Source organism: Mastigoproctus giganteus, chromosome 14, assembly GCF_048544385.1.
Source record: "Mastigoproctus giganteus isolate SK-2022 chromosome 14, ASM4854438v1, whole genome shotgun sequence".
NCBI lineage: Eukaryota > Metazoa > Arthropoda > Arachnida > Uropygi > Thelyphonidae > Mastigoproctus > Mastigoproctus giganteus.
In genome coordinates, this window is record NC_143588.1 from 82,597,286 (window position 1) to 82,712,358 (window position 115,073).

Below are 115,073 nucleotides of genomic sequence, written 5' to 3' on the forward strand. Positions count from 1 at the left end.
ATTCTATAATTCCTGGTGTTGATTACCTGGTCTTGGATGGCCAGCATGAATTCTTGAGTCTCATAGAAGAGCGTCCCGCTCGTGAGCCATGCATTGGAAACAATTTTTTCTATGTGATCTTGATGGAGATCATTGTAGTGTCTGCCATGGAGTGTGTTCTCTGCCCATCTTTCTAGTTTCGTTTGTGCCTCCTGGTTGGAAGGGGACTCCTCACTTAGGTTGAGTGGGGTATACCGCTTGTTTATCTTCCTTATGGCCTGCTGGTGTGAATTGTTATTATTATTAACAATATTGTGCAAGGAAGCCGTGGCTTTTGCTACCCCAGCCACAAAACAATTGAGTTATCCCCTGAGAGAAAAAAACAGAAGTAGATGGGAATCACCAAGAAAGAGAAGAATGATGATATTCAGCTCAGGACCCTGGGTATTCCAAGCCCCCATAGTCACCAGATATGAGCCCCCTGGGGTTATTATTGAAGAAACCTTCAATTTCATGAAATGAATAGTATACTTTAGATGGTGGCCGGTCAGTGTACTTAATTATTAAAAATAAGACATTTTATTATGCGTGTCCTGTTTCTTCAAGTTTTGAAGAAACTTGAAGAAACAGGACACGCATACTTTTCCATTTTGACTCCTTCTTCTGGTCGAGGAGTTGGGTTATCAGTGCCGGATTTTGGCACAAGCAAAATGAGCCCAGACTACCTGCCTTTCCCCGAGCTGGGCTCGTTTTGTAAGGATAAAAATTCATTTTTAAGAAGAAAAATTTCGTTTGTTAAAAACGAAATAAATAAACAAACATGTTTTACTACATATTTTGGGTTTCTTCTCATGCTTTGCCTTACGGTTGATTTGGGTTTTATTGTCACATTAGCAGTTAAGACTGCATTACGGCCTGATCATGCCTAAATCCTGCCGTGCTAATTGAGTTGGATTTTTTTCTTTATTAAAATTAGATTACTATTAAAAATCTAAAGATTTGAATTTATTAAAGGGTTTATCACAAATGAAATAAAAAGAAGAAAAACTAAGTTTATGAAACTTGGTTTTTCTTCATTATTTTTTTTATGAAAATTAGTGAAAGTTTCATGAAAGCTTACGGTACAGATAGATAAAAATGTATATCTCTAGTATTTTATTTCAATGAAGATACAAATACACATTTATTTTTATGATTATTATAATTTCTTAATCGATTACAATCATCAGGGTTTAACTGAATTGAATTATTCCCAATTTTAGATAAACCTGCCATATAATGATTTATGGAACAGTTACTCCAGGCGAATACTACCAATGAATGGCAAATTAAGAAAGAACGAGAAAGATAAAGGAAAAGAAAAAATCGAAATGCCTGAGGCTCGAAACTACCCTTGGCGGAAGTTTATTCAAGCTATTACATTTGTTGTCCTGAATTTCGATAACCCAACTTTCTGGCTTTTCCATTTACTACCTGCGCCCTTACATAATACAAAGGCTGTTTTCTCTATGTATGTATGTTTCTGCTGAGCTACGTGGTTACTCAGTGGTTGTTAAATTGAAAAGCTCGTATACTAAATTATGTAATTACACACTAATATTAGATACTGTTACATTTGAACAATAATTGTATAACTTTTCGTAAGAAAACAGTAATCCACGAAAGGGTAGAAACAGCACCAATAAAGGTGAAGCTCCTTGTTTTTATGACCGGTGATTCGTTGTCCATTGGTGCAGGATTTCCATAGCCAATCAAGAAGGGACCACTACGCTCCTACCAATGTAAGTTCACAAATTATCTTTGATTTTGGATACCGCATGCTTTCAGACCATGTGCCGCATTATTCGAGTTGAACAGTAGTCATATTTAGGTGTTGGATTGTTGCCGAATGCAGTTTTCATTATGTGATACAGAAGGGTAAAATGGCGATGTCTGTTCCTGTCTGTAGTGCTATTACCATCGCGTTAGAGACAAAGGAGGACAGTTCGTTGTCGATAAGCGTAAAGATAGTGTACTCGAAGAGACTCCTTTTAAATTATTTTCATATTGGAATTATATAACTAGTACCAGTTTTTCTGTTAATTAATAAAGGTTGTATAATGTGTTAGAAACCAAAAAAAAAAAAAAAAACTTGTTTGTTTCACTTCGTGTTATTTTGTTTCATAATGTCATCCATTTTTATTTTGCATCTGAAGTATTTCGGTTACTTCAATGATAGGTGAATGACGTATTTTTATCGCCAGAATAAAAGATTAAAGACAGAATAATGGGTATTTGTCAAATTTTCCATTGCTATAAGCATTCTCGCATACTTTAAAATGCTGGTGATCTGTGAAACGTGGCAAGCGTATTGATCAATTTCGTACAAAATGGTCTGCCTACATTCCATACATGAAGCATAGAGTAGCATTACGAAAGTGTGTGTAAATGTAATTCATATAATTTCTGTACATGTCAAATAAGTACATATTAACTGCAGTTTTGGCGTGAATAGAGTTGTGATATACAGTACTTTGCCAAAGTTATTTTCTTAGGTTTCGTTTGTTTGCCTTTCATCTAGAAGAATTGTCAAGTAATAGGCATTATTACTTGGAGGAAAGCATTTTTGGTTTGCTGAGAAATAATTAAATTTAAAGGTAGTTTTTTATCTCGGTTGTGAAAACAATTTACGTTGCATTTAATGGAGGAATTGTTTTAGCATTACAATAAACATTTTATCTTAATTTATTATATAAATTAAATTCATCTCCTAATCAAGTTACACGTACTATATTTGTCGCTGTTTAATGTGTGGAAAATCCCCCTAGGTCGTTAAACTTCAAAAATATTTGGCTGATACAGTGACTTATTGTAGGACAGCTTTCAGAAAATGCCTTCACCAAAACGCTTCTGACTTGCAAACGAACCTCAAATGCTGTATACATATAACAAATGAGAAAGGATTAGATTCCACACAACCACCCTTTGGTTTAGTTTTGATTAAATAAATAAATAAAATTACAACTTTTTTTTAATTATTTTATTTTGTTTGCATTTCAAAAATGTGTGAAGCAATGTTTAATTTTTTCTTATTTACTTTTCTAATTAATGGCTTGTTCATGATTTAACTCATTAAACATTGTCCTGTTCCATCTTTAACTCAAAATAAACATTGCTTGTTCTGAATACTGAAAGTGTACCTTGTTTTTGTATTGCTGCACATAGTCTAAACTTTGCATTTAACCAAAAATTCCTTCTTGGAATTTGGAATTCATCGATATGGAATATTATTTGGACTTGCAGGTCCTTGAGTCCTTTCAGGCATTGTGAAAATCAAGTTCAGAAGTATTTGAAAGAAACTTCAGTGTTCAAGGCTGAATGTAAGATTAAATTTAATTTTGAATTTACAATTTGATGTAAAAGCCACACATTTTGTACTCTTCAAGTTCTTCTGTGGCAACAAAATACAGACAGCATAGAAGTGTTGAATTGACATTTTCATGATATCTTACAAAAATTGCATTAAAACCAAATTTGATTTTTTTTCATTTTACTGGTGAAAAAGGCAATTGCTACGTATCTGTGAGCTGTTGCATCTCTTAGGGAAGATAAAAGGATGAAGAGTTTGCCATGCCCTTCAAGTATGGGAGGAATGCTTAAGGACAAATATTTTTAGTGTACCTTTCATGTCGAGAAATTTTTGGATGAGCTAGATTGAATCACCCAGCCTTTCACAAAACTTCTCGTACCATTGGGAAGTATGCTGGTTTTATGCAGCAGAACTTGGAGTTTCTCTCCGATTCTTTGAAAAGCAATATCACTCCTATCCAAAATTATATCTCCAGAATGTTTTGGTAGCTTGAATTGCAGTCTGGAATCTTGTATACAGATCATCTGTGGTTAGTATCTGCCACCACTAATCACTTTTTTTTTTTTTTTTTTTGTTATAGAATCCTGGATTTTCTACCATCATGTTCAGATCTAGTATTCTTGAGGAATTTCATTTTCTCCTCTCTTGCCCCTCATTTTGCAGTAACTGAGATTAACTTTATAATGAACCAATTTACAGGAGAATTTGACCACATTAACACATAGGTTTTTGTTCGTGTTAGAGCTGAACCAGCTGACTTCAGAATTTGCTGAAGTTAACTTCAGGCCAGGATGACTGCCCAGATTTGATCATTTGCCAAACTAAGGATAATAACAAATCGTTGTCTGGATGACCAGTGGTGAAAAGTTAAGAATAGAGACATTAAGATTTTATATGTAAAACTGTGAATTGTTTCCTATAAATTGTTATTTATCACAGAAATGTAATTTCAACCTTTTCTTACCTTTATTCATTTATAAAGGATCTGCTGTCCTCAGTTCTGGAATTTCTGAGTTGATCCAGTTAATTCAAGTGGAGTTATTAATGATTATTACTATTGTACAGCATAGCTAACTTATGCAGTGTTTAGCACAATGCAGTTTACTTTGTAAACTGTAACTTGGGAGGGGAGATTTGAACTAAAGTTTTTTTTTAGCTTCCAAGTTCTCTGTATAAAACACCTCGATATAGTTTTCTGCCAGTCCTCGATCTCCTTGCCTGAGTTGGTGGACAAAAGGAGATACATCATTAGTACCATCATTCTGTGTTGGGGCCTTGCTCTTGAATCTGTCAGTAGTTTAGGAAATTAACCATTCTTTGTTGGAGCCTATCTTGTATTTTATTTATTCTTTTTTTTTTGAAAACCCTAAACATGAGAGGTATTGGAGCCTATGGTACTTAGGACCATCTATGAGTTGAAGGTTGAGAAGATGAAATAAGATATTTGTTGATATTAAACTTGAACTTCTGTACATTGTAATTTTCAGGAAATGTATATGAAGAAAGGTTGGTCCAGAGAATAGAAGTTGAATAAATAAATGAAGAAGAAAAGTTGGTTCTGTGAGTTGGATAGTAAAAGGATGTTGACTGGCTGCAGCACATGTCTCTATTGCTTTGGAAGACAGAGCAGGAACTATAGAAGCCGATTCAGAACAACAGTGCCCATCGAAGTATCTATAGAAAACAGAACATCTATGAGGCAGATAGTGGAGAGGCTGTTAGAGAAGGCATTAATTAATCTAACTGCCCTCTTTTGAATGGAATCTAGAAGCCTCCAAGAGGTTTTGGGGATACCACCCCAGATGTGGTAACAATATTCTATTGTAGTGCAGATTTGCGATTTGTACAGAGAACAGTTTTTTAGAAGAAAAGTAATGCTGAGAGTGAAAGAGAAAACCAAGTTTGTTAGATGCAGAGTAAGCAATATTTGTAATGCATTTATGCCGAGAGAGAGAGAGATTAGAAGTCAAGGTAATCCCAATAGAGATATATAATCTTGCCTAGAAATCAGAATGCCCTACTGGATAATTACCTGGAAATCAGCATTTAAGGAATTGGTAGTAGATATTCAAGAAGTTGAAGCTATTTGTACAGGGCAAGGTTTCTCAAACTTGAAAGGTGGAAAGCAATGTGCTCTCATCAGCAAAACTATGGATAGGATTTTCAGTCAATGGAAGAAGGTCATTAATATACAAGAGGAAAAGAGTGGGAGAAAACTGAACCTTGGGGACATCAGCATTAGTGGAGAAGTTAGAAGACAGAGGGCTATCACTTGCAGTGAGCAGTCAGAGAGAAAACTGGATATCCAATTACCATAAGATGGAAGCTTATTTAGAAGACCTTTAGGCCAGACACGATCAAAAGCCTTTGGAAATGTCAAGAGCAACTGCTTCAGTTGCTCTTGACAAAATTGGCGGTGAATGGATTTCTCCATTACTTTAGCAAGAGAATTAAGCACAATGGAACAATTGTATGGGAAGGATTTGTCTAAGTTTTTAGGAATTTGCAGGAAATGAGCAAATTTCCAAGCAGAACAAAAAATGCCAGTGGAATAAGAAAGTGTAAAAAGGCGACACAGGACAGGGGTAAGCTCAGGAGCACAGGTTTTGAGAACAAATGGAGAAATACCATCAGGACCTGGAGCTCAGAAAGAAAGCATCAAGATTTGTCAAAATCGTCCTGACATTCTTTTGACGGAAGACCACACTGAACTTTCAAGCACATGTGGCTTATCTTCGAACTATCTGCTTGAAGAAATTGAATATCCTTTGGTGTGTCATCTATGTCATGGAGTGCTGATCGACATACCCTTACCATCTTTATAGAGCTCTCATCAGATCTCATTTGGACTACCGTTCTCCAGTGTGTAACTCTGCGAGGAAGAGTACTTTAGGGCGATTAAATACTATCCAGCACAGTGCTCAGAGCTTCTCTTGGGGCTTTCAGAACCTCCTCAGTTCAGAGTCTTTACATTGAAGCCACAAACCTCCCATCTTCGGAGGAAAACGTTGCTTTTGATGTATGCCGCAAAAATCTGCAGTCTTCCCTCTCACCCTAGTTGATGTCTGTAAAATACCAAATAGGAGTCATTTTACAAAAGTAAACCAAATGAAAATAGACCTGCTGCACTTAGATTAAAGAACTGACTCAAATGTGGAACATAGAAATTGGCAATACATATCAGGACACGAAACCGCCTGATCCACCGTGGATAAATATCCCTGCAGTTTACGATGACTTTCCAAGTGGGGAAAAAACACCTTGTCTCCCTTCAATATTGCAGAGTTAAATGAAACTCACTCTGCTGCTAATTCACAGACCTGTAAGATCTATATACAGATGGCTCAAGAACTGAGACCCAAGTAGGTGCTGCTGCGATCTTGTCATTCACAACTTCTGTCTCATTTCTTGTAGAATGTAGTATCTTCACTGCTGAGCTTTATGCTATAAACTTGGCTCTAGATCACATTACTGAACTTCTAATTACACTTGCTTTAATATAATAATAAAATTCTTTATTCATAGAAATGCAGGACATGATTCCTGCTACAGGCAACTAGAGGATATACACTGACTCTCTGTGCTGTCTCTACCATAAATAGTAATACCAACTCCTCTCACCCTATAATAAACAAATCCATTCAAAATTACTTGCTTGTAATGAGTCAAACCAAACTGTTACATTCTGCTGGATTCCAGCACATTGGGGAATAACAGAAAATGAAAGAGCAGATCTTTTAGCAAAACAATCAGATACTACTTTTTTTCCATACTTTTCAAACTCCATATGCCAATTATAAACATTATCTGTAAAGCATGTTACAATAGCTGGTCACTAATCTGGAGAGGTTATCCAGGAAACAAACCATACCAAATAAAACCAGAACCAAAGCTGTGGCTCTCCAGCTTCTGGGAAAGCAGATGAGAAGAAATAATTTTAGGAAGGCTAAGGATTGGGCATACTCACCTGTATCTATTAACTAATGACAGTGCTCCCCAGTGTACATCATGTCAAGTACAACTGACCATTTGTTAGTGGGCTGTCCCCACTTTCAAAACATCTGCTTTTAAACACCTTTAAATAAATTATTAATACACAGTCATCAATAAATTTATTGCAAATTCTGGGAGATGATCCTAATAAAAAAGAACTATTTACTTTCCTGAATTGGATAGGAATATATAAAATATAGTTATTTTTTTTAATATTCACCATTAGAAAGACACAATACGGCCCTAGCAGCCTATGTGTCGTTAAACCCAATAACAATGGAAGACCACAGGAGACATTGAATGGAGTGAATTGGGAATGATGGGAGATGTTTTACCAAAATCATCAATACACGAGTTGGAAGAGAAATAGGATGCTAGCAGGTCAGTTTTATCTTTGTCTGAAGTGGCAATAGAACCTTGAGTCTTTGAAATGTATAGGAGGTTAGCCTGTGCGGACATTGCTCCTTAAAGCTCTTCAAACAGAGAAGTTTTTCCTGATTTATTTTCTGCTTTATTAGTTTAAATTGTCATATTAACTTATTTTCTAGAGTAGCTTTATATTCCTAGTTACGATACTTAGTTTAAAGTTTAACTTAGACAGAGATTTCGTAGATATTACTTAGTATCGGTAACGGTATCAAATCCACGTGTCACAAACCAAATTTTTTTTTTTTTTTTTTTTTAACCAAATTTAGTCGATTTATTAACCAACTGTTATATCAAATTATCATCTATAAGTAGATTATAGACCTAGTCAGGATCCTTAGTTTATTCTAAATTGAGATAGCGAGATTTGGTAGCTAATCAATACTTACGAGTCCGTAGAAATACCGTTCGTGATTCCCGCCATTTTTACACGATAGCATAAGCTTAGTGTCGTATAGTGCATAATATAATATTGTCAATTAATCAGTAAATCTATTAATCTTGATAAACTTTATTGTCAATTAAATTGTACTTTTAACTCTATATATATATATATATATATATAACGACTTAATCGTAACAAATAATTAATACATAACTATAGTGGTACACGTGATACGGAAGTTGTATAAAGGGAACTCGTAGAAAACACTAGATACCGAAAAAAATATATATATAACATAACTGTTTTGGGATATAACTTAAGGATTTAATTTTTGTTTTGAATTTTATTGAATTAAATCGGAATCATGACTCTGACCAGAGCAGCAAAGCAAAAGGCTCAAGCTAATGGGAGTGCTGTGGTTCAGGGGAGAACTGAGGGGGGCAGTTGCCCTCTGAATCACAGTCTATTAAAATGCACTGTTTGCTTGATGTTTGCGGAGCAGTCGGGTACGGGACATGATACTGCCAAGGGGGATGTCTTTGTGTGTGCACGATGTAAGGAGTGCAAGGAAATCAGGCGACAACTCAGCGTTGTTATGGGCCTTTATGAGAGCTTGAAGGACAGGGTGGATGCCCTCGAAGGAAATAAATTGAGGGGCCCATCAAGCTCTCAGCTGCCCACATCAACGCCAGAGCTTGCACTTGGTCATCAGGCAACACAGAAGCAGCCCCCTAGGCAGAATGCGCTGGTCCCACAGGAACTAGTATTTGTTGGTGACTCTATTGTCAGGGAAACGGGGAACATACTTTGTAAAAAGGATAGGTGGAATAGGACCAGGGTATGTCTGCCAGGGGCAAAGGTTGATGACGTTGTAGAGCGGATATCATCTTTTAAGGGCACAAAAGGTGATATAGTTGTACACGTTGGCACTAATGATATTAAGAGTAGGAGACCGGCGGAATTACTTAGCAAGTACAGGTCACTGTTGAAAAAAAGCCGTGAATTAGGGTTGAACTTGAAAGTGTCTGCAATTCTGCCCAGACACGATAGGAGGGAGTATATGATGAGAGCCTTGTCGATCAATTCGGCCCTGGAGGGATTGTGCAAGGCTCAAGGGGTAGAATTTTTTTCAGCCTGGACTGTACTTGTTAACAGGAGAGATTGCTTCTACAGGAATGGGATACACTTAAATAGAAAGGGTGCAAGAATTTTTGCTGATGCTGTCGAGGCAGTGTTAGGTGGGTCGGGAAACTGCTAGTTGGGGGGGATACAAGGACTAATAGATTAACAGTAGCCACTGGCAGAGGTGGAAGTGATTCTTGCACTGCTTCTATTGAAATGAGCAGAAGTCTGAAAAACAAGATGCAGGATATTTCAGAGACTGCTGGTAGTCATTGCGGTACAAGTAAACACATGGGTTGTGTTAGGGTAGCTAAGAATAGAAACAGGTGCATGTATACCTGCGTGTACACCAATGCTAGGAGTTTGGTAAATAAATTTGATGAATTTGAGGTATTGCTCAAAACATCAAAGGCAGATATTGTTGGGATATCAGAGACGTGGTGTCACACAGATATAAGTAATGCGGAACTGGAATTTGGGGAATACAATGTGTATAGAAAGGATAGACAGGACAGGAGGGGAGGAGGGGTTATGCTATTAATTAAGAAACACATAAAGTCCAAGGAAGTGAAGCCAGTCGACATCGATGGACAGGGCAGTGTCGAGTCAGTTTGGTGCGACATAAGCATAGGGAAATCAAAATTGAGAGTAGGAGTGTGCTATAGGCCTAATGACTCTGATGAGTATAATAAGATATTGTACAGGGAAATAGAGTGGGCCAGTAAATCTGAGAGTCTTATAATGGGGGACTTTAATTTCCCAGATATTGACTGGAATTTGTGGGTTGGTCACTCGCACACTAGCAAGGCTTTTGTGGATTTATTGGATGATTGTTTTCTACATCAGCATGTTCGTGAGGCAACAAGAGGGAGCAATACTCTTGATCTGATTATCAGTAGTGATTCTTCATGCATTAAGAACCTGCAGATAAATGAACCACTAGGTGGCAGTGATCACAGTGTGTTGAAGTGGGATTTACTCAAGGAGGTAACTACCATCAGAGGTAAAGGGAAGGGTTTTTGTTTTCGTAAAGGCGACTATGATGGTCTGAGACAGTATTTAAATTCTATACAGTGGGACCAACTGATGATGTTACCAACAGCAAACTCAAAATGGGAAGCATTCAAGGAACTAATCTTGGAGGCTACCAGGCTTTACATACCAACTAAGAAATATTGTTCAAGGTTTAGGCCTAAATGGTTGTCAGATGAGCTAATGAGACATGTGGCAGAGAAGAAAAATGCATGGGATACATACAAATTAATGGGTGACATGGAAGCCTATGATAGATATAAGTTGGTCTGTAACCAAGTCACAAAGGAGATTAGGCAGGCAAAGGCAGACTATGAAAAATCCTTGGCAAAGGATGCAAAGAAAAACAGAAAAGAGTTTTTTACATACTTGAACTCGAAAAGGAAAGGGATGAATCAGATTGGTCCACTGGATATTGATGGTTCAACAGTTGAGGATCCTGCTCAGGTGGCTAACAATCTAAACGAGTATTTTGCATCTACATTCACACATGAGGAGTTATTCAGGAAGGAGAATGATGTAGGTAAAGTAAACATTGGCAGTGAGCTGGATGATTTTGTAATAACTGAGAGGAAAGTGGAGGAGAGATTGTTGAGGATAAACATAAAAAAGGCACCTGGGGTGGATGGGATCTATCCAGTTATATTAAAGGAGGCAGCAAAGGAAGTATGCAAACCCCTAGCCATAATTATGAGAGCTTCTTTGGACTCAGGGGAGGTGCCCATAGACTGGAGATGTGCAAATGTAACCCCAATTCACAAAGGAGGATCAAAGGCTGACACAAGTAATTATAGACCTGTTAGTTTAACTTCTGTTCCAGGTAAATTAATGGAGGCACTGGTTAAAGAAGCACTGCAGGATCATCTAGACAAGAATTCAGTTATAGCTCAGACGCAGCATGGTTTTGTTAAGGGCAGGTCTTGCCTGACCAATTTGATTGGATACTATGATGTAGTCACAAAAGAACTGGATGCAGGGAATAACTTTGATATTATATATTTGGATCTTAGAAAGGCTTTTGATACTGTTGCACATGGAAGACTGCTGCACAAATTGGAGCAGTGTGGCATTGGAGGCAAATTGCTGCTATGGATAAGGGGATGGTTGAGTGGCAGAAGACAGAGAGTGGTAATCAATGGACACTGCTCAACGTGGACTAATGTTATTAGTGGAGTTCCTCAAGGTTCAGTGTTGGGTCCGTTGTTGTTTTCGGTGTTTATGAATGATATTGATGATGGGATATCAAGTTTAATGTCCAAGTTTGCAGATGATACAAAGGTTGGCAGGGTCGTTAAGGACAATACTGACGCTATGCTGCTGCAACAGGATCTGGAAAGGTTGAACAGATGGGCTGAGAGGTGGCAAATGAGGTTTAACATCGACAAATGTAAAGTGCTGCATATGGGAAACAGTAACCCCAGAGCAACGTATCAACTCTGCGGTACTACACTGACAGTGGTGGAGAATGAAAAGGACCTGGGGGTAATTGTGCAGGCAGATATGAAGTTCTCTGAGCAGTGCAGACGAGCTGCAAGAGTAGCGCATGGTGTCTTGTCAATGATATACAGGAATTTTTCTAGCAGGGATAAGGAGGTGATTATTCCCTTGTATAAGGCAATGGTAAGGTCACATCTTGAGTACTGTATACAGGTCTGGAGGCCTCATTTCAAGAAGGATGTAGAGCTGCTGGAACGGGTACAGAGAAGGGCAACAAGATTAGTAAATGGAACAAAGGGTTGCTCTTACGAAGAAAGGCTTAAGTTTTGCAAATTACAGAGTCTGGAGACTAGGCACCGGCGAGGTGATCTGATAGAGGTGTATAAGGCTTTGAATGGTTTGAGCATGCTCAATGCCAATGGGATTCTTCATCTTTCTCAGAATAATCACCTCAGAGGGCATAAATTCAAATTGAGGAAGGACGGATGATGATCGATGTGCGGAAATTTGCCTTTGGCCAGCGGGTGGTTGGTTGGTGGAACCGACTTCCATCACTTGTTGTTGAAGTTGATAGCCTAAACAAATTTAAAGCTCAACTGGACAGGTATTTCGAACGAACGGAGGGGTGAAATGGGAATGGGTGTTTTTTTTTTTTTTTTTTTTTTTTTTGGCTGATGCTGAATAAGCTTGCTTTCTTGCATCATATGCCTCTGCTAATGCTAATGCTAATGCTAATTTTTAACCAACTATACACCAATACTTAGAAATGAAGAAACCTCAGACTCTATGAATTTAAAGAATAAATCCAATAATAAACAAAACTGTAATAAGTGAAATATAACCTGGAATCCCTTAGTAGCCAGCTAAAATGCTTAGAATAGAGAATCTCAGATTGTGGTGGGGAAAAGAACAATGCCAATGGAAGACTGAACTGGATGTAAAAAGCTAATGGCTCAAAAGTATGGGCTGAATAAATATCTGCTAAGCATTTTCTCCAATGTAAAAATGATTATAATTGTAGTTTTCATTAATAGGGTGCTATCTGGAAGCATTTAGTGGCTTGGTTTGAGACCTAATCCTTAAGTTTTTTTCAGTTCTTGATTTAGTAAGTACTTCACAATCAAAGGTTTTGCATCACAGGACCACAGCTGTTCAAGCCCAAACCTATGGCAGGGTTTAGAGATAAATGTAACACTGCACTTGGAGTACTGTGTCCAATTATGGAGACTGCATCTAAAAAAGACATCAGATTTCTTGAAAGGAACCAAAGATAGGGAAATGTCTCGTGAGATTAGCAAAAGAGCACTCGTATAAGAAAAGACTGAATTTATGGGATACAGAACTTAACTGGATACCTTAGAGGGGAACTTAAGTGAGGTCTATAAGGCTCTGAGAGCATGAAAATAAATAGAAAATAAGTAGAATGAAAGAGGGTAAATTTTTCACTGTTATAATTCCAGAAGTAGGAACCATAAATTCAGATTATTGGGGAAGGTATTTTCTTTTAATCAATGAGTTGTTAATTACTGGAATAAGTTGTCTCCATAGGTGGTTGAGGCTAACAGCTTGGGGAAATTCAAAGGTCAGCTAGATAGATACATAGGTGAGGAGGGAATCACATAGGTGGTTTATTTATTTATGTATATATATTTAATCCCAGGGGCTCATATCTGGTAAGTATGGGCATGGCACACCCAGGGTCCTGAGCTGGATATCATCATTCTTCTCTTTCTTGGTGATTCCCTTCTACTTCTGACTCTTGTTCTCCCCCTCCCCCCCCTCTCTCTCTCTCTGTCAAGGTAACTCAGAATTTTTTTGGCTGGTGCATCAAAAGCCTCAAGGCTTCCTTCCACCATATGGCTAATAATAATAATAATAATAACTGCAGACCTGTTTAGTTTGAAGGACCATACCTTTAACTGTTCTATCTTTTATACTTTTTATATTGTGTGGCTAAAACTGTAGGGGAGAACTGTACAGATGGTATCTTGGGGGTTTAAACTATACTGCAATATTAGTAAATGAGTGTTCCCAATCTTTTAACAAGCTAGTCTAGGAAGGGTTTGCTGTAATTTTGTTCAGTGGGAACAAAATTCTCCACTACAGCAGTTCTTGACCTGTATTAAAAATATGCTGTCTAATTGATCATATCAGAGTTGAGAAACTGCATGTTGGTATTTGAATATATATAGCATCTACCAAAAGTTAAGAGTAACTTTTTATTTTACTTCCCTGGAAAAGCAAAGAACCATTAGAAACTAAACTTTTAACATAAACCCAAAAAATTTTATGCTGTAACATAGTACAGAATTAGTTTTTGGCGATTTTTTTAACTTATTACTATTTATAGATCAACTCTGAGACCACCCACCATCTTATAAGAAGCCAGCAAACTTCAAAACAGCCGTCCTGGTTGTGTCTCAGATTTTTAAATGTGTAGCAGAGTTGCCTATTTAGGTGATTCTATACAATTTAAGAAGATATTATCAACTTAGAACTGTAGATAACAGTATTTATCTCCAAGTTGAACATAAGCCCGAGTCTTTGCACTGAGGAATTGAGGCCAGTCTTTATTATGAGCAGATAGTAGCTCAGGGATTTGAAATTGATTGCATAAATTTTGATTTTAGATTACTTTTTCCATATAAGAAAGAAATTATCCTGACAATATAATTCAGTTTAGCAAGATAATATTTAAAGAGTTAGCAATTTTTAAAGAGTTTTGTATAAATTTTATTATTGATATTCTGATAATATTCATAATATAATTATTACCATAAAAGCCAGTTTCTTTCTATCATACTTGACACTTTGCCAGCTGTTTGCAATAGGAAGGCTAGTATTTTTGATTTAGCTTGTCACAGTGAACACAAGGCCATGCTGTGATGTTATATGCAATATTAGAAGATGGTGTCTTGTATTATGTGAAGCATTTGCTTATGGCATGCAGCTTTAGTTGAAACAGTGGTTCTAACAGGGGCTGACATCTGGAGACTATGGGCTTGGCACACCCAAGGTTCTGAGCTGGATATCATCATTCTCTTTCTTAGTGATTTCCTTCAACTTTTGACTCTGTCTCTCTCAGGGTAACTCAAATTTTTTTTTTTTGGTTGGTGTAGTATAAGCCCCAGGCTTACTTGTATCATCAGCCATTTCAAATCCACTGCAGGATGACGGCCTGTACAGCAACTTTCCAGTTCCTTCTGTTTTGAGCACTGGCCATCCATTTACTACCCACAAACTCGTGAATTTCATCTATCCATCTTTGCCTTTGTCTTCCAGGTTTTCTTCTAGCTCCTCTTGGATACCATTCTGTTATTTTCTTAGTCCATCTGTCATCATGTCTTCGAGCATTGTGTCCTGCCCAAGACCATTTTAGTTCTTTAGTTTTGATAAGAATGTCCTTTACTTGAGTTTGCTGCCTAATCCATGTGTTTCTCTTCTTATCTAACAGTCTGATTCCCAATATGATTCGTTCCATTCTTCGCTGTGTAGTTCTCAGCTTCTCTTCCATTCTTTTGGTGAGTGCCCAAGTTTCACTTTCATAAGTCATGGTGGGGAGTATACATTGGTTCATTTACGTTTCAGACAAACTGGTATATTGCTCTTCAGTATGTGACTATTTCCTGAATGCTATCCATCCAATATTTATTCTTCTCTTGACTTCCAGCCATTTATCATTATTACAGCTAATAACTTGTCCCAGATAAATATACGACTCCACCTTTTCAATTACTGCTCCTTCAATCATTATTTCCCTTTCTGTGCCATACTTGTTCATCATTACTTTTGTTTTAGCCATATTCATCTTTAGTCCAAAATCCTTACTAGCTGTGCATAACTGATTAAGATTTTCCTCTAATTCTTTGGGATCGTGGCTTATGACCACAATGTCATCTGCAAATCGTAAATGGTTTAGGTACACTCTGTTCACATTGACTGCTTTCTGCGACCAGTCTAATCTTCTGAAAGTTTCTTCAAGGACAACAGTAAACAGCTTCGGAGATATTGTCTCCTTGTCAAACTCCTTTCTCAATTTTAATTTTCCTACTGTCTTTGTCTAGTCTAATTAAGGAGGTAGCACACTCATATATTTTCTTCAAAATCATAATATGGGGTATCAATGCCTTGTCTTTCCAGTGCTCGAAACATTGCCTTATGCTGTATGGAGTCAAATGCCTTTTCATAATCCACAAATGCCAGGCATAATGGTGTTTTATATTCATTTGCTTTCTCCATTAGCTGTGATATTATGTGAAGGTGATCCATAGTTGAGAATCCTGTCCTAAAGCCAGCTTGCTCTTTCGGTTGATTCTCATCAAGTATTCTTTCTAATCTGTTAGTAATGACCCTTGTGAACAACTTGTAGATGTGGGATAACAAGTTAATTGGTCTATAATTTCCAATTTCTGATTTATCTCCTTTCTTATCCAGCAAAACTATGATTGCATTATTCCACTGCTTAGGCGTCACACCTTTTCTAATGCACTTTGTGAAGAGCCTTGCCAGTTTTTGTGTTATGTCTCTTCTCCCAATTTTAACAACTCTACAGTAACTTCATCTTCCCCCGGGGCTTTCCGATTCTTCATTTCCTTCAATGCATGTTCTACCTCATCAGGAAGAATATTGGGTATGTCGTATGTGTTGCTACTTTGCAATCCATCTTCCCCACTGCTGGCATCATTCCCCTGCTCCTTGTATAATTCTCTATAGTAGTCTTCTGCTATTTGAATTATGCCTTCTCTGCTGTTTATAAGTACACCATCACTATTCTTCAGTTTCAGTATCATTTGTCTTTCTGTATTACTGCTCATGGCTGCTGATTTAAATCCTTTGTTTTCCCTTAATGCTTGTTCTACTTTTCTTGTGTTAAATCTTCTTATGTCCTCTCTGAGTCTCTAATGGCTTTGCATAACTCAGTATACTCAATTTTCTCCCTGTCAGTGTTTTTCTTTCTTTTCATTTGTCGTCTTTGGTTCATCATGACAAGTGTTTCTTGACAAGTGTTTCATTTTTTCTTCTTTGGATTTCTTTTTCCCTGTAGGTTTCTTGGGCTTTATCACTTTCAAAAAGTTGTAATATTCCTTGTCGATATCTCAGTCCTGAGCAGTCTGCAGAAGCTCAAACTTGTTCTTAAGTTCCAGTACATACTGCTTTTTCTCCTCTTCTGTTATCTCAAAGACCTTTGTATTATTTACTCGAGTCAGTTTTTTCCTTTCCTACATCTATATCAAGTGTACATCTTACCATTCTGTGATCACTTCCAACATTTACCTTATTCAGGATGGTAACATCATTCACAATATATCTTCTGTTAGTGAGGATGAAGTCAATTTCATTAGTAGTTAATCCATTCGGACTTTTCCATGTCCACTTTCTGTTCACCCTTTTCTTGAAAAAAGTGTTCATTACTGACAGTCCTTGAGATTCTGCAAATTCCACAAGTCTTTCAACTCTTTTTCATTTCTTTCACCAATTCCCAAATTTCCTATAGTTCCCCTTTCTGCGCTGTTTTGTCTTTTTCCAACCTTAGCATTGAAGTCTCCCATAATAATAGTGTAGTGGGTTTTCTGCTCATCTAGAAGACTCAATTTCAGTGTTCATTTCTTCAACCTCTTCATCATCATGCTCGATGTTGGTGCATAAATCATTATAATATTTAGTTTGTACCCCTTAGAAATCTTGAGTATTAGTCTTGACATCCTTGGTGATGTACTTTTGAATTCCAAAATGCAATTACTTGCATCATGTGGGTAATAATAAGTAGGGGGCTTCACCCTCTGCTCGCTGCACTCCCTTCTTTTGATAAAATAAAATACATAAGCTTTCAATATTGTGTGTGTGTCTTCCTCAGCTATGAATATATAAATACTTACTATTACCTAAATAATATCAGTTGTTTATGGTGTAGATACAGAGTTAGAACGGCATCATTCATCTGTATCTCATATTGTGCCCATCCTTCACAACGAGTTACCAAGTATTGCACTACCTCGAATAAGTAATGCTTCACTAATAGAGAAGACTATTGTTACTTATTCTCGGTGGGTGCCACCACCCAGACGGCACCGTTTCAAAGCTAGATGACTTTTCATCGGTGCCTTTCACACTACGATCGTAGTTTTTCTTTAAGAGTTGTCTATGCTGTATCTACACTGATATTATATAGATATAGAATCTTAAAACCCTTAAGTTAAGATATTATGCTTTGTTGCATTTAGTTTATTTAAATAAATATGTTACATATGGAAATCAAGAATGGTACCACATGGTCATGTTAGATAAACATAGTGCATAACCACGCTTAAACAGAAGCTTGTTTTTTACCACAGTAAAACAAGCTTCTGTTACGTATTTTAGTATTTGTTACGTATTATCATGTAACCCGCATCACTCTTCTCCCATTGTCCGAATAAATATCACTAGAAGGAAAATTATTTTAATGTTTAGAAAGATAATAATAAAAAATAATATTTTGTGAATAATTCAAATGGCACTTTTTTATATAATTATATCAAAGGATTAGTGACTATGTATGAATATATTGGCATTTCACTAATCACATTCAGATATTCTTCAGCATTTCTATGGTTTATTTATGCTCCCCTTAATACAGTATATTTATCAGTGATATTGATGAAGGTATATCAGGCTTAGTGCCGAAGTTTGCAGATGATACAAAAGTTGGCAGGGTTGTTAATGACAGTAATGGCAGTGTGCTACTGCAACAGGATCTAGATAATTTGGGAAGATGGGCTAAGAAGTGGCAACTGAAGTTTAACCTTGACAAATGCAAAGTACTGCGTATGGGTAGAAGTAACCCAGAGAAACGTACCAATTGGGTGGTACTACACTTAAGGTGGTAGAAAATGAAAAAGACCTGGGAGTAATTGTGCAGTCAGATATGAAGTTTTCTGAGCAATGCAGACAGGCTGCCAGGGCAGGTCATGGGATTTTGTTAATGATATATAGGAATTTTGCTAGCAGGGAAAAGGAGGTGATTGTCCCTCTGTATAAGGCAATGGTCAGACCACGCCTTGAGTATTGCATACAGGTCTGGAGGCCTCATTTTTGGAAGGATGTAGATTTGTTTGAGCGTGTACAGAGAAGGGCAACAAGATTGGTGAGGGGAATGAAGGGATCCTCTTACCAAGAGAGGGGCTTAAGTTCTGCAAATTGCAGTGGCTGGAGACTAGGCATCTGCGCAGTGATCTGATTGAGGTGTATAAGGCGTTGAATGGGTTGAGCACGCTGAATTCTGATGGAATTCTTCCACTTGTTCAGATTACGAACCTAAGGGGGCATAAATTCAAATTAAGAAAAGACAGATGTAGAATAGATGTGTGGAAATTTGCCTTTAGCCAGTGGGTGGTTAATTGCTGGAACAAACTTCCATCTGTCGTGGAAGTTGATAGGTTAAATAAATTTAAAGAGGAACTGGACAGGCATTTGGAGGGAATGGTGTGATTTTTTTTTTTTTTTTTTTTGGCTGATGCTGCATAAGTTCATACACTTGCTTTCTTGCATCACATGCCACTACTACAGTTTATTTAAAACTATAAGGTTTATTGAAGCAGTGGATATTTTAGAATAATTAAGATGGAAGAGAGCTACAAATATCCTGAGGAAAGAAAAAAAAAACTAGCCAAATAACAAAGACAGCATTGTTTGCAGGTTCAAGTCTTTAAATTCAGAAATAGATAACTTCAAATGTGCAACAAATGGCTGTTTCAAGAGAAAATTAAACCCATGGAGTAGCTGACAGTAAAAGTAAAGTGCAGCCATTATCAACCCACTGCAGGGTGGAAGCCTCCTCAACAATTCATGCTGAGGGAAATGGACCATTATCTGCCACGCTGGTCCAGTGTGGGTTGGCAGATCGACCGTATTCAGCAGTCAGGGGCTTGAACCCCGGTCTACTCAAAGAGCGTGTGCTACTGCACTCCCGCTCCTGCCCACTCGGCTACGGAGGCCGTTCTGACAGTACTAGATGTAGAAGTGCAGCTAGGAGTTTTAATCGAATAGAATTAAGTAAACAGAAATTGACACAAGCCCAAAATTCTGAAAAACCGAATATAGAACAATATTATTACTGTCTTTTTGAATTTTCTAAGGAGGCAAAAAATTCAACAAAAAGACAAAACTGGAATTCTACTAAGCATTTCCACACTTTTTTTGTGAACTAATGTTGAATCCAAACCCTTCACATTATAAAAATTTTAGAGAAAACAATTAGAACTTAAATTAGGAGCATAGAAAAAGTATAATAAAAAACACCTATCATAGGGTGGATTTACACATTAAATTTCCTATCATCATTATATGACTGGTGATATCCATTAGCATAATTCATTTTTAATATTTTGAATAATGATAAATAATAGTGTAGCTCTAGATTTATCATATTGTACAGGACTGTGACTATTTTTTTTTTTTTTTATACCGACACCACTGCTGAAAATGAAAAAATGCAAACAGCCAGAAAGATTTGGCAATAAAATTAATATATTTTTTGTCAGAGTTTATTCGACTACATGCAAATATTATACACCAGTTTTCATTGGTTGTTTTGGCATTCAGATGCAACAGTTAATCATAACTAACTTACTGGAATGAGAATGTCAAATTTAGGTGATTTTAGAGCCCATGAGGTCATAGTGCTGCCTGGACCAAAAGTAGTCTTGGTATGCCCTTCCTTTCCCTCTGATGACCTTGGGCCTTGGAGCAACTGTGCCCCAGTAAATCTGTCCTTGTGGAATGATATCCCAGTGTGTTGAGGCCAATTTCTGGCACTAGCCCTTGCCAATTAAAAATTCAATAGAGCTGCTATTGTTTTCATTGCCGGCAGCATCCATGTTTTATGACAAGGGAAAAAACTTAGATGAGAGTGAATAAAATGTAGTTTTCATAACATGTAATTATCTTCCTTGGAAGCTTTCAATATCTCTTGTAAAAAATAAAAATTGCCACTCCCTGCTTTGAAACTTCTCTATGCTACTCACCCTTGTACTTAGTACAGTTGGTAGAATCGCCACCCTCCTCACATCAGGTGGAAAAGACCTGGGCTCGAGTCCTGTTGATGACGAGAGGATTTTTTATGGGCCTTTTTCATAATGTGGCTGAGTTAGTCGGTCTCAGACAAGGATAGCATGGTTTTTCTCCCCCGGAAACTCAGGTTTTTTGTCCAGCAAACAGAAAATTTACCTCGGAACACACAATTTGCAAAGAGTATATATGGAGCAATATGGCTTTAGTCGTTAATGCTCCTAAAACCCAATAACAGCAACAACTATGCTGCTCTTTAAAGATTAAAATTTCATCAGAAATGATACTGCCCTCAAGGGCTGTAAGTAGATATTTTTGTGCTCAAGGCAAAATAAAAATTTTGTGACCCCCCCCCCCCCAGCCATTTGAAAAAAGAAAGGCACCTGGAATGGAAATAAACATTTGACACTATATCCACATGAATTCATGGACAGACATTTCTCATATAAACAACCAAATAGTGCATGAACAAATTAGCACATTGGTCTCATTTTAAGAGTGCAGGTACAGTAATTGAGATCTCTCATAAAGTATATAATTAAAGTATAATTTTGAAAAATACCTATAATAGCAAGTACTGGTGCTGTATGTTTTGCAATTCAGTAATGCAATGAACAGTCTATTCATGCTATTGAAGCATTACTGCAATGCTATAGATTAGTTGTACAAAATGGAAACAATGCTGTTACTACATCAATGGGTGCCAAGAAATTTACTTTGCATGCAAATTAATGCTCTGTCTTGACTTAAAAATCATTTTCTTTTGTTTCAAATTATACTAGTATACAAATATCTTCAGTTAAAAATCACTTTACTAGGTTAGAGAAAAAATAAACTTCTTTTTTTTTTTTCTCTCTCTCTTTTTCCTGTACAGTCAGTTCTGCTATAATGCGCATTTTTGCAATGCAAATTTGCTCCAACACAATTGATATATTAGGGAACAATGCAACTATAATGCGATTTTCGCATTGGCTGATGCGTGATTTTGTCTGCGAGTAACACCAGGTGAACGTAAAACCGAGCACCAAGCTGAATGTAGCGACCTATGCAGCAATATATACAAGTTTATGAAGCTTAAAAAATGTCAAACGTCAAATGTGTGAGAGCTCTATTTCCCAAGTACTGTAATTGTATTGGTCAGAAACAATGTTATCAAACTTATCACTCACTGTATTCACAAGATTTTCTGTTTGAATAGATATTTTGTGAAACGGGATAGCACGAGCAGAGGAGCACGTTTCTGGAGTCACTATTATAAAACAATTTGCAGTTCCCGATATATTGAACTTTTCTATTAGTGCAGTCTAATTATAAATGGGTAGCGAACTTGATCTTATTGCATTTGCAATAATACTGATAGCTGGAGCCAACCGGGCTAGCCGGGTTGGGTAAATGCCTGCCTGGCAACCCATAGGTTGCGGGTTCAAATCCCGCCTCGGGCTTGGATCAAAGTACTGCAAAAAACCTTGGGAGGTGCATTATGGCCACAGAAGCCGATGCGCCAACAACTACCCAAAAAAAAAAAAAAAAATAGCTGGAATTGTGTTAGTTTTTATATAATGGTGAGATGTGTTCCCCATCCTCTTCAATCATAAAAACAAAAATTTTCAGTATCTTCTCTTTTGTGCGTGCCATGTTCGTTATTATTGATTGCTCATCGTTTTTTACTGTTTTAAATTTTACAATCCAAAAAAAAGAAAATGTCAGTGAACATTTTTCTTTTTAACATATTAAACAAAATATGTTTGTTTAACATATTAAACGAACTTCTTATCTTGTCAAGATGAAGTGCTATATTTACTGTAATATTTATTTATTTATTAGAAATTTAAGATGTTTAAACCTCTGTTAGCAATATTATTGGGTTTCTTGCTTTTTTTTTTTTTTTTTTTTTTAACTGTTTTATTCACCAGATTGAATTTTTTTTTTTTTTTGAGTGCTCTGTCCTTATCCCTATTTTTTCCCCAAGTCCTGTTGTTTTTAATGTGTGAAATACCATAACGTGGAGATTTTTAGTATCACATGTACTGCATTATAGCAGAACTGACTGTATATATTTACTACTAACCTTCCTACTGCTTATTCACATGCTGGTACTTTCCTGCCGCTGTAACTTGGGTTGGGATAAGTTCTGTCCAGGACAAAAAGAAACTCGAAAACTCAGAAAGCCACTGGGTTCACACACCAAAATGCAACAAGCACTAGGTATGAAGAACTTAGTTACCTCACAGCTAAGCATCAAAAGACTGATACACAGCCTTTTTTTTCCATCACTGACTTATCTACTTAAATTCTTATCACCATTCACTCAAACAGTGACATTCCAGTAAGCAAGATGTCAAATATGGGCTGGATGATATACTGGTAACATTCAGAATCGCTCTGAACACCTGTTCAGAGGACTACCATTAGCAGTACATCTCTCCACACACACCATTGAACTTGTCCAGAGGAGTAATTTCAAGTTGGAACTTCTTGAAGTGTCGGAGAATAAATTTCATGAAGAACAAGACTAGGGAGTTATTGAGGTGAGAAGGATCTCTGTCAGAATGGTAATATCACTTCCACATGCAAGTTAATAACATCCAGTACATTGCAAAGACCAATGACTATGAAAGCTGGATATGTGGTTTACAGAGTGTACCTTTACATCCCGCCCACTGTGGTGTTTATGGTACCAAAACCATGGGCACTCACAGATCAGGAAGTCTCGCTTTAGGAAGTAAGTAGATCTGCTGGAATGGGTGCAGGAAGGGCAACCAGATTGTAAAGGGAACAAAAAGGTGCTGTTACCTAGAAAGGCTTCGGGTCTGCAAATTGCAGCATCTAGAGACTAATCACTTGTGGAGTGATCTGATTGAGGTGTTTAAGGCCTTGAATGGTGTGCATAAGTTGAATGTGAATGCACTCTTCCTCTTGCTGTGACTACACACATGAGAGCATAAATTTAAGTCGAGGAAGGATTGCAGGATAGATGTGTGGAAGTTTTTCCTTCAGCCAGCAAGTGATTGATTTTTGGAATAGACTTCCATCTGTTGTGGTGGAAGTGGATGGTCTGAATAAATTCAGGGAAGAATTAGACAAATTCTTGGAGGGTAAGGATGGGTGAAGTGTGTGTGTGTTTTTTTTTTTTTTGGCTGATGCTATATAAGCTTGCTTTATTGTATGATTTGCTGTTACTACTACTGTGATTTATTATAGCGGTTATATATATGTATGCAAACTGTAGACTATTGAAACTACAATTATCAATGCACCCATACTGTAAGAAACACCAATTAGCCTATTCTCATGCCTGTGACCAATGGAAATATAAAAAGGCAATCCAGAAATATAAGATAGCATTTAGCATTAGCATTAGTAGAGGCATTTGATGCAAGAAAGCAAGCTTATGCAGCATCAGCCTAAAAAAAAACCCACTTCCACTTCACCCCTCTGTTCGTTCAAAATACCTGTCCAGCTGAGCCTTAAACTTATTTAGGCTATCAACCTCCACCACAAGGGATGGAAGTCTGTTCCACCAACCAACCACCCGCTGGCTAAAGGCAAATTTCCTCACGTCTATCCTACATCTGTCTTTCCTCAATCTGAATTTATGCCCTCTCAGGTGATTTTTCTGAGCTAGAGGAAGAATCCCATCAGCATTGAGCATGCTTAAACCATTCAAGGCTTTATACACCTCTATCAGATCACCTCGCTGGTGCCTAGTCTCCAGACACTGTAATTTGCAAAACTTAAGCCTTTCTTCGTAAGAGCACCCCTTTGTTCCATTCACTAATCTTGTTGCCCTTCTCTGTACTCGTTCCAGCAGCTCTACATCCTTCTTGAAATGAGGCCTCCAGACCTGTATACAGTACTCTAGGTGTGGCCTGACCATAGCCTTATACAATGGAATAATCACCTCCTTATCCCTGCTGGAAAAATTCCTATATATCATTGACAATACTCCATGAGCTACTCTTGCAGCCCGTCTGCACTGCTCAGAGAACTTCATATCTGCCTGCACAACCACCCCCAAGTCCCTTTCATTCTCTACCACTGTCAGTGTAGTACCACAGAGTTGATACGTTGCTCTGGGGTTGCTGTTTCCCATGTGTAGTACTTTACATTTATCAATGTTAAACTTCATTTGCCACCTCTCAGCCCATCTGCTTAACCTTTCCAGATCCTGTTGCAGCAGCATAGTGTCAGTAGTGTCCTTGACAACCCTGCCAACCTTTGTATCGTCTGCAAACTTGGACATTAAGCCCGATATACCATCATCAATATCATTTATAAATACAGAAAACAATAATGGACCCAACACTGAGCCCTGAGGGACTCCACTAATAACATCAGTCCATGATGAGCAGTGTCCATTGATTACCACTCTCTGTCTTCTCCCCCTCAACCACCCCTTTATCCATAGCAGCAATTTGCCTCCAATGTCACACTGCTCCAATTTGTGTAGCAGTCTTCCATGTGCAACAGTATCAAAAGCCTTTCTAAGATCCAAGTATATAATATCAAAGTTATTCCCTGCATCCAGTTCTTTTGTGACTGCATCATAGTATCCAATCAAGTTGGTCAGGCAAGACTTCCCCTTAACAAAACCATGCTGTGTCTGAGCTATAACTGAAGTCTTGTCTAAATGATCCTGCAGTGCTTCTTTAACCAGTGCCTCCATTAATTTTCCTGGAACAGAAGTTAAGCTCACAGGTCTATAATTACTTGTGTCAGCCTTTGATCCTCCTTTGTGAATTGGGGTCACATTTGCACATTTCCAGGCTATGGGTACCTCCCCTGAGTCCAAGGAAGCTCTCATAATTATGGCTAAGGGTTTGCTTACTTCCTTTGCTGCCTCCTTTAATATAACTGGATAGATCCCATCCACCCCGGGTGCCTTTCTTGTGTTTATCTTCAACAGTAACTCCTCCACTTTACTCCCAGTTATTTCAAGATTCTGTAGCTTACTGCTAGAGTTGAATACACTTCTGGCATTCCCCTCGCTGAATAACTCCTCATGTGTGAATGTCGATGCAAAATATTCATTTAGTTTGTTAGCTACCTGAGCAGGATCATCAACACTTGACCCATCAATATCAAGTGGACCAATCTGATTCATCCCCTTCCTTCTAGAGTTTACATAAGTAAAGAACTCTTTGCTGTTTTTCTTTGCATCCCTTGCCAAGGATTTCTCGTAATCTGCCTTCGCCTGCCTAACCTCCTTTGTAACTTGGTTGCATATCAACTTGTATCTATCATAGGCTTCTGTGTCATGTGTTAATTTGTATGTATCCCATGCATTTTTCTTCTCTGCCATATGCCTCATTAGTTCATCTGACATCCATTTTGGCCTAAACCTTGAACAATATTTCTTAGTTGGTATGTAAAGCCTAGTAGCTTCCAAGATAAGTTCTTTGAATGCTTCCCATTTTGAATTTGCTGTTGGTAACATCATCAGTTGGTCCCACTGTATAGAATTTAAATACTGTCTCAGTCCATCGTAGTCGCCTTTACGGAAGCAATAACCCTTCCCTTTACCCCTAATGGTAGTTACCTCTTTGAGTAAATCCCACTTCAGCACACTGTGATCACTGCCACCTAGTGGTTCATTTATCTGCAGATTCTTAATGCATGAAGAATCACTGCTGATAATCAAATCAAGAGTATTACTCCCTCTAGTTGCCTCCCGAACATGCTGATGTAGAAAACAATCGTCCAATAAATCCACAAAAGTCCTGCTAGTGTGTGAGTAACCAGCCCCCAAATTCCAGTCAATATCTGGGAAATTAAAATCTCCCATTATAAGACACTCTGATTTACTGGCCCACTCTATTTCCCTGTACAGTTCCTTATTATACTCATCAGAGTCATTAGGCCTATAGCACACTCCTACTCTCAATTTTGATCTCCCAATGTTTATGTCACACCAAACTGACTCCACACTGCACTGTCCAGCGATGTCGACTGGCTTCACTTCCTTGGTTTTTATGTGTTTCTTAACTAATAACATAACCCCTCCTCCCTTCCTATCCTGTCTATCCTTTCTGTAGACGTTGTACTCCCCAAATTGCAGTTCTGCATCCCTTATATCTGTGTGACACCACGTCTCTGATATCCCAACAATATCTGCCTTCGATGTTTTGAGCAATACCTCAAATTCATCAAATTTATTTACTAAACTCCTAGCATTGGTGTACACGCAATTATACCTGCACCTGTTTCTATTCTTAGCTACCCTAACACAACCCATGTGTTTACTTGTACCGCAATGGCTCCCAGCAGTCTTTGAAATACCATGCATCTTGTTTTTCAGGCTTCTGCTCATTCTAATAGAAGCAGTGCAAGAATCTCTTTCACCTCTGCCAGTGGCTACTGTCAATCTATTGGTCTTTGTCTCCCCCCAAGCTAGCAGTTTTCCGACCCACCTAACACTGCCTCGATAGCATCAGCAAATATTCTTGCACCCTTTCTATTTAAGTGTATCCCATCCCTGTAGAAGCAATCTCTCCTGTTAACAAGTACAGTCCAGGCTGAAAAAAATTCTACCCCTTGAGCCTTGCACAATCTTTCCAGGGCCGAATTGATCGACAAGGCTCTCATCATATACTCCCTCCTATCGTGTCTGGGCAGAATTGCACACACTTTCAAATTCAACCCTAATTCTCGGCTTTTGTTCAACAGTGACCTGTACTTGTTAAGTAATTCTGCTGGTCTCCTACTCTTAATATTATTAGTGCCAACGTGTACAACTTGTAAGATCTGAAAATCTTACAAAAATAAAATATTTTTTTTGACTTCTGAAGTTAGTTTTCCTTTTTGGATTCTTGCCGTTGGGAGAAATGTTAATAGCGTCAGTTTCAATAAACAAGAATTATCCAGTAAGGATTGTAAAACTTAAAAGGTAGGAAGAACGAAAAACAGGAAAATTAGCTTTGCATCCGTCAAAACAGAAAACTGACGGAGAATACTATGACAAACCCAGCAGGGGGTCCGGCGCTGCAAAAACAACTTAAGTTTTATGAGGGGTCACGCACCGGAAACGCATACGGCAAAACGCACACTAGTTTCTAAAAATAGATGCTATAGTAGCTAGTGTCACAATTTGTGGTTTTTCTGAAGTGCTATAGAGACAAGCTGTGATGACACAGGAGGAGGTGTTTTGATGCATTCGGCCTACATGAAAGAGCTCAACGGATGTTAACAGGTAGGAAATAAAAAAGGAGAGGGGTATTGTGAATCACGTGCCACTAGGCTGGCTGACCCGCCAACAAATGAAAGGATAAAAATGAATATAGGAAAGAGGTGATTGGAAGAAACCCACTGTGGGGAGGCGTGGAAAATTCAGGAGTAAGAGATTGTTTTTGGTCGGGTGAGTGGGAGAAGAAGTGCTGAGGGCAGGAAGAAGAGAGTGGGTCAGTGTCAGTGAGTTGGGCAGCAAGATGAGAGTGGGTGAGTGTCAGTGAGTTGGGCAGTAAGAGGAGAGTGGGTCAGTGTCAGTGAGTTGGGCAGTAAGATGAGAGGGGTTCAGTGTCAGTGAGTGGGGCAGTAAGATGAGAGTTGGAGAAGAAAAGAAAGGAATGAGTTTTTTTTAGATAGAGTAGCCGGTGGAGAAAAGTGGCTAAGTTTAATGTGTAGTCAGTATGAGGGGTAGATAAGCTTTAAGTGAACAGTTAAGTCAGTGATCTAATAAGTAGTGAGAGAAGCAGTCGAGTAAGTGGAAGATGAAGTTGAGGTGCAGAAGTCGGTCAGACAGTCAGTCAAAAGTAGACTGAGTTTTGAAGTGAGAGATGAACACGTGCCATAGAAAAGAGGGAAAAATTTTCAAGATCCTTAAAGTAGATGAGAAGGAGTCAACTCCATTATGAAGGAACGAGATTGCTTGATATTCTGAGAGCAAGTACGCTGGAGCTGATGAAATCCGAAGCCGGACAAAAAGAGTACAGCCATTCTGATCAGATGAAATTAATGCGTCCATAAAGAAATAAAAAGGTACCCAGGAAGGAATCCAGTATCTTATGTCGAACGCCCCCAGTGATTGTGAGATGCGACCCAGATAGAAAGGATCCCCTACTCGCTTAGAGAAGGATGTACCGTGAAGTCTGCCAAGTTATGTCAGTAAGTGATTAGTTTGTTTAAGTACTCTCACCATCACATCGATTATAGACACTTGATAACCAATTTATCAGAACTTTTGATTGAACACATATGTATAAGTAGTACTATATTATAATGAATAAGTTAGTGAATGTTATGAACTGAAGGACATTACCCAGGGCAAGTCAATATATATAGATAAATTTTGGAAGGGAATAGATATAAAATTTTTGAAGTGATTGATACTTGTTAATATTTGGTTAAATAAGTGAATGACTAAGTATGAATTTTGAAAGGGGATAGACGGATGTCAGTAACCCCCGAATGTGCAAGTAGTTAATTGTAGAAATTTGATAGTATTGATTACCTAGATTAGAGAAGGTTGTAGGCTATAATCTGTTAGAAACCAGAGTAATGATTTATACTGAAATTAAGAGTATCGGAGCTTTATCAATTTGGAGTAGGAATTGTTTTGTAATGAAAGGAGAATGTTAATAGATTCTTTTGAAAGTTAATTGAACTCAGGAGTAAGGAAGTAGAAACATTTTGTTAGTTTAAAAGAGGAGATAGTTGTTTATGATTTATGTAAAGGAAATAGCCCTCCTTGAGTTTGCTCAATAGGCAAATTACTTTGCTCATTTACATTCTGTTATAAGAAGATGAAATTAAATCTATTTGGTCATGAGTTTAATAAATTTCTTTTGTTTGATGTATCTATGTAAAAGTGTCCAATAAACTGTATTTTTATTATACAACATTTGTGTGTCTCTTTGTTATTCTGAGAAAAAGCCTATCCAAAGGGAATTAAACTCATCAAGGAGATTTTCCCCTAGAACTTGGAAATTTTCTGTGAAGTAAAATAGTCAGATTGCGCAAGTGGGGAGTTATTATAAAGGGGAGTTGTTAATAGGGGAAATAAGAATAATATATAAAATAACATTTTCATAAATCCCCCCCCCCCACAATTGGCGAAAGCAAGCCAGGATATAATTCCCAAACGGAAGGCAGTGTACCAGAATAGCAAGGAAATAAGTTAAGCCCAGTTGCTGAAACTGAGAAAAAAAATTCAGCTGGCGAGCCAGAATACATATCATATCGATTTAGAATTATTGTTTAATATAAAATTGATTATTGGTTGAAAAATATTAAGGTAAATAATGGTGGAGATAAAAAGTTAAGTATTGAGTTTGATTATTTATGTATTATTGGATTGATCATCAGATAAATTTGCTAAGATAAGAAATTTATAGATTTAAAGTGTTAAACTTTGAAACACGTTTAATTATGTATTAGTGAATTGATCACAGATTGAACTTGGATTGAGTAGATAAAGGTGAATATAAAGAAAGGAATATTGAAGCATTAGGAGTAATTAAGTGTATAGGAATTCATTATTAGGCTAAGAGATAAGCATTTAGGACAGATTAAACTTAAAAAGGGCAATTATATTACTGTTAATTAATTTGTCAATTAAATTAAAGATGGCTACAAGAAGGGCACATAGCAGTAGGGACAGGGAAAGAACAGAAAATAATGGAAGGGAAGAATCAGTGGAAACAAGTTCTAGCATAGTGAGTAACAATAATGGATCCCTTAGATTAAGTAAGTTCTTAAAAGTTTTTAGGGGCGAACCATCGGAAAGTGTAGACTATTTCCTGCGTAAACTGATAATGATAAAAGAAAAGGAAGGGCTAACAGAATTAGAGGTAGTCACTATGGCCGAGTTTAAATTAGAAGGCGCAGCACAGAGAAAATATTTAGAAACTACGCAGTCCACAGAAGTTGAAACTCTCGAACAATTCGAGAAAATATTAAGAAAGCTATTCTCTGAGAAAATTACCTTCCTGGAAGGAATCAATAGGCTAAGCAACATAACACAAACCAGTCGCGAAACCGTGGAAGAATACTATAAGAAGTTTAGAACAATTAAACTAAACACCGAAGTTTCCGAAAATGAAAATGGAGCCTTCGATAAAATTCTAATGGACCAGTTTTTATCGGGAATTAGAGAAAGATATAGGCGAGAGATACTAAGGAGAAAGCCAAAATCCTTAGCAGAAGCGGCAGAACTAGCCGTCGAAGAGGAGAAACTAGATTTTCACGGTAGGGGGAACACTAGAAAGGATGTTAACATATTAGTATCCGAAGGGGAAACAAAACCCGAAAACAGTAGGGATAAGAAATTAGACGGTTTAGAGAAACAGATCGCAGGGGTGGAAGCCAAATTAAACAAGTTATTAGAAGGATTTAATACCAAGAAACAAATAAAGGAAGGGAACAAGGAACAGTTAGGCGAGAATACGAGGACCTGGGGAAGGCACAATTACTTAGAGGAAAACGGAGATGGAAGAGAAGGATGGAAAACTGGAGAGGGTGGCAAGGGTAGAATTCGTAGGTGGTGCTATAGATGCCAAAGGACAGATCACTGGACCCGTGACTGCAAGGGAGGCGAACTAGCAGAAGGATTCGAGGGGAGGAGAGAAAAACGGGGTTATAAAAATAACTGGGGAGATTATTGGGATCGAAATAGAGACTATCGATTGAGTAGGCCAAAAAACTCAGAACAGGTAAGGGAGGAAGCGCGCACTAATTATAGAAAGGGGAGCCATTGGCAGGAATACGGTAGGGAGTGCTGGTACAGAGATAGGCATCACGAGAGCAGAAATGAATACTGTCACAACAGGGGCACAAATCAAGGGCAGCATATAAGCATAAATGCTCTGCATCTTAGACGCTGGAAAAATAATTCCTGTGAAAAAAGGAGCAATAAATCAGGCGGCACAAGGAGGAAGCCACACACACATAGAAGTGAGTTTATGAATAGAGAACCTATAGTTGTGGCCACCCTAGGACATAAATGGAATCATCCAAGTCTAGTCAAGTGTTATAGGTGTAACAGATATGGGCATATCGCTAGATTTTGCCCAGCAAGAAGAGTACATCACAGAGATGAATATAAAGCTGATGACCCAAGAAATGAATGGAAACTGAAGAGGGGTCGGTTCTATCCATGGCGACCAACAAACCTGAAATCCGGGCCAAGCGAAAACGAAAGTAGATCCCATAGGATCAAAGTTGGTTATCAGATGAGAGAAAATGATGATAAATGTAAGACACCGACTGCAGTGGTGGAAGCGAAAGGAAACATAAGGAAAGGCGATGAGAGGCAAGTGCAAAGAACGAGTCAAAAGTTACCGCAAAGAAAAAAAGATGTTGATAAAGTTCTGATTGCGCAGGAAGAATTAAGAAGATTAAGGAGAAAGAGAAGAATTAGAGAAAATGACGAAACAAGGCAACAAGCAGAAAACAAAATAGTGAATGTGGAATTAGTAGAATTAACAGAGAAGGTTAGGCAAAATTCAGGGCAAATAATATCTCAAAGGGAAGGGAGACTAGAAAATAAAAATAGGAAACCTCAAACGGGAGTAGCAGGACAGTGGAAAGAAGGACTTGCGAATCACAGTGCAGAAAGCGCAATTAAACTGAAAGAATCAAACAGACTCCAGCAATTATATTTAGTGGGAGGATTAATTGATGAGTACATGGGATGGGAATAGTTTTAGTAAAGCCCAAAATATACATTTAATTAATGTACTTGTATATAATTGTAAATATTTGGCATCAGAAGGTAGTGTAAAATAAGTGGTTGTATATTAGAGAGATGTAAATAGATGTAGGCGGTTAAATTCCAGGGAAGGTGAAGGAGTATAGAAAAAAAAAAAAAAAAATGAGAAAAAAAAATTCTACACAGGTATAATTTTTTTGGGAGAGGAGCGGCAATTGTAAGATCTGAAAATCTTACAAAAATAAAATATTTTTTTTGACTTCTGAAGTTAGTTTTCCTTTTTGGATTCTTGCCGTTGGGAGAAATGTTAATAGCGTCAGTTTCAATAAACAAGAATTATCCAGTAAGGATTGTAAAACTTAAAAGGTAGGAAGAACGAAAAACAGGAAAATTAGCTTTGCATCCGTCAAAACAGAAAACTGACGGAGAATACTATGACAAACCCAGCAGGGGGTCCGGCGCTGCAAAAACAACTTAAGTTTTATGAGGGGTCACGCACCGGAAACGCATACGGCAAAACGCACACTAGTTTCTAAAAATAGATGCTATAGTAGCTAGTGTCACAATTTGTGGTTTTTCTGAAGTGCTATAGAGACAAGCTGTGATGACACAGGAGGAGGTGTTTTGATGCATTCGGCCTACATGAAAGAGCTCAACGGATGTTAACAGGTAGGAAATAAAAAAGGAGAGGGGTATTGTGAATCACGTGCCACTAGGCTGGCTGACCTGCCAACAAATGAAAGGATAAAAATGAATATAGGAAAGAGGTGATTGGAAGAAACCCACTGTGGGGAGGCGTGGAAAATTCAGGAGTAAGAGATTGTTTTTGGTCGGGTGAGTGGGAGAAGAAGTGCGGAGGGCAGGAGAAGAGAGTGGGTCAGTGTCAGTGAGTTGGGCAGCAAGATGAGAGTGGGTGAGTGTCAGTGAGTTGGACAGGAAGATGAGAGGGGTTCAGTGTCAGTGAGTGGGGCAGTAAGATGAGAGTTGGAGAAGAAAAGAAAGGAATGAGTTTTTTTAGATAGAGTAGCCGGTGGAGAAAAGTGGCTAAGTTCTAATGTGTAGTGAGTATGAGGGGTAGATAAGCTTTAAGTGAACAGTTAAGTCAGTGATCTAATAAGTAGTGAGAGAAGCAGTCGAGTAAGTGGGAAGATGAAGTTGGAGCGCCGAAGTCGGTCAGACAGTCAGTCAAAGTAGACTGAGTTTCGAAGTGAGAGACGAACACGTGCCATAGAAAAGAGGGAAAATTTTTCAAGATCCTTAAAGCAGATGAGAAGGAGTCAACTCCATTATGAAGGAACGAGATTGCCTGATATTCTGAGAGCAAGTACGCTGGAGCTGATGAAATCCGAAGCCGGACAAAAAGAGTACAGCCATTCTGATCAGATGAAATTAATGCGTCCATAAAGAAATACAAAGGTACCCAGGAAGGAATCCAGCATCTTATGTCGAACGCCCCCAGTGATTGTGAGATGCGACCCAGATAGAAAGGATCCCCTACTCGTTTAGAGAAGGATGTACCGTGAAGTCTGCCAAGTTATGTCAGTAAGTGATTAGTTTGTTTAAGTACTCTCACCATCACATCGATTATAGACACTTGATAACCAATTTATCAGAACTTTTGATTGAACACATATGTATAAGTAGTACTATATTATAATGAATAAGTTAGTGAATGTTATGAACTGAAGGACATTACCCAGGGCAAGTCAATATATATAGATAAATTTTGGAAGGGAATAGATATAAAATTTTTGAAGTGATTGATACTTGTTAATATTTGGTTAAATAAGTGAATGACTAAGTATGAATTTTGAAAGGGGATAGACGGATGTCAGTAACCCCCGAATGTGCAAGTAGTTACTTGTAGAAATTTGATAGTATTGATTACCTAGATTAGAGAAGGTTGTAGGCTATAATCTGTTAGAAACCAGAGTAATGATTTATACTGAAATTAAGAGTATCGGAGCTTTATCAATTTGGAGTAGGAATTGTTTTGTAATGAAAGGAGAATGTTAATAGATTCTTTTGAAAGTTAATTGAACTCAGGAGTAAGGAAGTAGAAACATTTTGTTAGTTTAAAAGAGGAGATAGTTGTTTATGATTTATGTAAAGGAAATAGCCCTCCTTGAGTTTGCTCAATAGGCAAATTACTTTGCTCATTTACATTCTGTTATAAGAAGATGAAATTAAATCTATTTGGTCATGAGTTTAATAAATTTCTTTTGTTTGATGTATCTATGTAAAAGTGTCCAATAAACTGTATTTTTATTATACAACATTTGTGTGTCTCTTTGTTATTCTGAGAAAAAGCCTATCCAAAGGGAATTAAACTCATCAAGGAGATTTTCCCCTAGAACTTGGAAATTTTCTGTGAAGTAAAATAGTCAGATTGCGCAAGTGGGGAGTTATTATAAAGGGGAGTTGTTAATAGGGGAAATAAGAATAATATATAAAATAACATTTTCATAAATACCCCCCCCCACAAACTATATCACCTTTTGTGCCCTTAAAAGATGATATTCGCTCTACAACGTCATCAACCTTTGCCCCTGGCAGACATACTCTGGTCCTGTTCCACCTATCTTTTTTACAAAGCATGTTCCCCGTTTCCCTGACAATAGAGTCACCAACAACTACTAGTTCCTTCGGGACCAGCGCATTCTGCCTTAAGGGTTGTCTCTGTGTCACGCGATGCCCAAGTGCAAGCTCTGGCGTTGATGTGGGCAGCTGAGAGCTTGATGGGCCCCTCAATTTAGTTTCTTCGAGGGCATCCACCCTGTCCTTCAAGCTCTCATATAGGCCCACAAGAATGCCGAGTTGTTGCCTGATATCGATACACTCCTTGCATCGCGCACACACAAAGACATCCCCCTTGGCAGTATCATGTCCCGTACCCGATTGCTCTGCAAACATCAAGCAAACAGTGCATTTTATAAGGCTGTGAGTCAGAGGACAACTGCCCCCCTCAGTTCTGCTCTGAGCCACAGCACTTCCATTAGCTTGAGCCTTTTGCTTTGCTGCTCTGGTCTGAGTCATGATTCTATTAATTTATTAATTAATTATGTTATGTTATTAATTATATTATATTAATTATAGAAAACAATATTACTTATTGGGAGGCAAAATAGCTCATCTTGCCAAAAAAAAAAAAAAAAAATAGATTACATATGGGCAAATCACCCACTAACTTCAGGTAACAGAAAAAGAAGATTAACAATTCCTCCAAAAGAATCTTATTCTGATCAAGTAAAAAGGCTGCTAAGTCCAAGTAATATGCACAGTTATGGAGCTAATCCACCAATTTCAATACCACTTAAGCATCCTTCCTCCCCTCGTCTATTCAGGGATGTATGGAAGGGTGTTCTCACTCACCAGAAGAAGCAGTTCAACTGTTTCCAGAGGAAGAAGAAGACACATATATGGGAGACCTCATTTTCTCCAGAAAAGATCAATCAAAAGCTGAGAGAGATAAAGCATCAAACAAAAACATCTGACAGTTCAACAAGAACTAAACTGTGAATACAATCACACAATAATTGCCATGGTTTCCCTACTAGCATATCCAACTTCCATGACTAAGTCAATTTGCACCAATAAATCTTCCTCCAACTCCAAGAGGTATCTGAGACTTCAAGGCACACCAAGACTTTGTATATAATCTCTGGGAAAGATAGATGCAACGGGCCACAATACACAGAGATGTAACAATACTGGCTGGTCTACATATCCCTTCTAATCTAATACTGCTGAATATATCCAATGAAGCAGTAGCCATATGATTTGTTACAGATATACTTATGAGGCAATAGTTCCATAGATGTAGATATCAAATTGAACAACTATTAGAGGACAATCACATCTCTCTCCTAATGATGGATTGTTCATATTCCTTCAGGCACTAACATTGCCATTGACACTGGGCCACCAATTTCCTGGCTCTTTTTCCTATATTCCAATTGAAATTAACCAGTAACCCACTGCACAGTGATCATTTTTACAATAGTGCCGAAGCTGCTAAACAAAGTCTGCAGTACACTGTCTGAATTCAAGGTGGATCCTTAAAAAAGCTGACTGGGAAACATCAAAAATTAGCAGTATTAAACCTCAAGGTCATCCAGTATTCCATATCAGCTGAAGCTGCCATTTATATAACAGACAAAATAATTTTGGCAGCCATGCAACTTACTGCAAGAGCTTTAAAATAGCTGACACTTAAAATGTAGTGGAAATATGACTGCCAAGAAAGAAAAAAAAAATAATAATAAAGGCATGGAACAAGTTCTGTCATAATGAAATCTCCAAAAATCTAATCCAATACGAACAAGCTTGAGCCAAAACAAGATATATCAGACACTCCAGTAAAAGGATGTGTTTTTCTTCAACAATTAACTGTACAACCCCATTACAAAACATATGGAGTGGTATTAGAAAAATTAATGGAAAATACAAAGCTATTCCTCCTCCTCTTCCCTTCCAATCCTCGAATGGAAAGGACAGTCTGCAGATCCTCAACAATATTAAAATGTTTTTGGTGGATCTTTGTTGAAACCTTAAGAATAACTTCTTATACAGAATTCCAAAGGTACAAAGAAAATATTGAGAAACATAAAGATGGATTTAATTTCTCTCAAAGACTAATGAACTATGTAACAACCATCAGAAAACCATGAAATTTATCAACATCCAAATACAGTGCAACAGGTTCAGACAATATTCAGTATACACTGTCCAGTCAAAACATTGACCACCTACTTAATGATGGGTATGTCCTCCTCTTTCGACCAGTACTGCTGCCATACAATAAGGCGTGGACTCTACAAAGCCTCTGAACGTTGCAGGCAGTATGTACCATGTCACCAGGATTGTGTCCCATAGATCTGCGGTAGTCTGTGGTGAAGGTTCCAAATGCTGAATCTGTTGATCCATGTAATCCCATAGATGTTTTATGGGATTCCTATCTGGCAAATTTGTCAGCCAAGGTAGCAACTGGAGGTCACATTTGTGTCAGTGAACCACTCTCAAACAATCCTGGAAATGTGACTGGGTACATTATTCTGGGAACATACCTGTGCCATCTGGGAAGACAGTAACCACGAAGTGACGTACCTGTTCAGCCACTAAACACTACTTTAACAGGTAGTTTTTAGCATTCAAAGTGCAGTCTAGGAATATGAGGGCTCCAAAATATTCCCAGGAAAACATCCTCCTCTTGCCACCCTATATCAAAACACTGCTTATTTCTGTTGGATCAGGATATTGGAGTGATTCTTCTCTGAAGTTTGTTGGCATAGCCTCCATCTACACAGCATAACAGGAAATGTGATTCATCAGAAAAGGCAACTTTTTTTTCCCAATTGTCAGTGGTCCAATGACACCATTCAAATGCAAACTTTTAGGTGTCCATTGGCAATGAGTCACTGTAAGCATGGGTAACTTGACCAGGCACATACTCCAATAGTCCATATGCAGGAATATTCATTGGGTCATGGTCAACCACTCCACCATTTTCTGTCAATTGGTTTACACAAGACATGGGTTCTTGCCATTGGCCTGGCAATTGCTGCTCTATCTGCTATCTGTCCACTCTTGGAACACTTTACATCACTCCATGAATGGTCTACAAGATTCGGTGTCCATAACACTGCCACCCTTCAACCAGTATCTGACGATCATCCCTCTTTTGAATTCATCAGATCATGCTCTTGCCAATGTCAATCATGTACTTCATATGGACTGCATGCCATGAACTTGCAGTATTACATTTACTCGTTCTCACTGCAATGTGTCTGCCATGAGGCGGAGAGGAACAGCTGATTGATAAAGCATGGGGGTGGTCATAATGTTTTGTCTTGACAGTATAGTAAACTATAAAATCTGGCACATTTTACAAAAAAAAAAAAATCAATATTTTAAAATCCAGAAATAGTAAGAAAACAGTCCAGCACTCATATGAACAATTGCATTTGTCTTTAACAATCTGTGCAAAAAAAAGGTGCCATTTCTGTCTTTATAAGATGCTTGCTGTACTATTTTCCTTTAAATCTTGCTGTCTGCAAAAGCAGTTTAAACTGTATAGACAATGCAATGGTCTTAATCTTGCAATAGAGCAATGAGTTGCCCTGGTTTTGCACTACATTAGCATTAGTTGAGGCATATGATACAAGAAAACAAGCTTATACAGCATCAGCCAAAAAAAAAAAAAAAAAAAACCTACCTTCCCATTTCACCCAACCGGTCACTCCAAATGCTTGTCTAGTTCAGCCTTAAATTTATCAACTTCCACAACAACAACAGTAGTAGTAGTAGTGGCATGTGATGCAAGAAAGCAAGTGTATGAGCTTATGCAGCAATAGCCAAAAAAAAAAAACAAATTTCGCACAACCATTCCCTCTAAATGTTTGTCCAGTTCCTCCTTAAATTTTTTTAACCTATCAACTTCCACAACAACCGATGGAAGTTTGTTCCAGCAATTTACCACCCGCTGGCTAAAGGCAAATTTCCGCACATCTATTCTACATTTCCTTAATTTGAATTTATGCCCCCTTAGGTTCGTAATCTGAACAAGTGGAAGAATCCTATCAGAATTCAGCGTGCTCAACCATTCAAGGCCTTATACACCTCAATCAGATCACCGTGCAGGTGACTAGTCTCCAACCACTGCAATTTGCAGAACATAAGCCTCTCTTGGTAAGAGGATCCCTTCATTCCCCTCACCAATCTTGTTGCCCTTCTCTGTACATGCTCAAGAAAATCTACATCCTTCCTAAAATGAGGCCTCCAGACCTGTACGCAGTACTCAAGGCAGCACTTCCGTAGCCAGGTGGGAAGGAGCAGCAGTGCGTAGCACACACACTTCTTGATTAGACTGGGGTTCGAGCCCGTCACCAACAAATACGGAGGATGCGGAAAGGTCAGGGAATGACCACTGCATATCCAGGAGCAATATGGCCTTAGTTGCTAATGCTCCTAAAAACCAAAAACAAACAAACAAAGTACTCAAGGCTTGGCCTGAGCATTGCCTTATACAGAGGGACAGTCACCTCCTTTTCCCTGCTAGCAAAATTCCTGTATATCATTGACAAAACCCCATGATCTTCCCTGACAGCCTATCTGCATTGCTCAGAATATTTCATATCTGACTGCACAATTATGCCCAGGTCTTTTTCATTTTCTACCACCTTAAGTGTAGTACCACACAGTTGGTACGTTTCTAGTTACTTCTACCCATATGCAGTACTTTGCATTTGTCAAGGTTAAACTTCAGTTGCCACTTCTCAGCCCATCTGTCCAAATTTCTAGATCCTCTTGCAGTAGCACACTGCCATTACTGTTATTAACAACCCTCCCAACCTTTGTATCATCTGCAAACTTTGACACTGAGCCTGATATACCTTCATCAATATCACCCATTGATTACCACCCTCTCTCTTCTCCCACTCAACCATCCTTTTATCCATTGTAGCAACTTACCCTTAATACCATTCTGCTCCAATTTGTACAATAGTCTTCCATGCGCAACAGTGTCAAAAGCTTTCCTGAAATCCAAATATATGATATCAAAATTATTTTTTGCATCCAGTTCCTTTGTAACCACATCATAATATCCTATCAAATTTGTCAGACAAGACTTTCCCTTAACAAACCCATACTGTGTCTTGACTTATTGCTGCAGTCTTGTCTAGATGATCCTGCAATGCATCTTTAACCAGTGACTCCATTCTTTTACCTGGAACAGAAGTTAAACTAACTGGTCTGTAATTACTCGTGTCACCCTTCGATTCCCCCTTTATGAATTGGGGACCTTCCCTGAGTCCAAGGATGCTCTCATAATTATGGCTAAGGGTTTGCTTACTTCCTTTGCCACCTCCTTTAATATAAGTGGATAGATCCCATCCACCCCAGGTGCCTTTCTTATGTTTAACTTCAACAATTTCTCCTCCATTTTGCTCTCAGTTATTACAAAATCATTAAGCACCCTGCTACAATTTGATAATCTTCTGCCATTTTCAAACCTTAATAACTCCTCATGTGTGAATGTAGATGCAAAATACTCATTCACTTTGTTTGCTATCTGAGCAGAATCATCAACAGTCGAACCATCGATATCAAGTGGACCAATCAGATTCATCCTCTCCCTTTTAGTGTTTATATAAGTAAAGAAATCCTTGCTGTTTTCCTTAGCATCCTTTGCCAATGATTTCTCGTAATCTGTCTTCGCCTGCCTAACCTCTTTTGTGACTTGATTACAGACTAGCTTATATCTACCATAGGCTTCTGTGTCGCCTGATAATTTATATGCATCCCATGCATTTTTCTTCTCTGTCACGAGTCTGATTAGTTCATTTGATAACCATTTAGGCCTAACCTTGAACAATATTTCTTAATAGGTATGAAACTTTTAGTAGCTTCCACGATTAATTCCTTGAATGCTTCCCACTTAGAACAGATGGAAGTCTGTTCCAGCAATCAACTACCCACTGGCTAAAGGCAAACTTCTGCATATGAATTCTACAACTGTCTTTCCTCAGTTGTAGAATAAATGTGCAGAAGTTTGCCTTTAGCCTGTGGGTAGTTGATTGCTGAAACAGACTTCCATCTGTTGTTGTGGAAGTTGATAGCTTAAATAAATTTAAGGCTGAACTAGACAAACATTTGGAGTGACTGGATGGGTGAAATGGGAAGGTTTTCTCTCTTTTTTTTTTTTTAACTCATGCTTTCAAACAGAAGGCCTCGCCAAAAGGTTAATCAGCCATTTGTTTAAAAGATGAGACATCTTGTTTCAGGACTAACTGGCCTCTTATCAAATAGGTGTCTTGTCTACAGTGGCAACACAAACCAACTACCATCTAATATTATTTGATTAAAGAGAAAGCAGTTGTAATGAATTTGTTCAATGCACGCTGCTGTGCTGTGCTGTATATAAAATGGGAGCATTCAAAGTTGTGATATAGCTACAGTTATCTGTTTTGTCTGAGTGTTGTTACTAGAGGCCACTGCCATCTGATGAGAGATCAGTTAGGCGTGAAACAGATTGTCACATTAGCCCCAACTTGTAAACAAATAGTAATATAAACTTTTGGCAAGGCTATCTGTTTGAAAATAGTGCAATAAACTTTCTATTTATGTTCTGGGATGGCCATGTGTCCAGAGGAGTTAAAATAAATAAAAATTTTTGTCTATACTGCAGGGTGACCACATAGGGTCATTAGGGTTCACAAGATAGAGAGAATATAAACATTATACAATATTTAGTAGTTGTGCAGGCTTTAACCACTGCACTTTTGTACCCTCACAGTTGACCACTCAGCTATGGGGCTACTACCAGGGTAGTAGCCCCCATAGCTGAGTGGTCTCATAGCTTGACTTTTAAACTCATTTAAAAGTCAAGATTGTTTTGATGTGAGAATTAAAATTAATTTTGATCCTGTTATCGTCAAAAGCAGATGAAAGAACAAGGTAGTCCTGCAAATATCTTATAGTTTCTCTGAGGCCATAGCACTAAAAGGGAGATCTCTTATTCAGTAAATTTAGTAACTTAGTGCAAACTGCTCTTGCAAATAACAGCTATGTGGCCAGTCATGTGGTGCTTGTGTGAGCTGGTGACATTGACATCACTGTAGGACAGATGTGAGCAAGGAGAGATTGAAAATTTTTCATGTGAGCACAACTGAAAAAATGTATGCTTGATTAAATCTGTGGTTAATGTCTTCTTATGCAACTTCTTATTCAAATTCTATGCAACCAGGGATTTTTTTTTTTTTTTTTTGCCACCATTATAACTAATCAAACAGCTTGTCAGTGGCATGATTAAAGCAGGGAGAAAAATAAAGGGTGATTCAAAGTTATCATCTGACTTTCCCACTCTGTGCTAATACTATGGAAGAGGAGGTATAGTGAAGAACCTTGACCACCTTTCTGCTATAGTTATAACGGTGACAAAAATCAAATGGTGATATTTGTTATTATGTTAAAAAAGTATCTCTGTTGTAGGGTTAATGCTACGACTCACTCAGGAAGTGACTTTGCATGTCATGATGGCTGCTGCCATTTAGGCACCTCTGTAGCCAGGTGGGCAGGAGCAGCAGTGCATAGCACACGCTTCTTGATTAGACCACCAAATACGGAGGATGCGGGAAGGTCAGGGAATGACCACCACATATCCCCGGAGCAATATGGCCTTAGTTGCTAATGCTCCTAAAAACCAAATAACAACAACAAGCTGCCATTTGTTAGTAAGCAATATGCAATTCATTTAGTTACCTGTAATCTACAAGTCAACTAAATTATATGTTGTGCTCATATAATTTAGTTGACAAGTAATGCTTGAAGAACACCACATTACATAAGGTTTCATGAGTTCTGATAACATAAAAAAAGTTTGGTTTGGGTTGCTTGACTTTGCATAAGAATCTCGATAATTATGCTCCTGTTGTATAAAGTATTCAGGGTTAAGACTGCCAGGCATACTGCCAAAAAACAAGTAAATGTAAATATTGATATTTATGTGATTTTGAGTTAACATATGATGTACGTTATTGCACATTTTTGAAGTTGTTTCCAACTGTCTAAATATATCTTTCTGAAGAGTTTGTGTTTGTTTATCATGTTGTCTCAAGTTAACATTAGCATTAGTAGAGGCATATGATGCAAGAAAGCAAGCTTATGCAGCATCAGCCAGAAAAAAAAAACAAAAAAAAAAACTTCCACTTCACCCCTCCGTTCATTCGAAATACCTGTCCAGCTGAGCCTTAAATTTATTTAGGCTATCAACTTCCACAACAAGGGATGGGAGTCTGTTCCACCAACCAACTACCCGCTGGCTAAAGGCAAATTTCCGGACATCTATCCTACCTCTGTCTTTCCTCAATTTGAATTTATGCCCTCTCAGGTGATTATTCTGAGCAAGAGGCAGAATCCCATTAGCATTGAGCATGCTCAAACCATTCAAGGCATTATACACCTCTATCAGATCACCTCGCCAGTGCCTAGTCTCCAGACACTGCAATTTGCAAAACTTAAGCCTTTCTTCGTAAGCAACCCTTGGTTCCAATCACTAATCTTGTTGCCCTTCTCTGTACTCGTTCCAACAGCTCTACATCCTTCTTAAAATGAGGCCTCCAGACCTGTATACAGTACTCAAGGCTTGGCCTGACCATTGCCTTATACAAGGGGATATCACCTCCTTATCCCTGCTAGAAAAATTCCTGTATATCATTGATAAGACACCATGAGCTACTCTTGCAGCCCATCTGCACTGTTCAGAGAACTTCATATCTGCCTACACAATTAAACCCAGGTCCTTTTCATTCTCTACCACTGTCAGTGTAGTACCACAGAGTTGATATGTTGCTCTGGGGTTGCTGTTTCCCATATGAAGTACTTTACTTTTGTCAATGTTAAACTTCATTTGCCACCTCTCAGCCCATCTGCTCAACCTTTCCAGATCCTGTTGCAGCAGCAGCATAGCATCAGTAGTGTTCTTAACAACCCTGCCAACTTTTGTATCATCTGCAAACTTGGACATTAAGCTTGATATACCATCATCAATATTATTTATAAATACAGAAAACAATAATGGACCCAACATTGAACCCTGAGGGACTCCACTTATAACATTAGTCCACGATGAGCAGTGTCCATTGATTACTTACTTGTTAACAGGAGAGATTGCTTCTACAGGGATGGGATACACTTAAATAGAAAGGGTACAAGAATATTTGCTGATGCTATCGAGGCAGTGTTAGGTGGGTCGGAAAACTGCTAGCTTGGGGGGAGACAAAGACTAATGGATTAACAGTAGCCACGGGCAGAGGTGAAAGAGATTCTTGCACTGCTTCTATTGGAATGAGCAGAAGCCTGAAAAACAAGATGCAGGATATTTCAGAGACTGCTGGAAGTCATTGCGGTACAAGTAAACACATGGGTTGTGTTAGGGTAGCTAAGAATAGAAACAGGTGCATGTATACTTGCGTGTACACTAATGCTAGGAGTTTAGTAAATAAATTTGATGAATTTGAGGTATTACTCAAAACATCAAAGGCAGATATTGTTGGGATATCAGAGACGTGGTGTCACACAGATATAAGGAATGCAGAACTGGAATTTGGGGAGTACAACGTCTACAGAAAGGATAGACAGGATAGGAAGGGAGGAGGGGTTATGCTATTAGTTAAAAAACACATAAAATCCAAGGAAGTGAAGCCAATTGACATCGCTGGACAGTGCAGTGTTGAGTCAGTTTGGTGTGACATAAGCATAGGTAAATCAAAATTGAGAGTAGGAGTGTGCTATAGGCCTAATGACTCTGATGAGTATAATAAGATACTGTACAGGGAAATAGAATGGGCCAGTAAATCAGAGAGTCTTATAATGGGGGATTTTAATTTCCCAGATATTGACTGGAATTTGTGGGTTGGTCACTCACACACTAGCAAGGCTTTTGTGGATTTATTGGATGATTGTTTTCTACGCCAGCATGTTTGGGAGGCAACTAGAGGGAGTAATACTCTTGATCTGATTATCAGTAGTGATTCTTCATGCATTAGGAATCTGCAGATAAATGAACCACTGGGTGGCAGTGATCACAGTGTGCTGAAGTGGGATTTACTCAAGGAGGTAACTACCATCAGAGGTAAAGGGAAGGGTTTTTGCTTTCGTAAAGGCGACTATGCTGGTCTGAGACAGTATTTAAATTTTGTACAGTGGGACCAACTGATGATGTTACCAACAGCAAATTCAAAATGGGAAGCATTCAAGGAACTAATCTTGGAAGCTACCAGGCTTTACATACCAACCAAGAAATATTGTTCAAGGTTCAGGCCTAAATGGTTGTCAGATGAACTAATGAGACATATGGCAGAGAAGAAAAATGCATGGGATACATACAAATTAATGGGTGACGTGGAAGCCTATGATAGATATAAGTTGGTCTGTAACCAAGTCACAAAGGAGATTAGGCAGGCAAAGGCAGATTATGAGAAATCCTTGGCAAAGGATGCAAAGAAAAACAGAAAAGAGTTCTTTACCTATTTAAACTCAAGAAGGAAAGGGATGAATCAGATTGGTCCACTGGATGTTGATGGTTCAACAGTTGAGGATCCAGCTCAGGTGGCTAACAATCTAAACGAGTATTTTGCATCTACATTCACACATGAGGAGTTATTCAGGAAGGGGAATGTCATAGGTGAAGTAAACATTGGCGGTGAGCTAGATGATTTTCTAATAACTGAGAGGAAAGTGGAGGAGAAATTGTTGAGGATAAACATAAAAAAGGCACCCGGGGTGGATGGGATCTATCCAGTTATATTAAAGGAGGCAGCAAAGGAAGTAAACAAACCCCTAGCCATAATTATGAGAGCTTCTTTGGACTCAGGGGAGGTACCCATGGACTGGAGATGTGCAAATGTAACCCCAATTCACAAAGGAGGATCAAAGGCTGACACAAGTAATTATAGACCTGTTAGTTTAACTTCGGTTCCAGGAAAATTAATGGAGGCACTGGTTAAAGAAGCACTGCAGGATCATCTGGACAAGAATTCAGTTATAGCTCAGACACAGCATGGGTTTGTTAAGGGCAGGTCTTGTCTGACCAATTTGATTGGATACTATGATGTAGTCACAAAAGAACTGGATGCAGGGAATAACTTTGATATTATATATTTGGATCTTAGAAAGGCTTTTGATACTGTTGCGCATGGAAGACTGCTGCACAAATTGGAGAAGTGTGGCATTCGAGGCAAATTGCTGCTATGGATAAAGGGATGGTTGAGTGGCAGAAGACAGAGAGTGGTAATCAATGGACACTGCTCAACGTGGACTAATGTTATTAGTGGAGTTCCTCAGGGTTCAGTGTTGGGTCCATTGTTGTTTTCTGTATTTATAAATGATATTGATGATGGTGTATCAGGCTTAATGTCCAAGTTTGCAGACGATACAAAGGTTGGCAGGGTTGTTAAGGACACTACTGATACTATGCTGCTGCAACAGGATCTGGAAAGCTTGAGCAGATGGGCTGAGAGGTGGCAAATGAAGTTTAACATTGACAAATGTAAAGTACTACATATGGGAAACAGTAACCCCAGATCAACGTATCAACTCTGTGGTACTACGCTGACAGTGGTAGAGAATGAAAAGGACCTGGGGGTAATTGTGCAGGCAGATATGAAGTTCTCTGAGCAGTGCAGACGAGCTGCAAGAGTAGCTCATGGTGTCTTGTCAATGATATACAGGAATTTTTCTAGCAGGGACAGGGATTTGATTATTCCCTTGTATAAGGCATTGGTCAGGCCACACCTTGAGTACTGTATACAGGTCTGGAGGCCTCATTTCAAGAAGGATGTAGAGCTGCTGGAACGAGTACAGAGAAGGGCAACAAGATTAGTGAATGGAACAAAGGGTTGCTCTTACGAAGAAAGGCTTAAGTTTTGCAAATTACAGAGCCTGGAGACTAGGCATCGCCGAGGTGATCTGATAGAGGTGTACAAGGCTTTGAATGGCTTGAGCATGCTCAATGCCGATGGAATTCTTCCTCTTGCTCAGAATAATCACTTGAGAGGGCATAAATTCAAATTGAGGAAGGACGGATGTCGGATAGATGTGCGGAAATTCGCCTTTAGCCAGCGGGCAGTTGGTTTGTGGAATAGACTTCCATCGCTTGTTGTTGAAGTTGATAGCCTAAACAAATTTAAGGCTCAGCTGGACAGGTATTTCGAACGAATTGAGGGGTGAAATGGGAGTAGTGGTTGTTTTTTTTTTTTTTTTTTTTTTGGCTGATGCTGAATAAGCTTGCTTTCTTGCATCATATGCCTCTACTAATGCTAATGCTAATTACCACTCTCTGTCTTCTCCCCCTCAACCACCCATAGCAGCAATTTGCCTCTAATGCCACACTGCTCCAATTTGTGCAGCAGTCTTCCATGTGCAACAGTATCAAAAGCCTTTCTAAGATCCAAGTATATAATGTCAAAGTTATTCTCTGCATCCAGTTCTTTTGTGACTGCATCATAATATCCAATCAAATTGGTCAGGCAAGACTTCCGCTTAACAAAACCATGCTGTGTCCGAGCTATAACTGAAGTGTTGTATAGATGATCCTGCAGTTCTTCTTTAACCAATGCCTCCATTAATTTTCCTGGAACAGAAGTTCCTGGAAAATTAATTTATGTGCAGGAAATGTTCCAGGAAATGTGCAAATTAATTAATTTGCACATTTCCAGTCTATGGGTACCTCCCCTGAGTCCAAGGAAGCTCTCATAATTATGGCTAAGGGTTTGCTTACTTCCTTTGCTGCCTCCTTTAATATAACTGGATAGATCCCATCCACCCCAGGTGCCTTTCTTGTGTTTATCTTCAACAATTTCTCCTCCACTTTACTCTCAGTTATTACAAGATTATCTAGCTTACTGCCAGAGTTGAATACATCTCTGGCATTCTCCTCGCTGAATAACTCCTCATGTGTGAATGTCAATGCAAAATATTCATTTAGTTTGTTAGCTACCTGAGCAGGATCATCAACAGTTGAACCATCGATATCAAGTGGACCAATCTGATTCATCCCCTTTCTTCTAGAGTTTACATAAGTAAAGAACTCTTTGATGTTTTTCTTTGCATCCCTTGACAAAGATTTCTCGTAATCTGCCTTTGCCTGCCTAACCTCCTTTGTAATTTGGTTAGAGATCAACTTGTATCTATCATAGGCTTCTGTGTCACGTATTAATTTATATGTATCCCAAGCATTTTTCTTCTCTGCCATATGTCTCATTAGTTCATCTCACATCAATTTAGGCCTAAACCTTGAACAATATTTCTTAGTTGGTATGTAAAGCCTAGTAGCTTCCAAGTTCTTTGAATGCTTCCCATTTTGAATTTGCTGTTGGTAACATCATCAGTTGGTCCCACTGTATAGAATTTTTAAATACTGTCTCAGACCATCGTAGTTGCCTTTATGAAAGCAATAACCCTTCCCTTTACCCCTGATGGTAGTTACCTCTTTGAGTAAATCCCACTTCAGCACACTGTGATCACTGCCACCTAGTGGTTCCTCTATCTGCAGATTCTTAATGCATGAAGAATCACTACTGATAATCAAATCAAGAGTATTACTCCCTCTAGTTGCCTCCCAAACATGCTGATGTAGAAAACAATCATCCAATAAATCCACAAAAGCCTTGCTAGTGTGTGAGTGACCAACCCACAAATTCCAATCATCCAATAAATCCACAAAAGCCTTGCTAGTGTGTGTGTGACCAACCCACAAATTTCATTCACTATCTGGGAAATTAAAATCCCCCATTATAAGACTCTCTGATTTACTGGGCCACTCTATTTCCCTGTACAGTTTCTTATTATACTCATCAGAGTCATTAGGCGTATAGCACACCCCTACTCTCAATTTTGATCTCCCAGTGCTTATGTCACACCAAACTGACTCGACATTGCACTGTCCAGCGAGGTCGACTGGCTTCAAAAATGATATCTCCAAAGTTGATATGTGCACATACCCGAAATAACAGTCACGTTAAGACTCTTATTAAAATAATAATAGCTGTTTTAGGTTTTTTATTAGATACATGTACAGTCTTAGCTGTAATGGGGAATCCAGTAATTTTGTATAACCCACTAAAACAACGAACATATGGCTTTCACTTCCTTGGATTTTATGTGTTTCGTAATTATAATAGCATAACCCATCCTCCCTTCCTGTCCTGTCTATCCTTTCTGTACACATTGCCATCCCCAAATTCCAGTTCTGCATTCCTTATATCTGTGTGACACCACGTCTCTGATATTCCAACAATATCTGCCTTTGATGCTTTGAGCAATACCTCAAATTCATCAAATGTATTTACCAAACTCCTAGCATTGGTGTACATGCAAGTATACATGCATCTGTTCTTTTTCTTAGCTACCCTAACACAACCCATGTGTTTACTTGTACCGCAATGACTCCCAGCAGTCTCTGAAATATCCTGCATCTTGTTTTCCAGGCTTCTGCTCATTCCAATAGAAGCTGTGCAAGAACCACTTTCACCTCTGCCAGTGGCTACTGTTAATCTATTAGTCCTTGTATCCCCCCTCAAGCTAGCAGTTTTCCGACCCACCTAACACTGCCTCGATAGCATCAGCAAATATTCTTGCACCCTTTCTATTTAAGTGTATCCCATCCCTGTAGAAGCAGTCCCTTCTGTTAACAAGTACAGACCAGGCTGAAAAAAATTCTACCCCTTGAGCCTTGCACAATCTTTACAGGGCCAAATTAATCGACAAGGCTCTCATCATATACTCCCTCCTATCGTGTCTGCGCAAAATTGCAGACACTTTCAAATTCAACCCTAATTCATGGCTTTTTTTCAACGGTGACCTGTACTTGTTAAGTAATTCAAGTTGTTGGCAGTTGATTGATCTCATGTTGAAAAACAACTCGTAGGCATAATATTTTAAAATGAACTGATCATTGAAGCCAATCTCTTTTGCTGATTATTATTATTATTATTAGCAATATGGTGCAAGGAAGCCTGAGGCTTATGCTGCACCAGCCAAAAAAAAAATTCCTGGGAGAGAGAGAGAGAGAAAGAGAAAAGTAGAAAGGAATCACCAAGAAAGAGAAGAATGATGATATCCAGCTCAGGACCTTGGGTGTGCCAAGCCCATACTCACCAGATGTGAGCTCCTGGGGTTATTGCACAATCTGTAACTGGATTTTAGTGACATTGGCAAGTTCCTGGACACTACATTTTAAAACTAACTAAAGTTAATTTTAAAATATTGTGCTATTAAAATGATATCACAACATGGAAACATTTTTATAATTTTTATGGCTGGAGATATGTATTTAAACAGTTAGAAACATATGGCACTAATGATATTAAGAGTAGGAGACCGGCGGAATTACTTAGCAAGTACAGGTCACTGATGAAAAAAAGCCGTGAATTAGGGTTGAAATTGAAAGTGTCTGCAATTCTGCCCAGACACGATAGGAGGGAGTATATGATGAGAGCCTTGTCGATCAATTCGGCCCTGGAGGGATTGTGCAAGGCTCAAGGGGTAGAATTTTTTTCAGCCTGGACTGTACTTGTTAACAGGAGAGATTGCTTCTACAGGGATGGGATACACTTAAATAGAAAGGGTGCAAGAATTTTTGCTGATGCTGTCGAGACAGTGTTAGGTGGGTCGGAAAACTGCTAGTTGGGGGGGATACAAGGACTAATAGATTAACAGTAGCCACTGGCAGAGGTGGAAGTGATTCTTGCACTGCTTCTATTCAAATGAGCAGAAGTCTGAAAAACAAGATGCAGGATATTTCAGAGACTGCTGGTAGTCATTGCGTTACAAGTAAACACATGGGTTGTGTTAGGGTAGCTAAGAATAGAAACAGGTGCATGTATACCTGCGTGTACACCAATGCTAGGAGTTTGGTAAATAAATTTGATGAATTTGAGGTATTGCTCAAAACAGCAAAGGCAGATATTGTTGGGATATCAGAGACATGGTGTCACACAGATATAAGTAATGCGGAACTGGAATTTGGGGAATACAATGTATATAGAAAGGATAGACAGGAGGGGAGGAGGGGTTATGCTATTAATTAAGAAACACATAAAGTCAAAGGAAGTGAAGCCAGTTGACATCGATGGACAGGGCAGTGTCGAGTCAGTTTGGTGTGACATAAGCATAGGGAAATCAAAATTGAGAGTAGGAGTGTGCTATAGGCCTAATGACTCTGATGAGTATAATAATATATTGTACAGGGAAATAGAGTGGGCCAGTAAATCAGAGAGTCTTATAATGGGGGATTTTAATTTCACAGATATTGACTGGAATTTGTGGGTTGGTCACTCGCACACTAGCAAGGCTTTTGTGGATTTATTGGATGATTGTTTTCTACATCAGCATGTTCGTGAGGCAACAAGAGGGAGCAATACTCTTGATCTGATTATCAGTAGTGATTCTTCATGCATTAAGAACCTGCAGATAAATGAACCACTAGGTTGCAGTGATCACAGTGTGTTGAAGTGGGATTTACTCAAGGAGGTAACTACCATCAGAGGTAAAGGGAAGGGTTTTTGTTTTCGTAAAGGCGACTATGATGGTCTGAGACAGTATTTAAATTCTATACAGTGGGACCAACTGATGATGTTACCAACAGCAAACTCAAAATGGGAAGCATTCAAGGAACTAATCTTGGTGGCTACCAGGCTTTACATACCAACTAAGAAATATTGTTCAAGGTTTAGGCCTAAATGGTTGTCAGATGGACTAATGAGACATGTGGCAGAGAAGAAAAATGCATGGGGTACATACAAATTAATGGGTGACATGGAAGCCTATGATAGATATAAGTTGGTCTGTAACCAAGTCACAAAGGAGATTAGGCAGGCAAAGGCAGACTACGAAAAATCCTTGGCAAAGGATGCAAAGAAAAACAGAAAGGAGTTCTTTACATACTTGAACTCGAGAAGAAAAGGGATGAATCAGATTGGTCCACTGGATATTGATGGTTCAACAGTTGAGGATCCTGCTCAGGTGGCTAACAATCTAAACGAGTATTTTGCATCTACATTCACGCATGAGGAGTTATTCAGGAAGGAGAATGATGTAGGTAAAGTAAACATTGGCAGTGAGCTGGATGATTTTGTAATAACTGAGAGGAAAGTGGAGGAGAGATTGTTGAGGATAAACATAAAAAAGGCACCTGGGGTGGATGGGATCTATCCAGTTATATTAAAGGAGGCAGCAAAGGAAGTATGCAAACCCCTAGCCATAATTATGAGAGCTTCTTTGGACTCAGGGGAGGTACCCATAGACTGGAGATGTGCAAATGTAACCCCAATTCACAAAGGAGGATCAAAGGCTGACACAAGTAATTATAGACCTGTTAGTTTAACTTCTGTTCCAGGTAAATTAATGGAGGCACTGGTTAAAGAAGCACTGCAGGATCATCTAGACAAGAATTCAGTTATAGCTCAGATGCAGCATGGTTTTGTTAAGGGCAGGTCTTGCCTGACCAATTTGATTGGATACTATGATGTAGTCACAAAAGAACTGGATGCAGGGAATAACTTTGATATTATATATTTGGATCTTAGAAAGGCTTTTGATACTGTTGCACATGGAAGACTGCTGCACAAATTGGAGCAGTGTGGCATTGGAGGCAAATTGCTGCTATGGATAAGGGGATGGTTGAGTGGCAGAAGACAGAGAGTGGTAATCAATGGACACTGCTCAACGTGGACTAATGTTATTAGTGGAGTTCCTCAAGGTTCAGTGTTGGGTCCATTGTTGTTTTCGGTGTTTATGAATGATATTGATGATGGGATATCAAGTTTAATGTCTAAGTTTGCAGATGATACAAAGGTTGGCAGGGTCGTTAAGGACACTACTGACGCTGTGCTGCTGCAACAGGATCTGGAAAGGTTGAACAGATGGGCTGAGAGGTGGCAAATGAAGTTTAACATTGACAAATGTAAAGTACTACATATGGGTAACAGTAACCCCAGAGCAATGTATCAACTCCGCGGTACTACACTGACAGTGGTGGAGAATGAAAAGGACCTGGGGGTAATTGTGCAGGCAGATATGAAGTTCTCTGAGCAGTGCAGACGAGCTGCAAGAGTAGCTCATGGTGTCTTGTCAATGATATAGAGGAATTTTTCTAACAGGGATAAGGAGGTGATTATTCCCTTGTATAAGGCAATGGTTAGGCCACATCTTGAGTACTGTATACAGGTCTGGAGGCCTCATTTCAAGAAGGATGTAGAGCTGCTGGAACGGGTACAGAGAAGGGCAACAAGATTAGTAAATGGAACAAAGGGTTGCTCTTACGAAGAAAGGCTTAAGTTTTGCAAATTACAGAGTCTGGAGACTAGGCACCGGCGAGGTGATCTGATAGAGGTGTATAAGGCTTTGAATGGTTTGAGCATGCTCAATGCCAATGGGATTCTTCATCTTTCTCAGAATAATCACCTCAGAGGGCATAAATTCAAATTGAGGAAGGACGGATGTCGGATAGATGTGCGGAAATTTGCCTTTGGCCAGCGGGTGGTTGGTTGGTGGAACCGACTTCCATCACTTGTTGTTGAACTCGATAGCCTAAACAAATTTAAAGCTCAACTGGACAGGTATTTCGAACGAACGGAGGGGTGAAATGGGAGAGGGTTTTTTTTTTTTTTTGGCTGATGCTGAATAAGCTTGCTTTCTTGCATCATATGCCTCTACTAATGCTAATGCTAATATCTAAATAAAACTTTCAGAAGAGTTTGTGATGGTGTTGCCATGTATTTCAAGTTGTTGGTAGTTGATCATATGTTGAAAAGAAATTTGTTATAACAGTGTAATTTTTTAAAATTAATTGAAGTTAATTTGAAAATATTGTGGTGTTAAATGGTGTCAAGACATAGAAACGTCTGTATGATTTTTCTCAGCAAAGATGTTTTTCAATGGCTGAAGTAAATGCATAATGTAGTACACAGGGCTGAGCATAGACATTTTGTCACCTAAAGCAAGATATGAATATGAGTTCCTTATATTATTTATTATTAAACATTAAATGCTCAGTATATTTTGTAAGTGGCTTCCAGCAGTAACTGCCTCCTACTTTACCTATTGATATTATACTCCTTGACTAAGTTTCCATACTCCATTATGGAAACTTAATCAAGCTAGTAGTCACAAAGAATTGTGCATGGATGACCCCTTGATCTGTTTTCAAATATTTTAGAAAAATATCTGTGTAACCTTTCTTGCACTGAATAAATAGTTTTCAGTTTGAGCAATGCACTTCAGTTATGTTTTGAGACAGGGTATTTCTGTGTTTGAGGTAGCTTTTAAGAAAGTGCACCTCCTCCTCAACTCACTTTTAAATCCTGTAATTCTTGTACCTCTTCCAACCTTGTGTGTTAGATGTGTCTTAGTCATTACACCCTTGTCCTGACACCTGTATATTATTTATATTATTTAAATAATATGTATATTATTTACGTTTCCTCGAAGTAGTATTCCAAAATGTTGGAAGAACTGCTAGTCACGGGGAATGTGGTTTTTCCAATAATAGACTACAAATAATGGAATCTGAAATTTAATTGGTTCCCAATGTCATTGGGAAGGGAGGTGCTGTTGCACAAAGTGACATTAAGGTATACACAAATTAACAGATTATTTTAAAAGGTATGCTAGTCATTCATTTAACATATCATCTTTTGCTTGACCAGTTATTGCTGATTAAGCTGTACTATAAAAATTTAGGGCTTGTGGTAGCAACTTTATTCAGAAAGAGAGAGACATAACCAACCAAATATCACTGTCTGAATTAACTAGTTAAGAGGCTTGAGGAAATAGAACAATTCATCTGTGAAATTGGAGGCCACCAACATCTACTGCAATTGGGCCTGCTATTGAAGAACATATTGATGAGTCGGCTGCTTCATTGACTGGTAGAACAACCGGTGCTTTTGCAGTTTCACATGGGTTAGACATTCAAGTATGATATTGCAGCAAGCACTAAATATACATTACACCAACCCACTAATATTCTTATGAAACAGAGCATGTACAGAAATTACTACTACAAGTTTTACTAAAGTTGGTGACATTTTCTAGATGGGCCTTTGTGAACATTGAGCAGAATGAAAACTGGTTGTTTGTGTTTTAGATGGTCAAAGCCAATTTTTCACTAAATACATGGGTGAGCACCCACGACTGCCACAGTTGTGGGTTTACTCCACCATTTTGAACAGCAGATTACTATCATGCCTACATTAAATCTGCTCTTCACCGTTTATTATTTGACCATTTTCCTTTGAAATATGTTTTGTCACTGGTTTTGCCACAGGCTGGAAATATGTGAACCTTTTAATGCATATTACCACTAATATTTTTCACTAATTATTTTCTTTGAAGATTGTATTCCTCCATATTCTAACCACTAGCTATTACACAAATCTCTAATGTATTCCTACTTTCTTTAAATTTAAATTGAAGCTTATTATATGATACCATAGCTGAGTTGTCAGTGAGGGAGTGTAACAGCACACTTTTGAGTTATGGTTTGAGTCCATGTGACATAAACCACAATCTTCTGTTGAAGAGACAGTGGCAAAACTACCATACTGCCAGGTCCACCACTATGAGGGACCCCCAGGCAGATGGTTTGGCATAGTTGTTAAAGAGCATGTGGAGTCCATTCAAGAATCTCATGGGAGGGCAAAATTCTTAGTTTTGTCACTACTGCTAAATACATTTAATGATTATATTCATTGTCAAAATTGGTTTAAGCTCTTTTAACTTATGTGATCATGCCAGAGTTTAAATAGAACATATATACTTTGTGAAAATAGAATTCTTAATTTAGAATCCTCTTTATAGAAGTATTATGCTGTAAGGCATAACATATTCCTTATCCAATGGTTTGTCAAAAAATATTAGTTGGTAAAATTAGATCATCTTCTTTTTTGTTTATTTTATGCCTACATTATAAGATTTATTACAAAAGCAGTTATATAATGTGATGGTATAAATATGAAATTATTTAAAAAAAAAATTGTTTTCTTATAGTCTAAGTCTATAACAGCAAAAAAGAACATTTTTTCAGCTGTCAGTTATCTGTTTCTATGTAATCTGGGAGTGCACACACACACATGCACAGTGGGATAAAAATTAACCAGTGGATCTTTTTAACAGTACGAATTAGAAACATGCACATGCAGCCTTCCACACTCAGCCCCTTTTAAGAATATTTCAATCTGTAACATACTGAGGTGGTGATGGGAGGGGTCTTGAGTTGTCCTGAGAACTTCGTAGATGCGTTTGTGCTTGGATAAACTTTATCCCATGGATGTATTAATGTTTCTAATATTTTTAAATAAAATAAAATAGGGAAAATAGTTAAAAACCGAGATAGTGCATGAAAATGATTTTTAATGGGTTAGACAATTAAAATTCCCACAAAAAAAATAAAAAAATATTTTATTTTTTTTTGTGGGAACTGTTACATCTAAGTTCAATTATCGAAATCATTTTTTATTTATTTATTATTTTTTTTATAATTAATGCCTGTCATGTGCACCTAAGTTTGCTGTTTATTTGTATTTAAAAAAAACAAAAGCCTCTCAAAATAATTTGTTGCTTATTTCTGTTTTAATGCCCATCTATTTTGTGATTTAATATGTGCCAGAATCACAAGTTTTCACATAAGTGCTGACAGGTTAATCAAAGCATGAACTTTTAAGCTGTTTTATTTTAAGTTGTATATAAAGTTACTTCCTAAAATTGCTTTCTGAATATATGAATGCTATTTCTAAATTTTTTCTATATTTTATCTGTACATCTTTTTAACTATGTTTAGTAAGATATAGTTAGTAGAATACATTACTTGAAATGAATCGCAGTCAGTAGAAAGTAATCTAAAATATTTATATTTTTTTGATAATTAAATAAAAACCATGCACTACAAAACTGTAAATGAACTACTGTAGTGCAAGTTGTTTAAGCACATCAGTCAATACTACTCAATTGCAATAGTTTACTCACAGAAGGTTTACACAAACTCCTTCACAATTTTCTCTTTAAATGGTTTAAAAAGATCATGAATTGTAAGTAAATACTATTTACAGAACACCTTAATTATTTTTGAATCTAATTAAAAAGGGTACACAAAGTTTATTTTATTTAAATGGAGATAAACAGTGCTCCAAAATTTATTCGTGATATTTTGAATGATGAATATGATATTTTGAATGATGAATATGATATTTTGAATGATGAATATGAGGGAACTTTTTTTTTTTTTCTTTCCCTTTCTTTTTGTTAATTTATGTTATTGGAAATGTTTCTTTATAGCTGGTGGTTTTGCTGTAGTTGGTAGTTCCACCCATGCACATGGAACAGTTTCAGGTAAGCACCTCTGGTGGTGCTGCTTCACAGCAGACATCAGCCCAAGTTCCAGTTTCTGCTAGTGGTGCAACAACAGATCAGGTTACTGTAATGCAGAGCTTGTCACCAGCAGTAGTTCCAGGAACTCAAGTAGCACAAGTATCTCCACAGCCTCAGGTAAAGATTATACAGTGTGAAACTTTTTGTTGTTTATATGCATGAACTCACTTGCTCTCTTGCTCAAGACTAAACTATATCACCTTTATGAAGGTGAGCTGAGCTACTGTTGGCAATATTAACTACACACTAATATATGTATGCAGAATTTGTCTGAATTGTAAAAAGGGATGATTAAGGAGTAAGTGTGTGTTGTAAAATGTTAGAAACAATTCAGCCCTTTTCCTTGGCCTATCAACTTTCCAGATCTCAATCCCATCAGGCATCTGTGGGATGAGGTTAAATTATCTGTATTTGCAAATCTGCTACTAACCACAATGGTGCAATTGTGGGATGTGCTGTAGGCACCAGTTGTTGGGGATATCTTTGTATGTGCTTCATAATCTTGAACTATCCATGTTAGAACATGTTTATGTCATTATTCACACAGAAGACTAAGCTTCTCAATTGACAGATGATCATATTTCAATGGACAGTGCATGCGTGGCATTCAAAAAGTTGCTTGACACTTTCAGATAACCATGTAGAGACCAAAATGTATTATTTTCTAGTGATAGGAGTTGTGGCTATGGGAGGAATACATTTTGGGTTTCTAAACCACACACAGAGGAAGCAGGCAGCAGCAGCATAAACACAAGAATCTTTAAATATTGTTTATAGCAAAGATGATATTTCACAAAAGAGCCGAAATAGGTAATGCTTTACATTTGGTAATTATTCAAAATGAATTCTGCCTACTACTACAATCTATTACACATGCATAATACAATTTTTTTTTTTTTTTTTTTTGTCCTCTCTTTTTCCCATTATATATGGGGTCAGCGTTTTTATTGTTTTGGCATGAAATTTTTGCGGCCGGATGCCCTTCCTGACGCCAACCCTCACCTTTTATCCGGGATGGGGATATGCGGTGGTCATTCCCTGACCTTCCGCATCCTCTGTATTTGGTGGTCACGGGCTCGAACCCCGGTCTAATCAAGAAGTAGTGTGCTACGCACTACTGCTCCTGCCCACCTGGCTGTGGAGGCACCACATGCATAATACAATACATTTGGAAAAAAGTATGTATATAAACACCCATATGATGTAGGATAGACGAACCGTACCCATCATCCAAGTGTCAGGAATAGGTATAAAAGCAATTGTGTTTGTGCTAGAAATTAGCAGATCAATGAAATACACTAGATGGTCAACAAATAGCTTAGTAACTTCTAATGGAGAGTCATCATAAGATACAATATTATCGATCAATCCATCTGTGCTTTTGCTGCAAAAATTTAATATTCCATGTTTGATGTTACCATTAGTAGTGGCAAAGGATGCAAGAAAGCAAGCTTATACAGCATCACAATGTCTAACTTCAATTGTCACTAACCAGCCTTACAACCTTCATATTCATCAGTGTCATTAATAAATATAGAAAACAACAGTGGGTCCAGTACTGAACCTACAGAACTTCACAAATAACAGTAGTCCACAGGGAGAGCAGTGCCCATTGATAACTACTCTGTTTTCTCTTATCTGCAGCAGTAAGTTGTCCATGATTCCACATTGCTCCAATTTGTACAGCAGTCTTTTATTAGTGTAAGTAGTGTCAAATGATGCAAAAAAGCAATCTTATAGAGCATCAGCCAAAAAAAAAAAAAAAACCCTTCCCATTTCACTTATCCATCCCAGAAAGAAGTTTATTCCAGCATTTGACCACCCATTGGCTAAAGGCAAACTTCAGCACATCTATTCTGTAACTATCCTTCCTCAGTTTGAATTTATGCCCCCTCATATGCATAATCTGAGCAAGAGGAAGGATCCCATCAGCAGTGAGCTTGTTAAATCTGTTCAAAGGCTTAAACACCTCAATCAGATTTCCTCACAGATGCCTAGTCTCCAGACAGGGACTTTGGCCTAGGCAGTTTCTTAGGACCCGTAATTTTTTGGGGCCAGTAAAACGGTTTTATTATACATTTTTTCATTATTTTATTATACCGCCTCGTTTAATATTTTCTTATACAATTAAAGGGTGTTAGTTACCCATTATGTGTTTTTTCTAATTTTCAAATAAAAATTTATTATACAAATTAAAGGGGTCTAAAAAAGTACCCTCCCAAACTTTTACCTCAACCTGTATAATTATTATTTGTAATAACTAACTGTTAATTTGTATTGATTTAAATAGTTTTACTTTATTTAATTACATAGGTATTGTAATAAAATTAAATATTTTTGAGTGAATGTTTTGCTGTACTGGTAGGGCTAGGATTGCCAGCTGGCCTTCTTTGTGCATGACAATCCTTGATTAGCCTAATGAATGTCCTCTGTCCCCAATTGCAACAAAAATGTCCTCCATTTTTAGATTTTGATTTAAAGTATAAATGTTTATAGGCAGAGGACTCTTTTTAGCTTTCAACATAATACAAGACCTGTATTTTTTCATATTTAGTAATAGAAGACCTTTTTTAACCCATTCAGTTGTGTCCTCCAGTACAATTTCTGAAAGGTGGCAACTCTAGGTGAGGCCCCGAAATGAGAATCTTGCTTAGGCCCTGATTTTTCCTTAGTCCGTCACCTCCAGACACTGCAGTTTGCAGAACAGAAGCCTTTCTTGGTAAGAGCACCTCTTTGTTCCCCCTCGCAAATCTAATTGCCCTTCTCTGTATCTGCTCCAGCAGCTCTACATCCTTCCTAAAATGAAGATCCACACCTATGTGCAGTACTCAAAACATAGTCTGACAATTGCCTTATACAATGGAATAATCACCTCCTTATCCCTGCTACCAAAATTCCTGTATATCATAGATAAAACCCCATGTACAGACAGGCCTGGCAGCCTGTCTGTACTGCTCAGAGAACCTTATATATGAATGCACAGTTACCCACAGGTCTTTCATTTTCCATACCCTGAGTGTAATACCACACGGTTAGTACATTAGGCTGGGATTATTGCTATCCATATACAGTACTTTGCATTCGTAAATGTTAAACCTCAGTTGTGATTATAATGAAATAAATATTGCCTCTACCCACAAGACAGTCAAAATAAGTAAAGTTTATTAAAAAATAAATTTACACAGACACTGAATAGATAAAAATAAAAATACACTATGTACAAATTAAAACTAAAATTATATACAGACAATAAATATACAAAAATAATAAAAAAACTATTAATATAAAGAAAATAAAAGTGATAAAACATGCATGAAAATATAAATGATAACACAGGCATGAAGATGCGTTCAAGGCATTGAGCCTCTTTATCAACATAAACAAGATATATGTTAATAAGTTCTTATATTATGCAGAGGTCCTTGCACATGCATTAACAACAGGTGTAGGTGGGTGGGTGGATGGATGGGTGGTGGAAAGAGGGAAGGGGAATAACAAAATACTCAACCATCAGACTCTGCTGGAATGGTGAGGCATATGCTAGCCCTGTTATTAACCTGCCATCTCTCTCATGATGTAAAATAACAGCCTCCATAATAGGATGTATGCGGGTTCCAACATTGGGATTAATGGTGGGATCCACCACAGTTATATAGAGGGCCTCTAACCGTGCGAGATGGTGAGAAACGTGGGCATGGTCTATTTTAATTTAAATTTAGTTTTAATTAAAATTTTAATTACAATCTGTGACCCAATGTAGAAATAGTAGATGTAACTACTGTCAAGAACAAAAAAAAAGCTTTAGCCCTTCCCTTTGCCCTTGACACTGTTACATCTTTAAGTAAATCCCACATCAATGCACTATGATCACTGCCATCTAGTGGAGTGGGTCTTTTATCTGGAGATGCTTAATGTACAAAGAGTCACTGCTGATAATCATTGCTTCTCTAACATGTTGGTTTAGAAAAACAGTCAACCAGTAAATCCACAAAAATCTTGATACTGTGTGAGTGAAAATCCACATGTTTCAGTCAATATCTGGAAAGTTTAAATCCTCCATTATAAGACATTCTTATTTACTGGCCCACCCTCTTTGCCTGTTTTTTATACTCGTCACAGCCATTAGGCCTGTAACATACTCCTACTCTCATTTTTCTTTTCTCAGTGTTTAGGTCATACCAAACTATTTAACATTGTATTGGCCACCCATGTCAACTGGATGTGCTGTCTTACATTTTATGTGCTTCTTTTCTGAGAAGATAAGGAATGCTCAGAGTTATGTTCTTAACCAAGATAATAACTCCTCTTCCCCACTCCTGTCCCTTCTGTATACATTGTACTCCCCAGCCTTTCTTGGTAAGAGCACAAAGCATAGTTTTAACAAAGGGTAATAGCCTACATGTATGCTATGATGTGGCCAAGTGGTCAGGAGCGAGAGGGCAGTGACAAGTGCTCTTTGAATGGACCGGGTTTCAACCCGTGAATGCTAAATACGATAAATGTTTACATTGATGTTGGGTAAAGGAAACACCAAAATAAAACCAAGAGCATCATGTCTGGCCATCTGGCTTGTAAAAATTTGGCTGGATATATCAACATGGAGGAATGACAAACATTCCATCCATGTTGCTGACCCCTAACTGGGACAAGCAGCATGGATATTTTTTTTTTTTTTTTAATATTCTACATGTTGTACCTAGACTGGTACTGGTAATTCATACTGTAGGTACATCACTACAGTGTATGCTGGTGTGTCTACAGCTGATCACTAAATTTCTTTTTTTTTTTTTTAATTTGTCTTTTGAAAAATTGAATGCATATTTTATTTTGGGCATGTGGTATTTGGAAATATATGGTATTTCTTCCATAATGTCTGCTTCATGGATTTTTTTTTTTGTTTTTTTAAGTCAGTATGAAGATTGTGAAGTGATTCTTCTAATGAAAATTTTGATACTGTCTAGGTAATCCAGGTGACTCAAGGGGGTGCTCAGCCTCAGTTAGTTCCTGGACAGCAGATAATGGTTCAAGCTATTCCTCAGGGTCAGGCCATTCAAATACAGGGTCAACCTGGTCAGCAGATACAACAGGTAACTTTATTTATTTTTTTATTATTATATACTAATAGCACATATCCAAATGATTTGCCCTAATGAATGTTCAATACCAGTATGAGTTAAGCAGGATAATAAGGACTGTGTAAAATTTTTTTTCTCTTATAGATCATGTATATAGGTGGATTATGGTTGTAGGAAATAGTACCTAGTGAGTACTGTTCACTTATGATTACTCAGTGAGTATCCATAAGTAATAATACATTGTATTTACTGTAATCCATCTGTTTGTAAATATTTAATATAGATCTTTCTCACTGACTGTGAGGTTAGAGACTGGCAGTCTCACAGTGGATGACAAGAGAAATTAAAAATTACTCTTGTTATCCACCATTCACAGTTAGAAATTTTAAATTTCTAACTGAATGGCTGAATGCTTAAAGTAATGGGAAAGGGGGGGTTACATTCCTGATGAGTTTTGAAATACAGTTATTAAACAATAGAAATAGGGAAAATTATTAATATAAGTTCAGTGTAAGAGTAATTTACTAGTTATCCAAAGAAGACATTATGCTTGCATTAAATGTGTAACTCATTTTAATGCTAGAAACTGCTGCAGAATGAAAACCTGTTATGATGTACTCCAGACCTTTTTTAATAAATAAATAATTAGTTGAATAATAAATGCCATATTTATGCACACTTGCTTAAATATGGTGTTTTTGATTCAACTAATTATCCATCAAAGTATTTATCAAAAGAGCATAAATATGGTATTTATGATATTTTTCAAAGTGATTTTCATTTCTAATACCATAGCATTGCACTGTAGCAGGTGAATCACTTTTACTAATATATTTTATGCTTTAACATGACAAATAGTAAAAATGAAAGTTGAATTTTTTTAGTGGCCAGTCATTGCTGTAGCCAACTAAAACATTTCTTTCAAAAATATATAAAGTGAGGCCAGCTAAAAAACAAATTTCTAAAACAATCCGTTGTTTTAGGTTAATGTTCAATCGGTACCAGGGATTTTTCCCATCGGTGATGGGAGAAACCCCTAGTACCGATTGACCCTGAACATACACACTGTTAATGTTGGAGAGTACCTCAAAATTTCTTAAATTTACCTTTCTTAGAACAATTGCAAATACAAAGTCTAAAAATAATTATTGTAATATATGTTGTTGAAATGGTCCAAACATTTTCCTTCAAAAGGAACACTGGGTTGATTTTGATTGCGCCATTTTTATTACCAGTGGTGTATTCGGACCGGAGCAACGTTCCGGTACTTTTTTCTAAATGTCATAATAGAAAATCATTAAATTTATACACCTAATATTAATGAAACAATGCCATAATCAAAGGGGAGGGAGAAACATCTATTTTACCCATTGCTACCAAAAATATATATTAATAGTAATCTTTAAAATTAATAGATTTCTTTAAAATTTTATTTAAAAACAAAAATATAAATTTCACAATTAAACTTGAACATTTCTTACCAAAGTACAATGTGTTAGATAAAGAGATTCAACGAATGAGATATACTGTGATATGTGCGAATGCTGCATTTTGATTAACCATGAGCTGAATGCTAGAACTGGTTGTTCTATGAACTGTGAGTCTGATTCAGTTACTGTACAGTCGATGTGGTGTTATCATATAGTCTTCTGAAGACAAGCGTTCCGGTACTATTTTTTTTAGCAATTCACCTCTGTTTATTACTTACTACTTGGTGCTTTCTCTAATTGTTAGCAGTGGTACCATAGCCTGCAATTATTAATTTTCTTTTCATTTTATGTTATTTGTTCTCCATTCGTTTTGAAGTGAATCGATTCCGTTCAATGACAAGTGGATGTGTGCAATAATTTAGGACTGGCAGGTTCAACTATAAGAACAATTATAAAAAATAAAGAATTAATTTTAGTACTGGGAAAGACAGCTCTTCCACTGCAAGCAACTTGGCTGTCTATTATAATTGAAATGGAGAGACTTCTAAATAATTTTATTGAAGATAATATCCAATGCACAATTCCGTTAAGTTAAATATTATTAAAGAAAAAGCGATTAGCTTATATGATGATCTGAAGAAAGCTCACTTTTTAAAAAAAAGAAATGTGGAACCATTTAAAGATAAATTTAAAATCCAGGGAGAAGCTGCAAATGCAGATCACGAAGGAGCCAAAACTTTCAAAAAAGAACTTATAAAAATTATTGAACAGTGGTGTTAAACTTCTCAACAAGTTTTTAACATACGTGAAACAGTACTTTTTTTGAAATGAATGCCTAAAAGAAGTTCCATAATGAAAGAAGAAAAAAAAAAAAAAAAAAACATGCCAGGCTTCAAAAGCTGCGAAGGATCGGTTGACTTTATTGATGGGTGGTAACGCTGTGGGGATTTTAAAGTAAAACCCCTTTTAGTTTACTATGAAGACTGCCAAAGTACAACCCAAAATCGACCAGAGTTACGAAAACTCGACAGCCCAGGGCCATCGGATTAATAAATTCATGATTTTAAGTTTAATTTTGATATGTAATGGAGAATATTTTATATGTACAAATTTTTAATATTAAATATTTGTGTGTCTTTTCGCTACCATTTATTATTGTTTAGGAAATATCCTATGGCTTAGACCGGGACTCACAAATACATATGTTACATTACGGGAATGCGGCGCTTGCTTAGCACTGATTCACTTAGCACTCTGTTTTTCAAGAACAAATTATCAGCATTAAGCAGGGGCTACCTGTACAGGTAACCCTCGTATAATATGGTAGTTTGGTTCCTACAAAATCTTGTGTAATGCAAAACCATGTTATACAGGACTATGTTATAACCATGTTATACAAGAACTACAGTAGTACAAAAAGGGAGTTATGTTCCAAAAGCTAACAAAAATATGCCATTTTTTTTTTTTTTATAATTATCAGAAACTTAGTTTTTATAGTAGTAATAACTTAATATTTTAACTTTATTTTTATAATAGTAGTAACTTAAATAGTAATAACTGAACAAACGTCTTACCTTAGAAACTGTGATATTTATACGTGAGATAATGTATGTTCATATAATTTTCTTCCTCTTTATCACTGCTAAGCACAATCTCTTCTGCAGCATCTAGCTTTCATGTACCTTCTGCTCTCTATAAAAGTCATGAACTGCACTCTTCAAAGTCACAGTTTTATTTTTTGTAGTCTTAAACAAGCACAAGTTCAATAGCACAGAACCTAACCCAGGGATCTCCCAACAAAATACAGTGGACCCCCCGCTTTTAAATGATATGTGAAAATCGGAAGAATATTTTTCACTTAGCAAAATAAAAATAAATTTGCACTTGCATACATAGCTTAATTAATACATACTGTAATATGTACATACTAATTGATATTTCTGTTCACTGACTTTTTTTTTTTTTTTTAGTTGTAAAATTTAAAAATGATAAGCAGTTAATAACAAAGAACACAGCATGCACAAGTTGCAACAAACACAATACAGAGTAATGAGTTTCTGAAATTTATTTATTTTTTTATATGATTGAATATTTCATGGAAGGGGAAACACATTTCACTATAGTAAAGTGAAAACCCACAGAATTCCAACTATCGGTACTATAGCGAATGCAAGAAGATTGAGTTTATTACCCATTGATAATAGACTGTGCTTAACAGAAAAGCCCAATAAACCTGAAACTGCAAATTGTTTTTATTGTTTTATGGTAGTGACCTCCAGAAATGTGCTTTAAAAAATATCACAAAGGCGATAACAACTAGCGACAACAACAGCAGGGATTCACAAAAAGGAATGGAAACGCTGAAAATTACATCTAACATAATAGCAGGGTTTTCCCCGAGCACAAAGCTCAAAAATACCATGTTATGTGAGATTTCCAGCAATTCTCAAACTGTGTTAGAGTGAAACCTTGTTGTAGAAGTACTGTGTATTTCTACAACAAGGTATTGTAGAAGTACTTCAGTTAGTCTTCTGACCTGTATGCATAACTGACTACAGTACATACTCATTACAGTTATGGAGTTCAGTTCACATATAGTGACCCTAGGCCATAAATCATATTTAATTACTTATTGAAGCATCCTTATTAAATTATCAAAATATTTATATAATATATACTAGGGGGCTTTGCCCCCTGCTCACCCACTCCCACGCATGCTTTTCTATGTAAAACGTAAGGGTATACAGAGTAAGTCAAATCTTTTTTACTTAAAAGAAACATCTGTCTAAATGCACTGATTGATATCTAATCAGGAAATGACCTATGTAATTATTTACTTGTGCATTTATAGTGCATGGCATCCTCAAGGTCAAATAAATATCACTATGTAATTATTTACCTGCATTTACATAGGTCACTTAGGAAAAGGCCTTTTGCTTCAGGTTCCAAAATGCATGACAAATATTGTTGCATCAGAAAGAGCAGGACTAAAATATTTAACTGAAATATTTACAAACTATACAAATATTTAAAAAATACAAAATTATTTACAAATATACAATATTCATTAATATACAAAAGTCACAATGGAACACAGTATGTTAGACAGTGAAGCACGTGCATGATGTTGGTGAACGTTATCGAGGCAGTTGTCAATAATTAATTGCATTTGTAGTGACATAATTGCCTCGCCCTCTTCTCCCATTGGCTCGAATAAATATCATTGGGAGGAAAACTTTTAATGTATAGAGAAATAATTATTATATAACATTATATATACAAAGGGTACTAGGAAAGTTTTGCAATACATCTTTGTTTATTTAATGTTTTCAAAGTAATTTCCTCTACATTCAATACACCTCTCCATCCTCCGAAACCAATCTTTAAACCAGTTCTGCCAAGTTTCACTAGGGAGTAAAGCACACTCGTTGTCCCAAGCACGTAGAAGGTCCTCATCACTGGAAAACCGCCTCCCTTTTAGCTTCATTTTCACATGTGAGCTTAACTTCTGTTCCAGGAAAATTAATGGAGGCACTGGTTAAAGAAGCACTGCAGGATCATTTAGACAAGACTTCAGTTATAGCTCAGACACAGCATGGTTTTGTTAAGGGGAAGTCTTGCCTGACCAACTTGATTGGATACTATGATGCAGTCACAAAAGAACTAGATGCAGGGAATAACTTTGATATTATATACTTGGATCTTAGAAAGGCTTTTGATACTGTTGCACATGGAAGACTGCTACACAAATTGGAGCAGTGTGACATTGGAGGCAAATTGCTGCTATGGATAAAGGGGTGGTTGAGGGGGAGAAGACAGAGAGTGGTAATCAATGGACACTGCTCATCGTGGACTAATGTTATTAGTGGAGTCCCTCAGGGCTCAGTGTTGTGTCCATTATTGTTTTCTGTATTTATAAATGATATTGATGATGGGATATCAAGCTTAATGTCCAAGTTTGCAGATGATACAAAGGTTGGCAGGGTTGTCAAGGACACTACTGACACTATGCTGCTGCAACAGGATCTGGAAAGGTTGAGCAGATGGGCTGAGAGGTGGCAAATGAAGTTTAACATTGACAAATGTAAAGTACTACACATGGGAAACAGCAACCCCAGAGCAACGTATCAACTCTGTGGTACTACACTGACAGTGGTAGAGAATGAAAGGGACTTGGGGGTGGTTGTGCAGGCAGATATGAAGTTCTCTGAGCAGTGCAGACAGGCTGCAAGAGTAGCTCATGGAGTATTGTCAATGATATACAGGAATTTTTCCAGCAGGGATAAGGAGGTGATTATTCCATTGTATAAGGCAATGGTCAGGCCACACCTAGAGTACTGTATACAGGTCTGGAGGCCTCATTTCAAGAAGGATGTAGAGCTGCTGGAACGAGTACAGAGAAGGGCAACAAGATTAGTGAATGGAACAAAGGGGTGCTCTTACGAAGAAAGGCTTAAGTTTTGCAAATTACAGTGTCTGGAGACTAGGCACCAGCGAGGTGATCTGATAGAGGTGTATAAAGCCTTGAATGGTTTAAGCATGCTCAATGCTGATGGGATTCTTCCTCTAGCTCAGAAAAATCACCTGAGAGGGCATAAATTCAAATTGAGGAAAGACAGATGTAGGATAGATGTGCGTAAATTTGCCTTTAGCCAGCGGGTGGTTGGTTGGTTGGTGGAACAGACTTCCATCTCTTGTGGTGGAGGTTGATAGCCTAAATAAGTTTAAGGCTCAGCTGGACAGGTATTTTGAACGAACAGAGGGATGAAGTGGAAGTGGGGTTTTTTTTTTTTTTTTTTTTTTTTGGCTGATGCTGCATAAGCTTGCTTTCTTGCATCAAATGCCTGTGCTAATGTGGGAACAGTGCAAAGTCGCAGGGAGCAAGGTCTGGACTGTAGGGAGGGTGCTTGAGAAGTTTCAGTCCTGTTGTGGTCAAATATTCGGTGCAGGCTTTGGCGTGGTGAGCTGCAGCATTATCGTGATGGAGGTACCAGGTGTCCATTCTTGACTTTGGCCGCAGGTTCTTCATAGATCCAATGACTTTAGGCAGGCATTGTTCAGTATACCACTTAGCTGTGACTGTCTTCTGCGTGTCCAAAACGACACGTTCCACAAATCCACTCGATTTGAAAAATACAGCTATCATTTTCTTCTTTACAGATCGGGATTTTCTGACAATTACGGGTGTGTCGTCATCATCAAAGACCCAAACTTTGTTTTGAGCCTTGGTCGGCAGATCGTAATAGTACAGCCAAGTCTCGTCACCTGTCACGATGTTGTTCACATACCGAGATTGTCCCTTATCAAACTTTTTTAACATCTCCCGGCACCAAGTCACACGTCGTGTCATCTGCTCTTCAGTCAATTGATGCGGCACCCAGAGAGAACAAAGTTTCTTCACGTGCAAATGATCTTGCAGAATCGAACGAATTGCTGGTGCATTTAGGCCCAAAGTATCCTCTATCTGTTGGTAGGTCACTCGCCTGTTTTCGTCAAGCATTTTCCTCACAGCAGTAACGTTTTCCTCCGTAACTGACGTTCGTGGCCTTCCCGGCCTCTCAGAATCCTCCAGAGTGCAATTTCCCCTTTGGAATTCTCTATACCACCTGAATATCGTTGTACGATGTGGACAATCATCATCTAGTGCAAGAGTCATTTCTTCTAAGCACTGGTCTATGGTTAAACCACGCACGAAATTATACCGCAAAACTGTCCTTATCTCATTTCGTGACCACAATGCCATCGCAAGCACTTTATACTCTTACTACTAATGAATAACTGAGCCCATTGACTTGGCACGGCGGCTACTATGCACGTATGAACATGTCTCAACATGCAGCAACAAGCAGCTTCCTGTGATTCATTGTTGCGTCATATTGCAAAACTTTCCTAGTACCCTTTGTATAATTATATATAATCATGCTGTTATTATATTACATTAATATTAATTTATTTTAATAATTAATTGTAATTTAATAATATTAATATTATTATATATTACAATATTATTGTCTAATTATTTAAAATTATATTTTAAATAATTAGACAATGATTAGATATGATTTAATATGGTTAAATTAATGATTCTCAGAAAACACTTGATAGGAGAACAAAATTAAAATAAATTAAATTATATAAGTACTTCCTAGAAAACTCCACTCCGGGACCACATAAACAGGTCTGAAACAGGGAAACAGTGAATCTCAATATGTAGCCGTTTTTAAGTGTTTGGCATTGAGATTTTTCAGTTGTTCAAATTGTAACATCTCAATAATAAATTTCCTAAATCTGTCACATGCTATAATAGTGTAGTCTCAATTATTTAATTATCTCACAATTAAACTATATAAGTTAATAACAAGATGTTTAACTCAGCAATTTTTGCCTAATCCATGCCCAATTTTTGACATTTCAGTTCCTCTTTGGAAAGAGATGACCTACATGAAGGGATTGTCTGTGAATTGAAATTTCCCATAATGCATGCTGCATATAGAACCCTTATCATACTTATTGCTGTCATGTGACCTAGAACACTCAACTTTGCTTTTAAACGTCTCTTACTACAAACTCTGTGCTCCCTTGAAATCATTCCAAATTAGAGTATAATCATATTCTATTTGGGGAACATATCCTTTTCCTTTGTCCTTCCCTTTCCTTTGTATGTTCCAAAATGAAAATTATCATCTCCTAAATCAGCTTATCTTTCCTACTTAATACTGGAAAGATAAGCTTTTCATTGTGAATCTACATAAATAGATTAATAAATTTTTGTTCATTAATTTCACTGTCAAGATTGCAAATTTACTCATGCTTAAATTTACAATGAATGTTTTAAGAGAACAAATTAAACAGTGTATAATTGATTTTTGTAATTCACTTTTAGATTCAAGTTATTCCTCTTGGACAACTACCAGGACAGCAAGGACAACCACAACAGGTAATAAATTTCATTGTTAGTACGGTAGTATAATCTTTCTTATCACCGAAACTAAAAAAAAAAAAAAAAAAAATACTGGATCTGCAGATTTCTTGAAATGGAGAGGGAAACAAGGTACAGTAATATATCATGATAAGCAGGAATATGATCAAATTTTGAAAAATGGGCGTATCCTCTATTTTACAATGAAAACTGCTTATCTCAAAAATTTTTATGAACAATTTTGAAATTGCAGTCATGCCATTAAATCTTGTTTTTATTTAAAAAAAAAAATCTTTTTGAAATATTTGCTAATTTTATTTATTAATAACATTGGTAAACATTTGAAACTTTTAGTTACAGTGCCACTCATAAAGTAGCAACCATATAAATTGCATCACTATAAAAATCTCACAAAGCGAGCATTATGACTGGAATAAGTGTCCTTATAGGCTAAATTTTATTATAAATTGATTAAATATGCAAAAACAACTATTTTGACATACTTATTTATAAAAATCAAAGAAACACACTACAGATGACATGAACACCTTGCATAGTTAAAAAAAAAAAAAAAAAAACCAATAATGTAAGTATATAACATTGTGACATATTTCTGCAAAGATACTTGTGAGTATCTTTGCAGAAATTTTATGATTTATAACCTGCCAACATTTTTCTGTGCTTATTATGATGCTTATTACAGTGAATAATAATAGCATCTAATTCATTTCATAATAAGTATTAGATGTGGGTACTTTGCATGAACTTCTTCACCTAAAAATAAAACATGTATAGTATAGAGTTTGGTGCAAATTAATGATTAACATTCAGGAAAGAGAAAGAACCTGAACAGGTTCTTTCCTTTTCTTTTCTCTCTTTCCTGAAAGTGGTCTCTGATGATTGGCAGAAGCCAGTCTCCTTTAAATTTTTTTTTTGCAGTAGTCACCATTAACAGAGCCATTTACAAAGTGTATTCTGTCTACTACTTTGCTTTACTTGTTGATGGCTCAAACCATCAACACTGTTTATTTCAATGCTGTGATGGTGATAAGTATAACTGGTTTTTAGGTCTGTGGAGTTTGTGTGGCAATCATGGAAACTTAACCATTTTAAAACCTGTGCTGGAGTACTAATCTGCTTCAATTCTGTTCCAGATTTTCTTTTGATATTTCCATTCTCACATTTTGTTTTAAGAATTCTTGATGCAGAAGACTGATTTTAGTCAATTTTTTTTTGAAAATATGTAAACTAGAAAAGCCCTCCCTATCAAAAGGAAATAATTGCACTTTTCTTTCTCACATTTAACTGCTTGTATCTGCCGAATAGATATTATTATTATTGTTAGCCATATGGTGCAAGGAAGCCTGAGGCTTCTGCTGCACCAGCCAAAAAAAAAAAAATTCCGAATTATTCAGAGAGAAAGTGTAAAGTGTATTCGTGTCTAGCGGCACCGGAGGTTTCCCCCAACTCCGCGTTGCTTTCATTGTAGGTGTTAACAGTTCACTGTAAAGGCCAGAGATTTAAAAGTGTATGGATTTTGTAAGTGTAGTGTTGTGTATCATTGTTCTTCTGGCCATTTAGCCGCTAGACCCCTGCTGGAGCCAACGTTGTCCACACTTAGCCTCGTGGAGGCAGACCAGGTATCCAGTAGTTGATATTTTACTCTGGCAGGCCCTGCCACCTAGTTTCCTGAGATTTCAGTGGCTAGGGCCTTAAAAAAATAAAATAATCGCTGAAAAAGGTTTAAGCCGAAAGAGTTTTACGTGCTCGGTTTGAATTTGGACATATTTTAATTTTTAACATTGTGTGGGACATGCACTGGTGTATAGACAGAGTAGGGGAGGGAGGCTAAAGACTGGGGGAAAAGCCAGAAGTATGGGGACAATAGAGTAGGTGTCCCCAAAAGCAGTGGGGCAGGCCCATGCCCCACCAGAGGTAGAGAAGCGGGGAGTGGCAGGGGGGGAAACAGGAAACCATCTCACCCCCTGCCTGGGGATTGGGAATTAAAGGTGAATAGGACTAGGGAGTTCTATTCAGACCGCCATATGGCGTAATGCAAGTAGTTCCTCCATTTATGTCCAGTCACTTGGTTTGTTTGCATATATTCATCTTCGTCGGTTAGTTCCTATGGCTGTCTGACCAGGTTCCTTGTCACTTTGCTATTTTCTTGATCTTTGTAGGGTCCTGTTTGGTCCTTTGATCCATTTATGGCCTCACTTTGGTCGGGGTTGTCTTCTTCCACGCTCATTTTGATTTCCTCTTACTCTTGCAAGTCTTGTGGGATGGTCGATTTTCTTCGAGCATGTAATTTACTTTCATTCATTGTGGATGGCAATTTCCGTTCTTCTTCGGTCGAAGACTTCTCGTGCAAATTGGCTGAAAGCCGCATAGTCGTCTTCTGTGTCCAAGAGATGGTGTTCTTTGTTTTTTGGTATGTACTGTATTTTAGTTATTAGCACGCTTCTGAATAATGTGTTCCTCTGAATAATATGTTACTCATTATTCAGAGAGAGAGAGAGAGAGAGGTAGAAGGTAGAAGGGAATCACCACCAAGAAAGAGAAGAATGTTGATATCCAGCTCAGGATCCTGGGTGTGCCAAGCCCATACTCACCAGATGTGAGCCCCTGCTTGAAGGTGGATGCTTTTATATATAGGAATACAAAACCATATATTTTTTACACAGTCTACAAATGAGAAGCATGCTAATATTGTGGAATGATGAAATGATGCCTTCAAGTGACATTATTTCAGTGTACATGAGGTTTATAATGAAATAATAAACTTAAAGGGAGTGGTGCAATTTTTGTGGCTTTAATTCAGTAATATACATACTATTGAATTAAAGCTAATTTATTCAATATGTATATAAATGCTAAAAAAACTTTTGAAACTAGTGGAAATCATGAGCAGGAACAAAATGAGAGTAATAGCATTTTAGCATTTTTATTTTTTAGAAGAGATATGTAGTGCATTATGTGATTTTTCTGATCTATTTCATCCACCCCTATCCTTTGAAATATAATTATAGTCTAGTAAAGTATTGTACTTTCATAATAAAGATTATAATTGAAAGCAACAACTTCTCTATAAAAATTCCCAATTTCTAGGAAACACTCTGTAGTCATAGTTAGTCACAAAATGCGTTTTCCCATAATTCAAAAACCTAAAAATGGTGTTAACTCAAAAGTTTGTTTATCTTGTTGTAGTCTGAACTTTCAACAATTCATTATGACTTTTATTGAATAAAGTATTTGCATCTTTAATTCATCTGGTGTCATTAATAACATAAAAGATATGTCATTAATAACATAAGAGTTAAATTTTAATTAATTTCTTTTTTAAGTAATGTATAAAATACTGCTACTTTAAACTAAAACTGTTACACTAATCTTGAAAATGACATTCATAAAGTGTAGCCACCTGTAGGTATTTTTCCACTCAAGCTACACTAAAATTTTGCTGCCCCTTTAAGATTTCATTATCATTAAGATAAAAAGTATTCAAAATATTTAATATTTTGAATACTTTTTATTTTTATGCAAGATGTGTGAACATAATTACATTCATATAATTCTAAGATAATAAAATAAGTAATTGTATAAACAAACAGTTTAATTGAATTATTCACTCTTAAACCATGTGAAAATAATAATGGTAGAACCTCAGCACATTACTTATTTGAATAACTACTGCTCTTACCATAAAAAAACCTTACTTTCATCACAGAAAGAGCCCCTCTGCCCTTTGCAAGGTTGGTGCAGTTTATGTTAATTAATTTACTGGTGCCTCATATGAACTGAGAGAACTAACTACTTTACAGAAAACAAACTCAAATACAGCCAGCCCTCTTCAGGTTAACTTAAAAAAACCAAATATATAACATGTGAACTTTGAATCAACCAGTGGTGAACTGACAGAGCTGAAGCCAATGCAGGTATGCAAAATAAAATTACCAAATCAAACTACTGAAAAAATAATTTGGCCAGTGACAGGTGTGGGTGCTCCCCTGGAAAAATCATGCTTGTGATACCACCATTCTTTTTAATTCTTTCTTATTATTTTATGATTTCAGTTAATTTCTTAATTAAAAATTCTTATTTGAAGGTTTCCAAATAATTTATTTGAGGATCTGCTTTTGTCTTTCGGGTGGATTTCTTCAGTCTTTTTTTGCATAACATAGGCTGCAGTATTGTGCCAACCTTGTGAATGGCAGGTGGGTCTCTTCCCGTGGTGAAAGTAAGTTTTGTTTTAGTTAACCAAATATGTAATGTGCTGGAGTTTTAGCACTGTTACTTTCACATAGTTAAGAGTGATTTTCTTTCTTAAGAGTGATTAATTCAATTTAACTGTTTGTTTGGTTGTTTTCTTGTTCTTTACACAGTCTAAAAAAAAAAAAAATTTTTTTTTTTTTTTTTTTTCTTTTTGAAGGTATTATATTATTTGGTACAGAGAGTTAGGGTACCCTTTTTGCTTTTATCTTTGCTCCCTCTCCTTCTTTTTGATTCTTATACATCTTTGGTGCAGCTCATCCTACTTTTATGTTTTCTGCTATTACTTTCTTTCTTTTGAGTGGAACAAAGGGTTGCTGTTACCAAGAAAGGCTTAAGTTCTGCAAATTACAGTGTCTGGCGACTTAGGCACCTGTGAGGTGATCTAATTGAGGTGTATAAAGCCTTGAATGGTTTGAGCAAGCTCAATGCTGATGGGATTCTTCTTCTTGCTCAGATTACTCACCTGAGAGGATATAAATTCGAGTTGAGGAAAGACAATTATAGAATAAATGCTTGGAACTTTGCCTTTAGCCAGTGGGTGGTTGACAGTTGGTACAAACTTCCATCTGTTGTAGTGGAGGTCAACAACTTAAATAATTTCAAGACAGAACTAGACAAGCATTTGGAGTGAATGGATGGGTGAAATAGGAAGGGTTTTTATTTTTTTTTTTATTTGGCTGATGCTATATAAGCTTGCTTTCTTGCATCATGTGTCTCTACTAATGCTAATATCTGTCATTTATTTAACCAGTATTAACTTATAATTGTACACTTATTTTATTTAATCACATTTGATTATTTTCTTCAATGGTTTGAAGGAAATTCATATATTTCATTTTTAAGTTAAGCTGAAGAGGTCTGGCTGTATTTGAGTTTGTTTTCACAAGATTAGTAAGTTCTCTCAGTTTCTTATGCTATAGGCTGTATAATATCTATGCAGCAAATATAATAATCTATATTTTGAATATTCAAACTTATGCCAAAAAAAAAAGTCTGAACAGTATGCAGTGTCTCTAGGAGGGAGCTAAATATACTTTAGATTTCACATACCTCATTTAGACTATTTTTCAATGTTAGTTTGGAGGTTCAAAGGGCTATGTTTTCCTAGTTGGATTATTTATGATAGATTATTTAAAGAATTGTTTCTCATTCTTTATGACTTATGTGCTAGCTCAGTAAACATTATTTACATGTATATTTTAAACATACATAAGTAATTCTTTATTTTTATCTTGTAAACAGTGTTCACAGTGTCACACTTTTATAAAGTGTGACACTGTGGACAAACTCACAGAAAACAGATGTGCATGTAGTAAAGAAATTAATTTGATACAATAACAAGTAAATTATCTCTAAAAGGGTTAATTTTTGCAAAATTAAACAGCAAGGTCCTTCCAAGCCAAATATTTAAAATTTTTTAAAATCAGTTTAGCAAAATCAACAAATCAATACATCAAATTAATAAATTTATTTTCTTTAATAAATAATAAAAGCATAAAACAGTATCCATGAAGTATTGTAAACTGACAGCAAATTTCCTATAAAAATTTATGCAAATATGCTTCAAAAAAAACCAAAAAAAAACATGATTGCTGCTTAACTTTTGAATGATAATGTATATAGGTTTGAGAGAAAGGGGAGATAATATTCCTCTACTTAAAATTTAATGAGTTAATCTACTTATAAGCTATAATAATCAAATACTGGTGAATTACAAAGCTTGATAGATGGCAAAATTTCATCTTGCCTTGGGAAATTAAACTCTTTTTAATACCAGGACCAGCTTGTAGCTGGTTTCGATGTAATAAGAGAGTTTATATAACACAGCATCCTTATGTTAATTTAATCAACGAGTTGGCTGCTATAATTTTAAAATTAAATATGAAATGGGGAATAAGTAAATAATTGTCAAAAAGAAGAACCATTAGTATAACACATGAATAAGTAGAAATTCATGTATATTCAGCATGTTCCCTTACTGGAACACAAAATCTTACTGAACAATTTAGTGATATTTCTGGATTCCTTGTGGAACTTTGTCATCAGATTTAACAGTAAAGGTTGAAAAACACTTAATTACTAAATTCTTAATTATCTAAGATGTGAATGAAACAAATGAATTTTCTAGATGTGAAGGAGCAGTGCCAACTTTATGCATTGTTGCATCACAAATATACGTGGCATTACAAAAACAGATAATATTAAAGATTAGATAAACCAGTATTATAAACCTAATAAGTATGTTTTTTTAAGTTGTTCCCCACCCTTAATGTTAGATCTGATGACAAGATTCCACAAGGAATCTAGAAATGTTGCAAACTTGTTAATTAGGATTTTCTGGGGTTAAGGATATATGTGAATATACCATTTAGGTTACAGAAATGCAAACTTGGCATTTCTGTAACCTAATTTTTTAGTGCAATAAAGTTTACTTAAAAGTAATTCTTGTGTTTTACAATGTTGTTGATTACAAAACAGTAAATTTGAGGAAGGGAAAAAAAATACTAATATGAGCTTCCACATTTGCAAAAGCCTGTGTTACATTTCTGTTTAAAAAAAAAAAAAAAAAGGGAGGGATATCTGACCAAGTATATTAGTATTTTGAATAATGTTATCTCTCTCTCGCTCTCACTCTCTCTCTCTCTCTGTGTCATTTATTCACTGTTTTTCCTTGTTTTTATTTTAATTAGATAATTATCCAGCAGCCACAGCAAGGACAAATTATACAAACATCTGATGGTCAGACATTAGTTTACCAACCAATGACAGTTGATGGAACAAACTTTGTGCAGACTCAAGGAGGTAAGATTTTCATTATTTTTAACCAAGGATGCATAGTTAAATCAGCCCATTTTTTTATATTATCACTTGATGACTGCATAATTTTTTAATGTTTTATGACAGTTTAGTTGTTATTTTGTGTTTTTCATGGATAGTTATAGCTTAATTTGCAGTGAAACAACTTTTAAATAAATCATCTGGTTTTGGTTGCATTGTTTTCCTAATTTTGAAAGGATAGAAGTAGTCAAATATTATGTTTAAATTGTTAAATTTACTTGTAATTATTTTTAGAATTTTTTGTTTTTGTAATTCAGAAGGATTTAGTAGGATATGGGTTAATATTATAAAATAAATATAGAATGGTATATTTCATTAAAGTAAACAAAAAAAAAACCTCTAATTAACAATAAATAAGTTAGGCAATTTATACATTTTGTTATATTTAGGTGCATTTGATTTTTTTCTTAAATTAATTGAATTTTTCCAAATATTAGGAGAAAAGTCCTTGAGCATTGGAAAACATATCAGTGCAAAATTAGTTTCAACTACCATCCATCTGAGCATAAAAATATTAAAATAAAGTTTAATAAAATATACAAATCAAGAGTGGTAAACATTAAATAAAATCAGTTAAGACTTGACAAAATATAAATGCTTAAGAGCAGTAAAAATACACAAGGCACAGAGAAACTTTCAAGTGATGTTCAAGCTTTCAGATAGAGAAGCCTTCAGTCATTTGAAAGACAGTAGTGAAAAATGACATTCTAGGTGATGTATATAAAACTCACTAGTGCTTGTTGTATTGTACAGTTGTATCTCCATAATGGGATGTATATGGACTTCTTTGTTATGATTAATATTATGGAGTAATGTAAAAATATGGAGTGCTTCAAGTTACAGCCATAGAAAATGTGGGGATATTCAGTAATTTCTGTGTTATAGGAATTAATTCAGTTATGCACTTCACATCACATCACATGAGAGATGCTCAGCAAAGGCAGAATGAGTGAAATTAGCTATCTGATAAAATCCTCATCTCTTGCCCAACTCGCCAACGTAACACATCCTGATATGGGCACTGTATGTGATAAATTAGACTTCCCAGAGCAAAGGAATAGCGTACTTTATGTTAGTAATGATGCACTGTAGCTTCCTGCTAGCAGATGCACACACCTAATACAGTAGCCCTCAGAACTCTAGTAAGTCATTTAAAAATGTCTAGATAGTGAGGGATAAAGGCAAAGGACAAAAACTCAGTGTTCCAAGTAGAAGAACCTTTCCACAGTGCAAACTTCAATTCACCCTTTCTTATTGTACCCTTTCAAAATAATCCCAGTTTTATCCCAAGATGGTAGTGCTTGAAATTTCTTTGGCTTCAGAATGCTAGAAAGATGCTGTCCTTTACTATCTCACTTACTTTCAGCCTGAAAATGGTGCACCCATGACTTATTTCCAGTTATTATGTAGCCTAGGAAGTAATCCACTCCAGCTTCGTGCCAAGCCAGCAACACAGTGTGCACCAAGTCATCGCTGTTGTTCAGTAAGCTACCAAAGAAATGATTCTCTGGTATAATCTAGACAAGAGGAGGAGACTATGTTGAAAATAATGATGAGAGGAAGCAAAGCTTATGTAACATTTTCCATTAAGGAAAATACACACACACGCACACACACCTACCCTTAAAGGCGCCTCCGTAGCCAGATGGGAAGGAGCAGCAGTGCGTAGCACATGCTTCTTGATTAGACCGGGGTTCGAGCCCGTCACCACCAAATACGAAGGATGTGGAAAGGTCAGGGAATGACCACCACATATTCCCGGAGCAATATGGCCTTAGCTGCTAATGCTCCTAAAAACCAAATAACAACAACAACCTACCCTTAAATTTTCTTAAATTTCAATAATAAAATTTGTAAATTTATTTAAAACTATATTTTAAACAACTCTGCTATAGCCAATGCTATCATCCTATTTTATTTCTTCTATATTTGAAATCTGGCCCATATTTCTTGTATTTGAAGTCCTGTTATATCCTATAATTTTTAAATTTTGATCTTGATTGTAATATAGTATTAATTTATATTAACACAGTAATATGTCTGCGTGTTCACTGACTCTTTTTAGGCATGTTAACATATATGCATAAAGTGCATATTGTCTTCGTCACGTCCGTCTGTCCGTCCGAGACTCTTAGTGGATGGATTTTCATGAAATGTTATATTTGGCTCTAAAGAATTGAGGCAACCCTAATTTCATTAAAAATTTGACTAGTGCAAACTGGCAATTATTATTTCTTTGTCCATCCACATATAAAAACATGACTCTCAGTGGAAGAGTTTTTGTAATATTTTATGTTTGGCTCTTTTAGAAAGACTTGTCAAGCCATCCCAAATTTCATTAAATTCAAACCAACAGAAACCTGTCAACTATTTCATTTATTATTATTTTTTTTTTTTTCCTTCTATACATGTCATATAGGCCAGAGGTTCCCAAAGTTTCTCAGTTTACAGCGCCCTTAGTGTCTCAGTAATTTTTTCCCAGCACCCCTAGGCCAAAATAAATATCTAACAGTTCCGTTTATTAAGTAGTTTGGTCCAAACAATTTAATAAATAATGTCAAAACTGTGAACTACCTCGAGCTAGTAGTTCGTGGGGTGTATGACAGACGTCAAGTATTGCTGTGTTTCCCTCAAAAATTTAAAATATCCTGTGGCACCCCTGTGAGTTCACTGCGGCACCCTGGGGTGCTGCAGTGCACAGTTTGGATACCGCTGATATAGGCTATCCATATATTGTATATTGTAGCTGATGCAGTGGATATTATATTTGTTGCCGTGTACTGATTTGGAGGGATGAATGTCCAATGTGGCAGATGCATAGAAAAAATATATAAAGGCTGTTGCTTTTTTTTTTTTTTTTATAAATCATGAATTATTACTGTTTGCTAATGCACCTGAAGTATAAGGCACTGCATACATGAAATAACTTTTTTTTTTAACATTCATTTGGCCTGTTAGGGTTGCCTCAACAAATCTTTCTTTAGAGCCAAATATAACATTTCATGAAAATCCATCCACTAAGGGTGAAGTTGTTACATACAGATGGATGGACAGACAGACAGACAGATAGATAGATAGATGGATGTGGCGAAGACAATATGCACTTTATGCATATATTTCCTATATTTTTCTCTATTTTTGTCCTGTATTTTCAGATTATGTGTATCCCATTTTGTGTAACAGTTTGCCGTATTTTTAATCATAAGGCTGGTAGAAGCACTGCATAACTCTGCAGATTATATTTCAAGAGAGTAAGGTGTTAACATCATAAGTTGAAAATCACTTTATGACACTGTTGATCCAAAATTTCTGAATTTCAAAACTCCATAGCAAAAAAAAAAAAAAAGAAAGAAAAAAGAAAAAAAAAAGTTACATACCATGTCATTCATAATACAGCATGTAACAAAACTATACAATAGCAACTAGTTGGTTAATTTGCATCTTTCATTTCAGACCAGCCATTTATGGCTGGTCTGAAATTAAACGAAAAATGAAATTAAAAAAAAAAAAAAATCACTCAAAGAGATTTCTGTATAAGTATTATTTACTGTTTTTTGTAAATTTATATGTACATACAAATATACATAATAATTTCTTGCAGGAATTATTCAGATTCCTTCAGTATCTGTAGCAGCTCCCGCTCCTCAAGTTGTGCAGACAACCTCTACAACTGCTGCAGCAGCAAGTCCACAAACCATCACTATTCCTTCGTCAGTTGGTGTTCCATCAGGAAATATAGTAATGGTTAGTTTTTAATTAAGCCATCATCAAATGTTTTTTATAATTTTAAAAGAATTTTCCTATCTTCGTGATAAAACGCTAACAAAATATCAATTATAAGTGGGTTAATTGCAATCTGATAGCTATAGCTTATTCAGTTTAATTGCACTTTTCAAGAAACAGATATGCAGTTGTTTCTTCAGGGTACAAAATGTATCCACCTGCAGTAAATGTTCTACTTATATCATTATGATAAATTCATTCATGATGATAACTGCCCATAAATAATTGTTTATTAATGAATTTTATGGATGAACACTGGAAAAAAAATTTTAGCTTAAAAGTTAGTGGTTCATTTATATATATATATACTGAATATTTATGGGACATGAGAAAATAACTTTCCTTCTTCTAAGTGTTACTGCTGTTGCTGTTCATTTTTATACAGATTTTTAACACCAGACTACTGTTTTCACTTTTACTTTGAAAAGAATTGATGCAATTTTGCATAATCTAGGCTGCTTAGCCTTTCACTGATGATATTGTTTCATACATTTAAGACATTAATTTTAAATGTCATTCTGACTTTCTGAGAATGAAGGATGAACCAGTATAGTTAGATAGATACAGCTGCCAGATCAATAAAAAATGAATACTGTTAACAAATACAGGTTGTCTACAAATCTCCTTTACAAAACTAAAGCATTATTGTGTGAATAGAATATCTGATACAAACCTAAAACCACATCCAGGTAACAGAGGATATCTTCAAGTTTTATTCACCAACTGGAAAATGTGTGTGCCACAGTAGATAGCAGAATAATCATGGCAAAATTTACCAATCCTGAAAATGCAGTGTATACTTTGGTTTTAACTTGCCGTCATAACATGTTACAGAATTATCCTATGCCCTAACTGCAGAATGACAGTAATGGCAACTTGATTTTCCAACAGGACAAAGCTCTGCAACATTACCATAAAGAAGTTTGTGCGTACATGAACAGTGTTTCCTAGTGAGTAGAATAGAAGAGGAAGACTGATTTTGTGGTGCCAGATTGTCTGATCTGACTCCTTTAGATTTTACTCTTTGGGAATTCATGAAAGACTAGGTATATGTCCTGTCTATTCCAGAAGTCATTATGGAACTTAAACATTGCATTTTGAAAAAAAAACTGCATGTTTAATAAGCATATGTTATTATATTGATATTACTGCATCGATAAGGATATGTTATTATGCCAAATGTGAAAGGAATTGGATTGTAGATGGAACCTCTGCAGACACTAAAGGTGCCTACACTGATAATATTAAAACTTGAAGACATCCTCTATCATCTGGACATGGTTTTCAGATGAGAGAGGGAGGGAGACATACATACATACTGTGTCTTGATTGACCTTTTTAAGTTTCATTTCTTGCTTGGTCAGCATTGTCAACAATTTTACCTATGTCTTATTCTCAGCCCCAACAAAGGGCATTTATAGTTTCTTCATTTTTGTTGAACTATTCAACTGGTACTATTATAAACTAATCAACTAATCTTGTTATCTTGATTGTTGTTTTCATTGCATATCAGTGCATACTCTGTAACTTCGTAACTGTAGTCAACTGTTAGTTTTAACAAACACGCCAAGTACTATCCATAAGTTTATGGACTCCCTTTGTTGTGGCAAACACAAAAATGGGTTCATATTTTTGTGTTTCTTCTTTAAATTTAAAGCACCAGAGCAGCTCTTAAGTAGCATTAAAGTTTGAGGTATTAACTACTGCTCTCAAACAAACTATATTGTCCCAATGCTGTTTTTCCACTTAGAGTAAATTTCAAAATTATCTATGGAATTATGTTACATGCTCTATTTGAGGATTCCTATTTTTCAATGTTATTTTTTGAAGTTAGTATGGGCTACAGCATTATATGTATTTGAGTCATTTGTAAATATATTAAAGAGATAATATTAGTATAATAATAAGAGGAGTTTACCTCTTAGTATCGGGTCTACTTCACGATAAGTGGAGGTATCTGACACAACTGAATCTAACTTATTAATATAATCATGTTTATCTAGTATTACCACTGTATCTCCTTTATCTGCCCTCTATATAATAATGTCCTTATTTCCCCGAAGTTCTCGTAAAGCTGAACTGTCATGTGTATTCAATTTAGGAAGTCGCGTTTCTTTTATGTTATTCACTACTTGGTTAACTTGTTGAATAAATACATCTTTTTGTGGAACATTACGAAGTCCAAATTCAATATCAATTACGCATTGTTTTTTAGGCAGTTTTTGAGGTGGTAAATTATAATTTAGTCCTTTGGATAAAAGCGAAATCTGGTCCTGCGATAGTGTACATGAGGAAAGATTTGTAACCTGTTGATATGTCGGTTCATTGGATACTGGGTGAGGGGGTGTTCGTGAACTAGCTGACATATTCTGTGGTAGCATGTTGTGTGTCTGTGGGGGGGGGGATCCACAGAGTAGACCCGGCACTTGTTTACCAATTTGGTCAATCAATACAATAAAACGTTAACCACGTATCGGAAAAACGACTACATTACTATGGCTCAGTTAAAGGAATTGAAATCCAGAACATACAATATTCCTGCACTTTTCGGTCAGGTAAAATTACACAAGACTGGGTTTCCTATTCGACCTATTGTTTCCTACAGGAACTCGGCATTTTCATCCTTAGCCACACATGTATATAACATTATAAAACCCTATAGACAGGTAATACAATTTGGGATTAAGAACTACGATACATTATTTAATAAGCTTAAAGTCTGTAGACTTGGCGACAATGACAATTTATTCTCACTAGATGTTACCCCATTATATACAAATGTAAACGTTGAATATACATTAGATATTATTTGGGATATGTTAAATAAAAACTCGACACCGATTAGTTGAAGCTAACTACATCACCTTTCGAGACAAGGTGTACAAACAAATTTTTGGATTACCAATGGGTTTGAGCCTGAGTGGCTTAATGTCAGAGATCTATCTCTCAACGATTGAGCAGATACATTTGACACCTTTTCAAACCTGTATCACATACTATGGGAGGTATTTAGACGATGTTCTAGTTATTACCGATAGTAATACTATCCAAGACATTTTACATTCGTTTAATAATATTCATTCTAGACTCAAATTTACATTGGAAAGGGAGGATACGGATACAAAGTCATTAAACTTTCTAAATTTCACGCTTACCCGGGACTCGAATAAAATACAATTTAGCATCTATCGAAAACCTACAAACACCGGTATGCTTCTACATTATAATAGCTATCACCCGTTCACCTACAAAAGATCGATTATCTTTAATCAATTTCTTAATGCCTATAAATATTCAACGACGGATTCTGCTTTGTACTCAGAAATACAAATATTAACTAGCAGATTCTTAAACAGGGGTTATTCCATTACCACAATAAACCAAATTAGGGTACAAGTTAAGAATAGGATACAAAATACTACACCAATCAACAATAGTAATATCAAAAAATACTTTATTTCTGTCCCATCTGTTGAACAGTGGCACAAACAGCTTAACAGATTCTTTAAAGATACCGAATTTAAAATTGTAGCTAGACCAATACGGAAGTTACACACTATACTGAACAATCGCTCGGTTCTTTCAACGTTCGCAACACAGATTAATGATCTGGTATACAACATTTCTTGCGGTGATTGCGACTCGTCTTATCAAGGTTTGACCCGATTTTCTCTTAATATTCGTGTAAATCAACATGAAGCCTCAGTTCGTGCTTCTCGTTCAGCAGCGTCAGAATTAGCCTTTCATGCCATTAACAAAAAACATACTTTTTTTATTTAACGAGGCCAAAATACTTAACGTTCAACGTAATTATACGCGACTATTAATTGCAGAAACCGTTGAAATTAAATTACACGAGAATTCTGTTAATGTTCGGCGGCCATATTTGATCTCCGATGCGTGGACCTTTACGCGCATGCGCGAAGACAAATAATCTCTATTTAAGTATCAGGTTTAACCCGATTCGGTAATTTTCATTCCTGTGATCACGACATACGGTCGAAAAGCATTGTCAGCTTCAGGAAGGAAAATCGTTTTGAATATTTTCGTTAGATTCTTTTAATTTGCGTTAATTTGATTTTTATTTGTTTTAAATTGATTTTAATTGTGTTAAATTGATTATTTAATTATTTATATTTTACTCTAATGTACCGGTAAGTTGTCGATTTTTTTCGTTTTTTCTGTTTTAATTTTTGGATGGTATCATACGGAAGTGTTCTACGCACTATATTGAGGTAAACTCCTCTTATTATTATACTAATATTATTATCAATGTAGAACATATTGAGTAGTACAGCTCTGACTCATACTATCTAATTAAAGAGATAAATGAGAAAATTGTTGTTGTACATGGGTGTTTTTCTTTAGAAATATGCTAATGTGTATGCAGTGACCAATTCTTGTATTATTTCATGATACACATGTATATTTTTACTTTTTTTTTTTTATAGCTATCAGCAGATACTGAACTTTTGTTTCCATAAAAATTGTTTTATTAGCAGGTTGTACCAGGTACAGCAGGCATCCAAACTATGCAAAGAATACCACTACCTGGTGCAGAATTACTCGAAGAAGAACCATTATATGTGAATGCAAAACAATATCACCGTATTTTAAGGAGACGGCAGGCACGAGCTAAACTTGAAGCTGAAGGAAGGATACCTAAAGAAAGGCGGGTAAGTAATTTTTTTTTATTATTATTTTGGAGGGGTAATATTTACCAGTAGTTTTATTCTAATTGTGAATTATTTTTTTAACTATACAAACTGGAGATTCTAATTAATTTTATTTTACTAATGTTCAGTTCAGATAAAATTAAATTTTAGAGACTAAAGATTTTTGCAACTGTCTGACTGACAGTTGCAAAATGACATTCTTTAATTTGAAAAATTAAAGAATGTCATTTTTCTTTAATTTGAAAAATTAACATATCTTGTTTGCTTATTAAAGTATACTACTAGTGTGCAGTAATATGAATAAAAGCTTTTTGTAAATTGTATGATCTTTTAAAGTTTTAGTTATATAATTAATGAAAATTAAAACAGCTCATCAGTCTAAGAACATCATTTATATAAACTGTGGAAAGTTTATTTATTTTTTGATAAATTCATATATTTAGAACCATTTCAGTTTATGGTTGTCTGTGAGAGCATGTTGCATTCTGATTTGTTATTTATTTTGTATAAAATTTATATATATTTCCTGTATATACATATTCTTATTATCCATACTATAAACAAAGAGATGATATAGGTTTAAAAGATGGAAAGCATTAAATATTTAAATAAAAATGGAAGCTTTAAAGTTTTGGTGAAAATAGTTTGACATAGATTCAGGCACTGAAAGAAGCTGCACATTCAAAAAGAAAATTGGATGACCTGGTGAGCAGTTACAGATTTATTTTAAAAGAGGTGGGGGGAAAATTAGAAAACTGTCTTGCATTCGTTTTCTCAAAAAACCAGCCCAATACAAAATTTCCACTATTGCTCAAGTATGCATTATTTCAATAAATTTTTATTTACTAATTTTGAGTCTTAATATGTTATTTATCAATCATAATATACATTGATAAAAATAAGTTAGAAAATGGGCTATAACAGTTTATAACTTTTATGGAACCTATCCCTGACTGCAATATGCAAATCTGCATACTATAGCATGTGTTTCTACCACACTTTTTTCAGAACATGTTATAATATATACAGCATGATGAGCTATATTGTAAAATAAAGTATGTCACTTATCTAAGTTTAAACTTTTGAAACAGCTACAAAAACTTTTATGTTTTAAATTGATAATCATATACTGTAGTATGTTTGAATTCAACTTTGTTTCTTTGGAAGGAAATATATTTACTACCAAAAAATTAAAGTTATGGATGAATTTATATCATCTTGTAAACTTTTTAAATGAATTGATGAACTGAGAAAAGCTTTTGTTTTGAGACAAACTAGAATGTAAAACAAATTCATATATTAATACATCAAAAAGAGATTAACCTGATACTCATGTCAGAAAAAATGAAGTCACATTACTTTGATTGTGTTTTCATTTTTAAAAATAAACCAGCACAAGATAGATAGGTTGGAAGATGCTTACCCTGTAGGTAGGATAGTTAAAAAGGAATACTGTAAAATCAGGAATACTTTTAGTGGTAAATGGGAAATATATCAACCATCATGACGGCCAAGAGTAGCAAATCTACACAACTGTAAAACACACAACTGTTTCTGTCTGAGCATAAAAGATATGTTCACTTGTTACTTAAGCAGTGCAAATGTGTAATTCAACAAATTTCTTTTTACATTCCTAACTACTGATGGATGCATATGAGTGTAGAGGGAGCCACAAGAAACGCTGGATCTAGAAGGCATCATGCCCTCTCATAGCAGTGTGTCAGTGTTGCCAGAGCTTTAGTGGCATGGTACTACTCCTCATCATCTTTGAGAGTGCTCTCTCAAACCTCAATTGTACAGTGTACCAGACTCTTCCTGCATTGTTTACATTATATCTTGCTGGTAATGGAATATTCCAGGATGATAATGCTGCTGTACAAGGTAAAGATTGTGCTTGGATGATTTGAAGAGCACTTGGAATATACAGAATGTCCCAGAATTCTAGTCCATGGACATAACTATTCAATTCCTAACAAAATTTTAAATCAAAAATATTTTTTGTCAAAATTGTGTCCAAAGCATTGTTTTCTCAGAAAATGCATTGAAACTTGATATGGCAACACTGTATTGTGGGAAGGCTGAAGTAAAACATTTCTTTTTTGCTCTTCATTGTTCTTTGTTTAATTGCACATTTTTTTTTTAAAAAATGTATTTTTCTTCCATTATTTTTGATTCTTCAATAGATTTTCATTTATTATGGATTTTCTACAATGGATTTTCATTTATTATGGATTTTCTACAATGGATTTTCATTTATTATGGATTTTCTACAATGGATTTTCATTTATAAATTTTACAATATATAAAATACTACAATTAGGAGTATTTACAAGATATACAAAATATGTATGTAATATTAATACAGTAAACCCCCGCTATTCGCGGGGGTTACGCTCCTGAGAAATGCCGCGAATACCGAAAACGCGAATACTGAGTTATGGCTCCCATAGTAATAAACGGGTTCTGTTCCAAAGTATGAAATATATAAGAAAAACTAGTCTAAAATTTTGTCTATGTATGTATTATATGTACCTTCATAATATGACTATGTACATAGACAGTACGTAGTGAAATGCAAGCATGTGGCATCGAAATGAAAATAAGAAACAATTTAATATTAAATGTAATATTTATTGGAAATTTCAAACAAATCTTTCAAACCAGCGCCTTTGCTAGCTAAAAAAACTTATCCCGCCAGTGCTATCACCAGTTTCGCTAAAGTGTTGATAAAGGAGTTTTGCCTTTTCACGAATGATGAGTGAACTTAATGGAATTTTATTTTGAGTTCGGTCTTCTATCCACAGATTTAAAGCCTTTTCCGTTTTTTCTAATTTAACATCACGAGTTACAGAGCAAATTTTTGAAGCAATTAGCGCATTTTCACGGACACTACGGCGGATTTTTTCTTCCGATTTCTAGATTGATCGTACCGTTGACTCATTGATTTTATAATGTTTTGCCACTGAGTAGACACTTTCACCATTAGAAATTGTCTAATAACTCAATTTTATTCACTAATGTCATCACCTTCTTTCATCTTTTCACATTTCCCTTGTTATTCGTAGCCATATTTTTGTATACGGGTTAGAAAGAACTTGTCCACAATAAAGTCACTTTCTTCCGTTAACACACTGGAAAAAGTCTGTTTTACACTGCAAAATGGTAGATTTATCACTTTTGTAAGTGATATCAATTTATAAATTTATTCAATTTATAAGCATATAAATTAAAAGCAAACGATGAAACCTTCCATGACAAGCGCATAACACATACTGAACAAGGAATAGCGAGAAACATCCACGCCGGGAGTTTGTCAACCCTCTCCCCCCACCCACTGAGCGCTGTTTTGACCGGGAAAGATAATTTAGCCACGCCCATGTTTTTTTATGGCGGAAAATGTTCACGGCGCTTTAAAATTCACATTTTTTTTAGGTTTCATTTTATATTAAATCAGAGACCGCGAATACAGATACCGCGAATAGCGGGGGTTTACTGTACATTAAATTAAAAAATAAAAAGTCAATCATGAAAAATATACAATACCCAATGAAGAAAGAACATCAATTAGAGATATCTTAGAGTAGCTCAAAGTTGCTGCTGTTGGCAGCTATGCATGCTTTTAAATATCACTGTATTACTTCTACTTAACCCTTAGCAACATTTTTGCATCAACAGATGCAATGCATGCATGGATATATGCTATCAGTTCCAGAATGTTTTCCATTTGGCCTCTGTTATATACCACTGAATTTAACAGGGCCATCACACCCAATCCACTGACCTGGAAATATAGCATTCAAGTTGAGGGAGCAAGTAGGCCATCACTCAAGTGACATTGTATAGCCATACCACAATGCACCACTATACATATTCCAGGTGATATCATCCCCTGGAATATGTATAGTGGGATGTCTTCCAACAGATTTGGAAGCACATCACAAAGAAAAATGTGGTAGTGTGTCCACACAACCTTTGAGGAAGTAAATAGGGAGTCTATGATTTTATTGCTTAAAATTACAGCCCACAACAGTGATTGCGCACTGATCCTGGTATGCTCTTTCGTATATTGCATGCAAGTGCCAATTTATGCTCATTATACATGGTAAACACTCCTTCTCTAGAGAATGCTGCCCCATCACTCTGCCCTATACGTAAAATCAGGATCCTCTTCCCATACCAAAATCCAATCACAAAACTTTATTCTGTGATGAAAACCTTGTTATAGTTTGCATGAAACACACAACTTTAATTTTGAAGTACTTGATAGAACAGGGTCATATATTTCTTTGAGATCTGTTTGATTGATATACTTGGATTTTTACAAACCCCTTCATTTACTTTCTGTTTGTTATCTGGTATTCTTATGTTTTGATTGTGCCCCACATTAACTTGTGTAGGAGTTGCCAATTGCTCAGTTTCACAAGGCTGCTGGTCTAGCTGTAAAAATACATATGCTGAGTGTAGGTGTCCATGAAAATGTTCAACAAACAAATCACCATGTGATTTTGATATACATCTACACTCTTCAGAAATAAGGTACACATGTTCATTAAAGTTGTACTCCATTTTCATTCTGAGAGAGAGAGAGAGAGAGAGATAGAGAGAGAGAGAGAGAGAGATATTTGTAGCAGATCATACCCTTGACTACTGTTTAAATTTTTTTTTCACTGTTAAAGGCACTGGTTTTCTAACTAACCAAGTGCCACCTTTTTAATCTCAGCAGTATTCTTAACAAAAACTAGTAACTCAACAAACAAAAAGCATGTTACTTAGCCTTCCCACCATACAGTGTTGTCATATTGCAGAGGTTCCCAAACTTTCTCGGTTCACGGCACCCTTAGTGTCCGAGTAATTTTTTCATAGCACCCCTAGGCCAAAATAAATACCTAACACAGTGGTTTTTGACCTTTTAATATATATCTATATAATAATTTTATTCTTTATATAGAGGTACTAAATAAAGATCAATTATAGATCACCACAAAATTAAAAATATATGGTACAATGGATACCGTACACCTTTTTATAATGAAATAAATGCATAAATTTAAAAAATAAATAATAATAATAACTTTAAGTAACTTAAACCCAAATTACACGGCACCTCAAGAATGTTGTTGTGGCACCCCGTTTGAAAACCATTGTCATATCATCTTAACTTTAAATGCATTCTTTGAGGAAATGGTCAGGTGAAATTTTGTAGTTCTTGGATTTGAATCCAATCAGGAACTTTGAATAATTTGAAAAGACATCTGGAAGAGTAACAGAGCTGTTGATAAATGAAGAGCTGAAGTTCTAAATGTCCTATATGCCTGGACAAAACTTAACAGGAGAAACAAAAATAAACCAAATGACTTATTTCCCTTTAAAGGCAGATTCTCTATTTTTTATCAGTTACAGATGGATATTCTTGAAATGTTTAGCATAATTTAAGCTTAATGGCTTAATTTCTGAGAATGTTATGGAATATTTATCTTATGTGTTCTATGTGTCAATAAAAAAGACCTATCACCGTTACCAAGTGCCAGGATGTTCAGACTTAAAATTTTTCTACATGCTAGTGATTTCCTTGTGTAATACCTCACAGAATAATTTAAATAAGAATGAATAAACAATAAGAAGAACAGAATATTAATCTAAGAAAATTGTGTTTTATTGAAAAATTGTCTTTTTGAGAAACAAAAATTAAAAATCTGTTCTTTGTATTTTGCACAAACTAAAAACATTATGGCATATCACACTATTAATTCAAAAAGAAAATTATGAAATTGTTATAAAAATAGTAGTTCCAAAACTTATGTTTGCTGGCTAATCAAGGCCTGAAAAAATTCCTGGGTGTACTCTAATTATGCAGTCAAATCCTTTTATCTTATCGGCTGACATTCTTGAAGCCTCTTTTTGAATAAAAGCTATATTTCTCACATCCTGAATAGTCTTTCCCTTTTTGAGAATATTTTGAATACTCAATTATTAATAAAAATTGTTAATACCAAAAGTATTCTGTATGAGAATACTTTGGGAAAATTTGTATGGGAACAGAAATACTGGAAATACATTACATTCACTTATAAAGTCAAAGTCAAAAATTTTAATTCTTTAGTTGCATTTTAACAGGAACCATAGAATGAACTTTCCTAGCCTCGCAAATAATTTCCATCACATCATCTGAAGCTGTGCCTTGAGGACAAACTTGTGTCTTGAAGCAGCTCCATGCTTGTCATGAATGCCATAAGAAAAATCATGGTTCAATTTTTATTCTGCCCAAAACAATCATCAGACCAAATAATCAAATTTTCCCAATGTATCTTGTATCTTTCCTTCATTGACAAGATTAAAAATGCATGATGAAATATCTTTTCTTTTTTCTTTTTTCTTTTTTTTTTTTTTGCCCCTGGAAGCAATCACTTTGGGCCAAACATTCTTGAAAGCTACATCATTGTCAGCTAGATGAATACAGAAATTGTAGCAGCTTAGTTGTCTGCTACAGTGCATATTTGAATATGTCAAAGTGGATAAAGGAATCACTTGCTGTAAATCTATTGAAAACTGAATATGGATATCCAGTTAACTTCAAATCACTGTGATCTTTTTGCATATCAGTCAATGCTTTTCTGTACTTGTGGTGATGCACATCCAGTTCAACTTTAGTAGCTTTTTTTTTTATACATCATTATTAGCTAAACCTGTAGCATTTAGCAAGTCTCAAGTTGCACAGGTGAAAACTTGTGGTGAGTGAAATGACAAATCAGGAAAATCTTTTTTGAACACAGCTCGGTAAAATTTTCCATTGACAATAATCTGGATTATCTTTTTAAAAAACTTTATATAACCTAGAAACACAGAACTTAAGTAAGATTTTTTTTTTTTTTTTGTCTTTGCTCTACCATAGTGACTTTGTTCTTTGGGCAAAGAATTTAGGTGAGCTCTTATGGAATTATGGTCATCACTGGTAAACGTTTGGTTTCTATGATTTTCACCTCTTTTGCCTTTGTATATTGATATTCCATTTCTTTTTTCTTTCTTGTAGTGTCTGAAGAAATCTGTGCTTTAAACCTAGAGTTTCTTTAAAAGTTTTCTTACATACCTCTTTCATTGACCCATCAGAACAAGGTAAACAATAGTTTACAGTATACTGATGTTTACTGTCACAAGGGTTGTATATTTTCCATGTTGTCTTTTATTCTTTTAATATAAACAATAATCCTAAAATGTTCCTTAGGCATTTTCAGAATTCACATTATTATAATCCTTGAACAACTTAATCCTCCATTTGTGTGAGAAGCATTTGCATTCTTTTTTTACATTTGCAAGAGTCCTGAAAGAAAAAAACAAAAGAGATAAAAAAATTTTGTTTTCAGTTGGCATAGAATTATTCCACTTTGAAAAAAAAGGAAATATCCATAATAAAAATGCAAAATCTAATAAAACAGCAAAATCTAATAAAAAGTGCTTTTAAATGAAATTTTAAACAAAATAGTTTTAACTAACCTTTAATAGGGTACTGGAAGAGGTACAACCATCTCCTTATTTTTGCTTTTTAACATATGCTTCTTCACTGAGCCTTGCTTCTGCGTGGGAACAAATAGGAACATAGGAACAAATTCTAAACTGTTCCATCATTTTTCCTATGTTTTGCACATTTTCTTTATCCATTTTACAATAAACACTCTTAACCTAACAATTCGACTACACTCAAATCAAAACACTATAAATAGTTCAACATGTAGTTTGCCACTGCTACTAAAATCACGTGGTAACTAGAATGCTTGGAATGAACACCTGTTGTGGACATTCAATGTCCTCCACCTTTGACTTCCAGTGAAATTCAAATTATTGGCAGGAGGAACTTAGAATGCATAGAGGGTATTAGCATTGGCACATAGGATATTTCCTTTTTTTTCCAAGTCAAAAACTGATTTTAGCAAAATTTGGCACAGAAATGTTTGGAACTTCAGCTCTTCAAATATATTAATCCTAAGATATATTAATCATACTCTTATGGCAGTTGACTAACATTACTAGGAACAGCCACGCATTCCTTTTGATATTTACACTGGTATTCAAAGAAAGTGCATCACTTAGGAATTTCACATTTCTAACCCTTTTTCGCGATGATATGTTACGTTAATGACTAGCATCACAAATAGAAATATAAACAAAAGATATTTATTAATAGTTAAGGCAAAGCTAAGTAATATTTGACAGGTGCTCTCAAAATATTCCAAAATGAGCATTTGCAACCTTTATACAACAGTTTTGGTAAACATGACAATTATGGCTGAAATGTTATCAGAAGCCCTCAGTTTGCTTCAGTTTATCATTTTAAATGGAAAACAAAATGAAAAGTTCACCAGGTGCAAAGTAATATTTAGTTGAACCACCTCCAGCTCTGATGACAGCAGCACACCATCAAGGCAATGACAAGATCAATTTCTGAAGATAATCAACTAATAGTTCATGGTTCCAAACATGAATTATGGCTTCCTGAAGTTCATGAAGGGTCTTTGGTTTCTATCTGGCAACTGCAGATGGTGCCTCCGTAGCCAGGTGGGAAGGAGCAGCAGTGCGTAGTACACGCTTCTTGATTAGACCGGGGTTCGAGCCTGTTACCACCAAATACGGAGGATGCGGAAAGGTCAAGGAATGACCACCGCATATCCCGGAGCAATATGGCCTTAGTTGCTGATTCTCCTAAAAAAACCAAATAACAATGAACAACAACTGCAGATGCCACACGATGCCAGCAGTTCTCTATAGGATTCAGGTCCAGGCTATTTCCTGGCCAGCTAAGAGTTGTAATGGACCATTCTTCCAATCATTTTTCCACCTGTATAACAAATGTAAACACATTACTGTCGAACCTCTAATGCAGAAATGAAACTAAAGTAACTACAGAAGTGCCTACTTACACTTTTCGCCTGATGACAAGGAGCAGAGTCGTCCTGAAAGATGCAGTTACTTGGCAGGTTGAAATGGTCTCTAATGGGTGGCAGCAATTTGCCTCCAATATAGCCAGGTATCCACTGGCATTTATGGAACCTTTTATAAACTGCAGGGGAGCTACTCCACAATACAAAATGCACCCCCATATCATTTGGCTGGTAGGGAATTTCACTGTAGACACCATACAGTCTGGATGGTATTCTTCACATCTACGGCAAATCATTTGTCTGCCATCAGAGCCATGCAGGTTGAATTTCTTCTCATCTGAGAAAATAACTGAATTCCATTGCTTGGGGGTCCATTTGACATGCTCCTTACACCAAATTAATGAGGCCTTTTTCATTTATTTTTTTTTGTGTGAGGAGGGGCTTCTTCTTAGAATGACGAGCTTCAAGTCCATTTTTGAAGAGGCGTCTTCTGACTGTTAATGCACTTGCTACCCTCCCATATGTTCTTCTCATTCTTTTTTCAGCTCAGACGAAGAAGCTTTACGGTTTTTAAGGCATAAGCGCTTCAAAACGCGGTCCTGTTTTGCCGTAGAGACTTGTTTGCATCCGGTTCCTTTTTTCCTATCAGCAGAACCAGTATTCGTGAGTTTGGAAAGAAATCTACTCGCTGTCAACTGATTACAAGACACTCTATAAGCAATATGATGGTAAGAACATCCATCCTTAAGTAAAGCAACAATAGCACTCTTTCTTCCTGGCATCAACTGCACGTAACTCTCCATCCTGACACAAGCAAGGAATGATTGCAATTCTTGCAGAGTATGCTTATATAGCTGAAAGTAACAGCTGATGCAATATTACATCACCACCTATGCTTGTAGATCCTATCTGATGCAATCTGTAAGAAATATTGCCATATACTTACGTTATTTAGCCGACAATTACAATTTTAAGGGTGATGCACTTTCTTTGAACACCAGTGTATGTTAAGAAGGAATGATGCATTTGTGACTATCATCCAAGTTTCTTGCGACGACCGACTAACTGGTTAAAATAAATTTTATTAAAATAAAAATGATATGCCTCTTCATCAGCCTCATGCTGATGAAGAGGCCTCGGCTATAATGCAACGTGATGCACAAGGCCTGTTTTCTAAAGCATTTGTGACTGTTAAAGGAGGATCAGCTCACTGTTAACTGCATTATGTAATGTTTTGATAAGATAGTGTATGTTCTTTACTGGGCTGTTTTCCACTCCTCAGTATTGTGATATCCAGATTTCACTGTTCCAACAAAAGAAAGCCAATTAATAAAGGCTTCAGTTCACTCTAGTCCTCAAGCATCAGTGAGGGCATTATTAGATTATTTACCTTCAAAGCATTCAGGATTTGTAGTAGTCAAGATCTAGAGGGCAAATTATACCTTCTAAAGAGTATTATGTGCATTATAGCCTAATTTGCTGATGCACCAACAAATCTAACAACAACAACAAAGAGTATTATTATATATTGTATATTGCAGTGGCTGATTAAAAGTTGTCTGGATGAAATTATTCCCACAGCCTTTCATTTGCTTCCTTTCTGATATCATTCCGTATACCACAATCGCAATGCCATTTCTTGGGTTACACTTTCTCATGTGGTTAATGCTTATGAATTAAAAAAAAAATGTTCTTGGAGATGACATCACTTATAATTCCCCCTGAAGTCAGCTGAGCTTCAGTCTGTTGCTTGAAATACCATTGTTACCTAAAGTATCACTAGGCAATGATCACTGAAATAACTTGAAATATTGTTGGATTAATACATTGGATCTGCTCCACATGTATGGGAGAGAAACCATCACTTCCTGCCTTGATTTGTCCTTAATATTATTTATTAGTGCTCTGCTAAACCAACCATGAATAGAAACTAAGGCCTTAACCAGACATGGTTCATTCTTTTATAAAAAAGATCATTCCATCCAAAGTTTTTGATTTCAGTATATCTGCTTTCTCCTATCATAGTATAGCATCTTCCATCCAGCTCACTCTCAGACATTGAACTTCTTTTTTTTTTTTTTTTTTTTTTGTTATTTCCAGCACTGATAGCTTAGTTCACTGCCTGTTAGATATGCAGAACTCGTAGGTAGCATAGTGGTTATAATCATCATCGTTCCACACTGTGTAGAAAAGGGTCAGAGTTTGAATCCCATCAATGATGCAAAGAATTTTATGGGATTTTTTTTTTCACTGTGCACAAGAGTAGCAAGGTTTTTATCTTGGAAACTGGTTTTTTCATCCAGAAAAAACAAGGACAAACTGATCAGAGAAACCAAACAATATACAGACAAAAATACACTGCTTGGGTAACCTGTAACTTACATACCTTTGTCTGCTGGATGCCACTTACAGTGGCAAGATTTCACTGTATTGAAAAGTGGAACAGACTGTATGCATGCTCCTTACCTACAAAGTGACCTTCCACACTTCATGCACATTATTACTCTTCTGTCAACTGAGTATTTGGTGCAACACTTAAAAAAAAAAAAATGCTGAAATTCTGCTCTTCGAATATTTGTCCTAACATCTAAATTATGTGTGGCTGTGAATCAATATTTATTCTCCTCCTGCATTGTAGACAATAGAACTGAAATAGAAACATTGATTTCCTAATATACTGTTTATATCAAGTAATTTTTTCATGCCTTTTATCTGTACTGTGTAGTTTTGGTGTTTCATGTAACTTAGAATTGCTGATCTGCCTTCATATTTCATTCTGATTAAATCCACTTTTTTTCCAAAATAGCATGTAAATACTGTAATTAGAATTTATTAAACTTTTTTTAATAACATATATGAAGCTGTTATCTCAATGTGATTTTTGCAGAAAATTAGTTTATTGAGCTCTGAATAAGGGCCATTATCCCCTATATGTTTCAACATTTCTGAAACAACTTTGGGATTCTTTTCTCAACAGAATAAAACAGGTAAAACAAAGGAACATTCAGTCATGATACGATTCTGAAACAGTTAACATTTATTTCAGATTCTCAGTTTCAGTTGATTTTTCAAGATCTCACTATGGTCAAATGTTCTTTAGTTTTACTGTTTTTTCACTTGACAACAGAATATCAAAGTGGGTTCAGAAATGTTGCCACTTAAGCAAAATTTAATATGAAGTATGTGACACTAATTAAACTGCAGGAATTCTTATAAAATGAATTTTATTGTGTACAAAGGATTGTAGTTTACTATAAGTAAGCTAAAAACTCCCACACAATACAACTACTTAAAAATTGGCAGTGTTTCTGGATTTAATTTTTTGAATTGTCATCAAACCCAATCAACAAAGAATGAAATCCGAAACTGTACACAAGAAAAGCTCAGTTTTCTTCTCTTTGCACATATAATTGTATTGTGTGAGAGTTTTAGCTTGTTGTATTAAATTGTAATCCTTTGTACATAATGAAATTCTTCTTATAAAATTTTTCATTGGTTGATTAGTGTTATTAATACTTCTCATTAATCCTTTTACAAACAACCATGTTAAGTCCTTTTCTCAAGGAGATTACATTAAGCAGATTTGTTCATTTAATTGAAATGCTGGATGTAGGGGAATAGTGATCCTTATTTAGAGCTCAATCGATTAGTTTGCTGCATTCATGTGGAGAGAGTATTTATCTTTATTATTAAAGAAATCCATGTAATGGCATTTATTTGGCATATTAAACTTTTTTTTTTTTTTTAAATTAGAAATATCTTCACGAATCTCGACATAGGCATGCAATGAATCGGATACGTGGTGAAGGGGGTCGGTTTCACTCTGGTTCAAATAAGAAGCTAGATATTAGTGCACATATAAGAAGTCAGACATCATCAACAGAATCCCAAACCAATTCAGACTCCGATGGGATGGGCACTAACAATGGTATTTCTGGATTAGGCATTGAGGTAAGATAATACAACTGTATTAGTTATTTCTAGCCTATAACAAATCAGCTGAATATTCAAAAGGCATTTTAGAATGTTTTAGTTCTCCACTTAAAGAAAATATTCATATGGAAATGTTATGTAATATTTTCATATTAAGGGAATATAAGTAACTGCTGTTAATTTAACTTGCAAATACGGTTATGTTGAGAAGGAGGAAAGGGTCTAAATTTTGAATTTCTAGAATAATAAAGTGACACAGAACAGAATTGTATTTTGATAATGCACTGAATTATTGAAGGTTAGTAGAAAGATTCAAAAAATTTTAAAGTACAGTTAGCATCTTCAAATCACCACAAACCATCTATGCATTATCACATTATTTCACCTTTTCTAACAAGAATTCACACTATCATAAGTTCCTTTATGCATATGGAATGGATGACCAGAACTGAGGATGCCATGTTTCCATTGTGTATCAGAGCTCATCATTAAGCTATTAATACCCAGTGCACTGAATAAACGCGCCTCCGTAGCCAAGTGGGAAGGAGCAGCAGTGCGTAGCACACGCTTCTTGATTAGACCGGGGTTCGAGCCCGTCACCACCAAATACGGAGGATGCGGAAAGGTCAGGAATGACCACCGCATATTCACGGAGCAATATGGCCTTAGTTGCTAATGCTCCTAAAAACCAAATAACAATAACAGCACTGAATAAACCGTTTACTATAATTTGGGAATGGCTATACATAGTGATTATCCATAGATTAAACAATGTAATAAAGCACCCTTATGCCATGTGAATGGTTCAGGGTTAGTTTGTTAAGTGCTTGTGACATAATTACAGTAATACTGATACAAAGGCAAAGTTTCAGAACCTCTTGCCAAATCCTATTATCAGACCAATGGATTTGCTAAAAAAACAAGGTAAAAGGGGGAACAAATTAATTTCTGAATATATGGCAGAAGTTTGTTAAATTATGAAAGTTAATGTGAAAGCTAACAATTAACTTAGTAGTCTAATAAAATAAAACAAAATATAGCTGATACCAGTACCTCACTCCTTGGTTATCAAACTAATATGCTGCCTAAGTATTTCAAGTGCTTGTGCTTTTGTTTTGCTTCCTTGTTTAATTTTAGCTCATGTATTGGTTTTGATGATAGGATCCAGTAAAAATTCTGAAACATCACCTCTGTATAAAATTTGGTGTAATTAGGTCACAAGCACTTAGTGGACTAACTTTGAACTGTTCACATAGAATAAGAGAGTTTCATTTCATTTTTTAATCTATAAACCATACACAAACCAACTCTTCTCAGAGTATAAAGGAGTGAATCTTTTTCTCTGTAAATCAAATCAAGTGCCAGGGGTAAACAGATCTATTTTCAATCAGTTGGAGCCTAACAGCTGTGCTGAATTCACAGATCCAAGTTTCTTAATACATCAGTCAATTCGGTTTGCCCTTATAAAATGTTGTCTTCTTTGATGTGGCTTCAATTTTGCCAGTACTTTTAAATTCATTGTGCTTACATGGGGAACAGTCTGCTGGAAATATCACAGTTCTGATATAACTGCAATTAGTACTTTCTTAACTCTGGTGGATAGGACAAATAGCTGATTGCAGATTTGAATATTGTATTGTGCTTTGTTCTTGCTGCTGTATCCTGTGATTATGCATGTGCACAGAGATGGCAGACATAATATAAGGCCCCATGATTTGTCTTGGTCACCAATTCTAACCGAAAATAAGCATGATCATTTTCTTGTAACAGTCAGTGATTCCTTATATCTGATTTTGTTGTATAAAATTTCCACAGGTGTAGCCTAAGTAATCTGGGTTGTTGATGCATTGATGATATAATTAAAACTCCTGTGACACTTCTTCCTTTTCTGGAAAACACAATTTGTGATATATTCTGTATATTGAGTGAACAGTTAGGCTTACTAACTTAATCACCTTCAAAGTACCTTTCTTCTGCATGTACACACACACACACACACACACACACACACACACACACACACACACACACACACACACACACACACACACTTCTCCCAAGTTTGGAGACATTCTTTAAAATCATGTTTATTTTAGCATGTGTAGGACCATTTCAGCCCTAAAAAACCCTGTCTCTTTGGAAAGAATGTTTCCAGAAGTCAGAGGAGTATGCTGCATGACTGTAATTTTTTTTGCATCCAAGAAGTGCTGAATTGCCATTGCCATGTGACTGAGCATATTGTCATGGTGCAGGATCCAGCCAGTCTTCCATTTTTGAGGTACCCTTTACCTCACATTCTCATACAAATGTGTCAAAACCTGGTAAGCAGCAGTAATGATTTTCCCCCTAGTCACAAATTCGTGTTGCACTATGTCCTCATCGTCGAAAAAAAATTATCAGCATGACTGATGGATTTTACTGCACAAGACTTCTTGGGCTGTGGGGACATTTTTGTGTGCCATTCAGATTATTCCGCCTTGGTCTCAGGGGTCGTAGGCAAACACCCAACTCTCATCCCTAGTGATCACTTTTCTTAGGAATCTTGGAACCCACATAGAATTTTCAAACAAATCACCTGCAATGACTTTCCTGCAGTTTATTTGATTGTCCAATTGCAAGCATGGAACAAACTTTGCACGCACACGACACATCCCAAATCTTGTGTGGGGATTGTGTGTACCGAGCCTACAGACAGTCCAGCCTCATTAGCAATCTCAACAAGTCATTCACCTATCATTTTGCAAGAGTTCCTTCATGTCATTTTGTGACATCGAAGGGTGTCCACTGCGAAGTTCATCTTCCAGTGTTTCCTGTCCATAATTAAACCACTTGAAAACTGCTGTTTTCTTCAAATAACATTCTCCATAAACTTTCTGTAATGCTTACTGCAATTCTGTTGCACTTTTTCCCAAGTTTAAAGAAGAACCTAATGTTAGCACTCTGTTCAAACTGTGACATTCCACAATCAGTCAGTTGTGACACAAGAGTGAAGTGGTCAAGCCGGTTCCCACTTGTGCATGCGTGCACACCAAGGTCAACCAAGCCCAACAAAACCTTACAGCCATAGTGCGAACCATTTAAATACCAATGTGCAATTCCAGGAACCTTTTGAACGTACTGTATACTATCACAAAACCAATTTATACTCAACTTACATGTATAAAAATGGAGTGGCATATCTCATACCATGTTGGAAACAACTGTATTTACACTGTATTTTCAGCCATACACTGAAAAAAGTGTGTATTCCAACTGCAGAATGAGAATTAACAGTAAAACTACTAAGATCATGGCCCACATGAAGAACGTTATTAACTGTTTGATCATACTGTTATAGCTCAACAGTTTAATAAATTTAAAGCTGCTATCTGAAACCTTGCCTATTTGTTTAACACTGACAGATACCAATGATTTCCCTTTGCATGAAACATATCTGAAGTTAAAATGCAGAAAAGTTGAGTCTTTTTTGAGTTATGCATATAGAAATGACCTATATGCATAACTCAAACTAGAACTTTTTTGAGTTATGCATAGCCGACCGGGCTAGCCAGGTGGGCAATGTGCCTGCCTGGTAACCCAAAGGTCGCGGGTTCGATTCCCGCCTCGGGCTTGGATCAAAGTACTGCAAAAACCTTGGAATGTGCATTATGGCCACAGAAGCCTATGCGCCAACAACTACCAAAAAAAAAGAGTTATGCATATAGGTGGAGAAACTTTGGTTCCTCCAATGATAGAGGCTGACTTTTAGCTGTCGCAATTCCGGTTCTGTCATATCAGTTTGCCTCCTGATGATTATTAAATGTTGAAAAGGATATATTAAGCTATATGATCCTCTCTTTTTTTTTTTTTTTTTTTTTTTAATGCACTGAGAACATTACATGGGAACTTTTAAATGAAGTTGATGAAATTATGGTCTGTATAACACAATTTTCACCACGTTTATTTATATAAATTAGTATCCAGTTTATTAACTGTAAATATGGTAAATACAGTTACGTGAGTGCAACTAATTTAAGATCCTAACCTAAGTACAACCCCTCAACTAAATAACCAAATTATGAAGTGATATTTCTGAATCACACATGGCAATCTATCAGGCCATAAAGGATGATTAATACAGACTGAAAGGAATGACTATTGTATCTGATGAACTGTGAAGACTCTTAAATATAGATATCTGATTATGTCAGTTTTATTCTCTTTAAAGTTTATGATTTGTAAGTTTACTGTTGTTTTTCTTTTGTCCTTTTGATTTTTCACTATTGGAGTTATATGCTCACAAAAAATAATGTTTAGTCTTCCTATTATGGATTTTTAATTTGTTCTTATTATAAATCTTAACACTGCAATGTTATTTCAAGCACATTTTCTATTAATGCTGTGTAATTTTCTGTTTTAGTTGTCATATTTAATAATTTATTCAAATGATATATTCCTGACACTTCTTAAATGGTGAACTCTGAAACCTCGTTTAATTTTTTTTTTATCAGTGTTCATGACTTTCTGATGGCTAGTAGGGCTCTTTATTTGAGGCAATTGATCATTTAAAATAATTTTATTTTATTATTGTCATATCACAATTTACGTGAAAAGAACAACATAATTGCATATTTCTTGACTTTGAGGATCCTGATGTTGAAACTGTGAAAGTGATCTGAATGCAGTTTTTTATTATGAATCAGTTTTTTGTGTTTTTTTTCCCCTTCATAAATGGGGTAAACAAGAAAAGCTATTTCAAGAGCCTAAAGATATTTTATTTTTTTATATGTATACAAATTAAATATATTGATGTAATATTTTGATTTTTAAACATGTTACTGAAGTTAGTTTACCATAATAAACTGATTCACAACCAATGAGAAGTAACACTAGGTGGCAGATGACTCTCATCAACCGGTGCAATACCACCACTTTGCTTATTGGATGCTTGAAGTGGTGAAACCCATGTTTAGTCTCTAGAGCAAAGTTTCTGGCATCTCTTCCCCTTCTCCCTCAACCCATGCAGTAGTACTAATGCTAACCAAGTACCTACTAATATAAAATAGCACTAATAATAAGTGGTAGATGACTCTCATCAACCAGTGCAATACCGCCACTTTGCTTATTGGAGGCTTGAAGTGGTGAAACCCATGTTTATTCTCTAGAGCAAAGTTTCTGGCAACCCCCCCCCCCCATACTTCTTCAACCCATGCACAGTACTAAGTACTATAGGTTTGATGCCTTTTATGTTTGGGGTTTTTCATAAAAAAAAAAAAATATATATATATATATATATATATATATATATTACAGAGCAAAGTTACCTGACATGTCAGTTTATTCCTTATAATGCTTAACAGTAAGAAATGCTCTGGATGACACTCATTGGATTGAAAGCCTTCATCCTGTTATTCCAGTGTAATCTCAATTACATACTCAACATCTGAACAGCTACTAGTTGTACCCTATTTCTGAGTAAATCATAATTCTGGAAGAATTACTTTATTTAGATTGCCACAGTTATAGGTTATATTGAATACGGAATATGACAAATTAAAATTTGCCTTCAGAATTTATAGCAATATATAAATTTTTATATAAGACTTGCTTATGCAATTTACATAAAGTTATATCAATCACTGACCATACAGATAAATAAGGTACAGTTAAAATAAGTACAATCACTAAATAGCTTTTCATAATGTATTTACCTTCTTAGCCTAACCTTTTATGCACTCCAAAAGCCACTTTTAAGTCCTATTTCTCTGATAGCATCATATGGCTGATAAGCAATTTGCAGCATATAGAAGTTTAGGCTGAAAACTACCTAGCATGTTTTGCAATTAGTTTTATTTTAACTGATTTTAGCATTGTGTATTTATTATAAATGCGGGATTTTAATTTTTAATATCCAGATTTTATTTTATAATAAAACTTCATTTATAGAAGGTGGCTATTAAATAATGAGACTGTTGCATTAAAGTAAATATAATGAAATATATTATACCTGTCAAGTTATCCATGTCAAAATAATTGCCTTGGGCTTGCACAATTCCATACATTTCTTCCAAGCACAGAAACATTTCTGGAAGTCATCTTCTGTAAGGCCTTTTACACTTTGGTCATTTTTTCTGAATATCTTCAATGGACTGAAAATGGAGTCCCTTAAGTACACTCTTCAGTTTAAGAAAGAGAAGTCAGTCACAAGGGGCAAGGTCTACCAAGTAGGGTGGGTGTTTACACACACAGGGATTTGCTTTTTGGCCAGAAACTGGCAAATAGAGAGCACGTCTGTTTGCCAGTTTCTGGCAAACAAATGAATGCTGGAACATCCAACCATCCTTCCATAATTCAGGTCTAAAGATATTTTATTTTTTCAGAACTTCAGTGTAGTATGTTTGATTGACAGTTTCATTTGGCATGACATATTCATCCTTAATAATTATTTTAAAATCAAAGAAAACAATAAGTATGGTTTTCATTTTGGTTTTTGACATTCTTGCTTTTTTTTGTCATAAGCACACATGATCTGACCATTTGTTAGACAAATATAGGACCATGTTGAAGAAATGTTATGAGTTAGGCCAGAATGTCGGTAATTCTGCCCAGACGCGATAGGAGGGATTATATGCTTGAAAGCCTTGGGGATTAACTCGAGACTGGATGGACTCTGCAAGACTTTTGGAGGGAAATTTTTATCAGCTTACCCACACTTGTAGGTAGAAGGAATCTGTTTTGTAGAGACGGAATACATTTAAACAAAGGTGTCCAAGGCTTTTTGCCAGTGTTGACCAATTAATGATATTGCTCAAAGTAATGCATGCATCTACCTCAAGATTTCTTGTTTGTTACTGCAACAGATCATATTAGCAAGATTTTGTGAGGGCAGAAACATTTTAAATGAGTGTGTGGCCAATGCCGGGGAAGCAAGCTTAAATAACTTCAAGGGGTGTGTCAGGGCCTGTCTTAGGCCTAGGCATGTGCCTAGGGCCCGTACTTTAAGGGGGGGCCGTAAATGGCAATGGAAGCACCAAAATTGGCGATATCCAGTAGAGTAATGCCAAGCATGAGTGCTCATGTTCCTTATAAAATTTGCAAATAAAATATACGGCCACTCCCTGATTAACATAAGGGTTGCGTTTCGCGAAACTCTGCTTAAGTTGGAATTTCCCCATGCTTGTGCAGCACTTGCAACTGTGCTTGCTGAATTGATTGAATCAAAAAAGAAATGTTCGAAGAACATGCGAATTTTATTATTTATTGTATTTATTAAATTTTTTATCTTGTGTGCAGGAAAAATTACAAAAGCGTATAATTTATAAACTTTCAAAATTATAAAATTACAAAAAGAGAGAGGAGACAGGCATAATGTCAGTAAGTTTTACCTCTCAAGCATCGTTGCCAGAATTGACGTCTTCGGCTGATAAGTACGCCGCTGCGGAAGTTGAAAGCTGTGGAGATTTAGAAGGGGTCGGCTGCTCAAACTTATGAAAGAACATATTAATGGATGATTGGATGGTGGCTTTTTTTTGTTTCATCGTAGATTTCTTTGTAGCAAGCAAGCATATCATTCACCCCTCTGTTAACTTTTAAGAATCGTTCACTGTCAGGTTCCATCTCTCTGGTGATGAAGCGTCTTGGCTCCTCATTTGGTTCATCTTGGGCTTCGTCAGCATTTTCTTCTTTCACTATTGCTGCCTGCAAGTCAATAAGTTCTTCGTTAGATAATTCCTTTTCTTCTTCTATTAACTCCTCCACTTCTTTGGCAACAGCCTCCAACTGAAGTAGCTCTGCAACTTTACAAACCCCAGGGCTCACATCTGGTGAGTATGGGCTTGGTACACCCAGGGTCCTGAACTGGATATCATCATTTTTCTCTCTCTCTCTCTCTCTCTCTCGGTAATTCAAAATTTTTTTTTTTTTGGTTGGTGCAGCATAAGCCTCAGGTTTCCTTGCATATGGCTAATAATAATAATCTTATCTGTAACCTCGGTGCCTCCGTAGCCAAGTGGGGAGGAGCAGCAGTGCGTAGCACACACTTCTTGATTAGACCGGGGTTCGAGGCCGTCACCACCAAATACGGAGGATGCGGAAAGGTCAGGGAATGACCACCGCATATTCCCGGAGCAATATGGCCTTAGTTGCTAATGCTCCTAAAAACCAAATAACAACAACATATCTGTAACCTCTTCATATGATTTGTCTTTTCAAACCTTTGGAGCCTTTTATGTGCCGTGGGCATATTTTGTTCCATGCGCCACTTAAACAATTTTTAGTAATTTTTGCCCAGGCATTATTAATAATGTTTAAGATGGTGTGGTAAATATTGTAAGATTTCCAAAATCTCTTAATGTAAAATATTTTTTTCTCCATCTACTGCAGACAACGCCTAAGCAAATGTTGTACGTAAATAGTATGCTTTTAAATTCAAAATAACACCCTGAGTCTTAGGTTGGATGAGTGAAGTCGTGTTTAGCGGTAGAAATATGACTCTCATGTTTGAATTGAAATCATCTAGATTTCAATCTAGATGATTTCAATAGGAAGCAAAATCTTGAAAGGAACATTGTTGTGTTTACAATATTTTCAACCTCGGGAATGTAGCAGCATTTAAACCAATCCTCAAAGTGAGATATTCTTATCCATGCTCTCTGGTTCGATCGAAAATGCACGGATAGGGTGGCTTTATTGACCTCTTAAATGCACAAGGATTTCCAGTACACAAGCAGTGGTATATTAATCTGTAATCTTCTACTGCATTAGCTCCAATCAAGAGCGTGGCCCTATCTTTTGAAGCCCTGAAACCTGGCATTGTCTTTTCCTCTTTGGCAATGCATGTTTGATCCGGCATTTTTTTTTTTTTTTTTTTTTCCCAATACAGAGCAGTCTCGTCAACATTAAAAATTTGCTGCATTAAATAGCCGCCTTCATCAATAATTTGTTCCAACACATCACAAAATTTCTCTGCAGCTGCAGAATCGGCACTGGTGACTTCACCGCATACTTTAATGGTTTGGAACAAAGCAATGCTTGAACCTATTAAACCATCCGTTGCTTTCCACAGACTTGGCTTGGGGTGCGCCGTACTTATCCTTAATATCTTCATAAATGCTTCTTACTTTTGCTTGAATGGCCATTGGACTCAGGGGCACTTGCTTCTGAATCTGATTTTCCATCCATATTATTAATAGCTTTTCCATCTTCAATATAGCACCTGAACGCTGTTGATCTTAAATGCGTTGATCCTTTAACATGTTCTTTTATACACGCACTGTCCCTTAAAATAGTATTCACTGTTGAAGCAGCGAGACCCAACTCCCTTGCAATAGATGACAAACTTTGTCCTGCTTCGTACTTCTTAATCATTTTCATCTTTATTTCTAAATCAATTTTGTTTCATTTCCTGGCACTGGCAGCACTTGCACTTTCCATTGGTCCCTTTCTCTTCATCATTGTAATATGTAAATAGGGATGAAGAGAAGTTTCTGAAGATTTGTTTTTTAAATGATTGAAGATTTCAGTGAAGGGGAACATATTTCACCATAATACCATAACATAAAAACCCACAGAATTCCAGTTATTGGGATTATCGCAAATGCAATAAGATCGAGTTTACTACCCGTTTATAATAGATTGCACTAACAAAAAAGCTCAATAAACTGGAAAGTGCAAATTGTTTTTATTGTTTTATGGTAGTGACCTCCAGAAATGTGTTTTAGAAAAATATCACAAAGGCATTCAAAATTGATTCTTATAATGGAACATATGATAACGATGAAAGTGTAGTGCAATTTCCATTATAAATATAACCTTTTAGAGAGATAAATAGCTTAGTAATATAGCAAAATTTTCAACTTCCAAGGACTTGGAACGAATTACAAAAAAAAAAAAAAAAAATGTTATTGTGTTCACAGTACGATATTTTCACAATACCTCCATTTATCCCTACAGATGCAAAATACATTTCCATTTTTTTCAGTTTGTGCCAGCTGGCAAAAACTTGTGTAAAGTTGAATTTCCATAAGTCAAGTATTACGTAAGTCGGGGAACCAGTACTTTGTAATGTAGCTTCTAGTCAAAATTGGCGTGCCATCAATATGTTCAGATTTGTATATATTTCCTTAGAAATATATACAAATATTTTCTGCAGACCCTACACCCTACTTTAATAGTAAAAAAATAGGGCATAGAGTCCCTCAGAAAATTAGGATTACACAATAAATATAAAAATGTAAAGCAAATAAATCTGCATGTATTTCTAAGGAAATATATGCAGATTCGTAGGATCTGCAGAAAATATTTTGCCTAGGGACCAAATATGTTTATTATCAATCATAATACACATTTTTACAGGGACCCCAAAAAAAACTTTTGCCTAGGGCTTGCATATCCTCAAGTTAGGCCCTGGGATGTGAGGGTAGTTAACTATATAAGAACACCAAGTCTTAATTGTTTATACAGTAATGTCAGAAGTGTTGTCAATAAAATGCGTGAATTTGAACTGCTGGTTAGGACAAGTAACACTGACATAATAGGGCTAAGGAAGCATGCTGCCACCCGGAAATAGGGGATGATGAGTTTCAGTACCATAGGTACAATGTATTTAGGAAGGATAGGGCAGATAGAAAGGGTGGTGTGGTCATGCTTATCAAAAGCAGCCTAAGCATGACAAAAGCTTTCCCTGATTCAGAAGTTTTGCATGCTAATATAGAATCTGTATGGTGTGAGATAGTTGGAAGCAAAGGTATAATGAGAGTGGGAGTAATCTACAGTCCAGGTGATTGTGAAGATTATGATGAGATCCTCCACATGCAAATGGAGTGGGCAAGTAAGTGTGTCTTATTATGGGCGATTTTAATTTTCCTCTAATTGACTGAAGCAAATGGGAAGGAAACTCAACACGAGGGACAAAATTTTTAAATCAATTAGATGATTGTTATTTGTATCAATATATCAGGGATATTACCAGGGAAAAGAATATTCTAGACCCGATCATAACCCATGAACCAGATGACATAATAGGGCTGACAGTACAGGAACCAGTAGCAGGAAGTGATCATGGAGTTTTACAGTGGACAGTGAAGAGAGAAGTAAAGTGCAGCCATTATCAACCCACTGCAGGATGGAAGCCTCCACAACAATTCATGCTGAGGGAAACGGACCATAATCTGCCACGCTGGTCCAGTGCGGGTTGGCAGATCGACCATATTCAGCAGTCAGGGGCTTGAACTCCGGTCTACTCAAAGAGCGTGTGCTACTGCACTCCCGCTCCTGACCACTCGGCTACGGAGGCCTTCGAAGAGAGAGAGGTAGCAGTAGTTAAAGGCAAAGAAAAGGGTTATGATTTCAAGAAAGGAAATTACGACGGCTTAAGGTGCTACATGTTCTCTATTAACTGGGTAGATATCTCTCAGAGAGCAAATACAATTGAATTATGATATACCTTTAAAACATTAATCATAGAAGCCTTGAATGCATATATACCATTAACAAAATACTCCATGAGGAGGATTCCATGTTAGATGAATAATGAACTTGCCAGATTACATGAGCAGAAAAAGATGGCATGGAAAAGTTACAGAGCAATAGAAAATACTGAAGCCTATAACAGCTACAAATTGATCTGTAATAGTGCTACAAATTGATCTGTAATTGATCTGAAATTGTTAGCTGGCAAAGGCAAATTATGAGAAATCACTGGCAAAGAGAGCAAAGAGTGGGGATAAGGAATTCTTCACATATGTAAATGCAAAGAAGAGGACAAATCAAATCGGACCCTTGCAGATGAGCTCAACAAGTTACTTTGCATTGATATTTACAGAAGAAAAACCCTTTATGTTAGAACTTTATGTTAATGAGAAATTATGGGAGTAAAGTTGAAAAATATGAAATTAAGGATGTTAAAATTTCACATTATTTAATGAAAAAACTTTCCCGCCTACAGATGGTAAAGCTCCTGGGGTTGATGGCATATACCCTATAATTTTAAGGGAAGCGGCAAGTGCGTACACTGAACCATTGGGGCTAATTATCAGAGCATCACTCGACTCTGGAGAGATTCCTTTGGATTGGAAAAGTGCCAACATGAGCTGGATTTAGGGAATAATTTTGACATTGTTTATTTAGATTTCAGCAAAGAATTTAACTCAGTCCCACATGAGTGGTTACTTTATAAGCTGAAAAAGGTTGGAATCACAGGGAAAATCCTTAGATGGATAGCAGGATGGCTTCAGGGAAGGAGGCAGCGGGTTGTGATAAATGGTTATTCCTCAGATTGGGTTAATGTACAAAGTGGGGTTCCCCAAGGATCAGTATTGGGACCACTGTTGTTTTTGATTTTCTTAAATGACATTGATGAAGGGATAGAGGGCATGATGTCTAAATTTGCAGATGATATAAAGATCGTTAGAGTAGTTAATAATTAACCCCAAAGGTTTTTTGGGTTAGTGCTTGGTGTGTAGTGGCTGGGCATGCAGTCTTGTTATTTAATAGCCACACCTCATATAATGTGGTCTGTGACTGGTAGAAATTTCCACAAATAAGTTACCCAATCTTCAGGGCTTCTTTTATATCCTCAGTGTGCAAAAGATGTTTCACTGATGAAATAAAATAATATTTTCTTAATATTTTAATGTTTTATTTCTTAGAATTGCATAACTAATACAAATTTTTAATATTTATTTTTATAGTTGACTCCATGAACTCAAATCTACAAAGAATATTAAAGAATATTGGAAATTTTTGATAAGGTTAGATTTTTATTCCTTGTATTAAGTTTATCAAAAAATTGAATTTTTAAATAAGCAATTTGGAAATACTCCAAAAATAATAGTTTCCATAACATCATTCCAATTGTAAATCAAACAGTGAACTCTCCAATCACAGGTTTCTCATGTATGGAAAATGTTTTGTGCCCATACTCCACTGATCATGGGACAAATGCTCTGTCATTTGCATTGACCTTGAAAACAACCTTTTTAACTCACCTTTCCTACCAATAAGTAGTATGTTATTACCATTGAAGTTGAATGTATAGACCACAATATATACAGAAATCGCTATTGATTTCTATATATGTTATGGTCTGTGGAAGAATAAATACATGGCCACCCATCTCTTGTATGAATAATTAGTTTTTATATACAGTATATTCTAAATTGCATTGTTTAATTTTAAGCTAAATTATATACAATTCATTTTTAATTAATTTATTTATAAACAACACTTTCACCTCAAAGTTGACCTTGTAATAATTAGATACACATTAGTAGTGGCATATAATGCAAGAAAGCAAACTTATACAACATCACCAAAAAAAAAAACACACATACACACTTTCCATTTCACTTATCCCTTCGCTCCAAAAGTTTGTCTAGTGCTTCCTTGAATTTATTTAAGCTATCAACTTCCATAATGACAGATAGAAGTTTGTTCCAGCAATTAACCACTTGCTGGCTAGAGGCAAATTTCTGCACATCTATTTTGCAGCCGTCTTTCCTCAATTTGAATTTATGCCCCTCAAGTATGTAATTACAAGAGGGAGAGTCCCATCAGCATTTAGATTGCTCAAACCATTCAAAGCCTTAAACACCCCAGTCAGATCACCTTGCAGGTGCCTAGTCTTCAGATTCTGCAATTTGCAAAACTGAAGCCTTTCTTGGTAAGGGCGCTCCTTTGTTTCCCTCACCAATATCATTGCCCTTCTCTGTACTCGTTCGAGCAGCTCTACATTCTTCCTAAAATGAGGCCTCCAGACCTGTATGCAGTACTCCAGTGTAACATGACCATTGCCTTATACAAAGGGATAATCACTTCCTTATCCCAGTTAGCAAAATTCCTGTATATCACTGACAAAACCCCATGAACTGTCCTGGCAGCCTGTCTGCACTGCTCAAAGAACTTCATATCTGACTGCACAATTATCCCCAGGTCTTTTTCATTCTCCTCTACCCTGATTGCATACCATACAGTTGGTACATTATTCTGAGGTTACTGCTACCCATATGGAATTCTTTTCATTTGTAAATGTTAAACTTCAGTTGCTACTTCTCAGCCCATCTGCCTAACTTTTCTAGATCCACAGAGTACTATAGCTATTAACAATCTTTAATTAAGTTTATTTAAATATATATCTATTTATTTTGTTCAATAAATATTTTTAATGAAAACATTATTATTTTCAGCCCATCTACATTACAGTAATCGACTAGCACTATGCCCCAGAGTCTTAAAATGCAAGAACTGATTTTGTCAGAGACATGGATTCTGTCAGATTGCATTTATGCATATCAGTGTTACTGTATTATTAGAACAGTCTGTCTGTGGTTGGCATCAGGAATGACATCCAGCTGTAAAACTCAGTTTGTCATCAGCAGACCTCGAAAAAAAAAAATAATAATAAATAAATAAAAAAAAGACTAAAAGTTAGGGTGTTAATTACTGAAAGAAACAGAAAAGAAGAGGAAGAAAGACATTTCTGTACTCTTGCTAAAACGGGAGATGAAAGAGAATATTGAAGATCCACCATCCTTTTTTAAAAGACTTTAGTTTTTATTGGATATTACCATTCCACTTGTGAATAATAAAATGGCAAAAATATTTCTCTTTTTTTTTTTTTTTTTTTTGCATTTCATTTTTAGAAATATAAGGATTCTGATTCATAGCCAAAGATTTATAACAATTCATTTGTTAGATTGTCGTAGATTACAGAATCAAAAAGATTACTACATCTAGAATATTTTTTACATATAATAAATATTTAACAAGGTTATTTATTTTTCTTTAAATTTAAATTTCATGTGAGACTGTGATTCTTTGATATTGGTCATTAAGAAATTAGTTAATGTGAGGGTGATAAATTTGAATGTCTAATAAACTGAAACTGTACATAAGAGATGTATTCATGTAATAGATTCCTATGCCCAGTATTTTTTTTTTTTTTTTTTTGATAGGGAAGATAATATCAAAAAAAAAAAAAAAAAGTGAAAATATGATCTCTAGATTTTCCGAAATTTAAAAAAAATGGAAGTGCATCTTTAAAACATCAGGATCCTTCGGTATTATGGTTATCTCGTTCTGAAAGCTTAGAATTACTTAGGACTGGAAATTTTTCTTATGAATGATTCAAAATTGTTTCAAGACAGTGGTGCAAAGTAGCTATGTTGGGTGGCTAATTGTGTCCACCAGTACAGCATTTTATACTATTCAAACAATGAAACAGTCTGGTCATAATACATCCTGAATATCTGGGTTTTGCCGTCCTTAATTTTGAAACACTGACCAGGAGGGCAGCTGGTCAGTGGCATCCACTGCCTCTTGTTAAGACTGCTCTGTGTAGCCTAGATAACAGATGTTATCAGTCACTGTTACAAATGGCCCATTGGCTGGAAAGTGTATACCACACATGTGGCATAGTTGTAGGCTTGAACCCACAGCACATGAACCTTTGTATCTGTTCATTACCACAAGGCTATTGCCTGGTGTGTAAAAATACCCAGTTTGAATTATCCCAAATAATAGTTTTTCTTATGAATTATTTAAAACTGTTTTAAGCCAGTGATGTAAAGTAGGTATATGTGATATTTTCAAAAGATAGTACCATATTGACCTATTCGTATATAAATAATAAATTTTCTTACAGTTTTGATAATGGCAATCAAACAAAATCTGAAATCTGTTGGCAGTGAAATTCTTGAATGCAACCTTTTATAATTATATCTTTTACATAAGTTATTGCTTCTATGTCATTTTTTTATTTTTCAGTTGTAGAATTGCTCATTCAAGTAACCGTACATTTTCTTTCAGTTTTGATATCTTACATCTAAAAAGTGGTTTGGCTATGTTACATTATTTTAGCAGTTTTGTCATTCCTGCCTTGCTCTTCCCCCCTCACTTCCTTTTTTTTTATTATTATTTTTATTTGTTTATACTATCATCATGTATTTATTACTGTTGTACATATA

At 36.2% G+C, this 115,073-nt stretch overlaps 1 protein-coding gene across 1 annotated transcript; it reads left to right on the plus strand.

The window, feature by feature from the left end:
* Positions 1 to 1,501: 1,501 nt before the first annotated feature.
* On the plus strand, positions 1,502 to 113,480 carry LOC150075298 (nuclear transcription factor Y subunit alpha-like). The gene is made up of 10 exons (XM_090388293.1): positions 1,502 to 1,760; positions 57,244 to 57,453; positions 62,298 to 62,423; positions 70,725 to 70,778; positions 77,723 to 77,834; positions 81,472 to 81,614; positions 86,153 to 86,329; positions 98,953 to 99,150; positions 111,801 to 111,860; positions 113,295 to 113,480. Exons 2-9 carry the CDS (start codon positions 57,277 to 57,279, stop codon positions 111,810 to 111,812), a joined length of 999 nt encoding a protein of 332 aa, XP_090244419.1. The 5' UTR covers positions 1,502 to 1,760; positions 57,244 to 57,276; the 3' UTR covers positions 111,813 to 111,860; positions 113,295 to 113,480.
* Positions 113,481 to 115,073: the final 1,593 nt, after the last annotated feature.

Bases quoted from the DNA above. Each gene is read 5' to 3' on its own strand.
- LOC150075298 (XM_090388293.1), top strand. From the start codon at position 57,277: ATGCACATGGAACAGTTTCAGGTAAGCACCTCTGGTGGTGCTGCTTCA. The intron at 57,454-62,297 runs GTAAAGATTATA...GATACTGTCTAG, and splicing joins AAGTATCTCCACAGCCTCAG to GTAATCCAGGTGACTCAAGG. The intron at 62,424-70,724 runs GTAACTTTATTT...ATTCACTTTTAG, and splicing joins CTGGTCAGCAGATACAACAG to ATTCAAGTTATTCCTCTTGG.